At 41.4% G+C, this 114,654-nt stretch overlaps 3 protein-coding genes across 13 annotated transcripts; 1 reads left to right on the top strand and 2 right to left on the bottom strand.

The window, feature by feature from the left end:
• Positions 1–8,491: 8,491 nt before the first annotated feature.
• osbpl5 (oxysterol binding protein-like 5) lies at positions 8,492–45,619 on the bottom strand. 2 transcript variants are annotated; one of them, XM_061076230.1, is made up of 24 exons: positions 45,408–45,619; positions 36,069–36,111; positions 35,509–35,570; positions 21,847–22,002; positions 21,531–21,604; positions 20,304–20,384; positions 19,869–19,970; positions 19,381–19,584; positions 18,663–18,747; positions 18,412–18,574; positions 15,515–15,728; positions 15,113–15,297; positions 14,892–14,973; positions 14,012–14,110; positions 13,746–13,842; positions 13,528–13,626; positions 13,005–13,102; positions 12,783–12,872; positions 12,484–12,620; positions 11,914–12,093; positions 11,652–11,781; positions 11,234–11,348; positions 10,848–10,950; positions 8,492–10,281 (listed from the first exon to the last, which is right to left on the bottom strand). In XM_061076230.1, the coding sequence occupies exons 4-24, from the start codon at positions 21,980–21,982 to the stop codon at positions 10,146–10,148; spliced, it is 2,610 nt and encodes an 869-aa protein (XP_060932213.1). In that variant the 5' UTR covers positions 21,983–22,002; positions 35,509–35,570; positions 36,069–36,111; positions 45,408–45,619; the 3' UTR covers positions 8,492–10,145. The 2 variants fall into 2 exon arrangements, with proteins under 2 accessions (XP_060932213.1, XP_060932211.1); XM_061076228.1 differs by lacking the exon at positions 36,069–36,111.
• A 2,390-nt stretch (positions 45,620–48,009) lies between these two features.
• On the bottom strand, positions 48,010–88,854 carry LOC133008611 (receptor-type tyrosine-protein phosphatase beta-like). 10 transcript variants are annotated; one of them, XM_061075839.1, is made up of 47 exons: positions 88,581–88,854; positions 76,285–76,306; positions 75,624–75,818; positions 75,087–75,347; positions 74,178–74,438; positions 73,154–73,423; positions 72,700–72,960; positions 71,674–71,943; positions 71,221–71,481; positions 70,196–70,465; positions 69,752–70,012; positions 68,729–68,998; positions 68,275–68,535; positions 67,250–67,519; positions 66,792–67,052; positions 65,768–66,037; positions 65,324–65,584; positions 64,303–64,572; positions 63,859–64,119; positions 62,838–63,107; positions 62,394–62,654; positions 61,371–61,640; positions 60,918–61,178; positions 59,886–60,155; positions 59,432–59,692; positions 58,408–58,677; positions 57,955–58,215; positions 57,000–57,269; positions 56,600–56,863; positions 55,755–56,018; positions 55,247–55,507; positions 54,896–55,156; positions 54,377–54,643; positions 53,580–53,729; positions 53,184–53,388; positions 52,100–52,218; positions 51,904–51,991; positions 51,761–51,805; positions 51,652–51,660; positions 51,433–51,520; positions 51,121–51,211; positions 50,831–50,907; positions 50,525–50,659; positions 50,151–50,267; positions 49,879–50,039; positions 49,528–49,663; positions 48,010–49,411 (listed from the first exon to the last, which is right to left on the bottom strand). In XM_061075839.1, the coding sequence occupies exons 1-47, from the start codon at positions 88,647–88,649 to the stop codon at positions 49,280–49,282; spliced, it is 9,789 nt and encodes a 3,262-aa protein (XP_060931822.1). In that variant the 5' UTR covers positions 88,650–88,854; the 3' UTR covers positions 48,010–49,279. The 10 variants fall into 10 exon arrangements, with proteins under 10 accessions (XP_060931822.1, XP_060931823.1, XP_060931830.1 ...); XM_061075840.1 differs by lacking the exon at positions 51,652–51,660; XM_061075847.1 differs by lacking the exon at positions 59,886–60,155.
• Positions 88,855–103,854: 15,000 nt separating this feature from the next.
• Positions 103,855–110,853, top strand: ptpn5 (protein tyrosine phosphatase non-receptor type 5). The gene is made up of 12 exons (XM_061077058.1): positions 103,855–104,124; positions 105,022–105,144; positions 105,288–105,383; positions 105,506–105,762; positions 105,881–106,073; positions 106,417–106,501; positions 106,812–106,891; positions 107,045–107,182; positions 107,303–107,413; positions 108,772–108,932; positions 109,909–110,022; positions 110,760–110,853. The coding sequence occupies exons 1-12, from the start codon at positions 103,855–103,857 to the stop codon at positions 110,851–110,853; spliced, it is 1,722 nt and encodes a 573-aa protein (XP_060933041.1).
• Positions 110,854–114,654: the final 3,801 nt, after the last annotated feature.

The raw sequence follows: 114,654 nt of genomic DNA, 5'->3' as shown, positions 1-114,654 counted from the left end.
GCAATCATAGTCTCTGGTCAGCAGCCAGCAAGATCACGATCCAGCATCAGGATGGGATCCACTATAGTCCACATTTCATCTGCGTTTGTTTGTTTGTTTGTCAGCAGAAAAAATGACTTATTTCAACAGGATTTTGTGGAGGGAGTGGGCATTACCCAACGAGATCTGGATCAGGGGATGGATCCAGGAAAATGTTTTCACTTTGTAGATCGTTTTTCAACTTTCTTAGGCCTTGAGGAAAAATATCAGGCTTGTTAAGGATGTTGATATTTATGAATATGAGTATTTTGTGCAGATCCAAATATAAATCTGAGTTTAAATGTGGTTTCGTAAGGGAAACGTTCAAATGGTAATTATGAGACATGACATGTAAGATTCATGTTTTTCTATAATTTACAAGCAAAAAATTACATATTTTGCATCACGAATAGTGGGATGTGTTTAATCTAGTAATGTTTCAAATAAAGTTTATTTATATCTTATAATTTATTTTATTGTTATTATAGTGCTGTAGCGATAGTATTCATGAAGGAAAATCAAGTAGTAGAGTCTTACAAGTCCCAGTAACGCTGTTTCCAGGCCGTTCCCCTCTCGGTGCCAGCAGCCTCCTCCTCCGCTTCTCCACCCTGTTCCACATTTCACATCGGATCAGTGTATAGACTGGGCACAGGCTGCAACCTGTGTGTTACTCCTCACACTCATTTCAAAATCCATTTTAGTTCACTGGAAAAACTTTTCCCATGACGCCAGAAACAAACGCTTCTAATGGGGTGTGAGTCAGTTTGTGTGTTTGAAAACGTAATTTTGCTCCTTGTGCTCCAGACAGAGTTCTGAATGATGTCATCTCCTATGGATGTCATATTCAGTGAACACTCCGGAGACTGACACCCGGCCGTATATGTCAAAAACACACACAACCCCCGGACCGATTGTTAAAACACAGGGCGCAGATGTCTCGTCCTGCATGTCCCCATGAGGTGCACAGGTCTGAGCTCACACCAGTAAGAGATGAGTGTGGGACCCATGTGAGCTGTGGGAACAGGAGGATGAAGTGTAGGTTTACACAACCCCCAAGGAAACGTGGAGAAATGACTTCAGCAGCAGAGACGGAGCCAGAAATTCAGGTTTTTACATGAAATGTTGGACCATTAAATATGAAAGATGAGATCCTGGCAGAAAAAAAACTGGCTCCACACATGCTGAGAAATATGGGACGAGTGGCTGTGCATGTATGAGACATGCAGTACCACATCTACACACACACACACATACACACACTCACACACACATGTACACTGACACACACAGAGAGACTCTTTCACAGCAGTTTGATCCACACAATCCCCGTTCCACTGAAACAGAATCTCTTTTCTTCACTCAGTTACCCACCGACTGTGTGTTCATGTGTCTGTGTGTGTGTGTTTGTGTGTGTGTGTGTGTGTGTGTGTGTGTGGGGGGGGGGGGGGGGGTTATGGCTCTGTGTCAGCTATCCGAGCCAGAGGACAAGGGGCAGGGACGAGGATGGAGATGTTTGGGGGGTGCAGAGGACTCGGAGAGTGGGTGGATTATTGGGTAATGAGTCACTGGAGCCTCCTTCAAAGCCTCAGCTCTCCCAAACCCCCGGCACCACCCCCCCCTACCCGGCACCCCCCCCGCCCTCCAACACCCGAGCAGGGAGGTCCGATGGAATCTGGGCCCTGAGTGTAGAAGAGCTGAGTGGGCAGGCCAAATACAGTGCGCACACACACACGGGTGACAGCAGCATGCACACACACACACACACACACACACACACACACTCCTTGTCTCTAACTGGGGTCAGACCCACGCCACAGAGGATGCGGCCTCTGCAAACAAAGGCTCCTACTGTAGAAAATGCGAGGGGAGCATATACAGTGTGAGGCTGTCTGTACTAAGTGTAAGTGCAACGCAATTTATTATCTTTCCATAGTGAGCTGGTGTACACAATGTGCGACTGTGTGTGTGTGGATGGACGAAAAGACGGAAGATACTTGGAGTTTTTGTGCAGCTGTAAGTTGCTAATGTAATTTTCTTCGGCTTAATTCATTTACATCCTGTGCGCACAAACACACACCCATACACACACACACAAACACACAAACACACACACACACACACCCTGTCGTGTAATGACCTTCAAATTTAACCCGGAGACACGAGTGTGTTTGTGCGAAAAAACAACAACAACCTGCTGGCAACAAACTCCCATGTGTCACATCTTTGTGTTAATGCTGACGATGAGCCCGGTAGCTAGTGTGACGTCTGTATAGGATTTCAAACACACATACAGACACACACTCACACACACACACACACATAAATGCACCAGCTGTGACCTCATGTCAAAGCTTTCTCTCCCCTGCTTATTAGATCTAAGCAACTGTTTGACTGACAGACGGAAATGAGAAGGGAGGAAGACGCAGGGAGGAAGAAGAGGAGAGAAATGGGTATTTATATATCTAGCCTATAGATGACCACTCAAAGCTCTTTAGAGAATAGAATCGAACCGCTAACTTTCAGATGAGTGGATGACCCGCTCTACCTCCTGAGCCAAAGGCGAGAGGAGAAAGGTGCAGAGGAGAGGAGACTTTTTTTTAGACATCATTACACCTTATGAATGCTGTAGAGGTCGAAGGTCACACTTCATGGTGACACTAGTGATGTTCATAAAAAAAATAACAGACATGATAAAGAATTCTCATTACTTTTTCCACTTTGAGGTTATATATGATGTATATCATATCATTTTGAGTTTGAACAGACAGAACCTGATATTAACCTGATGGCCTACATATTTTCGAAGGGGGATTGAGGTTGTGGTGAGGTGGTGACGGGTGTGTGGTGATAAATTCCCTCTGTCCCGTTAAACTGTGGGGCGGGTGAGCGGGCGGGGGGGCGGGCGGGGGAGCAGGCGGGCAGGCGGGCAGGCTGAGTGCTCAGGGACAAGACTCGACAAGAGCAGCAGTTCGACACTGAGGCCTCACAGGAAGGCAGCTCCACCATCATGGCAACAAACCAAAGAATGACACTGCTAATAGCTGTATGTGTGGGTTGGGTTATGACAGATTTACCGACATTATAACTTAGTAAGAGACTGACAATTATAACACCTCAATATGTTTGATTGTTGTCTCCTCCATTGTCAAACAAACAGTTTCTACTATGGAAACGAAGCAGGTCATATGTACCTGCCGGCACAAGAGGATCACTCCGAACCTTCTTCCTCGAAACTACTTCACGTGATGTGTGTGGTTGGCACGGCAACAGAAGGGCATGGCTACAACCATCCCAACAAATCAGTTCTCGCCTGAGTTTCCCTTTTTAATTGAGACGTCGTGATTCATCCTCCCAATGATTTAGAATCGATTTTAATGAGTCTATTTAAGTGGAGACACATTTTGGTTTCGTTATCTTCTCCAAGGAAACCAAGCTGGTGAGTAGATACTCAGAATCACATGTCAGGGTCAATCCGTGATCATCAGAGCACCGTGACGTAACAAATTTCTGAAATTATCCGTCACAGAAGCTCACTCACTTGGAGGCCATTCTTTAAAAACTCTTAACTAATATTCTGCAGTAACCTGGTAGTTACACCAATGGCCTAGTTGTGGTTACACTAAATAATCATATACGTTTAAACAGACTTTCCTCGAAGAACATGAACTTAAAATCTAGTAGTGGTAGATAAAATGGTTAATGGACCAAATATATTTTAATTGAGCTTTAAAGATATAAACTACATAAAATACAAATCGTTCTACCCTCAGGCAGAATGTATAACCACAGTGTGATTACTTCAATATTTAGTCTGAGCATTGATTGAAATTGTTAATCCTATATGAAGAAATGTTGTTCTGGAAAATAATGGGTGAGATTCCGTTACTGTCTCCCATGGGAGAAATATTTCTTGGATTACAGTCAAAGCTGATGCATTAGAATAAAGTTCAAACAGCATCATCACAGTCTTCATCATCATCATCATCATCATCGTCACTGTCCAAAGCTCCAGAACCAGATCCAACCGTAGACTGTGAGTGGAGAGATTTTGTCTGGAAGCTTGAACTTTAACATTTGAGTCAACTTGCTCTGAATAATGTTAAGTTTGAACGTCTGTGTTTCCATGGCAACGGTTCAAACTTCATCTGATGATAACCAGATGTTGTGGTCAAGTAAAGTACATGAACATTCCAACACTTCATTTAGTTACTGTACTTTAAAGTTACCATGAACCACTGTCACACACAAAATAAACTTGTTCACTCACATCACAGGACTAACTCAGCACCATGCCCAGACAAACAAACAGACACGACACACACACAGACACACACACAGACACACACACACCCTCCCTCTGCCTCCTCTCGTCTGTCCTCAGGAAGGCAGGTCCAGACACGTTCTCTCTCTGTGTCTGGCTTCCTCCTGCCTCTCAGCACAAGGAGCAGGCCTGAGCTGCAGCAGAGCAGCGACACCACAGAGGAAACACCCGACCTCACTCCTGCTGCTGCTGCTGCTCTTCAGCCAAAACAAGCAGGACACACCCAGGAGCAGCTGGACGTTTACCTGTGGAGAAACTACAGAGGAGGACATGTCAAAGTTTGGCTGAGTGAAAACACAGGTGAAGGATTAAGAGCTAAAAATGTCTGATAATATAAAAAAAACATGTGTTAGACATCTTTGTCCCTTGAATTAATGTGCATTGCATATCGGGTTTGTTTCAAATTCAATGCATTAGCCCAACAATTGATATACTCCTGCAAAGAGTCGATGTGGCTCAGGAGAGAGAGCGGGTCGTCCACTCTCCAGAAGGTCAGTGGTTCGATCCCAGTATTCCACATTCCACATGCCCGAGGAAATTGCCTCTGACGGCGGTAAAGTGCTCTATAAATACTTTTACTATAATATATATATTACATCATGTTTTCCTAATTATCTTTAATCCATTTGTGGTTTTAGGTGAGGCTTTTGTGTCGGCCCTGTCTACTTCCTGGCTATGGGCAGTATCTACCTGGAGTCTCACTGGGTTTCCTGACAGTCAGTCCTGGCTGAGAAAACAGTAAAATAACCAAACAACCCGTTAAACATGGGATTAAACGGGTCGTGCATGGGACACGGGTACAGGGAGGTCATGACCAGCCCCGTCAACATGTAACAGAAAGAATGAAAAAATAAATCCTTGTGGGCAGAGGTCCTTTATTCCTCTATTTCCATCTGACTTAATGATGTCTGCATGTTCCCTGCACTGGGTCCGTTGATGGCGGCTGTGAGTGGGATGGTGCATCTTGCCAGAGAGTAGTTTACACCCTTCGTTCATCCAGTGCCAGGAGACGTAAACAGATTCCAACACACACACACACACACACACACACACACACACAGACACACACACACACACAGACAGACACACAAAGGGCAAGGAAAGTGTTACAAACTCAAGATGTCACACACGAGCTGAGAGGAGCCGCCTTTGATTCAGTTACTTACTCCCTGGAAAATAAACACACACATTCTCCACTGACCTAATTTGGAGTGTCACTCCTTCCGTCAGCCCCGAACACACAGTGGGACAACACAATGGTCCAGTGTGCACCCACTCCAAACATCCAGCTAACTCCAGAGAGTAGAAACAAGCTACGGAGGAGGAGATCCCCCTCTTGATCTTTACCCTGCTACTAGAACGGCCCGATCGGCTGTTCCGCCTCTCGTCTTCTCACCACAAGCTCCTCGGTTTTAGAAAAGACAACAAAACGTGGCTTGAGGTAGAAACATTGGTGCCCAGTCGAATCTGACCAGATTTGGTTCAGTGGTTTAGTAAAATAGACCATAGACTGTAAATAGAAATAGATGACACGTCTCCAATTCCTCCCACTATCTAGAAATGAAGCCAAAATACTCTGGATATGAACATATTGTTCATTTGGAACCAGAGTTTGAGCAGAAGCAATCAGGGGATGGAGCTGCAGTATTGGCTCAACCAATCAGAAGTCAGTCTCAGTTATCATCATGACATTTCACAATGGTTTTAAAGCATCAAATCACTGACATGCAATCAGAACTACCTTAAATGACCGAAACCGTGTTTGAGAAAAAATCTATTTGACGTGTATGCTTTGACTTTTGAGTTTGGTCCATGTCCCATCTGTCAACATGAAGGAGATTTATGACGTATACTGCAGCTGGCTTCACTTTTCAGGGAGCTGTCCCGTCGCCTGTCGTTATGTCTGTTGCCTCAATAGACCTTTCAATCAAAGTGGAGAAAGAAAAAACTAAGAATCTACAAGGGTTCTATGAATCAGAGCCAAAAATGGAGGCCTTCATATTTGAATAAAAAGCAGCCTTGCTACAGGCTGCAGATCTGAACTCTCATTAAATCCTTTAACTCAGCGTGAGCAACTTCTAACACTTAACTGTATGAAGTGACAAAAGGGGAATTCAGATCAGGTCGAGCCACACCACAGGCTGCATGCAGCAACAGTGTTGTTACTAAACCACAAACCCGTCCGTCTGCAGCACATTAATCTCTGTTTGGATCAACCTGACACTTTGACATGCCAGGTATTAACCTGATCCCACTTCAAGGAGAAAAAAAGAACTCAATCAATTTCTGTTGTCACCATAAAATCCCCACATGCAGAAGCAAGAGGAAGTGAGAATGTGTGCCACATGACACACATCGGATCCAAAGGCTCTGAGTGAAACTAAACAGGTCCCATTTTAATTTGTGATCAAATACCAACACCCTATTTCACCATGTCAAAGAAAGATAATCAGAAACTTCTTGGATCTTTCCCAGTTTGATGTTTTTGATTGATCGAATTATCAATCAAACAGCAATGAAAACAAAACTTGCTTGGCTCAGTAGATAAATAAGATACTGGTGCGTGACAGCGGTTGTGTGTTTGTTAATCTGCTAAATCTGTGTCATTGCTTCTTAATCAGTCCATAAAACACTTTTGGAGTCTCGGGGTTAAACAGCGTTGGAGCCAAATCCAAAACTATTGAAGTTACTGGTGAGTCCTTCTTTTCCTCCATACTGCTCCTGTGGTGTCATCCAGGTGTAGGTGAAGCCCCTGTTGGTTTCAATGTGCTGGGCGGGTGACTGGTGTGTTTACAGTGTTGGTGAGCTCTAGATTTCTGGATGGTTTTATAAACATGGGTAGGAACCTTGGTTTCACAGGGTGGGACGCACATACACTCACATGCATGCTGGGCCCAAAGCACTAGTTTTTTATCCACTATATCTTTACATAGAAAACAGTCATTTGCTGCCATATCAATATTCACAAACCTGCATTGATAATCTTTCAAATGTTTAAGTTAAGTTCACTTCAATCATAGAGACACATTTCCACAAGTGTTGTCAGCTTCCCATTAAGCATCATAAACCCGGCATCTGTTTCCAGTTAAGTCCAGTATTAAGTTTTGTACAATATCCAGCTACTGACTTTAATGTGATTGTTGCTCTTTCTAAGCCCCAACTTATTAGAGTAACTCAAAGTTGTTTGTTGACAGTATGCAGACCCCCGACACTGTGGGGGTGGGGGCTCCGGAACACTACGCTTGGGGATTAAACTGTGTGTGGCAGATATGTTGATCCCCGTGTCTACCGGGAGATTTTCACCTGCTCAGGTTTAACCCTGCAGAGCTCGGGGCTCCACAGAGTTTCAGTGTCAGACAAACACTCAGCGCAGTTTTCATGTAGTTGTTCACAACATCGAGTCTCAGCTGCTGTTTGCTGCTTCTACAGACTCAGTAGCTTTCTCAAGTTTAGTCTAATCCAACATTTCTTCCATGTCATGAATTATTAGAATAACACTCAAATAAAAGCGCAGATTTCCATGAATCTTGGAAGGATGTGTTGTGGGTCAAGGGGGGAGCAATTTAAATATTCGTGGGGATCTGAATCATATAAACATTTTCAAAGTTTTCCCAAGGAATAATTCATGGATCTTGATGAAGAAAATCTGGTAGATTTAGGGAACTGATTAAAGCAGCTTGATTAAACCTAAGAGGATGGTTGAATCTTGGCAGAGGTTCACACACTCCTGAGTTTGTTTGTTAGCAAGATTAAACAAAAACAGCTTGATGGATTGAAACTTGTTACAACAATGTGGTTTTGGTTAGAATTGAACCCATTAACTTTAAGGTGCAGATGATCTGGCTTAACTCTATAATATTGTGAGCATTTTTCTAGATGTTCCTTTATTTCTCAAGATTATTAACCATGGAACTTGATGAAAGACATCTGGTATTTGCAGTGTTGTAATATCTATAAGGAAGCAAAATTGGGTGCAGCTTGATTGAATTGAAGGGGGCTGTTGGGCCTTGATGATGGTATGTTATCTACTTAGAAGATAACATACCTTGGTTGACAGTCCCAGTATAAAGACCTTAAATAAACCACATTAGCGTCTCCCTCTAGTGGTGAATGACAATACATTTCATCTGTAAACTGAAAGATTTCTCGATGTTTTGAAGACCAGCATATTTTCTTTATTGAAAGACATTAATGAGTCCGGTCAGTGTCAGGCTTAAAGTATTTTTACTGTAGTGCTACAGTACGCAACAGGTATGCATGAAAACATCGGGCGACGTCATGTTCTCTGTAGTTTCATTCCATATAACAAAAGTATCTGGCAGGTAGAATCCCCACGGCATGGCAGTAGAGTAGAAAACAGGGAAATGAAGAGAAAAAAAAAAAGAATATACAAATAAAAGGTGTAAATAAAAGCATTCAAAGAGTCGAGATTCTTCATGTGCTCTCTGATTCTACTGGCAATTCAACGCTAGAGAAGCAAGCGCACAGACCTGGCCTCTTTTAGCACAACTTATAATGGCTTACTCGCACACATGTGCTCCCTCACACGGACATTTACACACAGACACACACATCCATCCATGGGAGAGCGATTGTCACCCCTGGTCTCAGTCCTCCAAACTGAATTAGATTAGGAAAGTCTAGGTTAATCACCCAATAAATACATTCTGAAATCTCAATTTTTTTAAACACAGACCGCTTGACAAATATATACAAAGTGATTAAAAGATAAAAGTAACTCATTACTAAGTGTTTACATCATAAAACAGTGAACATGAACATGGTGTGGACCGAGATGCACACTCACACAATCTCCTTCTCTTAGGCCTAAGTATCCAATTTATTTGTCTCCACTCAATCTCGCCCTTTCTTCAGCCACATTCTGCTTCTTTACATAACTGATTGTACACACGAGTGTCGTGGTCTAGACCAAAGCCTTTTGCTTTACCATTATCCCTTCAGCTACGGCACTACAGGCACACAAATTCAAAGACACTGTTTGGCTCTATGCCCCGCCTCCTTCCCATGATGCTTCCTTCTCGCAACAAACGCACACAGTGCTCCCTGTAAACAAGTACTCTTTGTTCTGTCAGATTATAAATACTGTTTTGGTAAAATCATCATCATCATTAAAAGACGAGACAGAGTGTATTTGAGCGCATATCGATACAAAACACAAAGAATTGCACTGTTGGAAGATTTTCCTTCTTCGTTTCTATAGGTTGCGTTTTTACTTCTTCTTCGTCTTCTTCTTCTTTTTTGGCTTCAGCATTAAGGCCCAAAAATCTGGAGTGGAAGGGGAGAAGGAGAAGTCCAAGCGGTGGTCGGCCTGCGCCCATAGGGCCCTACTGTGGACACGTACAACACACATACAAGCACACTCACAGATACACAGTATTACAGGGCGATATAAAAAGACACTAAGGAATGGTGAAACATCCTCTCTGTCATCTCTTTTTGTGAAATCATTCTTCATCATACATTTCATCTTCATATTCTAAATCTTTTCAGCCGTGCTTGTCTCTCATCCCTCCTTTCCTGTCCAAAGTGCGTGGGTGCCGGTGCTCTTTCAGTCTGGCTACACTAGGGGGTGCCGTTCTCTCAGCAGATGACTGACAGGCGGTGGCTGTGTTTATTGCTATAATGTCTGTGCTCCTCCCTTCATGGAGGAAACGAATGGGACAAAGTTATCCTGCCGACACTGATCTGAGGTCTTTGCCCCCACTGCTGATTAGAGTCTGTGCTTTCTGGAAGGACCACTTGTCAAATCAGTGCTGGAAGGAAACTCCCTCCCTGAGGGGCAGGCTCAGGTGAAGACGTAGTTGAGGAGGAGCTGAGAGAGGAGCAGAACACAGAGGATGAGACAGTGACGGCCTGTTAACGACACGCCGTCCTCTGTCTCCCTTTGACGAGCCAGCTGACGACTCAGGACCACCAGGTTCCTGCAGGGAGAGAGAGAGAGAGAGAGAGAGAGAGAGAGAGAGAGAGAGAGAGAGAGAGAGAGAGAGAGAGAGAGAGAGAGAGAGAGAGAGAGAGAGAGAGAGAGAGAGAGAGAGAGAGAGAGAGAGAGAGAGAGAGAGAGAGAGAGAGAGAGAGAGAGAGAGAGAGAGAGAGAGAGAGAGAGAGAGAGAGAGAGAGAGAGAGAGAGAGAGAGAGAGAGAGAGAGAGAGAGAGAGAGAGAGAGAGAGAGAGAGAGAGAGAGAGAGAGAGAGAGAGAGAGAGGGTCAGACTCAAGTGTTCACAACCTGGGGGATGGGAATCCTCGAGGAGTCCCAGGATAAAACTCTCAAAATGAGGTTATTTTATAAGGTTCATAGAATTTTCCAGTTACAGTGATCTACAGCTGTGCACCCAGATGAAGAGTATCAAGTAAACAGTTTAATGTTTTAAAATTGTGAAGCAAGAATATTGGCAACAAGTCTAGAACCTGCAGTAAAATCCCCACAATAAAAAAATCTATCAAAGTTAACCCAGCAGAAAACACAATGTGTGTGTGTGTTGCTTTCACCTCTGAATATCCTGCTGCGTCTTCTGTATGGATGTGATGGAGGCTTCCATCAGGGCCATGTCCTTTACGTCTTTACTGCACCGTGCACACTGGTTGGAAAATCCTGGACACAAGACGTGTGGGAAAATGCAGTTAAGAGTCAAGCATTAAAAAAAATGTAACTTATTAAAGTGCATCGATATCATTTTGGGACGTGGGGATATTTTGGTTTGTGGTCACAACTTCAACTGGCTGATTGAGGGTTAAGACTTTGTTTTATGGTTAGAGTTTAGAGGTAGAGTTGAGGTTAGTCATTTAGGTGTGATGGTTACAGGTTACGGTAAAGGGGTAGAGGATTCATTATATCAATAAATGCCCTCTAAGTACAAATGTGTGAGTGTACCCACCTTCATTGTCTGAGGACTCCTGTGTGGGTTCAGGTGTGGTGCTGCTGCTCTCTGTGTTCTGGCTGCAGCTGGACGGTTGGCTGCTCGCCTTCCTGTGCTTCCCGTTCACCTCAGCCTGAGGAGACGAGGAGGAGGCGCAACATTGTTAACTCGTTCAAACTTCCTGGCTGACAAATTGATAGTGAACTGCTGGTTCAACACTCTCTGAATATCACTCAAGCAAATACTGTATATGAGAAAGTGAGGAAAAAAGGGCTACTCAAACTTGTCCTGCATTTTTAGAGCACCTAAATATCAGGGACAGTTTGGTGTGACAGGAAGTGAAGCAGCCTTCACTTTGATAAAGTGTCTTTGATCCAGGATCAATAATACAGTAGTTCGGCTCCAGCTGAGGTGTGTGTGATTGGATCTGACTGACCTTCTGTTGGCTGGTCCAGCTGTGGCTGAACGACAGCTCACTGTGTTGCCTCTGGCGTTTCTTGTGCGTCTGAATCACTCCGTCCTTCTCGAACTGAACCAGGCAGCGCTCAGGGTCCCACGGCCGCGTGCTGCCAAACACGACATTATATTATCTCTCCGCTCACTACTTTACAGCTCATCCCTTGTTTTGGTGACATGAAATGTTAACGACGTTTCTGAGATTGCCTGTGTTTTATGTGCTTGAGTGTGTGTGTTCTTACTCCATGTGACTGTAGGTCCAGTCGGAGGTGATGGGGTCCTGATTGAAAAGTCGTGAGGTATAGGCTTTGTCTCCTCTCTCCTTGGCCTCTCGCCGCTGAGCCTCCTCCAGCACAAACTTTTCCTGGGTGGCCCTCATCTGGTCCCGATCCCCAATGGCACTGGTCACATGCTGCCACAGTCTATCAACACACACACACACACAGTGACATTAGATCCAAAGGTTGTAATTTAGCAGTATATTTGTAACTGTTTACATGATATTATGGGAAAACAAATGTGTTTTTCTTGAGAAGAATTAACTAATTAATCTCAGACTAGACTAGTTATAGACCAGAGAGTTAATTTACCTTGTCAAACACATGTGTAATTAACATTAATAATGACATTTCTTTTAGGTGAATCAGAACTCTGGTATTGTCTAAGCTGACACACCTGAATAAAAGCCAGTACAATGGTAGTAGATACAACTTTGCTTAACCTGCAATGACAACTCAAAATGTTTGACTGTGAAAATGTCTTTAATGCTGTTTTTATGTCTGTCGAGTTCAAATTGAGTATTAATTCCATACCTTTCAGACTCAAACTCTCCCTGCTGGTCGATCTGTACCACTTGTCTTTTGAGCCGGCTGTTGCGGATTTCTGCACTCGGGTTCCACAGCGACTCCTGCTGGCCGGAGCGCTTTTCATGAATGAACACCTCGCCGTCCTGATTATAACAAAGACAAAAAACAATCTCAGCCTTGTTACACAGATCAGTTCATCACTACTTAAACGTGCCAATCAATGTTACAGGTTCCCTGTGAGGCTCCTGTAGTTCATGAGTCTCCGTTCTGCTGCTGCAGGAAAGAACAGAGTTTAAAGCTCTCACCCAATGTCCGTCAACAGTCGCCACCAGCTCCTCTCCGACAACGATCTTCCCGCTGATCTGATTCACAGAGCAGGAGCCTCCAAGGAAAGGCTGCGGTCAAAGTGATCAAACAACTTTATTCCAATTACTGTGAGGCATCAGCTGCTAAATAGTCAACCAACTATTATGATGTAAGAAAAACAACTAGTCAAAGTAAGTTTGGTTAAGGAATACAAATTGTACCTTTAGTTTGAACTCCAGCTCTGTGAAACATTTGGTTTTCTCACACTCAATGGTGACCTTCCCTCCCAGCTCGAGTGTCATGGTGCCGTACAGGATACCTGCAGGTGGCAGAATCACAGCATCAGATCCAGTGTTGATATGTGAGCGAGTTCATTGATTGGATGGGAAAACAAGATACTTTTCAACATCCTCAGAGTCCACACTCGGTGGATAAAGACATTTGACCTGACTTAGATTCAACCGATCATACATGACGAGAGTAGACCGATTTCATTGAATCTGCAGTAGATTGACCTCCTGTACTCAATGTACTGAAGCTAGGTTTGTTAATGTAAGTGTGACATTGAGGATTGTTTAATGTCTAAGGCAGACAAACCTCTACATGGTAATTATATCTAAAGAGATGATGCTGTATGAAGGAGATCATGTTCGTCAGGGAAACTGAGGCCCTGTGGTTCAGCAACAGGAACATGAACAGTTTTTATGATAGAAATCGTGTTAATATTTACTGTAGGCCTGTTACCTTTGCAGTGAGCATAGGGCATTGTGATGATATACTCCTCATCTCTGCTGAAGAACAGCAGCTTCGCTCTTCCATCGAGAATAGCAGACAGAGAGTTTCCTACAGCAGAGGGACAGAGAAAATCGCAGTTCAAGAAAAGATCCTCCTTAAAAAGCTTCCACTGACAGACAGTTACTGTTTCTCTGAAGGAACGCTTGGATCTTTTATTAGCTACGTACCATAGAACTTCGACTTGGCCAGGATGCTTCCACTAATAGAAAAACCATCTTTCCTATTGCAGATGTAAAAAGCAGAGATGGGCGGATGGTGGGACACCTGGCAGAGAATAGGGAGAGAGAGGTGTCACATACCCACTGGCATGTGCTACATTTTACACTTGCTGCATTTAATAGGTGTGTGTTTGCCAAATTGTGCAAAATATTTCACACAAGGGAAGAGTCTTGTTAGGTGTATTTACAGGTTCTAGCTAAGAATGTGGTTTCACCTGTTCAGCTATGTAGAAAGTGCAGCTGTCGGTGTCAGGGTGAAGCCAGCAGCAGCGGAAGGTCTCCCCCAGGATTGGGTTGTAAGGCTTCTTCAAACCCTGGGAATCCAAAACACAATACGGATGCTAGAATCATATGCCACAAACTGTTTTCTGTCTCAAGTTAAACGACCAATTACCCTGCAGGTAATCACGGGACCAAAGAGGCTTCACTGATGACACTTTAACAGTTAAATCAAATAAGCGTCACAATGGAAATCATGACTCTTTCATTGGACTCAATAATTCAGCAGGTAAACCCCAGTATTGATTAATGTTGCCCTAATGAGAGGTTATCAATATTCTACCCATCCCTCTACAGTGAGTCTGTTAGCAGTAGTCAGACAACATCATTAGTTGTCATAGGTACATGTGGGGTGTTTTGCTGTGGGGGTTGAAGACATACTGTGATTGGCCAGTGAGCCCAGACGCACGCAGCATGCTCTCATGGGCAAACAGGTGGAGCTGAGCGAATCACTGTGCTGCACACAGCTCAATAATGAGGTGAGATTTTACCAATATCAATGTTGATACTGTGACGGACCACTGGAGATAAATCAACGTATGGGAAAGACTTAAAAGAAGCTAAATGCTGTAGAGCTGTGTACTGGACATTTCTTGCTAAAAACTGTAGTTATCAGAGTAACATTTCTGTCAGATCCAGCAAGACACAGAGTAATGGGAAGAAACTAGAAGATTATAAATAATATAAAAATGGCCAACTTGTTTATCATCATTATCCCAAAACAGCTGTTGCAAAACGAGGGCTCATCCTGTGAACAGGATTGGCATATTTAAAATCCATTATGATTAAACAAACAAGCCAAAGAACAAATCTTACCTTAGGCTTCTTGTAGAAACCAGACAAGTACCATCTCAACACCTGCTTGATCCGACCATATGCACTCTCCTCCAGCGCAGCTCTGTGGTGACGAGACGTCAGACACGATTATAAAAAAAGATTCTTCCATCTGTCTTTGATGAAAATACTGAATGTGCTCAAACACAAACACACACACACACACACACACACACACACACACACAGTGTACAGTTACTGACTGTGAGAGCAGATCAGCGTGGTAGTAGTAGTCAGACAGCTTGTCCAGGAAGGAACGTGGCTCCAGGATGAAGGTGGGCAGCACCACCTTGGACAGGTCCATTCCCGGCCGCAGCTGCTTCAGCAGGGTCCAGATTAGACCCTTGTTCTCCTCGGATACAGTTTCAACCTGGGACGCCTCCCCAGCCTGAGGTAACACATACAAATGGAGGGAGGGTTGCATAAAAGCCTTGTGGTTGCATTAGTGGTTCTCTGCTTAGAGACCAGGGTTCAAGCAATTATATGTAATACTTATATATGCTTACTGGGGTAAAGTGTGCTGATCTACAGAACTAAAGACTTACAATTCAAACTAAGGTAGACTTCTCTACATATGTAAAGTCACAGTAAACCTGGTGCCTCACCTCCGCCATCTCCTCTGCGCTCTGCTCTACATAGGCTGTGGCCTGTGGCCCGGGGGACAGCTCATCCGATTGGTCCATGTCACTCTCCTCTGTCAGCCGACCACCGTTCTCATTGGGCGTGGTGTCCCAATCGTCGTGAGCCTCGCGCTCTGATTTGTCCGAAAAGCCGTCATGCTCCATGTGGTGATTGCCCAGCAGCACGCCGTCATTCAACCTAATAGTGAGAGAGGACAGGTGAACAGAAAGGTTAGAACCGAGTCAAGCAATCCTGATATTGAATCTGTGATGTTATCTTGTATCCGCCTCCTCGTGATGAGCAAGTTCACTGCATGAGACACCATCCACAATTAAAACCTGGTTGACCTGGAGGGTTTGAATGTAATAAATACGACCCGACTGGTTTCCAGGACAACCACACAACCTCATCATCCCTCCTTTCACATCTACCACTTACCTGGTCTGAATAAGACCAATACACAGGCAGGATTTGAAGTATTTTGCTCACATACACACTCACAGCATCCTTTCAAAGATTTGTGCCAAACACACAAGTTATCATTTTAAAATCATGCACACAAACACAAATCCAGACCACAGGCGTGTCAGCGATTTGACAAAGAGAACAAAGTTTACAAAAAGAGAAATAGAGATAAAAACTGATTCTGAATGGTCACAGAAAAGAGAAGTGAAAATGAGAGGGGAGAGGAAGACAGGAAGATGGATGTGATAGCTAAAAAGGAACATGATTATTCAAATCCTACAGCAATTATACAATGCCAGAAAATGGACACCTGGGTGCACAGCGCACATTACAAAACGCACTCAGGGACATTCAGAGAAGGGCAAACAAGAAGAAATGAAAAACAGGTATTTTTCATATGTTTTACTCAAAGGTTTTAACTCAAATATTTCCAAAATGCTCCACAGGCTCAGTCCAAATTAAAACAGTTAAAACATTATGACAGTTTAGGACGTGTAGTGTGTGTCAAATGTGTGCAAAACCACACAGGAATCAGCCTGTTTATCCAAACATCAGTGGCAGAGAGTTAATTTGTCAAAATGCCTGAGGGCTCGACAGACCTGAAGAGTCACATTCCAGCACGCGGTGTGAATTACCAACCGACCAGTAACGTTATTTATTAACCCAACACGCCTTGGAACCGTAACAGCCTTCCTTACCTCAGAGACATAGAGCACACGGACAAACTCTTTTCCAGGAATCAAAACACAACCGGTGATGTCGGCAGTAAATCCAAACAGACGAAGCCGCTCCTTATCTCCTCTGCTCTCCGCTAGAAAGGTTTTTTAATCTACAGACTAAAAAGGTGCTGTGTCGCTTCCTTGACACCGTCACACCTGCTTCCTGAATGTGCGTGTGCAGTTTTCTCTCTGTGTCGGTTTGTGTGTGCGGGTGTGTGCGCGTGCGTGTGTCTGTCTATTAAGGCTGGCAACGGCTGTGTTTCTGCCGTCCCTTTCTGGGTGGTGTATGTTTCACATTCTACTCCATCTTCCTGCTCCTCTGTCAGTCATGTGATCGTACAGGCTGCTGTGATTGGCTGAGAGAGGAGCAGGAGAGGAGGGAGAGCTACGATATATGGCCAGAGGGCGGTTGAGCCATGGAGGAGGGAATAAAAGGAGGAGGAGGAAATGGACGTGTTATGTATGACAGCCATGCTGACATTGCACATGAAACGACTGAAATGACTTAAAAAACCCAGACAACATATACTGTATCTCAGACAAATAATGCAATCACCACAAAAGCAAACAGGGTATGACTTTCTATAAATAGGGCCAGTAAGAGAAACTGCATACACAACTTGGACAGGTTGTACATTGTGTTTTAAATTTGGTGCTTTTTGAAAAACAACAAATAATTAATGTCACCTTCAGAGGTCAGCACAGCTACAATATGGGGGTTGATGTCCTTGTTTACCACCACATGTAAAGTACTTGATAAGGAAAAACTACTGATTCACTAATTAACTTTCCCAGTCAACATTGTGATACTAATAATTCATTTTCTAATACATGTATTTACATTTCAAAGTCTGCTTATAAAACATATATATATATATATATATAAATATCAGCTGAATATATGGGGCCTGACAAGTTCTGGAAGGCTTCGCAATCTCAGCAAGTTGTATGAGGACATAGAGTCTCTATCATCTAATAGTAGACATCTTATATTCCTTCTAGTATTTTCTGGTCTGTTTTTCTACTCTACAGTGAAGTTAGAGAATAGAACATTTTTAGACAGGACACGTGGTTTTTAAAATTGACCATTAGACTGAATGAATACTCTACTTATGATCCAGAGCTGGTTGCCTGGGGCAACTGAGCAGCTAGTTATTACAGGAGGATCTATTTTTCCTTCATGTCTTCGTTGATACCACAGCACAGCAGACAATTACCCCAAAATTACATTTCAAAAATATGCATACCTGCATCAATGATTACAATCTCAACTGAACCAGACATGGAATAATGCAGAAGTGATTTGCAGTTGTAAGTCCCAGAGACCAACTGGAAAAGAGTTTGTCTATATTCAATGTGTTGCTGTGTTTAAAACATCCATTTAAAAAAATGCTGAGATTAGGTTTGATACGCCGACTTCCAAATACAATAATTACACAGGTAGATCTATATCTGACTAGAGTGCTACGCACTACAAAGCTAACACACCTAATGTTGTCTGCTGAACTGGGGACCATCTGGACACCATTCATATGTTTGGCAGCAACAGTCAAGTGCATGAATTGGCAAACACAACAACTTGATAGTCATTAGAGGAAATATAGATCCTCCAATAACAAGCAATACATTTTAAAAAAAAAGGAATATATATTAGACAGGTTTCGAGTACACAGCTGTATCCAAGTGTATTTACTCACTGTAGCAACTCTGTCTCAGTGAGTGCGGTGGACTGCAGCAGCTGGAGTATATGGGCGGACTCTGAAGACGTGCTGATATCTCCTTCTCTCCCTGCTTTGGCTGTCAGCTTGTAGAGACTGGAGCAGCTGAGAGCCAGCTCCAGGGCATCCATCCAGCATCGGCCTGGAGAGACGGACATATTTTAGAGAGGGGACCTACAATAATGCACGAGCGAACGCGTCCAACCGGAACAACAACACACTAGACTCACCATCCGACTCTGAGGCAGCTCTGAAGATTAGGTAGTTGCTGGGTAGAGGCTGCGTGATGGAGCCAACGGTCTCTCCTTTGGGACCCTGAGCATATGGATAAAATGGTGACTCATGTCGTCATGTTGTTTCAGCTTTGTTTTCCCAACAGAACTAAATGCCTCTCTTAAGGGCCATGATTCAGAATATAGTAGAAAATATGAAAGAATGGGAAATATCACTTGTAGAGAACTGAACAGGAGAATTATTACTTAGAAATAAAAAATGTGAGTTTAAAAAAACTGCTAACAAAACAGAAGAAAACGCAATTGCTCGTTTTCATCTTTCAATGCTTTTATATTACTTAAGTATATTTTAACTAAAAGCTCCAGCCATGAAAATAATGTTTTATAGCTTCAGTGCAAAAGATTTCATGAGCAGCTATTAATTCCTAATTAGTAACAGTACATTTATTTCTTAGCTACATAGCATATCAGCCATGTCGCTTTTTGATAGTCCCACTAGGAGGCACTCGAGAATTTTCCCAATCTCAGATGTAGAGGCATTATCAGTATTAGTATAAGCATAACAAAAACTGACTTGATTGGTAATAACATCTAAACATTCTAGAATCAATTGATATCTTAGTCTGTCTCAGTATGTCATCTTAGTAATGTGTTTCTCTGGATCATTTGTCACCAGTGTTCACAGTAGGTCAGTGAGCCTACAGCCATGTCTGACCTTAATAGCCCAGACAGATTTGTCCAGCGGATGATAGAGCTTGAAACAGAAACCGTCCTTCTTTGAAGGTCTCTCGATCAGCTTGCATGCACTGAGGAGGATGGTGCCCACCCAGTGGTCTGTTTTGGGGGTCTTATAAATCAAAAGAACTCCAGGCTTCAGGGCACACCACAACTTGGTCCAACTCTTTAAAGAGCCTCGGATCTAAAGAACGATTAGGGATGAGAAGAGATAATTTTAGGATAATAACACGTAGGAAACCAAAGAAATATGATGCATGTTACAAAACACAATAGAATTAAAATGTAAATTGGATACAAAAATTGTCTAAGCAGCAGAACTGTTCAAGTGTTGCAGAAGTATTTGTAACAAATAGAGTTGTTATGATTAATATCTAAATGACAGACTATCATCTGTCATATAGATATTTATCGTAGAAGCCTTAACAGTTAGTTTGTCTGTGTAAAACTGAAACAAAATCCACGCACCTTAAGCCAGTCTGCCATGATGACAACACTGGGGTCCTTTAGTGCAGTGAACATTTCTTTAGCTGCCCGTTTCTTCTCTTGCCTGTAATTCTGTTTTTGGACCTGAGAGACGAAAGACACAGATGAATGAGTCATCAGTCTCACTGGTCGGAGGACTGGTGTGAAAGGGCCACTAGGTGGAGGCAGAGTCAAACACAATACTTGCATTCATACAGACATCCTGTTGCCTCTGGTTTTCAGTAACAAGATTCATTATTTTATGCTGTATAAAGGGGTACACAGTAAAAACATTATTCATGGGCATATTTAAATAAAAGATCCCAAATGGCTTGTGTAAATTCGACCCACTGAGCGCAGAGTGAGCTAAACTAAAAACTAGTTGATGCTCAACAGTTCTCACAGTCATGCCAAGCGAGGAAGGGACGTGTCATGTACCTTGAGAGACTCCTTCCGAGCCAGCTTCTCTGTGGGGGAGTGACACTCCTTCTCAACACCATTAAACATCCTGGACTCAGACTTAAGGAGAGAGCAGAGAAGACGATCAGAGGGGATGAAGAGGGAGATTGGATATAAAATAAAGAAACAGTTGCTGTATAAATCTGAGTTAAAAGTAGTTTAATGATGATTATGATAAATTAGTAATATCCTGCAATAAGACGTAACTTGTTTGATTTGCTTGCATTATAGAAAGCGCATTATTTAATTGTTCCCTTTGCCACGGAGCACATTTGTGCTTTGAGTGAGGCAGGTGGGCGGCCCCTCAGTTCTGCTGTTGTGACCACAAACCCACCAACTTCCTTGGTTAGACAGCAAAGTGAAATGACTGTTGGAGGGTCTCCACTGATCACAGATCAGAATCTCACTCGTTTTCACTGTCTAATATGAATTTACATAAGCACCTATTCTGTTTGCCCACAAACAAAATGACTCAATATTATTTTGTTAGCCCACATAGGCACTTAGGGCTTATCTGTTTGTGTTAATAGACGCCATTCTTTAAGCATTGTAAACCACTACGATCTCAGTCTCCTTCCTTAGGGCTTCCATGATGGAAAAGAGGGCAAAAGGCCACGGATGCAGCTGCACATGTGAATTATCTGAATATTTCCACGTATAAATAGGCAATACTGCGAGACGGAGCCAGACAAAGTGACGAGAGGAGCAGAGACGAGACAAAATGAGATTACACAGGTTGCCAGTGCGGAAACATTTATTGACCAGTCGTAATTAGTACGACTAAAGAATGGAAACAGATTCTTAGGACTAATACAGCATAAGCAAGATAGGCAGCGCTGGGACAATAAATGCCTGAGCTGCCAAATAAATGGCTTGTGGAGCTACAGACACAGCTCCCACCATGGCCCTAACATATAACAATGTGTTTTAAATGTAGATTTACCACATTGTTGTGTCATGACTTAAAAATGTTAGTTTTATTTTTACCAAAACAAAGAAATATGTTGCCCTGATGTTAAATGACTTCCTCTAAAAACAATGCATCAAACAATTGTAGGTCAGTGCATTTAAAAGTCCTGTTTGTGTTTTAGATTGTTCATACTGTGGTTGATGAGAAGAAAAGGAATGATCAAAGAATACAAAGGTGAAGGCTCTGTGCTGCAGAGAAGTGTTAAGGAGCCAACCAACCAGGTGCTGTGTTCTTACCGTGCTGCCTGGTGATTGGGCAGGACTAAGTTCATTACTCAGCATGGAGAGGCCGTTCCTGTCTGTCTCACTGCCTGGTGGGAACCCACAACACACATCACATACAAATGAACTCAGTGAATCAACCTGCTGACAGACAGTTAAAGCATGGCAGCCCCACAAGCACCTAATAAGCAGCAGCTGAGGTTAGTGGATTTTCATAGAATTAGTACAGTGCGACAAAGTATGCTGGGTTCAACCAGAATATGTCATTGAAATATCAGAATTTGTCATATTCACATCCCACGTGTCTGCTTTGACCTCTTGGGTCATTTACCTGGGCTGAGGTCATAGAGATCGTTGTCTCCTCCATAAGACAAGTTCCGGGTGAGGGTGCGGGGGTCAATTTTGGGTGGGGAGGTGGCGTTTGGGCACAGAGAAAACCTCCGATGGAACAAATTCTCCTCCTTCATCCTGACAACCTGCTCGTCCTCTGCAGCGGGAGAAGCACAAGGGGAAGAGAGGAGGGAAGAAGAAAATTCAGATTAGAAACCAAATGATTTCAAATATTATTCTGATATGTTCAAATATTAGATTTTACAAACATTTCAATGATGTAATTCATCCTCTTATCGTGTTTTTTCTCCTGAATCTGATCGTTGTTGTTTTCTATCTCAGACTCTGAGCTCTCAAATGCCATCCTAGATCCGTGTATCTGGACCCCCACCTTCTCTCTTCACTCCTACACTAACAAAGACCCCCACTGTATGGGGACATGTCCGCCTTTCAACATAATGGCACTGTGCGTGGCAGTGACAGGCGGTTCAGACTGCACATTGTTAGAGTATATGACAGACAGAGGCCCCACCAAGTCCCAGTGTCCACAGAGACTCACTGTCCAAGACGACACCCACCGACTTTACCACTACTCGTCCATCCTCCACATCGTCTGCAAAATAACTTCACTCAAAAGACAAATAATGTTCGTCTTCACTCGACGAGGAGCCAGTCCACAAATAAAGCACTCGACAAAAGGGGGAAACGCAGCTACTGCAGCTGTGTGCATGATGAAGCTGTGGCTCTGCAGCTTCATGTCGCCGTGCTGTGGTCAATTTGCAGAGGTGAGGGGATGAGTCATATTTTTTAAGGTCACCCTGCCCACATCAAGTGGACAAAAACATGTTCATGTAAGCACACACACATACACACACACACACACACAGAGACAAGACCCTCTGACTTGCAGCCTACAGACCAGTCTAAATGTCTTCAACATCAGGCAACAGAGAGTGAATTGACATCATCAAAACTGATCTACGAACTGAGAGAAACTTCACAGGAAATCATCACGTAGATGAATCGAAGCTTCCACAAAAGGTCAAGCGTTTGTCCAGCTGCAAATGACCTTCGCCCTTTTTTGACCATCATAGTGCAGCTTAAATCAATCCCTCTTTTCAGCTGTGTAAACACGGAATTCAAGCAGGAATACACATACTTTACATGAGACTGCACGCACAGTCAGAGCTGTACAAGTCTTCTGTGAGGATGTGTTGTTAACGTTTTTAGCTACTATCAACTTTTGAACTATCCGTACAATTGCATCACAGCTTTTTCCGGACGGATGATTATGCTTTTTCAAACAGGTGGTGAGCTGATCAGTGAAAATCAGAGCTGACGGCCAAACACAGAGTTTAATGGAGCGTAGCTGTTACCACCTGGGACTGGACGAACACAATGTGCTCTGCTCTGATCAATATAATCCTGTTCATTTTCTCTCATTGCACAAATAAACACACACAGCAGTAGAGAGCCTCTGACTCGCAGCCTACAGACCAGTCTTGCCTACAAGTCCTCATGTACAACATCAGGGAACAGCGTGTTACATAAAATTCATTCATAGAAGAAGAGTGTTCACAGACTGATTCATCTTTTTAACTCTCCCACATTTTTCAGCTGTGATTATAAAGGTACAAGTGCAGTGTTTATGCCAGTAAGTGATAGAGATGAAACCTGTGGGTTGACTGTGGGTTGACAATGGCTTGAAACCTAAATTAGAAACCGCATGTGGTGCTGCAGGAGCTGCGGTGGTTAGAAAATGGTACCCTCCCTCTAGAAGTATGTACATGTTCGTATTAAAAATACACAGGAACACTCACATCCGTGTACACGTCACACCACTCCCTGCTTCCCTCTGTGACTCATTCTCTCAACCGCCACACTCTCCTCTCATTTCTTGCAAGATCTTGCAATCTCCTCTGTGCATTTCTTCTTCTTGCCCTCTGCTCTTTTGTCCTCTCAAAGAGCTCCAGCAATGGAAAACCAAGATATGAGTTTGAAAAGGTGAATTTATTTCTCTTTGAAAAAAGGAGCCTTATTTGTCCTTGAGGGGCAGGTCTATAAATAGCCTTCTATTGCTGCAGTGCATGCGTGTATGTGTAGCACAGTGCTGAACCCTGAGTTGGGTGCAGGCTGCATGGAAAATTGCTTGAGGCATGAGCATTACACAACGGTGAGCACAATGGACCGCCAAGCTGTACAGACGGAGGCACACATACACACAAATTCCATATCAGCTACAATACAGGCTGGTCAAAATGTGGGCAGACACACAACCTGACAGGACAAACCAACCACAGCTGGTTCTCACAGCTGCAGGGAGAAAGACTGAGTATGGGATGAGCACATTACAGTCTAGACTGAGCATGGGTGTGGCATCCAGTGCCGACTTGTGTTGTGTGTGGGCCTGTTAGTTAAGGATATCCTCTATATCCTGAACTTATCCTTATCCTTAACATGCCAGCAGTGTTTGGGTGTGTGTGTTCTGTGCATACGTGACCATGTGTCCCTGACGTTTTGCTGCAAACCAGGAGGATTACACATGCACATGATGTAGCGCCAAGGAGGAGAGAAAAAAATGCTTCTCTCCAAATAGCCAATCCCTGCAGCAGCGGTGGAGCAGGCCACATTCAGTGCGCATTACACACAAACACATGTGGATAAATGCACAGAACACACACACACACACACATTTGAAGTTGTGCTTGAATTAGAGACCGCACCAAAAAAGTTAAGTGTGTGAGGGAGAAAGCATCACATTCATTCACATCTGTGGGTGTGTAAATGTGTGCGTAACAGTCTGCCTCTCACTGCAAAACACTGCCCTACTGAAAAGTGTTCACTGCTGTGTTATTCCCACACTCGGCAACAGCCACAGTAACACTCTTTTCAAGTCGTTCATTCAAGTAACAACCTGCAACAAATGAATCTGTTTGTGATGCTAAATATATGCTGGGTGCATGAACACTATGTTCTTCTTTCAGGGGATCAACAGTTACAATATTACCACTGCATGATCAAAATTAAATGAGGACAGGAGTGGTTTTCATGTCCAGAGATAAATCTTTGGCTGTGAAGTCAGAGAAGCAGGGTGTCTAATCTGGAAGGAATCAGTGGGAAAGGAAACATATCTTTGATATCAACAGCAAAAATCTACAGAGATAGAATCAGTGGGAACCTTATTAGTGTGGCCCTAATAAGTACCAGTGGTTCCCATTAATTATCTAGACTGTGACGGACTACCACATTCATATTTTTCTTGCCACAGTTTCATTGTGACCCACAGAAATGTTTTTCAAGTAAGATATCTGTGACTTAGTGTTTTGCTCCATTGTTACATTGTGTGAGCAACGCTATTTGCAGAATGCTTGCCTTCCAAAAAGTTGTTGCCGAGAGACAATCCTGAATGTTCACCCCCAAAACCGCAATAATTTGGTTGAATTATTTGGGAAATATTGAGTTCAACTAATAAAATGGAAATAATAGAATAACTTTTTGTGACGTGTTTGGGAGGAAAATCTAAATAAAAGGAAACTCTGTTCTTTTCACTGTGAGTAAGAATATAAGGTTTGTAGGGACACATTTTAAATCTAGAAGAAAATTTGAGAATCTAATGGGAATCTTAGGAAAAATAAAGCTAGATTTTGCTTAAAGTCATTAACCTTGCTCGACCTTATTTCAACATGGAAACACAGCAGGCAATTGTTCTCCACCTCAACTTTCAGACCTACGTGCACACAGCACATCAAGTTTACCCAGCTACGCCAACATTAACTTCATCCGTGCTACACAGGTGCTAGGCTAATATTTACCCTGTGATAGGAACATCTTGTGGAAAAGATAACAGTGAGGTAGCAGCATCAGAGCGGTCAACAACACGCATTCCAGTGTCAAACATTAACCTTGATCTGCCGAAGGAAGGACAGATAAAACAACAACAATAACACCATGAGACCTGCTGTCACATGGCACACACTTGTTCTTAGTATTCTCTAAAACACGGGAGGAAGCGGGTGGGAAAACAGATGACGTGTCTGCAAATAAACATGTTCTAACCTGTACATTGGTGACATGCTTGACTGATCTAACTTGATCAAGTCTCTCTGGGATACAAGGATTGGCTTCACATAAACATTTCCACAAACAGTCAACCACTGTATGAGACTCTGGCTGAGACACAGTTTACTTAATTGATTGAGTACACATACATGTGACACTGGAGCCTTGGGGAAATCTGGTTTTGGCAGTAGCCCTTAACTCCATGACCCCTGTTTCTGCACCGACACAGCCCCAGAGAGGAAAAGAGGATCCTTTCAGATTGACCTGGTGTGGACAAACTTTTCTCCTCATAAAACTCACACTGACATCACTGCAGCTTTTTCAGTCAACAAAACGTACAGTCTAATTATACAGAAAATGTTGCTTTACCAGTTTCTCATGTGCAGCGTCTCTTTAACTAGTGTGGTATTCTGCATTAGTGACATCATGCTGAAAAACTTTCTTTAAAAAAAGATTGTATGTAAAGAATGTGGACAACTGCTCAGTGCTCATGGTTGCCTGTTATCTTCCAGGCTATGGAACTATTTATAATGAGTAAAATCTGGATATTTAGCTTTAAAATTGATGTGAAGGCATCTGATTAAAATTTGAAAAATAACATTTTTTACACCTCCTCACTCACTCTAACTTGTGACTGAGCAGTTCACTCGAGCTGAATTAAATATAACACGAAAAGAAAGAACAAAAAATGCTGCTCTGACACACAAACACACACCTGACAAATACAGTAAGTTACAACTGGGCTTGAATGTGGCTTAGACTAAAAGAACCTCGCCGACGTGTGTGCGTGTTTATCTTCATGTACATGCAGCAGTATGTGTTTGGCTTATGTGTGAGAGTGTAAGAGCCTTGCAGCTTCAAGCCAGCTGTTGCTAATATGATGACACAGATTAAGTCCAGACACTCCCTCCATCTTTCCATCGCTCCCTCTATCCTCCCTTCAGCCCCCACAACCCTGTTAGCCCCCTGTCTCCAGTGACGACAGGACTAATGGACTGCCATATGACCTAGATTTACACCAATAGGCTGTCGCCATGTACAGTGTGTAAATCAGTGATGAAGGAAGCAACCTGCTGTAGGGAGAAAACTACTGAAAAAAAAACATTTCAATGGGGACAGTGGGAATCTGCATGAAAACAAGATATTTATTCTTCTATTCGCTCAAGTCCAGTGCATTTCAAACTCTGCCTACGCTGCTGCTGTGGCAGATTATTTCCAGACAATGTTTTTATCATCACGATGTTCACCTCTTCTGTTTGCTGGTACAATTCAACTTTAAAATAATAATTCCAAACAAGGTAGTTGAAAATTATGGTTCTATGCAAATGAATCATCACAGAAAAGTGAGAATGATGCCAAATCAATTAACCTAAAGTATAAAATCACTGTGAAAATTAATTTAAATTTCATCCTTTAACACAAGTTGACCCTAGGGTTGCCATTGTATGTGTTATGTTTAAAGAGGCTATGTGAGTTTTTGCTTTTTCTACAGAGCCAACATTTGACTAAACGGTTGTTAATTTATCAATCCAGCCAGAAAACTTGTGGCTTCAGCATCAAAGTTTAATCCTTTATGCCAATAACTGTCTGCAGCGATGGAAATTACTTATTTTCTTCTACTGTGCAAGCTAACCAGCTAGCCGCGGCGACCTATCACATCACATTCCAAGTAGCCCTGTTCAGTGAATGTATAACTTCTTGCTTTGTAGACTCAACAATGTCTAAAGCTCTTGGTCTGCAACTGTCACCATCATCCGCTCCAGCAATAAACCATGTTTAGCAGCAGAGAAAAACGTATAGCACATTCAAGCACTATGAATGAGAATAGAAGCCTTACATCAAGAATATGGCTCAACACATTGGCACAGTCACCAAGCACAACTGTGTTCATTAACCTCACTTTAGATCATAAAACTTTTATAACACTGGCCAAAGGTCAGTTCCAGCAAATATATGCACAACTACTTTGACTAAACTGAAGCAATAAAAAAAATCACAACTGTTACCTATCAACATGTGTTACAAGCTGTAAAAAAATGGGAGAGGTAGCCTTGAAAACTGTTACTGACTACTATTTCGAAGATGTTTGATATCGATAAGATCTATAAAACTTCAAAGAAGCAAATGAAAAGACCAAAACTAACGTGAGGACATGCAGAAGACAGAACTAGGTCTGCTGTTACTGTTTTAAAAAATAAGACACGTGGTCTAATTCTGTGACTCTGTGGGAGGACGTGTGGTTTAGTTCTATTCTGAGTCATGTGGAGGGTGCATGTGTATTTTAAGGACCTCAGATGGAGAAAATGCCTTCCAGCCAGACATCCCATTTGATCTTCCTTTAAATAGGAAACCCTTTTGTTCTGTGGGAGCTGCGGTGGTCAACATCCACCCTGTTACAACTAAAATGCCCCTGCATAAGGCTGGAGTAATTAATGCAACCGCCCTGCATGCTGCTATTATATGTCCATATTTTTGTCCTGCCCTCAAGTTTTTACTCACCCAGTGGAGCACTTCAGCTTCTAAGTAGTCCACGAACATTTTGAGAGGTTATCCCAACTTCTTGCACAACTGCAACCCGAGCACGATGGGCCAGAGCTTTGTCAATTCAGCCAAGTGCCTTCACTATACTTTGAGCTTGAGGAGACACAACCTCCCTCTGTACACAGAGACTTCTGCCAGAAAGAAGGAAGGCGCAATGTAAACAATTGCTGTAAATGAGACATTGGGTTCCCTACAAGGGCTGGAAGAGATCCTGGTTCAGGGCGGAGAGTGAAAAGAAGGGGTTGCGAAGACTTTCCGAATTGTATCTGAAAAAAGAGCCAGAGAAACAACTACAACAGAACACTATAGCCGTGTCCACAGATGTGCTCGAAATAGCATAAAATCCTCTGCATTATTCAGGCGAGAGGTGGAGGAGCTGGGTGCAGCAGACGGACGTGACGTATTAACTCCACTGCAGAAACCACATGATCGTGTTTACAGCACCCGACCACCGCTGTCGGCTTTTATCATCACAAACTCTCTTGACATCCTCATCGGTGTCTTCGATGTGTGTTACACCGCTTTTTCACCAGATGATACTGTATTTGTTTTCTTTATTTTTGTGTCTGTCGCGTATTAGAAGCGCCATCAACCCCCCACTCGCTCGAACACAGCAGGGGATTCCCTTCTGTTGTGTTCTCACATTGACCGGATTTCTACGGACTTTACAATAGGAGGTCAGGCGGATTAAGTCTGCAGAAACTACGGAGCATCTCACTCGGATGTTTGCGTTCACACGTGCAAAAATAAGAAGGAACTGCAGAGTCCAGTGCATGTTTGAAAGCAGCTTATGTATGTTATTATGCAAATACCCAACAGGATTCCCTTCTTGGATCTCTCACTGTCAACCTTAGCCTCTAGTGCATGTGTCCATGTGACCTGGTCATGTTCCTACATTAAGGCCTTTGCTTTCTGATACAAATAATCCAAATGAACAAATGTTGACCATGCACACATGCTATAATCTGTGCATAAATACAAAATACATCAAACTCACTGCTCAATTCGCAGCATTTATTTAATATACATTCCATAATTTCCCAAATTGGGATCAATAAAATATATCTATCCATCTATATCTGTTTTCATATCTAATCCTCACAAAGCCACAGACAAATCCCTGATGAAGAATCAAGCTAGCCAGACCAAAAACAACCAAGCTCAGATGTCTTCATTGCTGTTTTGATGAAGCACACATGTCACCCTTTCAATAAAAAGACTGCAACATCGTTTTTTTTTTAAATGATCACTCATTGAGGCAGCTTATTTCCTGTGCCTCTTTTATACATTGACCTTCTTTTCGTTGCAAAATAACTCAAGAAAAAAAAAAAACACTCTACAAACGCAGCCACACTATCTAGAAAAACGTCTTGAAATCACGAATGCAGCTCTTATTTCTTTTGACAGACTTCAGATTTGTAATTATAAACCTCATGAATGATTTGTTCACATTTGCTTTCACAGAAAACCTTTGAATTAGAGAGTAAGTCCCCAGCCACGCACTGGAGTGGAGTTTGACCTGACAGATCAAGCCAGCTGGCTGTCTATATGGCTGGATCCAGGCCAGGGCTAGCTATGTGTGAGAACCAGCCTTAGGCAAGCTGAGCTAGGCTGAGCTATTGGCCGAGAAGTGGTGCCAAGCATGCCCTCTTTGTTTACATCCAAATGTAACAAATGACAAGGACACATTGACACATTTATATATACACAGAGAGAGAGAAGATAACTAAACATCACAGGACCTCAGTTCTGTACTTTGAGAGGCTGTAGCCATGACTTTCACTTGCACTGACACATCCTCTCTTGGTTTCTTTTTTTCATGTTGTTCCTCCTCTTGGAGCATCAAGGACACAAAGTACGGCACCACTTTAACACACTTAAGGATACTCTCAGTGTCTGTGGAGTAAACCTGAACAGAAACACATCTAAAAGCTCTTGATGTACGAATGTCAGCATCTTCACAGTGATTTCCAAGTACAGCACATTCATCGACTGCGATGCAATTAAAAAAAGCACAAAAACAAATTAACAACAAGGTCAATAGAATAGGTAAACTCACACAAATAATAAGTCTGAAGGTTTTTTGAAATGAATGACAGTTTATTGCAAACAAGCTCTGTTTACTCGTAGTTGTACAGCGGCAGTTCTTTTCTAAAAAACATCTTTATGAACAACGGCAAGCAGAGAGGCCACAAACTGACTAGTCATGTTTGATTCAGACACGCCATCAAGTTAATTAGTTGTAGCTGAAACAACAAACTCGCCTGTTTTTAGTTTATTTCCACAGAAGACTAGATAAAAATGTGAGGCTGCGGCTGAATAGTTTCTACACTGATTTACTAATGCTAATTAATTGAAGAAAGCAAGAGAAAATTAGACGGGTCAGCTTAGACCAACAATGCTTATTACTTTTGCTAAAGATTATGAGTATCGGATTTTTTATTAAAAATGTAACCCCACCATTGCAATCCCAACCGTCATGGTCCATTGTGATGTTTCACTGTCCACATCGTCACATGTTAACTCGGTACACTGCCCAACCCTACAGGGTCAACAGTGTTTAACTGTCAGTTTTCATTGTCTGTGTATGTTTGAGAACATTGCAGTATGTTGCTGAAACAGAAAAACTTACTAATCTAAGAGACTTAATGCTCAAGCAGTGCCCAGTGCCTTGTCTACCTCAACGTCAGCTCTAAATGCCACCACTGCATGTCCACTCCCAAAGCAGAAAAAGTCAGGGCAAAAAAGCAACGTATCAGCCAATTGTACTCATCATATTGCACTTTGAATTATACATAAGGGCTATGCAAATTGGATTCACTGCTCCACTTCAAGTAGCAGCAGTGATTTAAAGGCCCTGTGCCACCCTGACATGGTCTTTTTATGGAGCTGAAAAGCTCTGTGGCAGAGTGGGAAATAATAAGCTGCGGTGTTTGCAGAGGAAGAGCAACAGATGTAGAAGAAAGGAAGAGAAATTGAGCTTTTGTCTGATTACACGAACACAGGTTAGAGAATGGATAAAATGTGGTCCTTAGGGTACTGTGTGAGGACAGGGCAGGCGCTCCTCTGTCTGCTATGAGACAGGCAGTGTGAGGAAGACGTCTGCCAGCAGAGGCCGAGAGGCTGCCTGTCCTCACTGGGCAGACGCAGGGTCATTAAGCAAAGGATAATAGATGACAAGGTGTCGGATAAATGATTTTAATTAATGATGCTAAAGCAAAGAACAGCCAAGTGGGAGGCACGGGGTTGATGCCCATTACACACTCTTCAGGCTGTGATATCCCATTTAATCAATGTCCAGCTGCCAGATATTTACAAATTACGACTTCAATAATCGATATCCTGTCGGTCATTCGTCCTGCACACCGTTCAAATTGGAATAGAAATCCTGCGGCCCTATATCTATAAGAAGTATAAATCTTGAGCAAAAAACTTAGCCTACACTGAAGCTATACAACCTTATGAATAAACAATCTAGGGAAAAAACAAGATCAAGAGGAAAATAAGCAAAAGACTAGAGTTCCTTGTAAGTTTTGAATTGTATCCAAGTCTGAGCTATTATACAAACATAGGAATTTTCACACAAAGTTGGTGGAAGTTGGCGGCTAGATAAAGATAACATCTACTGTATATTTTCCTCTGCATTTTCAGTTGAGGTTATGGAAAATAAATGTGGATGGCAAAAGAAAAGGTGTTTAATTTAAAATAAATAACAAAAAGATGATGGATTTTTTTTTCTTTCAAAGTCCCTGTAACGGGCAAAAAACTTAAAACATGTCCCCTTGAATAAAAAACCTTAAAGCTTACAGTCAGACACACTTTAAATGGAAAGAGATGCATGCCATTATTAAGAAAAATACAGCAAAAGAGATTGCACCTTGTCAATGCAGCACGAGCAGACAGATGCAATTTACCCAAACTTTTAAGTGCATCGACTAGAATCACCTCAAGAAAACTGGTGTCATCCACAAGTTGCCAATCTCGTCCCACCTGCGATCTCAGCAGGGGTCTCCTTCCCAGTGAGGGACGGTGACAGAGGGAACAGATTTAGCTTCACACCAGCTCCACTGCCTGCCGGCCTCACTTATCCTGGATAAAGAAACTCTTTAAAAACTAAAAGTTGGCTGTGGAGTGCTCTCATACCCGGCATGAATTGATACTGCCACAGCGAAACTCGATGTGTAAAGCATTTAATGGAAAGTAATTGGGTCAACCTGCTAGGAGTGCAAGTTCTGCTCTTTGTCCAGGCAGCCACTTGATAGTCCTGTCACAAGGCTGCTAAAGGAGCTAAATGAACGTAATGTAATGTGGCTAGACATATTCTGAAGATCTAATGTCTCAACTGTTCTCATTGTTCCTCCAGCACAGGATGTGTTTTTAACAGCAGGAAAAGGGAAATTTGTGGCACTGTCTGTCAGTAAGTAACGATAATTAATAGTTTTGGTCAACATGTCCCCCCCCCCCCCTTTCCCTGTCAGCCAGCTGCCCTCTCTGTGTCCCTTCATCAACCCCACTTTGACAGGGACTTTTATAGAAGCTGACAGCAGCTCCCGGGGTTTTCACTGATAGATACATCGACTTATCTTAATCAGAGTGGTAATCATACACACAACTCACTGGCGTTATGTTTATTCACTTTTCCCAATTGATACATAACCCTGTAGACAGTTTCAATGTTAGTGGTTTAAGTTCTCCACCACTTCTACCGCCCTCTTAATAAAATGGAAAGCTAAATCTCCACCGTGGCGAGCTGTGTTTACTGTTTTAGGAAGAATTGTCAGTCCTGATTGGTTTTCACCTCTCACTAATAGACAGTCACTCTCTGACCATCAGGAACACAATAAATACACATAAATATCACTCTGACTCCCTCAGAATTGGCCGCATAAAATTACAATTTGCTTTCCTGATCAAAAGAGGAAGCTGGGTGATCTACTCTCTGTGACTGGAGTTCTACTTTACTCATTATAGGGGATATTCAGCTTCAGTAACATTACCCATAATGTATTCTGCCTGACAACCAATTTGGATTACTGTTCAGGCTCTGAATGTATGAATACTATTTCATGAAGTGGCTCGAGGCTAACATTGTGTAAGACCATATGGACCTCAGCTAATATAGGGTATGACCCATAGATCTCATTATTCCATCTTATATTGAGTAATGTATTATAAATTTAATTGCTATTTTTATAACTCCTTGTGTTTACAGTGTTGCTATTTCATATTTCCTGATGATTTGTTTATTAATTCTTATTTTATCCTTTTTGTTGATGAAAGTAGGAAAATGTCCTTGTTGAGGAGCTAATAAAGATTATTTTATTATCATAACTCATTGATCAAATGATAAGTATTAGGCACAGAAAAGACAAAACATGGATGGGAGAGCCGTCCTGCTATTAAACACAATTTCTATATGTCTATTTATATTGTTATTCTTTTCTACAGAAAACTAAGGACAAGGAAATCAAGCTTTTAACTATAAGTATCCACTATTGGACTACTAAAGTTTTAACATTACAGCGTAGAAGAAAAACTAGTGAAAACGGCTAAAGTCAAACAGAAGTGCAAGACAAAGGAACAGACATGCAGGTGATGGTTGGTGTGTGTACCTAGCAGCAAAACTTAGGGTTGAATAGCTGACACAAACAAAGCACAGTCAGAGTGATTCACTGCTGATGTGGGAGAGTGGACACAAGAGAATATAAGACCCATGCTGTGCCAGAGGATATACTTTTTTTTTTAAATTCTATTCCTAGTGACTGGACACAACAGTGTGTGGACAATGTGGAGGCTTATTCATGGAATGTAAAAAAAGATAAGGGAGCTATATAACCAGTCGACAAGGAGATAAACTGCCAGGTGTTTATGTCCGCTATTTTACTATCGTAGTAAATCAAATAATTTGAATAACCTGATGAGAGTAGCCTGGGTTAAAAAGCTACTCGCTGCAGGTTGAGACGTTTTACTTGGTTAATGAGTAATTTGCTGTTAAACCTAATACGTCTATTCCTACGCCCACATGCCAAGATAAACAGCTTGAGCAAGGCGGTTTTCAAACACTTCCTGACTGATATAAGCAGGCAAGTGGTGCTTTTTTTCACAACTGCCACAGTGCAGCCTGCTACCATCTCAAGGTTGGAAGGAATAGTGAAGTACTGACGTTAGCACAAGGTTATACCTAAAGAACAGACTGTTTGATAACTGTGTCACTCTGATTCCTCCACTCCAACAGTAAGAAGGATAAATCCATCTGACTAAGTTTCCATCTTCATGCCCAATGGACAGATGTGCTTAGCAGCTGACTGTCGAGTACTGGCCGACATACAAAAAAAGACTGGTCCACTTATCCTTCCAGCAGAGACCAAAAACGCACAGCGTAATAAGGATGGTGGGCTGAAAAAAGGAACAGCAACTAGTCATTACCCTTTTTCTGCTACTGTATAAAAGATCAACACGTAGTCCAGGCAAACTGCCGGGTATGCAGCTTTGAGGATCTCTCTGAAGTATAATTCTGTAGCCAACTGTCCTTGTGCAACCTCAAACATTTACTCCCTTCTAACCCAAATGAACCTGACACACCCTGTAAGCTGCAGAGGTCTGTCAGACCGTTCCCCTCCTTTATCGCTGCACTCTACTCTGAAAATCAGCACACAACTGCTCACACGGACACACAGAAGACACTATAACAGCCTTGCGGTGCAGCACTTAATCAAACAGCTCTAAGCACCTATGTTAAAATGTTATAAAACCTGGCATTAACACAGAGTACATCTATTCCACACCTTAAGAGACGTGCTCTAATTCTCTCTTCTGCTCAGAAAGTGAGTTATGCCTCCTGGCAGCCCTAGGTGAAAATGTGATCTTATTTATGTCAGTTTGAAATTAGACTGACACGTGAAAGAAAACAGGTCTTCAAATGAAATCGTAACCTCTAACTCTAGCATATGAGTGACACAAGCCTTTTAATTAATTGAAGCTTGCAGACAGCTTACCCATTTAATTAAGCATATGTATTATTAAGACATTTAAGAGGGGGCACACAGGTGAAAGCTCAGCTTACCTTTCACCTGAGCCGCAGGAGACACCGCATCCAGGATCCTTCTTGGGTGCAGCCTGTCTCACCTGCAGAGGTACACAAGTAGGAGAAAGGTTTCACTCTTACTGACACAGTACAAACCGCCTTACTCCCAGTGTCTCCTCTTCCCATGCTCCTCCTGTTCACACCACTATGCTAAGGAGAGCGGGACCCCACCCATTCCCAGTCCTAAGGGAGCCGCTGACGTCACCCTGGGCCAAGTGCATAATCTGTTTGCCACCTGCACACACACACACACACACCACCTTCAGACAGTAGCAGCTAGTCACCAGCTACTGGAGATTTGGGGCGATAGAACTACTTGAACGATCATGGATCCAAATAAATGAAAAAAAAAAAAATGTTTAGCTAGTAGCATGTGAAATTATATTATGTGGTAAGAAACAGGATTCTATCCATTGTGTGTTTATTAAGTCAACAAAAAAACTGAACTGCTACAAATAACCATATACAAACAAGACACTAAGACACAGCACCACATTTACAGAGCATTACTGCAACTCTAACACTAAACAAATACACACCTTGGTGCGCTATGTATCCAGAGTGACTGGAGGTATCCGACTCCTGCGGGACAGTATAATGTTCATATTAAAATATCATAATTGTTCATTTGAATGTGGTCGCTCGTTCTAATCGGTACTTGACATAACTTGTAATGTTTAATAATTGTGAATCCAACATCCCATTGTGGCCTTTTGTTTTTCCTTAAAATGCCTCTTAAGAGAGGGAGAGAGAACAATGCATTCTCCAACAGCTGGGGTGTGAGATAATCAACAAATCCAAAAACAAAAAGCACGTCAAATCATCACAAACACATATACCCCTAATACACAACATACACATTACATAGTCACAACAGATCCCGAAACTATATTTCAGTCATGTACCAATATGAAATGAAATATAATTGTAGTAGTAAAAAATAAAAACTTGTGGAAAACCCCTCAGCTTCCCCAACAGGAAGCCAACAAGTGTTAAATGGGTTGGGTATCATGGAGGAATCTGTGCCTTTAAATCCTATCGCTAAGAAAAGGAGGAAGCCATAACACTTGAGAATGTCTAACCTAAATCAGAAGTGAACTGAGAGAGAGTCCCAAAGCTGACGGCGTTAGAGGGACAAAAGGGGAGAGGCGGTGCAGAGGAGACGGAGCCAAATGGAGACAGCAACGAGAGGAAAGCATAAAGACATGGAGAAGAGAGGGGGAGAGGGTAGGTGTGGATGGTCTCAGGGGGCATGGCATTATCAAAATACGAGAAGAGAGATTTGTATGACATCTGACACACATACAAGAATGGGTGCAGGCAAAAAGAGAGAAACCTGAAGGAGGACACGTTGACCCAGAGTTTGGCATGATTTGGATGAAGAACATACTGCCCTACATTTCCTCACTGAGACCAGATGTTTAAGTAACTGTTCATAAGAGATGAACCACATGCCACGTAGAAACCCTTCATTCAATACAGGACCAAAGACCGGAGCAAAAGTGCACAGCATTGGCTCAAGAGAGTCGGTGTTCAAAACTATAATTTGGTTAAGAGACCTGTAATGCTGTCTTTTACTTTTACATTTTTTTCTTGAGGCTTCTAGCAAAGAAGCCAGATTAAACTCAGAAAGGGAACAATTAGCCACACTGGCTCTGCAAATTGAAATCTATACAGGGTGAAACACTGCCACATGCATATTGCATAACCAGTGCTCTGCAAGCTTCTCTCCAAACATACAACCAAGTCACATTTACATCAGAGAACCGTCAGCTCGCCAACTTTCCCTGCAGAGAGCCAGGACTGACTCACAGGAGTCCTGGCCAGATCCTTTCCCACTGGTTTGCAGTTGTGTCTCTGGCTCAATTAGGGAAAACAACACAAAGGCCATGTGCTTCAACTGAGACAATTGTAGTGGTGAGAAACTCAGGCAAAACAGATACTAACTAATGAATAATAATCTTTTGGTAGATCTTTGGGCTACAGATCTTTGCTATGAGTTGCAGTTATACTTGCACTTTGTAAGGATGCATATATTGTTAATGTGGATTTGAGCTACATACATATTTTTGTCCAAAGTTATGTTGTGTATAAGAAAAATCTGATAAATAAATAGCAGTCATATACACCAAACAACTGACCAAAGTTAACACTGAATTTAATACTAGGGCTGAATTACTGTATTTGTCAGCCTCACGTGGCACTACCAAAACTGGGAGGTCTTTGGAGCACCTTGTTTTGGCTGAAACCAGCCGTGAGTAGCCTCATCATTCCATCTGACATCAGACGCTTCACCAAAGAGAACAGCAGTTCCAGCCATAGCATTAGAGAGGTGTGTGTGATATATGTGTTCAGTAATTCAACATGGCCCAAGACAGACATTATAAAATGAAATGGCCCTTTATAGAGGAAAGCTCCCCACCCCTACTCCAATCTTAGACAAAACAGACCATAAACCTAATCACTCTCCCTGTGTGAGTGCAGAAAAATTAGATGCTTGAGACACACTTTACAGGAATGGCACTGGGTCTTGGGCACCCACTATTAAGTACACTCAAATGCCTTCCAGACATTACATGCCCTCCCACTCTGCTGTCCTGTTGTCTTTCAAAATTAGGTTCAATTGAGTTAATACATTAAAACTAACAACAACTGTTGAACAGGATCCAGCTAAATGAGCCAAACAGTAAACGACAACAAGGCCCGACGTCCCAATACTTTGTTCTGGACAAGAAAATGTCACGTTATATAGACAAAAACACATTATTACAGATATTTATGAAGTTAAAGTCGCTAGTTGAAGTAAAGGAAGAAAAATGTTTGTACTGTAACTTCAAGTGAACGACGACAATGTAATTTACTGGTACAAGTTTACCCTGCGCAGCCTGAGGAGCCACATACTGTAAGTAAATGTCACACTGGCCTTTACTCTAGATAATGTTCTGTACTGCTGTACACTAATTATATCGGCAGCCTTTTTTAAAGCACTGGCTCAGCCATTTTCAATGTGGAAAAAAAACATTCATTAAAAAAGCATTTTGCTGTAAATATAATGACTATTTACATTTGTCTTTGCGGATAAAGTTTTTAAATAAGGATGTGATCACCAAGTTTATCATCAAATGTTACTGAAGAATAATTGCAAAGCAGCTTTATTCGAGTTTGGTGCAGGGAGAGGGAGAACAAGGTGTCTTAACACACCAATACTATGGTGTAATTCTACAAAACATTCCATAAGTTTCTGTTTGCTCCATTCACGTTTATGCTCACCCTCTATTCTCTGTCACTCCCTCATGGGAGTTAATCGAAGAATTAAACATCAATAGCATTCAATTAAGTTTCCATTCTCCTGACAGAGATATCTGTTCACTAAAGCAGAGTAACATCAACCCAGGACAGGAACAAGACTGTGAATCCAATCAGATCGACCATCAGTCCACTTAACTGCGTAGATCTGGATGGAGTAGATATGGAAGCGCTGCATCAACAAAAGCAACATAACCTGGCATTAAAAGGACTTCGCTGACATTTTAGAAAAATGCACTTGTTTGCTCACATACTTGGAGAAAGATTAGAGGATCAATATTAATTTTATCTGTGTGTGTTTGGCAGAAAGATCAGACCTGGTCGTGTCTGCCTGAGTACAAAAGAGCAAAAGCAGATGGCTGGAAGAAAGGAGACGAATACGAGAGAGATGGAGAGTGGAGAGATAAAAGCTAAAAAAGTTTAAATTAACGTTTTTTTATCTGAGTGATACCATGAGAAAATCATTGTAGAAACATAATTCAAACTGTTTATAGCCACTATAACCCTTTTAAAGCCACCTTTCCCATACACACGCTGAGCCTTATAGATTTGCGGAGTATAAATTTATAACTGAACTCAGACAATTATCCCATTTCATGGAAACCGTCCATGCTGTGAAATTCGAGGTCTTTCTTAAAGGTCAAGTTGATGCTTGGTTTCTTAAAGCTGCTTGGCAAGGAGGGCTACGTTTGAGCACAAGTTTCCTTTGCGTGTAATTTAACGCAGTGTCTACCCCTCACCTGACTACTCCACGGAGAGAACACACAAATATAACGCTGAAACTTGAGTGCGCATTCTCTAAATCAAAAACATTGTGTCACTACATTAATAGCAATTAACTGATTTGTTTGAAGCCAATAAAATGTCAGGGCAAGAAAACATCAGTAGCCAGATGCCAAAAATTAGAGCCAAGCTGATTCAGTCTCCACAGAGCACCAAGATGACCCTCCAAAGAGGGCTTTAATAGGATGATGTTAAAACCGTGACGTAATCAAGCCTCTCAGTATCACCTCTTTCATAATAAAAACTCTGATAAAATAATGTGATAAACCTACAACAAACCTGCTGTTAATGCAACACAGACACAGCAGCTTATCTCTTGAAACTGAAGATTATGGGCATTTGACGTGTGGTGTGTGCCTCACAGTGCCAATCCTTTTCTGGGACTGTGTACATTACAAAATCGCTCTGCAAGGTCGGCCAGGCAGATAAGAATATGAAACAAATCAGGACATGAAGAACGACATGTGCGTTGAGGCCTCGCAAAAGGTAATTTGTAGAATATTCGATCACGTTTTGGGGGGGTTTAGAAAACTATACCAACAAAGTAAAAACACAGGGTCCTGAGTAAAATTGGAAGCTTTTACACAAGCAGCAGCTCCATACGTTTAGCTTGAGATGAGTGAGAGGTGGATATCGATTGCAGAGGCACTAGCTACCGTGAGAATGCTCCTGCAGTAACTGCCTCTGTGAAAAGAAGAGCAGTGGATCTATGGTGTTAAACCTGCTCTATAAATACACACACCATACCCAGCAGACTAAGAACAAACGTCACAGGGTCACAGGGTGAATAGCAAACCCTAAATTTGAGTGTGTGACATGGGTATGTAAGCAAGAGGCAGGATGAGGTGAGGAACACACAATATATATATATATATATATATATGTTATCTACCTTAAGAATAGATGTGACAAAGGTTGCTGCAGGAAATTCTATGTTTAAGTTAAAATATGAAAACGTGTCAGCATCATGGATTTATACAGCAAGTAAACTATCATAAATATTAATGAAAGCTTAGTTGGGAGAATGAAATCGCTGACAGTGATCCAATATGATCCTCAATAAAAGAAGATGTCTAATATGATAATCAAATGTTGGAATTGTTGGAATCCCTCAAATCCCTCCTGCTTGTACAATGGTGACAGAGTGGCAGTTCTTCTCTCACAAACTCTCTTTGACGAACACTGACAACAGTGTGCAGAGAGTACACAACCAACAGGGGAAACTTTTAATTAGTAAAAGCTGATATGGCGAACCGTTGGAAATGATTGTTAATTTAAAGGTGCAGGTGAATGTTGTCTCAAATGATCTGTTAATGATTATTACCATCATGTCTTAATGTGCCTGAACTCAGTCACTCAGTCGCTGCGTCCAAATAACGTTTCATATTAACACAATCTAGTTCAGACTGGCTCTCTATGGATGCTTCACTGGAGAGAAGAAAAGGTATAAACAACACCTTTATAATACAGTAGTAAAAAGGCTCCTTAGTCCATTGAGATCCAGCAGCTATTGAGAGGAGGGTAGTTGGGCTCAGTTTGAGATCAGCTGGCTGTTGACCTAAAATATTGTGATTTTGGTACAGCATCATTGTTATTGTTGTGTTATTCAACTTTTTTGAAGGAAAACATAGAGCTTGTGACCTTTACGTAGCAGATGTAGACTTGAAATGGCTTGTCGCTGATCACCGAGATACATTACATAAGGTAGCATTAAAGTCACACTGCAACCAACATGAAATCTAATAATAGAAAAAGAGTTTCCAGTTTCCGAGGTCTTTAAAAAGTAACTGCTTTTCTTTGTCTCACAGCTGTAATGAGAAAAGAAGAAGCTGCTTCCCGAGATTAATGTGGGACCGTCACAAAAGGACGGCTGTCTCCATACATTACAGGGTGTTACAGCCCTGGCATTAGCATAAGGAATAGCTAATATTAAAACAGCTATATTTGGTCCAGAGTGGGTTTGCATCTCACAAACAGACATGACATTGATGTAATGTTGCTTGTCAAGTGTGACGTCTCCATAAACAATGTTTTGCATTTGGATACTTTATACGGGAGCAAACAGCATATGTCCCATTGTGTGCCTTTTCATCCATTTAATGATACAGTCATAAAATGAAAATGTTGGCACTGGCTAAGTAACATTCTGAGAGAGAGGAACCTGTTTTTAGACATAAAGGGCAACTTACAGCTGTAAAGAGCTCAGGCGAAAACATTTTGCCGGACCAAGGGAGGGGAATCTTGGCACAATATAAGCTGCTAAAAGTGCATTTGCTCTCTGGGGGCAGAGAGACAGATTCAATATGGGGCAGTATTAACCTAGATTCCCCCACTAGATGTCGGGGAAAGCATTTCCATCTCAGGGGAACTGGAACAGTGCTTAGCCACCCGGAGTAGGACACTTCCCCCTGTTAAGAGCAGTCAGATCCAAACTCACAGTTCATAGATCGGAGAAATTTATGAAAATAACTAATTTTGAAACCGGAAAAATTTGCCCAGATTCAACTGATACCAAGACAATTACAGAACCTGAATACCAACCCTTGTGTGCTGTCTCAAAGGAAGAGACATACACATCTGAACATCATGCATCGTTGCTTAAATACAAAGAGTTTCCTCCTTCATTTCTGCCACATTTCTAATAACAAACAATCCTGAAACTGCTCGACTGAATTTAGAAAAATTAAGAGCACCCCTTCCCCAGTTTTGACATCCTGACACAGGGCGGCAACCTTTCATAAACAATCTTTCTTTTTTATCCTTGTATTCTTAAAATGGATATTGGAGATTTTAATGTAAATAAGGGCGAGAGGGGAGGACGACCTTCGCTACACAATCAGTGTCTTCATCCTCTACACTACCAGGACCCCCCTGAGTGTTTTCTTCTGTAGAGCCACACGTACAGTATGTGGTTGGACATTTTCTGAGAATCCCTCACAGCACAGCATGGAAGTTGGGACATCTGTTGCTGAGTCTTCCCTGCTAGAAAAAGCAACGATTAAACTGCACTCACAACCCACAGCATGTGAGTCAAACAGCACTTCAGTTTCTCACCATGCTTTCATCCCTTCACTGAAAAACACTCTCTCTCCATTCGTCAGTCATGTCAGGGCAAAGCCACAGTTCAAGTTGATAGGCTTAGGGACCAATGCCATTAAATATCCCTGCCTGATTAGTCCAAGGTAGACTGTCACGTGGCAGGACCAGACATGCGTGGGTGTTGACACATCACCACTGAAAACCTCCAATCATTATAAAGAAAATGTATATTATAATATACAGTATATAAGTATATGATTATTTGTTTTGGTCTCAAAGGATTAAAGGTACAGTGTGTGTGAATGCTTTTCTATTGCAAATATGTGGAAAGAAGTTGTACCATAACATAATGGTTGTCAAACCGTCAACACACCACTAGTTGCCAGCTATAATAACCAAAAACTCTATATATATTTAGTTACCTCATCAATTAAGACGATACAGGTCAACGACATTGAGTCTCAGGTATGTACCAGCACTGCTTGGATGCTCAATTGCACAGTTCAAGCACATGCACAAGCAACAGGATGCTGAGTACAGTTCACTTATCGGCCACCAGTGTCATTAATAACCAGGGTTGTTCATTATAACCAGGCATATAACCTGTAAGAGTCCCTCCTAGCAAAGGAAATTAGCTGTTGATTATTTGAAGCAGACTTTATCAAAACCAGAGGCAAATGCAAGTAGTGTGAGTGTTTATTGATCTTATGACCCACTTCCGATTGCCACTCAGCATCAATGACCTTCAAATGTCTAACATGTAATCATCTGTGCTATTGGCACCACTTGCAGTCGGGCATTTTGCTGTCATTCAATATCAGATCAATGTTTGTCCTCCAATGTGAGTCTGACAGAGAATCCTAATACTGGATATAAGCCCGTTATTGTTCCGTATAACCTAATCTGAAGGATTGAGTCGACTATAGGTGCATACAGGTCACAGAGAGGCTAAAGCAAAAGCAAATTAGGACTTTGCAGAGCTTTGAGAGAAAAAGAGAAAGACAGGAACGAGAGATGGCCTGTTAAACCGTCTTTTCTCAGTCTGCAGCAATTTCCCGGATATCACCTCACACTTCACTTCCAGCAGTCTGGTAATCATTTCCTCTTGTGCTTGGATTGCCTCCTCCCGAGGGACACGTTGCAGTAGGCTTTTTAACTATTAACTATAGTGCACTTCTGTGTTACTGTCATGTCTGGCAAAGCCCAACGCCACACAATGCCACACAATGCCACACCGTTAAAGATGATGAGCTCCTCTATATTTGTCTGCACTGAGAATAGGCCGAGGTAAATGAGGGGAAGTGGCACGTTGTGTTGTGAGCATTTGGTCGTGTTGTGAGTATTTGGTTGTGTTTTGAGTATTTGGTTGTGTTGTATGGATTTGGTTGAGTTTTGAGCATTTGACCGTATTGTGAGCATTTGGTTGTGTTTTGAGTATTTGGTTGTGTTGTGAGTATTTGGTACTGTTGTTGGTGTTAATGTTAACAAGTGTTCCGAGTATTTGACAGTGTTGTTAGTGTTTAGAAGTGTAGTGAGCATTTGGTTGCGTTTTGAGCATTTGACAGTATTGTGCGCATTTGGTAGTGTTGCGAGTATTTAATTGTGTTGCAAGTATTTGGTCATGCTGTGAGTATTTGGTAGTGTTGTGAGTATTTACAGGATGTTTTCTGTTTGCCACTCATTAGGCAATGAATGTTCTGTAATTTATTCTTCTCCACTGGCTCAAATGTACACACACACACACAGTTACAAGCCAACATTGGCAGCTTGTCTATCAAGTTCATTCTTGAAGCTGAACTTTGGACAAATACATCCCAGGTATAATCTTACAATCCATTAATAACAACGCTGAACATCCCCTTGTGTCTTAAGGAGGGAGGTCCCTGCAGAGAGACAGAGGTCCCTGCCTGTTGACAGTCATAACGCTGGTGCTGGAGGTGAACATGACAAAAGGTTGCAGCTTTGGCATTAAACCAGCAACTCGAGTTGAACCTCAAGATGTCTTGGCCTGCACCGCATATGCAGTTTGACCTTTAAATGTCTGCCCACCTCCCTGCTCTCCTGCAAAATCTCCTTTCACACACCGCATTGTGTCTCCACGTTACACACATGCACACAGTGTGCAACACGTCGTGCGTTGCGTGACACAACAACTCAGTGTGGTTTGAGTAATGGGGGGGTTGTTGTGTTGCACCGCTGCACAGCAATACGTGTGTGTGTGTGGTGATTCCCTGCGATTGCTGCTCCGCCACATGCACCGTTATACAGGGGCAGCCCCGGTCCTGTTTCCCCCCCCATCGGACCGGTGGGACACCCGGGACAAGGGACAGACCAAATACGAGGAAATGAAAGTGAAACCTCCTACACATCCTTTAGGTTCTCGGGTTGCCATGAAAACCAGTGCCAGCCCGCTACCGTGGAGAAGGGCTGTTTTACTTTATGCAGCTAGCTAGTACCGCTAGCCACTGCCCGGGTTAGACAGCTAACACACACACACACACACACACACACAGAGATAGCGTTACTACGACGGCTGGAGACATTCCTCCGAACAGCGCGTCGTTAAAATGTCCACAAACCTCTGAAATACGACACAAAACACACCCTCCCCTTTTCTACAGGTCCGGGCTATACAAGCTAGTTAGCGCGGGTTAGCACGTAGAGCAGACTTTAGTTGAAGTAGCCCGAATAGGAGCAAGTTATCTTTCGACGGCGGGAGGGAAGGCAAGCGGATAGAACACCCAACTCACTCGGCGTCGGCAGCGGCGCTCCTGCGGCTGTTTCCGGGCTTCCTCCCGGGTCCAGCGGGCATAGCACGGGGCTGGTGGCCGGCGGGGGCAGTGGCTGTGCTGGACGGGTCAGAGTCGGCTGGAGGAGAAGTTGCTGTGGTTCAACATGGAGCGTGAGGAGGCTGGACCGACTGGATCCTCCCGCTGCTGCTGCTGCTGCGGCTCATCTGCCCCGCTGCTGCCCGCCTGTGTGGCCGCCGCACCGGGAGACTCTGGCGACCCCTGTGGCCGCAGCAGCGCACTGCACCTGCTGCTGCTGCTTGAATGGCGGAGACACCGAGCGTCGAGATCCAGTGGTTTGTGTGACGTACATCATGGAAAACCCATTTCCGCCACTGGGATGTGTATCCATAGATTTATATAAATCTATGTGTGTATCAATATATTGATTTATAATGCAATATAAAGTTGATTCATCAAGTATTTAAAAAGTCTCCAATTATTTGAATTACATTTGAAATCCTATTTGGGGTTAGGGTTAGATATATAGATAGATGGGTAGATAGATAGATAGATAGATAGATAGATAGATAGATAGATAGATAGATAGATAGATAGATAGATAGATAGATAGATAGATAGATAGATAGATAGATAGATAGATAGATAGATAGATAGATAGATAGATAGATAGATAGATAGATAGATAGATAGATAGATAGATAGATAGATAGATAGATAGGCAGCCATTGAATTCCACAGCTCGGAGAGGGTATTCAATGGATAATATAAATTTTGTGAAAAATAATATCAAAAACAGAAAGTCTACCGTCTTTTCTTTTAACACTTTTTAATCGATCTGTGAATCATTGATCCCGCCTTTCCGCCTTTAAATACGATGGCGCCTCACTGTGGATAGATGGCTGCACAGCATCCAGTAGCAGCTCTTTCCCCAAACAAGCAGCTGATCTTTGACTTTTCTTACCTGTGAACATACTGTGAGTTCATAAAGATCTCTGTTTTATTTCGTCGGGAATTCACAAAAATGTTGTCTCGCCATGTTAATGAAAGTGAGAAAATCTGATCTGCATCCACACCATCAAGTGTCACAGCTTCTTCTCTGATTCCTCTGTTGTTCATGTCTTCTTACCTTGAATTGCGGGACCATTGAGACTGCACTGTGTCTTCCTGCAAACTGAATGTCCATCTCAGCTTTACTGACCCTTAACATTCTTTAGCCAAGTGAGATAAAGTGACAAAACCAATGCTAATATTATGCTACACGCCAAACTTAAACAGACACATTTACAGAACAGGAAATCTATCTATGAGCACAAACCTTCATTTATTTATCATTTATATATCCAGAAACAGCTAAAAAAAACAATTACCACTTAAATCAGAAGCTAATCCATTACCGTGGATTTACAGGCACATTTAATTTCACCAGCTTTTAATTTCCCACTTGCAGGTGAGGTTCCCGTCATAATGGCCTCAACTCTAAGTGTACTACTAGGAAGCGAGACAGAGGCGGTCAAATGCCAAATCTATTTTCAACTTGTGGATCACGGACATGAAGCAAGGATGGGGAGTGGAGGGGTGGAGCATGTGGGAAACATCAGGCTTTTAATGAAAACAACATGTTGACAAATCTCATATTACCCCCTTGTGAGGATCATCTGCTGAACCGTGTGACAATGATTGCTGTGGAAACACCATCGTATTGTCCAAAGTGTAAGTCTGATGGGAGGGAAGAGCAGTAGAACAGGAACTTTTTTAAATATGCGGAACACGCTCTTTGGTTTTCCTCATGAAATAAAAAACAGAAATGGCATCACTTATTCATCCTCTGGGGCTGCACTTAGCTACCTGCAAACTTAATGGAGCGCTGAATAATGCAGAGGTGCACCACCACCACCACCTCTCGATCCTCCTCTGCAGTTAGCAGGACAGAATCCCTCTGATATCTTCCATTTGACTGAAACAACTCAGAAACTATTTACAGAATGAATGCTTCAGTTAGGGTTAGGGGTTAGGGGTTAGGGTTAATGTGTAACCCTACAGTGTAATGTCAAATACAGCTGGTACAGAGCTTCTATGACAGGCGGTCACCTAGAGAGGCTCTCAGTAGAGGCCACACCACCGCCAAAGGTCTAATAGCTTCCTTAGATTTAAACAAGCTGCATCAAATTGCACACTGCTTATGTTTGTCAGTTCTGCTTTTTTCTATCGAGATCAATTCGTTATTCTGTGGTGAATCAGTGAAAGTGGATTTGTCCCCTGCTCCTGATTTCCTGATATTGACATGTGATGATGAGTTTCATGAGAAACGGTCCAGTACGTTTTGCGTAGTCTGCATCATACAAACAAATGGACAGAGGTGAAAACATAACCTTCTTGGTGGAGGAATTGTCGGCTTGTACAATTTTATCCAGAACCACAACTGTCTGTATTCTGTGACATCAGCGTACAGCAAATGACCAGGGGGAAATTTATATTACTACATTTAATGCATAGAGTGAAGCAAATTAATTCTAATCAAGAGATCGATGCCAAACTTACACAGATTCAAGCCACACACATGAACATATGTTGAGGAAAAAATGTAGTAACATCTTTTAATACAATTTTATTCCACAAATTGAAAACAGTATACACATAGATAAACCTTACTTATACATTTTAAATTTTGCATTGTACCAGCAAGCATTTCATAAAGCATCTCAAAAACATCCTAATAACTATTTGCTACTTTTTGTTTTTTATTCAAAATGTGTGCTCAATCATTTTAAGAACAATTTCTATAAGGTGGTTGTTAAATAATCTGCTGGGTAACTGCACACATCATTCATCTTTAGAAGAAGAAATATATAACGCGCCTTGTGGAAAATTCTGCCCTTAAGAAGGACAAAAATAAAGCTTATGCTCTTTGGTGGTTTCAACATCACAGGAAGTTTCCCCTGAGAGAGCAGATATGCAGCAGGAAGTGATGTAACCCTGTTGTTTCTATTAGGAATTAACAATGTAGAAAAGACGGACAAAACAATGCAAAGCACACACTGTTGCAGTAGGGATTTTCTTAACAGCACATTAACCAATAAATGTCATTTTCCATTGTTTGAGTTCCTGAGGTTTTGTTTAATGATGTCACCCATAATCTTAAAAATCTATCTGAAACAGTCAGATACAGGAAGAACAGCAAAATGTTCTAAAAAGTTTCTCAAAGCACAGGCATAAATATAATCAAAGATCGTACAAACGTAAAAATGTGGAAAGTATAGAAAATCTAATGCATCCAGTGCATTTACTACAAGACATACAAATACAACGTATTCTACAACAACACAACAACACAACTTTATTCAAAGACATTGTTTAAATTGGTAAAAGAGGTGCAAAAAGCATCAGACAATCTTCCAAAAAATATGAAGTTAAAAACAGTCCATGTTTTTCTTATTCAGAATTTTCAAACATGAATGTAAAATGCCTTGACAAGCATCCAACAAATAACCTGAGCTGAAAATGCAATCAACATTAAGTCGTATACAGTAGTAAGCAAGCACAAAATAATAAATGACTTATACAAACTAATCCAAGACAGATGTTTTACACACGTCCTGAAATAATGTGGTGATTATGTGACTATATCCACCATCAAATCTCAATGAACATTCTTCCCTATTGTCAGACATTCAACATTTTTGAACAAATAAATACCAGAAGAAACACATTCAAATCCAGAAAAGTTACACGTTCCTCAACGAGAACGATACGGTTCAAAAAATAAATACAGCACAATCTATTTAAAGCCTTCCCTTTTACAAATGTCTGCTCAGCTCATTGCTACGAGAATAAAGAGAGACCTGAGCAGCTTCTCTGGCCTATGCAATGTTTTATCTTTTTTGGGGTTTTATGTTCTCGTATTCAGAGAGCGCAGCCACGTTTTGGTAGATTAGATCCACATTGGTTCCAGTTCTTGACCTGATGATGTCCATGGCGCACTGGTTTAGGAACACATACTGATCCTGCAGGAACGACAAACACAAATTGTTTTCTGAGCTGCGGCAAACGGATCATTCCAACAAACATGCACAAGAAGACACATGCAATCCAAACCACAGTGAACATGAGCGTGTCCTACCTCTGTCTGCACCATAAGGGTCCGGTGCATGCGCTGATCATGGACGATGCCATAAACGTCCACGCAATTGTCCCTTTCAATCTGGAAGATCAAACGGTCAATGGCTATGAAGGTCCCTGTACGACCAACACCAGCACTGAGAGGAGACAAGGTAGACAACACAGGATTGAGGAGAACATCAGATTCATGTTTCTAAGAACGTTACATAGGATTGAAGGCAGACGTTTGTATGTGTGTGTGTTTGTGTTTGTGTGTGCGTGTGTGTGTGTGTGTGTGTGTGTGTGTGTGTGTGTGTGTGTGTGTGTGTGTGTGTGTGTGTGTGTGTGTGTGTGTGTGTGTGTTCATTCAGACCTGCAGTGGACCACTGTAGGAGAGTGTCTGGAGAACTGGTCCATGTGCTCTCTGACCAGATGTCTGAAGTCGATGAGGAGCTCAGTGGTTTCTGGCACCCCATGGTCCGGCCAAGCCGTGAAGTGGAACTGACGCACAGAGCGTGTCTCTGCGGTTTTCACCTGAGGAACAGACAACACCAACTCAAAACAGATCCCAAATAAACACTGGTAGGTGATGGATAAACAGGTGTTTTTCTTGGCATATATACAGTATAACATGTCGCCACTTACATTTTTTATGTCAAAGTCCCTGATGGTCCAGTCGTCCAGTGGTATGTCAGAGGTTGTTGTCACAGTGATGTTTTCACAGTTCTTGGTGTCGAAACCCCAGTACTGCTCACATTTGACCTGTGAGGAGAAAACACTCCCTCATGTGCCTGTATTTAATTTAAAGGGACTGTTGGGCTTTGGCCATGGACTGTACATAACACGGCCCTGGTGGCAGTATGAGCTCATTCCAGTCGGTTTGAAACAACGTTTTAGATTTTAGGACGAATCTGGACAAAGATGCGGCTCTAGGATTTTTTCTTAAGCCTATTTAATATCGTGATATAGTACAAGTAGGTATGCAAGGTATGTAGGTATAAGTTTGTGTCTGTACTCACTCGTCCCTGTTCGTTACAGCGTGTCAGCATCACCAGGGTCAGTACATTCTTCTCCCATATCATCCTCCAGAAATCGCTGACTGTGACGGGCAAAGGACCCTGAGCTGCAATAAACTCCTTCCTGGAGTTGTAACCCTGCCGAACAAAAAACATCATCACAGAACACGACACTTTGTCCCATTCAGCTTTCTCTCAGATTCAATGTGGACGAAGGTGGGATAGTTTGAACATCACTGAGGCAAAAGAATGAGCAGTTTAGTGTTAAATTCTGAAGCGATGACTGAAGCAGGGAGTGTCAGTACGCACCGGCATGTAGTTAGCATTGATGTAGTCATCGAATGGATTTCCATGGATGATAGAGAGTTTCACCCGAGAAAAGTCGTCTAGGAGGCGACAAAGGAGGTTAATGAATGGAAATCCATAGAAATGATTTCAGAGTATTTCCCTATAAACTCTGAACTACAAGATGCATGATAACAGTTATTAAATGTCCAAACAAAAATAGGATTATAGCAGCAGGTACACCTATGTCGGGCGATGATTTAAGCAGTGTTACTGTTGAGAGCAGCCGAGGTGGAGCTGTTTAGGTGACTCACATGGAAGGACGTTGCTGTAACGGTTCTTGGACTTGTTCTCTATGGTCAGAGCGCTCGTCCTCGACTGGGCGGTACCAACGGCCTTCAGGTCCTATGGAAAGAAAGGGAGAAATTAATGGTCGATGTTTGGATGGATGCACGATTCAAAATCTGGTGGCTTTGTTTTTATTTTTTGTTTCCGTCTTTATTTCCATTTTCTTTGCAGTTGGTTGCCTCATTGGGTATTTGTTGTGTGTGCATTGTTTGGCGGTAGGCTATAAAACTGTTCAAAATCAATTAACAGAGGTTAGGATGACTGCACTTATATTTCACCTCAAACTCTTCAGCGAAGCCACAGTTTGAGTCTGCCCTCTGCTTCTTGTAGTACTTCTCGTAGTCCTCGATCCTCACAGCCAGACTCCTGCTCAAACGGACACCAGCGATAAGGGGAGAAATGTTCTGAGAACCACTTCAGTGCAGTTCATGCTGTTCCACACGTTGTGTGTGACACTTGATAGATATGACCAGTTATTTAAAGGATTTTTTACTTACACTTTGGCTCTGGAAAAGGAAAGAGGAAAAAGAAACATTGACTGACAACCACTACTCTTGTAAATTTACTTTAAACTTAAAGTAAACTGGCAACGATAAAACCCCTTACCTCATGGATTGAATCTGGATGTCTGACGGCTCTTTTCTGCTAAACCTACAAAACATAAACAGTGAGTTTTAAATGGATTTTTATTCACACGGACATAAAGGTGATATTATACATAATTTCTATCAGTGATGGCAATTGCCAACCTTTTCCAGTAGATTATGAAGCCAATGAGGATGATGAAAAGAATGCAAAAAATTCCAAGTGTTGCTCCGACAGCAACGCCGATGACAGCTGGAATCAAAGGTTACGACAGAGAGACAACAGAATTTTCATGTGAGAAAAAGACAGTTTCATGGAGAATAAAAAACAAAGACACAAAACAAGGTTGTATGATTGTACCTGGGTTTTGTGGGAGTATTACAACAGTGAAGAGATTTGTTACTGAGGCCAGAGACTCCTCAAAGTTCACAAGCTCATCCTGCGTCAGAGTCACATTGGTGAACAACACGATGGCATATCTGCAGGATAAAAGATTTCAAATCCAACTTTAACATTTATCTTAACACTGTGTGACTTTGACACTTTGACTCTCAAATGCCGAATCTACACAAAACACAAATAACCAGATTGTGTTAAAACTGAATTACAGTTTAAAAACGTAATAACTTGATTTTAAAGAAACTTGGAATGATGGGACATGGGCCAAGATGACCCATTAAAATTTGTCAAGGGATTTTCTTCAACATTGGCCTTTTCTTTTTACCTTTATTGAAAGGACAGCTTAAGCAGGAAATGAGGAGAGAGTGGGGGAAATGAAGCTACAGGCCATGTCGGAACAGAACCTGGACACTGCAGGAGGCCTCGGGACTCCCTATATGGGTTGCTTGCCATCACATCTGGTTGAGCAGGCACTACACTGATCTTCATAAACAAAAATCTGACCTATTTAGGTGACAGATCTATTGTGTGTGCATTCCAAATAAAAAACTTGATCAACTGGACTGAAATATGGTTATCAGGGGAAGTGTGATAATGAATTTTTGCAAGGCGGTCAAAGGGACAGTTCCAGGAATTTTTATTATCACTTTCTGAAGAATTGTGGAGTAGGGGCCTTGGTGGAGGTATATGCTCTGCTAAGTGCCATGCTGCTTTAGACTGGAGCATCACAACTTTCCTCTGACACTTCCTAAGTTATTCTTTTCACCATGGTCCGAGTTGCTGCAGTGTTCTTCATCTCCATACACAGTTGCTCCCTCTTCAGCTCCGGCAAACCAATCACTGCTGGGTAACTCACTGCTTCTGGTTTGTCGGTGCAGGAGTGTCACCACAGACACAAGATGCATAATAATATATAATAATAATAGATTTATGTTTTGCTCATTCAGCCCCGTGTCATTTTACAATTTTACATTTTGATGTAAAAGTCTAACAGCAATAATTAAGAAGTTACGGTGTTGTACACAGTGTCATATTTAGTCCTTACTGGTATTGTCCAGTGGCATCCAGAGCACCATTAGTGTAGCCATTCCATTTAGTTTGATCTCCTACTTCTATATTCAGATGGTTCCCTCCACTGCGTGACTGGGGGTTTCTCTCTTTGACTGTTGCCAGGTACATTGGAGTTTTCCCAGCCCTCCATTGATCGTAAGTGTTCCTCATGTACTTCTTCAAATTTGAAGCGTCAACACCTGAAAGGACAGAAATTAAGAAATGAGCAAATACAGTAACTGGCTTTTGAAAGTTCTTGTCTTACATATATGAACAAAATAAAGACAACAGTGAGAAACACTTAGGACCTAACACATTGATCTCCAGGATACAAGTCAGAAGCCATTCAAATTGAATATCCTGACACTAAAGCAAAAAAAGAGAAACCCACCATCAGGGTTATTTTTCACCAGCACGCCAACATGTGTGACTCGCCCTTTGGAGTCATCCAGAAGTTCTCTGTTGATCTCAAGGGAGAACTTGTTGTGTGTCACCCCAGTCAATACCAACAGTTCCTCTAAGTTGGGTGGGATGGGAGGAACTTTTGAAAATAACAAAAGAGAAAATATCAACTGCAAAGAGAATACAGCAAATAAAATAAAAAATGGTTGGGTAACCATGTCATTTTATTTTCAGTCTACCTACATTTTGTCCAGCCTCATATGAGGTCATTGTGATCTTTGACCTTTAACCTCTGAAATCTACTCAGTGAAATTTGAGACCAGTGACAACTGGTCAAAGTTTTAAGAGATTCCCTGAAGACAGACTTGAGACATCACATTCAAGAGGCCAAACGCATGTTCTGTGAGGCTAATGTGGAAGGCAACTTTCACCACATAAAGCTTATCAGTTAATCCGTGAGTCTAAGTGAACATTTGGGCCAAAATTGGAAGAAGTTTCTCGAGGCGTTCTTAAGATAAAGCATTCAGAAGGAAGAACTGGGGTTCCATCACCTTGAATCAAATCAGTTCATGTTTGAGTTCAGGTGAAAGTTTTTAACAAATCTGAAGAAATTCACTTGGAATATTGCTAAAAACTTGCGATCACAAGGTCACAGTGACTTTGACCTTTGTCCGCCGAATTCAGGTCAAGCTCATGTATGAGATCAATGTGAATGTTTGAAAAAAAATTGTGAGGATTCCCCTGAGGTGTTTCTGAGATGTGCTCTCATAATGCATAACGTCCTACCTGTAATGCCTGTGAAGCTCTCACAAAACACAGGAGAGCTGGGCGGTCCACAGCTCAGAGTCACCACAGTCTGCCTGTATTTAGTATTGTGATGAGGGTAGACCACAGTATAATTATATGAGGTGTTTGTTAAGATTGTGAAGTTGACGTCATCGGCAGTGACCCGTAAGCCGGAGTGCTGGCCCCTGGGTTTGTTCCAGGAAAGGATGATTTTTGCCTCGGGTTCGTTTGGACCTTCACATTTTAAGTTGTTCACTGGGCTTGCATCTGCAGCATCAAACAGAAATGTGTGTATGTTAGGGAAGTGTAGCACCAATAATTCCTTAGTTAAACAGACAATTACATGAAAGTATATTATTCTGATGATTCAGAGATCACTGCCAGCAACATAAGCTTCAAAATAGAATAAAACACTTTCTAACCATCATCACACCTAAAACAAACCCTTTTCATACATGCACTATTAAAAACTGACTTAAAATAAACTAAATAAATTTAAAAAAGCAGTTATGACCATACTTGTGCAGCTGGAATTCCTTGTGGTGATGCCCGGCTTCCCATCAGAGATCTCTGGGGTGACACTAAAGTTATGTCGGCTGCCAGGGTCCAGGTCGTCTATCGTATATGTTGTTTCCTGCGTTGTGATATTTTGGAGCCCATGGCGGTTTGTCCACTTAAAATGGTAATGAAAGCTTCCTGTGTATTCAACAGGATCCCATTCGACTGTGATGTTGTCCTCTTCAGTCGAACGAGCCACGACAGACTTAACACGCAACGCAGCTGATGGTGTAAAAGATATTCGGATTGAAGATAACTAAACACTTTGACAATGTGAAATAAAGAACAAGAAGTTACAGGAAGGATTCTTACCAGTGTACTGTGAGGTGCAGTTTCCCTCTCCTTCAGTGCCATCCGCTGCAATGACGAAAACACAGAAGGTGCAGTTTGTCCCAGGGGTGAGCGCTGAGATCTCTGCAGCTTGTACTTGAACGGTTTGGTTTTGGGAGCTGCAGCCTGTCGTCTGAACACGATACTTATATTCATTCTTGTACTGCAGAGGTTCACTCCAAACCAGACGTCCACTGGTTGTGTTTAAGGTTTTAACCTCCAACCCAGTAATGCTATGAGGCCCTAAAAACAGAAAAATGGAAAGAGAGCATTTGAAAACAGCAACTTATATCACCTCTAAGTTCATATTCTCTCAAATTAGCTGTGCTTCTTTCTGTGCAAGCTAAAGAGACAAAAAGCTAAAGGAATAATGTTTAACTAAATAATGTTTAATTTATTGAAATTTTCTTATTTTCCTTCATAGGCAGAATATTGTATATTTACAGACATAGACAGTATCTGTGAGAGAGTACTAATACACAGTACACACGTGTGAAGTAGTGAACTGTCACAGGAGCTGCTGGAGTGCCATCTTTTGTCTGAGTCGTGACAGTGAAGCTGGTGTTGATCCCTGATACAAGTCCGGTGCTTGTGAATGTGGTGTTGAAAACTCGATCTTCAGGAAAAGAGAAGGTGTTTTGGGTCACAAGCACCACATATGATTGGCCAGTGTTGCTGTCCAGCTGCTCCCACACCAAGGTCACTGTGGTTGCGGTGATTCTTTCCTGTCTCAGCATGGTCACAGAGTCCGGTCCTGAGAAAATATAACAGATGAGACACTGACGAAATGCAAAATAAGTCTGTTTTCATGTGAAATTGTCTGAATGACACCTTCCACACGTAAGTGGTAAACATCACTGGGATTATTTTTTAAACAATTTCAGCCAATAGATCCCTTTCAGCTAAATTGTACACACTAAACCTGTGAAAAAAGAAATGATAGCAACAGTGGAAACAAGACACATGTTGCCATCAACTTTATCGTCAAACTGCTTTCCTGGTGCAAATAAGCACAGGGGTGTCAATATGCTGTCATTATTCGTTTTGTGCTCAATATGTGACTTTGTGCTTCATAACTTTGATTTGATATGATAAAACCCAAGGTGTCAGGGCCTGAATCAGGGATATTTTGGCTTAAAATGTGAACAGCAGGTGGAAATAGAAAGGCATCCTCCATCTTTGTGGAAAATTGTAGGATCCTGTGTTTTTGGTGATTAGAATCCATCGGCCGCCTTTCGAATTTTAGCTTTCTTCATATGGGTCCTCAAACTTTATGGAAGAGCAAATGCATTCACATATGTATATTGACACATTTAAGAAACTTTGAAGACATACTTGTATAATTTGATGTGTTTTCCCCTGTCGACTTCACCTCTTCCACATATGTAAACACAAAAAAGGTGTACAGATTTCCAGGCTTCAGGTGGGAGAAGGTGTAAGACTCTGTCTCTGATCGATTCTTCTGAACCTCTGTGGCATTCTGGAGCGCCAACACCAGGTAGGAGTAGGAAGGCTTATAATCACTTTGTCTGAGCCACGTGAGTCGGATCGCGGTGGTGGTCACATCCCTCACCGTGAGGTTAGTCACTGCTTTGGGCACTGCAGCAAATACAGCAAAGGGTTATGTAATCAAATAAATGCCGGAGTAGAAAACAGTGTCTCACAATTTTGAGTTTGACTAAATTGTTGCCAAGAAACCATTGAGTTGACTGCGTGTAAAAATGGAAGCTCTTACTTGTGTAACTCAATGTCTGCTCCTCCGTAGATTCCCTTCCTGACGCCGCTATTACTCTGATACTGATATTATATTTATTTCCTGGCTCCAGGTCAAGTATATCAGTGCTGTTGCTGTCCACTGTTGTTGTCTTAACAAGACCCCCTGTGATGTTGAAGGTTTCAACCACATATTTGTAATAAAGCTGGGCTCCAACAGGGTACGACCATTTCACTGCGACTGAGGTGGTGGATCGAGGGCTGGCTGCAACGTTCAGCACAGGATTGGGCTCTAGGATGATGTTGTGGAGAAGATGATGGAAATGTTTGTGAAAGCGAGAGAGCAAGAGATGTCCATCACATTCTTCATGATGCATCATGTATATGTTATATGATATGCAGTTTTTATAGACTAAATCTCTTCAAGAGAAAGAGACGTTTGTCCTTTTGTGGCACCCTGTTTCAAGTAAAAGGAGAATTAGTTATATTAAGGGACCTGAGGATTTTTTCATACTGTACTTCACTGTCCTCAGGTAGGGTAGATAATATGGTGACTAATGTTTGACAGAGGTAATGGTCAGATGCGTATATAAACAATTAATAAAAAGTTTATATATATTGTAAGGACATTTAGGGGTTTACTGATATGAATTAGTATTAAACAGGAGAGTGGTCTCTATACACGGATAATTAATGGAAATAAAGACACATCAACTGGCATTAAAATACCAGACAAATACTGTACATTCATAACCTCTTTAAAATGTCTTGATTCTTACATTTAAGTGCGTTATAAACTATATATACATGTTCTTCTGATAGATTCGGCATCTTTTTAGTTTTAGATGTTGACAATGATTAACTTATTGCTGGAATAACTTTAACTGCTACAAACATGAATTTTCTCAAAATTAATCAGGAAACTGCAACTGTGTATGTTTAATCGACAGATGTTGACACCAGGAAGTGGAGCTTACTTGTGAATGAAGTGAAAGTGTAAGGGTCTCCTTGTGTCTTATTGTCTCCAGCTACAGCGATGATGGTTATGGTGTGGTTAGAACCAGAGGTCAGCTCTGACAACACAGCAGAGGTGTTGTTTGTTAACATTGTCTTCCGCAGCCCTCCACCATTGTGCCACTCCAACCTGTACATGAACACCTGACCAGGAGGCGCGGGCCAGGTTAGAGAGATGGAGGACGTGGTTGAGGACACAGTAGGTTGCCAGATTATACCTGGCTCTATTGGAGGAGAGGAGAAGGGAGGAGAGGAGAGAGAGGAGACAATTTAAAATTGATCAAAACACGAAAACCATCAACATAAAACTTAAAACATAATACATAAACAAAAGAAAGAAAAACTATGATGTGGAAAATTATGTTCATCATCTTACTTATGTAATGAGAAATCTCTGTTAAAATGGAAGCTCTTACTTGTGTAACTCAATGTCTGCTCCTTCGTAGATTCACTTCCTGACGCCGCTATTACTCTGACACTGATATTATATTTATTTCCTGGCTCCAGGTCAAGTATATCAGTGCTGTTGCTGTCCACTGTTGTTGTCTTAACAAGACCCCCTGTGATGTTGTAGGTTTCAACCACATATTTGTAATAAAGCTTGGCTCCAACAGGGTACGACCATTTCACTGCGACTGAGGTGGTGGATCGAGGGCTGGCTGCAACGTTCAGCACAGGATTGGGCTCTAGGATGATGTCGTGGAGAGATGATGGAAATGTTAGTGAAAGCGAGAGAGCAAGAGATGTCCATCACATTCTTAATGATGCATCATGTATATGTTATATGATATGCAGTTTTCGTCGCTGCTAAGCACACAAAGTAATACATTATTAAAAAAATACTATTACAGTACAAAATAGAGTAAATCTCTTCAAGAGGAAGAGACGTTTGTACTTTTGTGGCTTCCTGTTTCAAGTAAAAGGAGAATTAGTGATATTAAGGGACCTGAGGATTTTTTTTATTGTATTTCACTATCCTCAGGTAGGGTAGATAATATGGTGACTAATGTTTGACAGAGGTAATGGTCAGATGCATATATAAACAATTAATAAAAGGTTTATATATATTGTAAGGACATTTAGGGGTTAATTGATATGAATTAGTATTAAACAAGGCAACAATTACTGGAGAGTGGTCTCTAACCACGGATAATTAATGGAAATAAAGACACATCAACTGGCATTAAAATACCAGACAAATACTGTACATTCATAACCTCTTTAAAATGTCTTGATTCTTACATTTAGGTGCGTTATAAACTATATTTACATGTTCTTGTGATAGATTCAGCATCTTTTTAGTTTTAGATGTTGACAATGATTAACTTATTGCTGGAATAACTTTAACTGCTACAAACATGAATTTTCTCAAAGTTAATCAGGAAACTGCAACTGTGTATGTTTAATCGACAGATGTTGACACCAGGAAGTGGAGCTTACTTGTGAATGAAGTGAAAGTGTAAGGGTCTCCTTGTGTCTTATTGTCTCCAGCTACAGCGATGACGGTGATGGTCTGGTTAGAACCAGAGGTCAGCTCTGACAACACAGCAGAGGTGTTGTTTGTTAACATTGTCTTCCGCAGCCCTCCACCATTGTGCCACTCCAACCTGTACATGAACACCTGACCAGGAGGCGCGGCCCAGGTTAGAGAGATGGAGGACGTGGTTGAGGACACAGTTGGTTGCCCGATTATACCTGGCTCTAATGGAGGAGAGGGGAAGGGAGGAGAGGAGACAGAGGAGACAATTTAAAATTGATCAAAACACAAAAACCATCAACATAAAACTTAAAACATAATACATAAAGCAAAAGAAAGAAAAACTATGATGTGGAAAATTATGTTCCTCATCTTACTTGTGTAATGAGAAATCTCTGTTAAAATGGAAGCTCTTACTTGTGTAACTCAATGTCTGCTCCTCTGTAGATTCACTTCCTGACGCCGCTATTACTCTGACACTGATATTATATTTATTTCCTGGCTCCAGGTCAAGTATATCAGTACTGTTGCTGTCCACTGTTGTTGTCTTAACAAGACCCCCTGTGATGTTGTAGGTTTCAACCACATATTTGTAATAAAGATGGGCTCCAACAGGGTACGACCATTTCACTGCGACTGAGGTGGTGGATCGAGGGCTGGCTGCAACGTTCAGCACAGGATTGGGCTCTAGGATGATGTCGTGGAGAAGATGATGGAAGTGTTAGTTAAAGCGAGAGAGCAAGAGATGTCCATCACATTCTTCATGATGCATCATGTATATGTTATATGATATGCAGTTTTCGTCGCTGCTAAGCACACAAAGTAATACATTATGTAAAATACTATTACAGTACAAAATAGAGTAAATCTCTTCAAGAGGAAGAGACGTTTGTCCTTTTGTGGCACCCTGTTTCAAGTAAAAGGAGAATTAGTGATATTAAGGGACCTGAGGATTTTTTTTATTGTACTTCACTATCCTCAGGTAGGGTAGATAATATGGTGACTAATGTTTGACAGAGGTAATAGTCAGATGCGTATATAAACAATTAATAAAAGGTTTATATATATTGTAACCCCTAATATATATATTAGGGGTTTACTGATATGAATTAGTATTAAACAGGGCAACAATAACTGGAGAGTGGTCTATATACACGGATATTTAATGGAAATAAAGACACATCAACTGGCATTAAAATACCAGACAAATACTGTACATTCATAACCTCTTTAAAATGTCTTGATTCTTACATTTAGGTGCGTTATAAACTATATGTAAATGTTCTTCTGATAGATTCAGCATCTTTTTAGTTTTAGATGTTGACAAAGATTAACTTATTGCTGGAATAACTTTAACTGCTACAAACATGAATTTTCTCAAAATTAATCAGGAAACTGCAACTGTGTGTGTTTAATCGACAGATGTTGACGACAGGAAGTGGAGCTTACTTGTGAATGAAGTGAAAGTGTAAGGGTCTCCTTGTGTCTTATTGTCTCCAGCTACAGCGATGACGGTTATGGTGTGGTTAGAACCAGAGGTCAGCTCTGACAACACAGCAGAGGTGTTGTTTGTTAACATTGTCTTCCGCAGCCCTCCACCATTGTGCCACTCCAACCTGTACATGAACACCTGACCAGGAGGCGCGGGCCAGGTTAGAGAGATGGAGGACGTGGTTGAGGACACAGTAGGTTGCCAGATTATACCTGGCTCTAATGGAGGAGAGGAGAAGGGAGGAAAGGAGAGACAGGAGACAATTTAAAATTGATCAAAACACAAAAACCATCAACATAACACTTAAAACATAATACATACACAAAAGAAAGAAAAACTATGATGTGGAAAATTATGTTCATCATCTTACTTGTGTAATGAAAAATCTCTGTTAAAATGGAAGCTCTTACTTGTGTAACTCAATGTCTGCTCCTCCGTAGATTCACTTCCTGACGCCGCTATTACTCTGACACTGATATTATATTTATTTCCTGGCTCCAGGTCAAGTATATCAGTGCTGTTGCTGTCCACTGTTGTTGTCTTAACAAGACCCCCTGTGATGTTGTAGGTTTCAACCACATATTTGTAATAAAGCTTGGCTCCAACAGGGTACGACCATTTCACTGCGACTGAGGTGGTGGATCGAGGGCTGGCTGCAACGTTCAGCACAGGATTGGGCTCTAGGATGATGTCGTGGAGAGATGATGGAAATGTTAGTGAAAGCGAGAGAGTAAGAGATGTCCCTCACATTCTTCATGATGCATCATGTATATGCTATAGGATATGCAGTTTTTGTCGCGGCTAAGCAGACAAAGTAATACATTTTGAAAAATACTATTACAGTACAAAATAGACTAAATCTCTTCAAGAGAAAGAGACGTTTGTACTTTTGTGGCGCCCTGTTTCAAGTAAAAGGAGAATTAGTTATATTAAGGGACTTGAGGATTTTTTCATATTGTACTTCACTGTCCTCAGGTAGGGTAGATAATATGGTGACTAATGTTTGACAGAGGTAATGGTCAGATGCATATATAAACAATTAATAAAAGGTTTATATATATTGTAAGGACATTTAGGGGTTTACTGATATGAATTAGTATAAAACAAGGCAGCAATTACTGGAGAGTGGTCTCTAACCACGGATAATTAATGGAAATAAAGACACATCAACTGGCATTAAAATACCAGACAAATACTGTACATTCATAACCTCTTTAAAATGTCTTGATTCTTACATTTAGGTGCGTTATAAACTATATATACATGTTCTTCTGATAGATTCAGCATCTTTTTAGTTTTACATGTTGACAATGATTACCTTATTGCTGGAATAACTTTAACTGCTACAAACATGAATTTTCTCAAAGTTAATCAGGAAACTGCAACTGTGTATGTTTAATCGACAGATGTTGACACCAGGAAGTGGAGCTTACTTGTGAATGAAGTGAAAGTGTAAGGGTCTCCTTGTGTCTTATTGTCTCCAGCTACAGCGATGACGGTGATGGTGTGGTTAGAACCAGAGGTCAGCTCTGACAACACAGCAGAGGTGTTGTTTGTTAACATTGTCTTCCGCAGCCCTCCACCATTGTGCCACTCCAACCTGTACATGAACACCTGACCAGGAGGCGCGGGCCAGGTTAGAGAGATGGAGGACGTGGTTGAGGACACAGTTGGTTGCCCGATTATACCTGGCTCTAATGGAGGAGAGGAGAAGGGAGGAGAGGAGAGAGAGGAGCCAATTTAAAATTGATCAAAACACAAAAAACATCAACATAAAACATAAAGCGAAAGAAAGAAAGAAAAACTATGATGTGGAAAATTATGTTCATCATCTTACTTGTGTAATGAGAAATCTCTGTTATAATGGAAGCTCTTACTTGTGTAACTCAATGTCTGCTCCTCTGTAGATTCAATTCCTGACGCCGCTATTACTCTGACACTGATATTATATTTATTTCCTGGCTCCAGGTCAAGTATATCAGTACTGTTGCTGTCCACTGTTGTTGTCTTAACAAGACCCCCTGTGATGTTGTAGGTTTCAACCACATATTTGTAATAAAGCTTGGCTCCAACAGGGTACGACCATTTCACTGCGACTGAGGTGGTGGATCGAGGGCTGGCTGCAACGTTCAGCACAGGATTGGGCTCTAGGATGATGTCGTGGAGAGATGATGGAAATGTTAGTGAAAGCGAGAGAGTAAGAGATGTCCCTCACATTCTTCATGATGCATCATGTATATGCTATAGGATATGCGGTTTTTAGCGGCTAAGCAGACAAAGTAATACATTTTGAAAAATACTATTACAGTACAAAATAGACTAAATCTCTTCAAGAGAAAGAGACGTTTGTACTTTTGTGGCGCCCTGTTTCAAGTAAAAGGAGAATTAGTTATATTAAGGGACTTGAGGATTTTTTCATATTGTACTTCACTGTCCTCAGGTAGGGTAGATAATATGGTGACTAATGTTTGACAGAGGTAATGGTCAGATGCATATATAAACAATTAATAAAAGGTTTATATATATTGTAAGGACATTTAGGGGTTTACTGATATGAATTAGTATAAAACAAGGCAGCAATTACTGGAGAGTGGTCTCTAACCACGGATAATTAATGGAAATAAAGACACATCAACTGGCATTAAAATACCAGACAAATACTGTACATTCATAACCTCTTTAAAATGTCTTGATTCTAACATTTAGGTGCGTTATAAACTATATATACATGTTCTTCTGATAGATTCAGCATCTTTTTAGTTTTACATGTTGACAATGATTACCTTATTGCTGGAATAACTTTAACTGCTACAAACATGAATTTTCTCAAAGTTAATCAGGAAACTGCAACTGTGTATGTTTAATCGACAGATGTTGACACCAGGAAGTGGAGCTTACTTGTGAATGAAGTGAAAGTGTAAGGGTCTCCTTGTGTCTTATTGTCTCCAGCTACAGCGATGACGGTGATGGTGTGGTTAGAACCAGAGGTCAGCTCTGACAACACAGCAGAGGTGTTGTTTGTTAACATTGTCTTCCGCAGCCCTTCACCATTGTGCCACTCCAACCTGTACATGAACACCTGACCAGGAGGCGCGGGCCAGGTTAGAGAGATGGAGGACGTGGTTGAGGACACAGTTGGTTGCCCGATTATACCTGGCTCTAATGGAGGAGAGGAGAAGGGAGGAGAGGAGAGAGAGGAGCCAATTTAAAATTGATCAAAACACAAAAAACATCAACATAAAACATAAAGCGAAAGAAAGAAAGAAAAACTATGATGTGGAAAATTATGTTCATCATCTTACTTGTGTAATGAGAAATCTCTGTTATAATGGAAGCTCTTACTTGTGTAACTCAATGTCTGCTCCTCTGTAGATTCAATTCCTGACGCCGCTATTACTCTGACACTGATATTATATTTATTTCCTGGCTCCAGGTCAAGTATATCAGTACTGTTGCTGTCCACTGTTGTTGTCTTAACAAGACCCCCTGTGATGTTGTAGGTTTCAACCACATATTTGTAATAAAGCTTGGCTCCAACAGGGTACGACCATTTCACTGCGACTGAGGTGGTGGATCGAGGGCTGGCTGCAACGTTCAGCACAGGATTGGGCTCTAGGATGATGTCGTGGAGAGATGATGGAAATGTTAGTGAAAGCGAGAGAGTAAGAGATGTCCCTCACATTCTTCATGATGCATCATGTATATGCTATAGGATATGCGGTTTTTAGCGGCTAAGCAGACAAAGTAATACATTTTGAAAAATACTATTACAGTACAAAATAGACTAAATCTCTTCAAGAGAAAGAGACGTTTTTACTTTTTTGGCGCCCTGTTTCAAGTAAAAGGAGAATTAGTTATATTAAGGGACTTGAGGATTTTTTCATATTGTACTTCACTGTCCTCAGGTAGGGTAGATAATATGGTGACTAATGTTTGACAGAGGTAATGGTCAGATGCATATATAAACAATTAATAAAAGGTTTATATATATTGTAAGGACATTTAGGGGTTTACTGATATGAATTAGTATAAAACAAGGCAGCAATTACTGGAGAGTGGTCTCTAACCACGGATAATTAATGGAAATAAAGACACATCAACTGGCATTAAAATACCAGACAAATAATGTACATTCATAACCTCTTTAAAATGTCTTGATTCTAACATTTAGGTGCGTTATAAACTATATATACATGTTCTTCTGATAGATTCAGCATCTTTTTAGTTTTAGATGTTGACAATGATTCACTTATTGCTGAAATAACTTTAACTGCTACAAACATGAATTTTCTCAAAGTTAATCAGGAAACTGCAACTGTGTATGTTTAATCGACAGATGTTGACACCAGGAAGTGGAGCTTACTTGTGAATGAAGTGAAAGTGTAAGGGTCTCCTTGTGTCTTATTGTCTCCAGCTACAGCGATGACGGTGATGGTGTGGTTAGAACCAGAGGTCAGCTCTGACAACACAGCAGAGGTGTTGTTTGTTAACATTGTCTTCCGCAGCCCTTCACCATTGTGCCACTCCAACCTGTACATGAACACCTGACCAGGAGGCGCGGGCCAGGTTAGAGAGATGGAGGACGTGGTTGAGGACACAGTTGGTTGCCCGATTATACCTGGCTCTAATGGAGGAGAGGAGAAGGGAGGAGAGGAGAGAGAGGAGACAATTTAAAATTGATCAAAACACAAAAAACATCAACATAAAACATAAAGCGAAAGAAAGAAAGAAAAACTATGATGTGGAAAATTATGTTCATCATCTTACTTGTGTAATGAGAAATCTCTGTTATAATGGAAGCTCTTACTTGTGTAACTCAATGTCTGCTCCTCTGTAGATTCACTTCCTGACGCCGCTATTACTCTGACACTGATATTATATTTATTTCCTGGCTCCAGGTCAAGTATATCAGTGCTGTTGCTGTCCACTGTTGTTGTCTTAACAAGACCCCCTGTGATGTTGTAGGTTTCAACCACATATTTGTAATAAAGCTTGGCTCCAACAGGGTACGACCATTTCACTGCGACTGAGGTGGTGGATCGAGGGCTGGCTGCAACGTTCAGCACAGGATTGGGCTCTAGGATGATGTCGTGGAGAGATCATGGAAATGTTAGTTAAAGCGAGAGAGCAAGAGATGTCCATCACATTCTTAATGATGCATCATGTATATGTTATATGATATGCAGTTTTCGTCGCTGCTAAGCACACAAAGTAATACATTATTAAAAAAATACTATTACAGTACAAAATAGAGTAAATCTCTTCAAGAGGAAGAGACGTTTGTCCTTTTGTGGCTTCCTGTTTCAAGTAAAAGGAGAATTAGTGATATTAAGGGACCTGAGGATTTTTTTTATTGTATTTCACTATCCTCAGGTAGGGCAGATAATATGGTGACTAATGTTTGACAGAGGTAATGGTCAGATGCGTATATAAACAATTAATAAAAGGTTTATATATATTGTAAGGACATTTAGGGGTTTACTGATATGAATTAGTATTAAACAAGGCAGCAATTACTGGAGAGTGGTCTATAAACACGGATAATAAATGGAAATAAAGACACATCAACTGGCATTAAAATACCAGACAAATACTGTACATTCATAACCTCTTTAAAATGTCTTGATTCTTACATTTAGGTGCGTTATAAACTATATGTACATGTTCTTCTGATAGATTCAGCATCTTTTTAGTTTTACATGTTGACAATGATTAACCTATTGCTGGAATAACTTTAACTGCTACAAACATGAATTTTCTCAAAGTTAATCAGGAAACTGCAACTGTGTATGATTAATCGACAGATGTTGACACCAGGAAGTGGAGCTTACTTGTGAATGAAGTGAAAGTGTAAGGGTCTCCTTGTGTCTTATTGTCTCCAGCTACAGCGACGACGGTGATGGTGTGGTTAGAACCAGAGGTCAGCTCTGACAACACAGCAGAGGTGTTGTTTGTTAACATTGTCTTCCGCAGCCCTTCACCATTGTGCCACTCCAACCTGTACATGAACACCTGACCAGGAGGCGCGGGCCAGGTTAGAGAGATGGAGGACGTGGTTGAGGACACAGTTGGTTGCCCGATTATACCTGGCTCTAATGGAGGAGAGGAGAGGAGAGGAGAGAGAGGAGAGAGAGGAAACAATTTAAAATTGATCAAAACACAAAAACCATCAACATAAAACATTAAACATAATACATTAATCGGAAGAAAGAAAAACTATGATGTGGAAAATGATGTTCATCATCTTACTTGTGTAATGAGAAATCTCTGTTAAAATGGAAGCTCTTACTTGTGTAACTCAATGTCTGCTCCTTCGTAGATTCACTTCCTGACGCCGCTATTACTCTGACACTGATATTATATTTATTTCCTGGCTCCAGGTCAAGTATATCAGTGCTGTTGCTGTCCACTGTTGTTGTCTTAACAAGACCCCCTGTGATGTTGTAGGTTTCAACCACATATTTGTAATAAAGCTTGGCTCCAACAGGGTACGACCATTTCACTGCGACTGAGGTGGTGGATCGAGGGCTGGCTGCAACGTTCAGCACAGGATTGGGCTCTAGGATGATGTCGTGGAGAAGATGATGGAAATGTTAGTTAAAGCGAGAGAGCAAGAGATGTCCATCACATTCTTAATGATGCATCATGTATATGTTATATGATATGCAGTTATCGTCGCTGCTAAGCACACAAAGTAATACATTATTAAAAAAATACTATTACAGTACAAAATAGAGTAAATCTCTTCAAGAGGAAGAGACGGTTGTACTTTTGTGGCTTCCTGTTTCAAGTAAAAGGAGAATTAGTGATATTAAGGGACCTGAGGATTTTTTTTATTGTATTTCACTATCCTCAGGTAGGGTAGATAATATGGTGACTAATGTTTGACAGAGGTAATGGTCAGATGCATATATAAACAATTAATAAAAGGTTTATATATATTGTAAGGACATTTAGGGGTTAATTGATATGAATTAGTATTAAACAAGGCAACAATTACTGGAGAGTGGTCTCTAAACACGGATAATTAATGGAAATAAAGACACATCAACTGGCATTAAAATACCAGACAAATACTGTACATTCATAACCTCTTTAAAATGTCTTGATTCTTACATTTAGGTGCGTTATAAACTATATATACATGTTCTTCTGATAGATTCAGCATCTTTTTAGTTTTAGATGTTGACAATGATTAACTTATTGCTGGAATAACTTTAACTGCTACAAACATGAATTTTCTCAAAGTTAATCAGGAAACTGCAACTGTGTATGTTTAATCGACAGATGTTGACACCAGGAAGTGGAGCTTACTTGTGAATGAAGTGAAAGTGTAAGGGTCTCCTTGTGTCTTATTGTCTCCAGCTACAGCGATGACGGTGATGGTGTGGTTAGAACCAGAGGTCAGCTCTGACAACACAGCAGAGGTGTTGTTTGTTAACATTGTCTTCCGCAGCCCTCCACCATTGTGCCACTCCAACCTGTACATGAACACCTGACCAGGAGGCGCGGCCCAGGTTAGAGAGATGGAGGACGTGGTTGAGGACACAGTTGGTTGCCCGATTATACCTGGCTCTAATGGAGGAGAGGGGAAGGGAGGAGAGGAGACAGAGGAGACAATTTAAAATTGATCAAAACACAAAAACCATCAACATAAAACTTAAAACATAATACATAAAGCAAAAGAAAGAAAAACTATGATGTGGAAAATTATGTTCCTCATCTTACTTGTGTAATGAGAAATCTCTGTTAAAATGGAAGCTCTTACTTGTGTAACTCAATGTCTGCTCCTCTGTAGATTCACTTCCTGACGCCGCTATTACTCTGACACTGATATTATATTTATTTCCTGGCTCCAGGTCAAGTATATCAGTGCTGTTGCTGTCCACTGTTGTTGTCTTAACAAGACCCCCTGTGATGTTGTAGGTTTCAACCACATATTTGTAATAAAGCTGGGCTCCAACAGGGTACGACCATTTCACTGCGACTGAGGTGGTGGATCGAGGGCTGGCTGCAACGTTCAGCACAGGATTGGGCTCTAGGATGATGTCGTGGAGAAGATGATGGAAATGTTAGTTAAAGCGAGAGAGCAAGAGATGTCCATCACATTCTTCATGATGCATCATGTATATGTTATATGATATGCAGTTTTCGTCGCTGCTAAGCAGACAAAGTAATACATTATGTAAAATACTATTACAGTACAAAATAGAGTAAATCTCTTCAAGAGGAAGATACGTTTGTCCTTTTGTGGCACCCTGTTTCAAGTAAAAGGAGAATTAGTGATATTAAGGGACCTGAGGATTTTTTTTATTGTACTTCACTATCCTCAGGTAGGGCAGATAATATGGTGACTAATGTTTGACAGAGGTAATAGTCAGATGCATATATAAACAATTAATAAAAGGTTTATATATATTGTAAGGACATTTAGGGGTTTACTGATATGAATTAGTATTAAACAGGGCAACAATAACTGGAGAGTGGTCTATATACACGGATAATTAATGGAAATAAAGACACATCAACTGGCATTAAAATACCAGACAAATACTGTACATTCATAACCTCTTTAAAATGTCTTGATTCTTACATTTAGGTGCGTTATAAACTATATGTAAATGTTCTTCTGATAGATTCAGCATCTTTTTAGTTTTAGATGTTGACAATGATTACCTTATTGCTGGAATAACTTTAACAGCTACAAACATGAATTTTCTCAAAATTAATCAGGAAACTGCAACTGTGTGTGTTTAATTGACAGATGTTGACGACAGGAAGTGGAGCTTACTTGTGAATGAAGTGAAAGTGTAAGGGTCTCCTTGTGTCTTATTGTCTCCAGCTACAGCGATGACGGTGATGGTGTGGTTAGAACCAGAGGTCAGCTCTGACAACACAGCAGAGGTGTTGTTTGTTAACATTGTCTTCCGCAGCCCTCCACCATTGTGCCACTCCAACCTGTACATGAACACCTGACCAGGAGGCGCGGGCCAGGTTAGAGAGATGGAGGACGTGGTTGAGGACACAGTTGGTTGCCCGATTATACCTGGCTCTAATGGAGGAGAGGAGAAGGGAGGAGAGGAGAGAGAGGAGACAATTTAAAATTGATCAAAACACAAAAAACATCAACATAAAACATAAAGCGAAAGAAAGAAAGAAAAACTATGATGTGGAAAATTATGTTCATCATCTTACTTGTGTAATGAGAAATCTCTGTTATAATGGAAGCTCTTACTTGTGTAACTCAATGTCTGCTCCTCTGTAGATTCACTTCCTGACGCTGCTATTACTCTGACACTGATATTATATTTATTTCCTGGCTCCAGGTCAAGTATATCAGTGCTGTTGCTGTCCACTGTTGTTGTCATAACAAGACCCCCTGTGATGTTGTAGGTTTCAACCACATATTTGTAATAAAGCTTGGCTCCAACAGGGTACGACCATTTCACTGCGACTGAGGTGGTGGATCGAGGGCTGGCTGCAACGTTCAGCACAGGATTGGGCTCTAGGATGATGTCGTGGAGAAGATGATGGAAATGTTAGTTAAAGCGAGAGAGCAAGAGATGTCCATCACATTCTTAATGATGCATCATGTATATGTTATATGATATGCAGTTTTCGTCGCCGCTAAGCACACAAAGTAATACATTATTAAAAAAATACTATTACAGTACAAAATAGAGTAAATCTCTTCAAGAGGAAGAGACGTTTGTCCTTTTGTGGCTTCCTGTTTCAAGTAAAAGGAGAATTAGTGATATTAAGGGACCTGAGGATTTTTTTTATTGTATTTCACTATCCTCAGGTAGGGTAGATAATATGGTGACTAATGTTTGACAGAGGTAATGGTCAGATGCATATATAAACAATTAATAAAAGGTTTATATATATTGTAAGGACATTTAGGGGTTTACTGATATGAATTAGTATTAAACAAGGCAGCAATTACTGGAGAGTGGTCTCTAACCACGGATAATTAATGGAAATAAAGACACATCAACTGGCATTAAAATACCAGACAAATACTGTACATTCATAACCTCTTTAAAATGTCTTGATTCTTACATTTAGGTGCGTGATAAACTATATGTACATGTTCTTCTGATAGATTCAGCATCTTTTTAGTTTTACATGTTGACAATGATTAACCTATTGCTGGAATAACTTTAACTGCTACAAACATGAATTTTCTCAAAGTTAATCAGGAAACTGCAACTGTGTATGTTTAATCGACAGATGTTGACACCAGGAAGTGGAGCTTACTTGTGAATGAAGTGAAAGTGTAAGGGTCTCCTTGTGTCTTATTGTCTCCAGCTACAGCGACGACGGTGATGGTGTGGTTAGAACCAGAGGTCAGCTCTGACAACACAGCAGAGGTGTTGTTTGTTAACATTGTCTTCCGCAGCCCTCCACCATTGTGCCACTCCAACCTGTACATGAACACCTGACCAGGAGGCGCGGGCCAGGTTAGAGAGATGGAAGACGTGGTTGAGGACACAGTTGGTTGCCCGATTATACCTGGCTCTAATGGAGGAGAGGAGAGGAGAGAGAGGAGAGAGAGGAAACAATTTAAAATTGATCAAAACACAAAAACCATCAACATAAAACATTAAACATAATACATTAATCGGAAGAAAGAAAAACTATGATGTGGAAAATGATGTTCATCATCTTACTTGTGTAATGAGAAATCTCTGTTAAAATGGAAGCTCTTACTTGTGTAACTCAATGTCTGCTCCTCTGTAGATTCACTTCCTGACGCCGCTATTACTCTGACACTGATATTATATTTATTTCCTGGCTCCAGGTCAAGTATATCAGTACTGTTGCTGTCCACTGTTGTTGTCTTAACAAGACCCCCTGTGATGTTGTAGGTTTCAACCACATATTTGTAATAAAGCTGGGCTCCAACAGGGTACGACCATTTCACTGCGACTGAGGTGGCGGATCGAGGGCTGGCTGCAACGTTCAGCACAGGATTGGGCTCTAGGATGATGTCGTGGAGAAGATGATGGAAATGTTAGTGAAAGCGAGAGAGGAAGAGATGTCCATCACATTCTTAATGATGCATCATGTATATGTTATATGATATGCAGTTTTCGTCGCTGCTAAGCAGACAAAGTAATACATTATGTAAAATACTATTACAGTACAAAATAGAGTAAATCTCTTCAAGAGGAAGAGACGTTTGTCCTTTTGTGGCACCCTGTTTCAAGTAAAAGGAGAATTAATGATATTAAGGGACATGAGGATTTTTTTTTATTGTACTTCACTATCCTCAGGTAGGGCAGATAATATGGTGACTAATGTTTGACAGTAGTAATGGTCAGATGCGTATATAAACAATTAATAAAAGGTTTATATATATATTAGAAGGACATTTAGGGGTTTATTGATATGAATAAGTATTAAACAGGGCAACAATAACTGGAGAGTGGTCTCTAAACACGGATAATTAATGGAAATAAAGACACATCAAGTGGCATTAAAATATCAGACAAATACTGTACATTCATAACTTCTTTAAAATGTCTTGATTCTTACATTTAGGTGCGTTATAAACTATATTTACATGTTCTTCTGATAGATTCAGCATCTTTTTAGTTTTAGATGTTGACAATGATTAACTTATTGCTGGAATAACTTGAACTGCTACAAACATGAATTTTCTCAAAATTAATCAGGAAACTGCAACTGTGTATGTTTAATCGACAGATGTTGACACCAGGAAGTGGAGCTTACTTGTGAATGAAGTGAAAGTGTAAGGTTCTCCTTGTGTCTTATTGTCTCCAGCTACAGCGATGACGGTGATGGTGTGGTTAGAACCAGAGGTCAGCTCTGACAACACAGCAAAGGTGTTGTTTGTGAACATGGTCGTCGGCAGCCCTTCACCATTGTGCCACTCCAACCTGTACATGAACACCTGACCAGGAGGCGCGGGCCAGGTTAGAGAGATGGAGGACGTGGTTAAGGACACAGTTGGTTGCCCGATTATACCTGGCTCTAATGGAGGAGAGGAGAAGGGAGGAGAGGAGAGAGAGGAGCCAATTTAAAATTGATCAAATAACAAAAACCATCAACATAAAACTTAAAACATAATACATAAAGCGAAAGAAAGAAAAACTATGATGTGGAAAATAATGTTCATCATCTTACTTGTGTAATGAAAAATCTCTGTTAAAATGGAAGCTCTTACTTGTGTAACTCAATGTCTGCTCCTCCGTAGATTCACTTCCTGACGCCGCAATTACTCTGACACTGATATTATATTTATTTCCTGGCTCCAGGTCAAGTATATCAGTGCTGTTGCTGTCCACTGTTGTTGTCTTAACAGGACCCCCTGTGATGTTGTATGTTTCAACCACATATTTGTAATAAAGCTTAGCTCCAACAGGGTACGACCATTTCACTGCGACTGAGGTGGTGGATCGAGGGCTGGCTGCAACGTTCAGCACAGGATTGGGCTCTAGGATGATGTCGTGGAGAGATGATGGAAATGTTAGTTAAAGCGAGAGAGCAAGAGATGTCCATCACATTCTTAATGATGCATCATGTATATGTTATATGATATGCAGTTTTTGTCGCCGCTAAGCAGACAAAGTAATACATTTTGAAAAATACTATTACAGTACAAAATAGAGTAAATCTCTTCAAGAGGAAGAGACGTTTGTCCTTTTGTGGCACCCTCTTTCAAGTAAAAGGAGAATTAGTGATATTAAGGGACCTGAGGATTTTTTTATTGTATTTCAGTTATCCTGAGGTAGGGTAGATAATATGGTGACTAATGTTTGACAGTAGTAATGGTCAGATGCGTATATAAACAATTAATAAAAGGTTTATATATATTGTAAGGACATTTAGGGGTTAATTGATATGAATAAGTATTAAACAGGGCAACAATAACTGGAGAGTGGTCTCTATAAACGGATTATTAATGGAAATAAAGACACATTCACTGACATTAAAATACCAGACAAATACTGTACATTCATAACCTCTTAAAAATGTCTTGTTTCTTACATTTAGGTGCGTTATAAACTATATTTACATGTACTGCTGACAGATGCAACTTTTTAGTGTTAGATGTTGACAATGATACATTTTTTTGATTGCTGGATTAACTTTAATGGCTACAAACATGAATTTTCTCAAAATGAATCAGGAAACCGCAACTGTGTATGTTTAATCGGCAGATGTTGACGACAGGAAGTGGAGCTTACTTGTGAATGAAGTGAAAGTGTAAGGGTCTCCTTGTGTCTTATTGTCTCCAGCTACAGCGACGACGGTGATGGTGTGGTTAGAGCCAGAGGTCAGCTCTGACAACACAGCAGAGGTGTTGTTTGTTAACATTGTCTTCCGCAGTTCTCCACCATTGTGCCACTCCAACCTGTACATGAACACCTGACCAGGAGGCGCGGGCCAGGTTAGAGAGATGGAGGACGTGGTTGAGGACACAGTAGGTTTCCCGATTATACCTGGCTCTAATGGAGAAGATGAGAGGAGAGAGGAGGAAAGGAGAGAGAGGAAACAATTAAAAATTTTATCAAAAAACAAAAACCATCAACATAAAACATAGAGCAAAAAAAAGTGTGTAGAATTCAACCACATCTAGAGGTGAAGTTGAAGTTGACCTATGATAGTCTTCAGTTTAGATGATCACACACTAGTGAAAATATCACTAGGATTATGTCATATTCAATTTCAGCCAATAGATCCCTTTCAGCTAAGTCGTACACACTGAAACTGTGTAAAATTAGACTATATTTACAGTGCAAACAAGACACATGTTGCCATCAGCTTTATCGTCAAACTGCTTTCCTAGTGCAATTTTAGTTGGAAATGCTGTGCCCCAGCATTTGTGAGAGGTGAAATATCCAGGACGTAGAAAAATGTCTACATCCCAATTGTCAGTAAACCCGAATCAAAACTATGTCATTTACTCATTTACAAAGTCCCCCAGTGGAAGTGGTGATGCTAGCGGACTCTTCACCCGCCCCTCCGCTTAGGGGTGAGAAGATTATGAGTGCATTTTTATTTTTGCATGAACTATCCCTTTAATCCTGCTTGTGATCACTGCAAAGTCTTCTCCACCACGTGTCCTCAGCCGACGGCTCATAAACGCTACTTACTTGTGTATCGGACAACGGTGAAGCTCTGTCCGCCAGTGTGGCCGTCAGCTGCCACTGCAGTGACACTTATTTCATACTTGACTCCAGCAGTCAGGTCAGTAATGTGAACAAAGGTTTTAGTCCCATTTAAAGTCCCAGTTAAACGTCCATCTGTCCAGTATACTCTGTAGAGGGAGCTGTTTCCCACTGGTTGAGTCCAGGTCAAAGACACAGTGGACGTGGTGACGTTCATGACTGTGAGGTTTCTGATTACTTCAGGCTCTGTTAGTGAATGAGCAGTGTTAGGGGGAAGAATTCAGGATTTACACTCTCGTGACTCGTCATCAGTATAACACAATGTGTCTTTGTGTTAGATACTGTATCTGCGGTGTGTTAATATCAAGCAAACTTATCCACAGTCATTAAAACAACAGTCAGACATGCTGGATCTCTAGCAAAGCTGTAGGTGTTATGCTGTCTAAAGTCATTGCTGTAGATATTCCGTTCATGTGCAGAATAAAAGTAAGAATTCAGATTCAACCAAGTAAACAGACTTACTTGTTGTGATCGCTTTACAGCAGTTGGAACAATTGATGAAGACTTGATAGACAACTCCAGAAGTCAGACCAGTCAGTGAACCGTTTCCATGGATATTATTCTCAGTGGATAAAGCACAGTTTGGTCTCGATACAAGGCTGACCGTTGTTGTTGTAACTGTAAAGTTTCCTGTTCCAGTGTCGACACACGGCCAGTCTAAGACACAGAATAACAAGAACAAAAAAATAACAACAACAACCATGAGCTCAAACAGATTAAAAAAAATCTAAATTTATGGGAAGAAAACCGATTTATTATGTTACTTGTGTTACTATTCCAAATAAATATGTTAACAGGCAAATGTGACAATTAAAAAGCAACTTTATTTTTTATAAGAAACTGCTTATTGAGTCACAACAATGTCAAAAGTGGTACTTCTTTATATCCACTGTATATCTGTATATTACCACACTACTGTCGACATAGTTTTATCACAACAGCGTGTTTTGGCTATAGTACACATTGCATTACTGTTATCATTACTGGATGCCTAACAACATCAACACCCATGAACATTAGCCATTAGCTAACTTGGCACATTTGCATTTTGTACAATTACATTGGTTTATATTAAACACAGGATTATGTGATAACGTTAAAGACACAGTAAGTCCGTACTCACCATTACATCCTGTACTGGAATTCTGAGGAGATGAAGAAAGAGAAAAGCAAAATATATAATTTTTGCACCAGCAGAGGTCAGCAGTGAGTTGTGAACAGCAGTAAAGTATCTGATACAGGTTCACTGTCACTGAACATCAATGTGTTAAGATATGTTGTGATAATGCAGGATCATTAAGCTAGATTTGAAAAAGACTTTGGTCACAAGTTATTCATTTATTCTGTCACTGTTCGAATATTAACAAAACAAACCCATTGTAAACTCAGTTTAAAATCCTTGATTACATTTAGTTTAACATTGATGAACTGAATAGTATAGTGTATTTTTCAGTTCTTATTGGCACAGATATCCAGACCTTTTTTATTGGTCCATTGTTGAATTTGAAGCATCTTTACCGACAGGATTTTGAAGTCAAACACTTCTAATAGAAAAAGGTTTCTATTAAAACTTTTAATAGAAACCTTTTTACAACTTTTCTAAGAAAGTGCTTGTTCTTTCCTTAAAACAAATCTTTGTCAATTGTGCAAATGCAAAAACAAAAGCTCCATAAAAAACCTAATTCACCTGAAGAAAAGATCATGTTTACAGACAGTTACAGAGTAGGAAGTAGAAACTGGTAATTCCCTCCTGTGGGTAATCATTGTGTGACCTAAACTGGGATGTTGGGAATATAACTGCATCCTGAATATCTCACCTTTCACAAAATCCTGATCAGAGCAAAAAAACAATATCACACACGCATACACTTAACACACAACCTCACGTCCATTTGAATCAAACTAAATCGACGTACTCCTGAGGTTTACTAGTGTTCTGGTTTCAGGACTAAACACACAGCTCCACATTACTTATTAGCCCAAACTTAAACAGCCCAGAGCCCCTGGCTGACATGTCGGTTTCACTCTGTTTACCACACAAGCTAAACATTAAATACATGACATCATTGCTTAAACCTGCAAAATTCTCCCCCTCACACAAAGATCACACACACAGTCAGCCATTAACTCCCAACAAAGACAAACCAGACTTCACATTCATTGATTATTGTGCAATAGATATTCAGCTGTAATTCTTAATATGTTTGGGGATTGTCCAACACGCTTTCGCAAAACTGTACTTATTTGTGTCAATTGTGATATTGTTTTAGTTTGTAATTTGATATGAAATAGAGCAGAAAAGACACAGACCTCACAACTCAGAAATCGTGAGACCAGGGTTCGTCCATTCTGTATTTTACGCTGCCCCACACACCCACTTATCCCTGGAGACGGGCGTCCTCATCTTAATTTTATCTTTTCTATTCAGAGCAGTAACCCTGCCCTTCCTCCAAATCCTCTGAGGGTCCTTTCTTCTTTCTGAGGCACAAAGGTGCCACACATTCTTCTTTGAAAAATGTTTACATAGTGAATGAAATGTCGGTACAGTATATACTGTGTGTTAAACGGGACATTGCTGCTCATGTTCTGGTTCATAATTTTACTTTGTGTTATAAATTGAAAAGGTTAACATGCTCTAATTTTCAGAAAACAGGTCACTTTCCTCAGACTGTCCATTGCTGCAGCCCACTCTGATATGATTGGTCTTGATTTTTTATATTATCAAGTATCGAATTAAAACCAAAGTTACCAGAAAAGAAACAACAAGCAAAAAAACATCAGTGTGATTAGAACTATACATAAAATTACTGAAAGCATCTTTGAGTATTAGATGTGTATTTTCATTTATTAGTCCATGTCCCATCCATAAACATGGAGGCGGTAGGGTTTGTGACCAACACTGCAGACAACCACCAGGGGGTGATCGAGAGGCTTTGGCTTCACTTTTGAGGGAAGTAATGTTGCCCGTCAGTGTTACTTACATAAAAAACCTTTAACACTCTGGAGGAAAGGGGAACACTGATAAAGCATCATATGTCTCCTTTAAGAAGCATTTTTAAGTCATATTGTGAAAAATAGTTGAATATATGTATCTTTTACATATCTTTAAGCCTCTTATAATATCTCTTTGGTGGATTTCTGACCTTAACAGGAGGAACAGCTTGTATGAGGAAGTGTACATCTTGATGACTATTCTTCTGCTGGCTGTGCAACACGTTGGCAGAGCTCAGCTTCACACTAACGCCCTGTCAGAGCAAGTGTGAATTGCTGCTTGAGACTTTCTCACTATATCTGTAATTTATTCAGACACTTTTCCCGAATAGTAAATGTTTTTTAGGCAATGACAGAGCAGTGGTATTTATCTACGCTCTCACGGTCTGGTCACTTTAATAGATTAGTCAAAATCCTAGTACAACAAATCAATCAGAATCAAAAGCTTTATTAAGAATTAGTTCCAGAAAATAAATGTATATCTGTAACTTTTGTAACTTGATGAAAGTAATATTTAGTAAGTTATTTTTTACATTTTTTGAGGTATATAAAGTCAATGCTTTGTCAATGTACAATGTTAAAAAGGCACTTTTTAATAGTTTTTTGTAGTATTCTAAACATTTTACTATTTTGCACTATTCATTAAAGTGAATGGTTCGCATGAGGGTGTCTTGAAATATTGATTCAGTGGGTGAGTTAAATTGGATGTAGTTAAAACCTCAGAGACGTTTTTTTTTTATCAGGACACAACCACAGACACCTTCACCTTTGAACCCGGCCGGCAATACAGAAGAGAATAAGTCCTTAAAGTGCAAGGAAAAGAAAAGTAGAAATCTGAAAAGATGCATGATGCTGATGAAGATCATGTCAGATACTAAATGGACCCTGTGGTGAGACTGTTTCTCAACTGGTGTTCCAAAGCACAACAATGACCTTTGAACCTCAAAAGAAGATGTTCTTAATTTTGAATCTTTCATAAAACTAAACTGCCTGTGTCCGGACAGAATCGCAATCAATCAATATTTTCCAGCTCAAAGAAAAAAATATGCTAAAGGTCAAATACCAGTATGTGAAAGCTGCCTCTTGACTATGACAAACCTCATGTTTTCATACAAATTGACAAAAATGTTGAACTGACCTCTGGGGATACGACTTCTCTGAGCCATGACTCCCAAATGTTTTATTTCCGTTGGCCCTCGTCCTAAGAATCACTTATTTCTTCTTGACTAAATAAACAAAACAACATCTCGAGCCATTATGCTTTGGCACGGCCTCAGAGAGCAGCAGCAACCCAAGTCCCAAAGTCCCATCTGGGAAATACTGCTCCAGAAATACAAATAAAATACATTCTGATTAATCTGCTCCATCCATCTTAACGTCCTCCCTCCCTGCTTTTTATCCCTAAATTCCTACTCTAGCTCATTACGCTTCTTATTCATCTGATTATTTTACCTGGAATTGATGCATAGATGTTGTGTTTTTTTCAAGTGTTTTTTGGGACCTGTTAATGCAGTTCCCTCCTGCTGCACCTACAGTGTATAAACCCCAGCTCCATATGATTCTTTGACAAACTTCACACATAAAGATGGGCGACATGTGTCTTGCCAAAGTGTCTTGATCGCCCCCTGGTGGCTGTCTGCCCAAGGACACTTAGGCATGCTGACTAGGGAAGACAGGGATCTCCCTCTAGCTGCCCTGGTCCACCGGCTGCTCCACTGGCTCTACTCTGGCTCGGAATCTCTTGTCTTAGACCTGCTTTTGAGTTAGGTTTTGATTTATCTCAACAGGGACATTATATATTATTTTTATAAGCCACTGAAGCTGTAGCTGTTTTCAGCTCAAAATCTGAAAATACAGCGATTAGACTTTCAGGAGGAGCGGCACTAGTTAAGTTGTATATACTTGGAGCTGTGATTCAGCCAATGACCTTCATGCCCTGTGTACTGTATCTGTGCCCTTCGACTGAGCCTGTCTGCAGGAGGAGGAGGAAATGGGTGTTCTGACCGCTACATAAACATTACATCAACTCTAAAGGCCGGCCGCCTGCCACTCAATGATTCCACCTCATTCCCTCATCACCTGATAACGCACCCAGTTCCTTCCTCAATAATAACACTCAAGCCCAAAGACAATCAAAAAAAAAAATCACCTTAAAAGCCGCTCGCCCACGGATCAGACTACTTAACCTCACAGCGTCTGAAAATCTGATAAACTTGGAACAAAAACAGGAGGAAGAAAGTTGCACAATAAAGCATTTCTGCTCCTTGAATTACGCAAAGTCGCACAAGGGTTGAGGGGCTTGTGCTGGTGACCGCGTTGACTTTGCTGAGTGGAGAAAGTGGATTCCTCTGCAGCTGTAAAGTCTGCAAAAACTGAGTTATCTGACTCAAACCAGTGTGTGTGTGTGTGTGTGTGTGTGTGTGTGTGTGTGTGTGTGTGTGTGTGTGTGTGTGTGTGTGTGTGTGTGTGTGGAAGAATTTGAGAATGCATACTGTTGGCAGTCGTCGCCTTTCCTTTATTGATTTTTCCTGCACTTCTCTTTTTGCAGCTTTATTCCAGTCATCAAGTTTTTCGGTGCTGATGACGCTTCTCTTTATTCTTCATGTATTTACTTTTTCCTACTCGTCATCATTTGTGTGTTAACATCTCCCGGTCCTAACGGCTTGAAAAACATTTGTTTGTGCCAGTCTGTTGCTGCAAATATCAGTGAGCTAGAATATGACATTGATATTAGTGACAGTGATATTTTGGTATGCTCATTTTAATATGATTTGAATAATCTTATTATCTTATCGCTGGTGGTTACAGGTTTGTAGTCCATCTTGTTACCGTATAGTGGCTGAGAAAACCCTTCTTAATAAAAACAAAAACTTTAAAATGTGTTTGTGTATGAAAACAAAAGGTCCTAATACTGATCAATGTGATAATACTTTAATCAAATTGTATTTTTCCTATTAGCCTATTCAGTTGCCCAATAATACCTTTCCCCAATAGAGTGTGTGTGGTGTGTGTGTGGGACAATCGTGTGTTATCAATTATATTTAATTTCTCTTTCACAAAAAGACATTACTAACATGGATGTTCTTTGTGATGAGATTTGTCAGGGTTGTAACTCTCACTGTCTCCTCGAAGCCTCTGATAAATCAACAGCTTGTTCTTTATTTAAAGGTCATTACCTCAGGGGTTTCTCATGGGCGACCTGCTCATTGTTCCTGCTCTAACATAACTTCCTGGCTCTCGCTGAGCCCACCCACAGACCCCTGATAACACACCAGAAAAACAAAAAGGACTTTTAAGTTCACTCGCTGCGGTTCATTTGTTGCACTTCACTCAGGAAGACGAGAGCCACACGACAGGGCCAGGCTCAGGTTAACTTGTTCCCCATTTGAACCTTAGACTTCCAGGGGATCAGATTGTTATTTGATGCCATTTGACCACATAAACCTACAGGTGTAGATGATGTATTTACACCTGTACTTTGGATTGTGATGTAACAGGCAGAACCACCTCTGGAGCTGGTCAGGGACCGATGTCGGGGGAGGCATTGTGACCACGTTTAGATAGATAGATAGATAGATAGATAGATAGATAGATAGATAGATAGATAGATAGATAGATAGATAGATAGATAGATAGATAGATAGATAGATAGATAGATAGATAGATAGATAGATAGATAGATAGATAGATAGAGTACTTTATTCATCCCCGAAGGGAAATTAAGTTGTCATAGCAGCCGGTATATTTGAATACAATAAAATACAATACAATACAATACAATAAAATAAAAAATATTGAGGTAGAAAGAATAAAAAACAGAAACACAAGATAAATAGGTAGATAAGGTGCAGTGGCAAGATGATGGTAATAGTACTGATGATATGATGGTAATGTTATTGTTAGACAGTATATAAAAATAGTACAGTATATATGGTATATAATATAACATAATATATATTTATATATATGATAGTAATTATACCAATATAATAGCAGAATATAGTAATAATGGCAGCAACAGTATATATAATAATAATAGTAATAATAATAATATAATAATTATAATTATAACAAGTACACATGTATAAATATGTGTATATAGACTTATATATACAAAGAATATACAGAGAGTATGATATAATATATGATATATAGTGGAGTGGAAATAAGTATTTGACTATACAATAGATAATATAATATACTATTAGTGTATGAATATGTAGACAGTTTAACACCAGTGTGAATGCAGGTCCTTGTCAATCGACACCCAACAGCTACATGGACAGATGTACATGATCGTGCTTGACTTCTAAAACAGTGAGGTAGCACTAGCTCAGTAGCTAGCAGCTAACAGCCATTAAACACACAGATCAGTCCTCTTCTCTGCCTTCGTATATGGACGTGTCTCTACCTAAGGCCACCAGGTTCTTCTATTCCTCTGTCTTTTCTTGTTGATATTTGGACCTGTGCATATGTGAGTTGAACTTCACTAAACCAAACTACAACTGGTGATGTATTGAAGTTTGTTTCTAACTGTATCTTATGATACGTGACGGAGGGATTCTGCCAAGGAACGCTCACATTTCTTTTTTTGTTTTGTGGACACTTCACCTCCATCCGCATAGTGGTGAGTAGTGAGTAGATCATGAGTGATTAATTTATTTTTGGGTGAACTATTTTTAAGAGAGGCTGCAGTGTATGGATGATTTATCCTAAAGGGTCTGTTAACATTAGTTGAGAAAAGGATTATGACCTAAAGTAAAATACTTCTCTGTAACCAGATTTTTATTGTGACATTATTTATTTTGCTGCTCTATTAAATAATACCCTATAATGAATCTACACAGTTTTTATATTACTCTATTAAGTGATTACTACTCAATATATAACTATAGATTAACCCTGCAATACATGATTTCAAGTCAATAAATTCACTATGTTATTTATTGTGTTTATATATTTGTATTCAATATAGAAGTTATACAGCATTTGAAGGCCATAGCATGTGGGAATACAAATGGAACATCTCTCCAAGAGAGTCCTTCTGTTGAATGCTATATGGAACATGAATCATAAAACAATGCCAAAAGCCACATCTAAAAATATCCACTGGCTCCGAAAGCTGCGGATGACAGCTTCAGTGGTTTGTCTCCAGGTATCAGCCTCCCACACCACAGTCCTGCTGCTGCTATCGTGGGCCACATCTGAGGCTATGGAAATGTGTGACGCAGTATTCACTGCTGCTGATACACATCACACTTGCCATTAGAGCTTCCTCTTGATGCGTGTGTCGAAGTGGAGCGTGGGCTGTGACGTGTGGTCGTCTGCGAACTCTGACAGTAAATATATTTTAGGCCTTTTAACAATCCCTACCTTTTATTTATAAGGTTATATGTGTCCTCGCTGCAGCGGTTCATAGTCTGTGCCTCTCTCATATTTACAATGCAAACATATATACAGATGTATTGACGGCATAGATTTTGTCCTTAACAAGACATTAAATCATTCACTTTATTAATCACTATCAATAACAGCTAATATGAAACCTATTTATTAGTAATATGTCATTTATTAAAGACGTTAGGTCTCAATATCACATTGAATTATAATTATTATGGCCTGGACCAGCATTACGTGTTGCATCTATAGTCTGTAAATCAATATGACTGCTCCTAAAAGTGAAGCCAAATTACCTGGAGGTTGACTGCATTATAGGTCATGCACCTCACATCCATGTTAGTAGATTGGACATGGGTCAAACTAAGAAGTCAAAGGACCATTTAAATACATTTTTCCTAAAGGTTTCTGTCATTACATGTAGGTATCATCACTCTGTTTGTATGTTTAAGGATTTAGATTTCAGATAAATTTGGTTTTAGTCATGATTGACAGCTGGCATTGACTCGTTATTGGTCAAGTGCGTGTCTCAAAGTGACCTTGATACTGCATCTCCAGTCCATGATCACAACTGTGTAAACTCTGTCTCCAAATGACATTAAAAAAAAGATGACAGGGCCAGATCTGAGGAATTTTCAGATACGTCTCATTGCACCTTTATATACAGTCTATGGTCGAGTGGCTAAAAACCGAGAACGTCTGGGCCGGAGGGTTTTTTCAAACCAAATACCTCAGCACCTGGCTGTCAGCAGCTCACTGACCAACAACACACCTGTGAAACCACCACTAATACCCTCTGTCTGTATATTATGGTCATTTTGTACCGATGGGCCATTTAAAAGGAGAATTCCAGAACTCCATTAAGAAAAGCTGTAAGAGCGAGCGATAGAGAGACAAGTAAGAGAAAAATGAATAACTCTCATCCCCTCTAAAGCTTTGCCTGGCCATGATTTTCTCAGAGGCCACTGATAAAACGATAGCTGTCTGCTGACAATAAGGCCTTTGAGGCTGAGAGAGGAGCCTGTGTCTCATTTACATGGACTGGGGAACTGTGACTCTTTGTGATTCAGCTTGTACACGCTGAACTTCCAGCTGCAGCCCTGGCTGAGGGCAGCGTGTTTGGGGATGTTAATTTGAAAGTGGACTGTCTTGATATGGTTGAATGGGGATTGCGAGTGGGTGGAAGGTGCAGTCTTCCACAAAGGAGGACTTGATTTGCGGCTTTTGCACCAATAATGTGATGCAAAACAAGGACTCTTACGCTTTCAAATGTGAATACAGTGTGAGACAAATACATTTCGGAGAGAGGCACTTGTGTTCTGACGAGTATCGCACGTCAGAACACATTTTATACCAGCGCCAGGCATTCAAAAACGGCAGCTAGTCAAAAAGTTGCTGTCCGCAGCCACAGACGGGTCATTTCTTTTAAAACGTCACATTTCCTTGTTCCGAGATGTTTCCTACTGATAGTCAGGTCATCATGCTCTCATTTCGCACAGACAGAAAGAGAAATGTACGGATGAATGGAGAGAGAGAAAGACTGCGTAGAATGATAAACACATGCAAAGTGTTGTACATTTCCTTGTTCATTAATAAAGGACAGTGCTGCCGTAACTTTGCATGCACTCCTTCTGAACTTGCAACGTTTCGTAACAAAATACACATTATATCCACTATCAATCAAATTATAAACACTGAATGGATCTATAGTTATGACAGCTAAGTTGAATTTGTGTTATATATTTATTCAGACAAAAAAAAACTTTCATATCAGACTTTAATGGTCCCCAAAGGTAGTCACATAAAATGATATGGCACAATATTTTCTATGTAATTAAACTGGTTCAAGACAATTTAACGGAACCAGGAAATCCATTCAATCTAATTAATAACTGTGGTTCTCTGATGTGCTGCAGACCACATCAAAATTACTTTATAACTTACTGGTGATTCAAATGTTTTTTCTGAGACCTGTTCAGAGATCCTGGTGGTTTATGCGGTTTTGATGAGGCACGTTATTCCCCCACAGATCCACTCGATTACAACCTGATCAGAGGTGCATCGATCCTGATCGTGTGGAACGCTTCAGTGCGGTTATGTAAGCTGTTCTGTTTCTCACTGTTCTCCATTGTTCAGTCAGCCTGATCAGCCACAGCCCTTTTAAAGAGGAACTGAAACTTAAATAGAATAAAACAGAGCGCCTTTACTAGATATAAGCACTATAGAAGTTCACACCCTGACCCTGATGTCTAATTAAGGGAAAACATGAGAAAAAGTTTCATTTCAGGGAAGTGAAGTATTTCCCCTTTTTCTACTCTAACTTCCTTTGTGATTTTAGTCGAAACCATATTTTATCTTTGAAGATCTCAATGTCATCTGATGTACCCTGAAGACTCAAATCCATATTACAACCCTGATCTAAGTACTGGTCCTGAAGAGAAAGAAAGATCCAAAATTTCTGTCATTTATTGACAAATTTTTAATATAAAACTCTTTGACTTGTTTCCATCAGTACAGAGGAGAATAAAGGTGTGACGCTTGAACCTCATCAGCTTCCTGTTAACGTGTGAGAGACGCCCAGACTCAGTGACGCGTGTCAAAATGACAGCTGCGAGGAAAAGGGAGAGTGATGAGAAAGAGAAATAGTTCAAAGAGTAACGCAACATTCGTACTAATGCGTTTCATTTTCAAAACACACAGCAGGCCGTCTTCGGACACACACGGCGTCCACACTCCGAGTTAAGGTTGAAAGCGCTTCTACTTTAGTTTAGGGTTAGTGTTTCAATCTGGACTAGCACAGACAGAGATGGTTGGAAATGATGACGCAGGAGCAACTGCTTGCTGATTGGGTCTTTTTTGGGCCTTCGCTGATTCCCCAGTCTCCTATCGGCCCCTTTCCAGAAGAAAACAAATGAAAATGTGAAAAAATGTTTGAGACAAGCTATTTTTTAGGGTAAATTCTATGTACACCAACACGTGCATGTCCAATGTATGTGTGTGGTCACGTGATATATGTTTTCAGGTGTGTTAGTATGGACAGAGATCATTTAAGTTTCAGATGAAAACTAGTAGTATTTGATGTGGCCTCAAACAACTTCAATGACGCTGCTCGAAAGGAGAGGAAAAGAAAACAAGGGGAAGAAGAAGAAAGAAAGAAGAAATAAAGCAAAATCACAACTATGTTTTGTTCCTCTTATTTAGGGTGCTTTCTGTTGCCCTGTTCCAGCTCACGGACGTGTGAAAATAAACCGTTTCAAAGGTGTGAATACATGCCCTTGTTTTCTACCAGTTCATTAAAAAAAGTTCTCTTTAATAGGGTTCAGCAATCAGATGTCTAATCTCTCACTCCATCCCAAGACCCTTGATCGGGCAGCAGGTTTGGAACAAGAAAGTCCTGAGATCTGTATCTGATTGTCTCGTCTGACTTCTCTTACAATCAAAAGTCTAAATCCAATTATCGAAAAATTTAAAGGAAAACAACATGAGATTCTTTAATTTTTGCCTTATGGGATGTGAGTTCTTGTCAGTCTGTGAACCTGCTGTCCTCCATGGTATTGAAACCAGGGGGGATTTTGGCAGACTTACATTTTCACATGTTGATCAGTTAAATGTCAACTCTCAGCTCACTTCACGGAGCACTCCACCTACTCTGCAAGGTCAAGCATGAACTTCCCTACTTGATAAATAAGGGCGTCACAGTTATCAGCATTCACCGTTTCATTTCGACAGAACAGACCAAGATAGGATCATCAGAAGACAACGGCCTTTTGAAAATCTGTACCAATTTTTACAAGTGCTTTGTAAATTAAAGTAAATTAAAATCTGCGCCCATCTTCAAAATGAATTCAATATCTGATAGAATGTGGACTATTAGCGATGCAGATGATTTTATTTGAGTTATAACTACTTTATGCTGTTTAAATGGATTATAATCTGATATCTGAAAGGTTGTGGGTACCAGGTTAGAAGTGAGCAGCCTGTACATAAATCATTAAGAAAGATATTCGAACATTTACCTAATGCAGAATGAATGTGTCCTCATTTTATTTAATAAATACTACTAATATCCACAGAGACAACCACATTGACAGACTTCAAGGTACAACAACGTCACAGCACCTCTGCCTTTGCTTTAGAGAGCAAGAGGCCCATTGAATTTGTGTCTGTTTAGTGGTGAGGGTTCTGTCCTGAATTTCCGTGCACCAGTCAATCTATCTGGACCAAAGAACCTGCACATGATAAACTAAACCATCAAAGGTACGACCAAGTCACTGTGTCTGAGGTCGTCCCTTGTGGCTGCAGGACGGACAGGGACACTGGGCTGCACCTCATTCCATTCCTGACCCCTTTGTGTTGGCCACACACATCCTCACATGCCATTCTCAACCTCTCTCTCTCTCTCTCTCTCTCTCTCTCTCTCTCTCTCTCTCTCTCTCTCTCTCTCTCTCTCTCTCTCTCTCTCTCTCTCTCTCTTTCTATCAATCTATCTATATATCTATCTATCTCTCTCTCTCAAGACAGACAAGAAAGACCAGTGGGACAAGGACAGGTGGTTCAGAGTGTCTGTGACTGTATGTTACCTGTTGCTCTGATGGATGAGCAGCACACACTCTTCACACACTTGACACTGAGCTGTACAATCCAGATATATTAAATATCCAATAAACCAATTTGAAATGTTAAGAATCTCCACTGACTATTTTCTTTAGTTAGGAAAATGTGCAAAAAAAAAAAGTAAATTTTACTTCCTCTAAATAGGCCACGATTGTAAAGAAAAAGAAAATTGTTGTTTTAAGTTGTTGCTGACATACATTGAATTGTATTAATTGTATAATAAGCAAAGGTCAACTCTATCTCCCAGACTTCACAGAGGTTTTTCACTTTGCAGGCTTCAGCAACCTGCGCAACAGGTGCAGTCCCACACTGACCATCACCATCCCAGCAAAGCGGCCTGTTCACCCGAATGAAGCCTCAGCAACACCTGGGTTAAAGTCTGATCCCAGTGCATGTGAATGGAGGATGTTCTCTCACCTCGGGCAGCGCGCAGAGGAGCAGCAGAATCCACAGAGAGACGCCGGAGCGCCGCAGCGGCTGCATCATGACGCGCAGGCAGCAGAGACACGACTGGAGGCTCTGTGTCCTATCCGCTGAGTCCTGTCATTGTCCAAAACTTAGTTCCTGCTTCAAGCAAAATGCGAAAGTCTCACTTCTGTGGCAAACTGCCGCTACTTCGCGAGAACTCAGTGGGCAGAAAGTTGAGAACGTGGAGTTTTACGCGCGGTTAACGGGGAGGAGCAGGCGGTGGCAAGTTCGGGGGAAGTTTGGTGAAGTGTGCCACTCCTCCTCCTCCTCCTCCTCTTCCTCAGCCCAGCAGCTCGTTCCCAGTTATCACCTCCCGAGGAGTCCCAGCCTCAGCCCGAGGGACCCTGCCCGACCAGGGGGGGACTCTGAGGAGGAGGAGGAGGAGGAGAGGGCTGTCCGGTCAAGCAGAAATTAAAAAAGAGAAAGGAGTCATCCCACATTCTTGACATAACTTGGCCAATCAGGGTGAAGGAATTCATCTGTCTGTGAAGCAACTCCCTGCAAAGACGAGCAGCTAATAAGTTGTCATGTTTCTTAGGAAACTTCAGTGAAGTTCAGTGGCTGAGTTTGGCTGATGATTAGTGTCCACATTCAGTAATTCATAATCACCTATTCCATTTATAGGTTTATAGTTCTCTATTCCAGGAATTTGTCTATCTGTCTGTCCATTTGTATGTCTGTCCGACCGTGTGTGTGTGTGTGTGTGTGTGTGTGTGTGTGTGTGTGTGTCTGTCTGTCTGTCTGTCTGTTTGTCCTTCAGTCCATCTGTATTTCTATCTGTCTGTCTGTCCGCATCACCACAGGACAAACTGCCCATTCCAACCAGGCAGGATTAGAACGAGCACTCCACTGGTTGTTTCAATGGAAAAATGGTCGTCACATGTTTTCAGACCCCCGCAGGCAAACATATTCAAATAACAATGATATAAAAAGGAACATATTTGTGGTATGCAAATCCAAATAAAGGTATGAGGTCAAGGACACAGTAGAGTCTGTTGACAAACATGTTTGGGTTAAAAGTCCAGAGGGACTAATTGGTCGAGTCGACAAAGCATATCAAAAGACAGTGTCGTTAAACGGCTGAATCAGGAAAAGAACTACAATATGGGAGTATGCGTGAAAAAGGCTGGTCATGTAAAATGTATATATAGAACATTCTTTATCAGCTTTGTCACAGAGCGCTGTTTAGGAAGCAGCAATGTGGATGGAGTGAAAACAGTGAATCCTGGTACAATGTCTTAAAATAATAATAAATATGTGCAGATATTTCTAAACTGAGGCACCAAATTTGTCTCCTTACCTTTACCTCCCACGTTTGATTCCTGTTTGCCCTGATACCTTCAGGTTTTTTGTTTATTTGTTTAATACACTGTAAAAGTCCATGTTAAAGCTTTACATTTTTCCATATAACCACTTACATCTGTGTGATAAGAACAACCTCAAATGAAATAAACCATCTTTTAGAGACTTTTTAGTTAGGCCTATTTCCCATCCACTAATATGGAGGAGGCAGGGTTTATGACCTGTATTGCAGCCAGCCACCAGGGGGTGATTGAGCCCCCAATGTTTCATTTTGGGGGAGCAGTCATCCATCTTTATATACAGTCTTTGTCTCTGCTTCACAGATATAGATCTTAGAGGATGAGTTCACAATTTGTCAATCCTGTCTTAAAACAATCAGCCCAAATCCATATATGGTAACAGGTTGTGCTTCCTTCTGTTCGTACTGATGATTGTAAAAACCCAACATGCTAAAAGCAACAAATTAGAGAAGTGAATTTGCTGTAGTAAGTTTTTCTCACTTATGCTGAGTAAAGCCTCCGTTATACGTCAGTTAACACAAACAATCGCCTTTCTGGTCTCGAAGGGAGAATTCCACCCATGTACTTTTGGTTTTTCACAAACCAGTTCTTCAGTACGACATGGATTCTTATCTGAGATTGGTGCCGGTGTGCTCACGCAGCATTTACACCTCTGAATACTCCTGTTGCTTTGCTGAAGATGTGCTGTGTTCAGCGGCTTATTCCTCAACCTTTAAATAGAGCACAGGACGCCGAAGCTGCCACGGCTTTGTGACGGACAGTTTCATAATGGCTGTTAACAGAGGCCTGCTGATGATGGCTAATGGAGATAGAGATGATTTGAACTGGTCACTATGACTAACCATTCCCAAGGAAATGTTATGTAACCCTCTCTGGGAATGTGCAGCGTGTTTGTCCCTTTTTTCCCTTTTTTCCTCAAGGCCTGCTCTGTACATTAGTGCTTTTGTTGCTGTACACAGTTTATATTTATTTAGACAAGTATATTTACTGCTTATGTTTGTCGGATGCAGTCCGGCTCAAGAGTGAATTGAGATGTTGCTGATACTGTGCAGGCAGAGGGGATTTGATCTTATCTGCATGAAGTCATAAACATCTACGCATCATTTCAACATGAGACCTAAACCTCGAAGCCTGACTAAAGTAAAGTTAAAGGTGCTGTGACACATGTGCCACTCACACGCAGTTGGTTTATATTATATTGTTCTATAAAGGGCTGTTAACCAACCTGTGAACTGTGGCATTTTGGCCAAAAAACAGATGTAGCTATTAGCCTAGCTCCCTTTCACCTAGGCAAGAAAATCAGTATATTTTTCCCACCATGCGGAAGTGTCATTTTATCGTTCGTCATAAACATATAGATATAGAGGTTTTATTTGGACTATTTGAATGCTTGTGTCATGGATGTAAGGGATGTATTTAATTTGCCTAAAGCCCTCATATTATTGGTGCTAACACAAACATAGAAGGAATGTTGTTTACTCTCAGGCAATGCAAATCAAATGCAAATGACTGATTTAATCGTTTTGCCATGTTAGACATGTCTGATGAAGGCCTGAGTGTAAACTTTTTCACCTGTCAAACTATTTATACATTTGTACAAAGAGACTAATACCCGGTTTATTCATAAAGTCACAGCCAGTCACGTTATAGTGAACAGTGTCTTTATTTCCCATCTGAAGATTTGCCACACTAGAATCTGTAATATTTGAAGAACTAACAGAGGGAATGAAAAGAGAAAAGGAAAATAAAACAGTGTCCTCTCCCTGTGATGATTGACTGTGTAACGTGATTACATATCTTCTCTGTGTAGCTGGACCCGGCTTCAAAGACGAGAGCAAGCAGACACAAATAGACCCGGTTCAAGTTCAAACATCCATCTGAAAAGGTGTTCCTCTCTGTGTTTGTTTTGCCTGAAAGAAGTTAGAAGCAGGAAAACCAAAGTTCCAGACCAAATCGTGAAGACAATGGAGAAGTTTCCTATAATCAGGATAAAATATATACAAAATGGCCAGCAGCAACAAACTGTAGGTGTTTGTCTGAGATCTCAGTTGATGAAAGTGTCACAGACTTAATTTATGAAACTAATTGGAGGATGTTTCATTTCCATAGACTTTTGATTGCGTCACATTCGTTATAGCTGTAACCTCAGGGGCAAACTGCATATGGTGTATTTTCTACCACAGTTTGTATTAGTCACTCGTAAAGTAAAACTTCAACACAATACCTCATCCATGAGCATGATTTGTGCCAGAGTCATGTCAGGTAGATTTGCATGATGTTCAATGATGGTGAAGACAACGGCTCCCAATGATCCCAACCCACACACTATTGGCCAAAGTTACGTTTGTATGTCAAATGCATGTATGTGTATTTGTATTGTTCTTTTTCTGCTCTAGGCTGTGGTTGACCATGACATATACGCGTATATTCATCCATCTTTCAGCTCTGACTGGCTCTAAGTAGCGCCAGAGTGGGAGGAGGGAGCGTCACTCTGATTGTAAATTCATCACGAATCATGACCGACAGTCTGACAGGATCCACGCTGGGAGTTTATGGAGAGTTGTGATGGAGCTTCCATGGAGATTCACTCGCTGGGTGCAGAATGCTCCAAATAAAAAGCTTAGTGTTATTCCCTTTGTGCAGGAAAGACCTGTTTAACAACACGAGACGCTACAGCACAGATATTAACACAATTAATCATGTCATCTGAGCAGTGAAAAGTAATAAATAACAGATTATGAAAATATGAAAATAATTTGCCAAACATAAAAATGTAAAGTTCCAATAGCTAGCTTACATGTTGGGGGAAGTTTGCTTAAACATAGGTCAATTTAAAGCTCCTACAAGGAACTTTTCATTTTGGTTGATTTTGGCGCCACTGTGGACAAAAGCATGTTTCCTCCGTTTGAGATCTGCATGATTAAATTCCTTTGCCATGATAATCGTCAGCTGTTTGTTGATGTCATGCAGCTTTTCAAGCTCCGCCCGAGCCTTAGCTTGTGGGGAATACTTCCAAAAAGGCTATTTTTATAAGAAGTCCCCAGGAAGAAAAAATGGTCCAAACGAAGACGAAGTAGAAGAAGAATGCAGTAAATCTTTCCTCTGACCTGCTGTGTAGGTCATAATGAGGCAGCAATATTAAAATTAGACTGTTTCAAAACCAGGTAAAAACTCTTCATAGGGTCTTGAATTTAAACATTATATTGCTATAAATAAAAGCCTGGTAACAGCTGATGTACAGAACTTTCCATATTGCTCTGAGTCCTGCCCCACCAGTGACCCCACTCCTCTTACAGCTGTAGGCCTCCTTTTGCACTTCCCCCTCCACCACCATCCGCTCTCACGCTTTAATTCTCTCTTCTTCCCGATGCTTCCACAAGCGAAACACGCTCACACTAGCTATTAACTCTAGAGAACATGCAGAGCTTTTACACATCACAGGAGCACAAACCACACTCTCTGTTTGTCTGTGTGAACTGGGATGTCCCCCTTAACATGTCTGTGTACTTTTGGTCCAAAACAGAAAGTTTCTGATAATGTTTGAGCCATAAAAACAACAAATGGTGGTCACAGCCACTTATCAGATCAGGATCCTCCCTCCGTAACTCTGCTCTCATCTCTCCATCTTCATGACTCTCATTTCGTTGTTTATTCTGGGTAAATGACCATAATCGCCGCTGTGACCCATGAACATGTTGATACATCTTCACTGTTAGAGCTTCTTGTTTAGATTTGGACACTGGAGTAAACAGGGATTTCTAATCTAGCATTTGAAACTGTCCAGTCCGAAGTCCCTCGCGGGGATCGTACAATGCTGAAGAGGTTAGTAACAGCGCTGGCGTGGCGAGGTCGCTGTGACAGAGCCCTGCAGCGAAGGGTGGAAATGCAATGGAGAGACGTTATCTTTGCACACTCCTTTACAAACTCTTTTAAAAACCATCTGACTCCACAGTATTTTATGCTTCCCAGATCAGATTGTGATACAGTTTAAATCTGGCCCAAGTAGTGTCATTTGTCTGGCCGAGCAATCTCACACAAGCTTACATTCACTCCACAGTTTACAGTTATAACCATAGTCTGAATAAAAAGATGGATGCTATGTCTCCACTTTCTCCTGCTGTGCAGAAATGGAGCCAAAATATCCTGGATACTAATGCTGCCATTTTGTGCCGAAGATGGAGCGATGTGGAGCCAGATTCTGCGCAGTAACGTTCACAGGATGGAGTCATGGTATTGACGTCCTACTGATACACACACTTGACCAAACGCCTTTTTTACCCATTAAGAAAAAATTTAAACCAAACTTATAGAAACTTGAACAAACCCAACCCTAAATGACAGAAACCATCTATGAGAAGAATTGATTTCACATGTTTTGACCCTTTGACCTTTTGATTTGGCTCGTGTCCCATCCACTAACCTGGGAAGGCATGGCTTATAACCTATACTACACGGCAGCCACCAGGGGGAAATCAAGACATTTTGGATTCACTTTAGGTGAGCTGTCATGTCCTCCATCTTTCTACATAGACCCTCTAGTCTCTGCTCGTTCATTACAAAATAAAAGCAGTCCACCGGCAGCATCTTCGCTGCTGCAGCTGCACATTTTCCTCTTTTCATTTGTTGCGATTTTACTTCAATGTGTGACTTTTGCTTCTACTCTGTATAGATTAAAACTATAAACATAGCAAAGAAAAAACACTTATACCATTTTTTTCTTTTTTTTTTAGAAGTACCCATACAAATAGGCTACACAAAAACAACTTGGTTACAGTAAAGAGAGCAGGTTACTTTCCCTATCGTCCCCACAAACAACATAATACAGCATGTTAATAAATGACTGTTTCCCATCACAGCCACATGTCTGGTTCACATACGACATCTAATCTGTTTTTATTGATAAGATTTTAACATCAGGGACACAGACGTCTGAGTGGTTAGAGACAGTTAATCAGTAGGTAATGAATACCCAACAAGCACCAGAGTTACTAAATAACTGAATCAATACCTGCAGTCGACTATTAGATAGTGATGAGTTTAATAGCTGATCTCTTGATGCTGTACGAATGAAACTGTCACTTTAACACGGCTTATAATCAATTCATAATAATCAGGATCATATCACATATGACTTGATATTTTCTGTCTGCTCGAGTAAAGTGGAGGTCATTCAACCAAACTAAACTGCAGCAACTCCTGTGAATGAGATGCATCATTAGGTTTCAGGAAGGGCTTGTCAGCTATTCATTAAGAGAAGCCTACTCCAGCAATTCAGCATATCGGCAACGTGAGGTCAGAGGGGGTCACACAAGATAGATTTAAACTAGACATTAAATGCAGCAGAGGCCGGCATTGGATTTGTTCCTATAGCACGGATCAAGCTTAAAAAATCCAGACCTTCCCTCGGCGTTCGCTCCCTGACAGAAATACACGTTTTTTCCACAACCACAATAAGTTCCCTCTGTGTGTTATGTGTTAATCAGTTGTAGAGTTCCTCTTTAACTAGTTCCTAAGTTGTTTGCACATAACTGGTTACCATGGTATCAGTGCCAAGTTATCATTCTCCTTTTCATTTTGATTCCTGGCACCTGAACACTTGTTTCATTTATCATTCCAGGACATAGTCTCCCTCTTCAGACCTAATGCTATATAACATCACATGGAAACCAGCTGACTGCGGCAGCCAGCGGACATCAGATGAGCACTTTACACTTTACAGGCCCCTTCCCCCCCCCCGGGTGCTCAGCAGGATCAGCTGCCTATCTGTGTTAGACTGTGTGTCATGGATCCTGATAGCCAGGCTTGGAACGAAGCTGCCGCCGGCATCTGGATGTGACCAGATGAGTCACAGTCAAATCTGAGATCGGCATCGGGTCGGGAACAGAAGGAAGGCTTCGAGTTAGAGGTCACCGTGCTAAATATCCCTTCAGAGGTGTGTATCCATAAGTGTGTATCAATGAGACAGACTCAACCGGCCACTAGTCATTCACAAAGTTGCCCGCAGTGAGCCATCAGTACCACTAGAGGCCTCCATTTGAAACCAGAGGAATGTTGCTCCTGTGTATAAATTCTCAATTTACAGAGTTGGTGAAATTTGCTGTATCTGAGTCACTCTACCTCAAAAGAAAAGAACTGCTTTTACACTTTTATTAATTTACAGTCCCATACTTAATGAACGTTCAAATTCCAATATCACATCAGAGGGAAATGTTTTTAGAAAAATGCGCAGTGGGTGAGTCTCACTGAGAATGAGGAAGTGATGTAGCGTTCCCAGTGTAGCTGTCAGTGAAACAGACAGCTCAAGGCCACTGGCTTGTATCATTAATTTGGTTACATGATGCTTTCACTCTCACCGTTTATACTGAGTGACAATGACCTTGTGTGTGTGTGTGTGTGTGTGTGTATGTGCGCGTATGTGTGTGTTTATTCGTGTGTGTGTGCGCAGAGGTGAGATCATTTTTTAAAGGAACGAGGAGGAGAAGATAAGGAAGTACAGGGGAGTTCATTTAGTTGATTGGAGTGCGGTGGGGAAGGCGAGGATGTGTGGGAGAGATAAATAAGCAGAGAGGATTGGACTCTGAAGTGGGTCATAAATACTGAAGAAAGATGGGAGAGAGAGGGAGAGATAAAACGAGTGAACAGTTAGACAAGACGTAGTTTGTGCATTGGCTTTTATGGAAATAAAGTCACACAGCAACGTGCTCTTGTTTCATCTGTGTCAGTATTTTGATTCCAGTTATATTCAGATAGGTGTGCGCATGTACGGTTTTACATGTGCGTAAACAGAAGCTTATGTTTCTGTGTGTCTGGAGAAACGTTATCACCATGATGGCATCAACTGTGCATGATGAAGTCAAAACATGTTACAGTTGTAGTGTAGATTAAAAGAAGGATGTGTAAACCGATAACTACAAAGTGCCAATTTAATAAAGTAGTAATAACTACTGAGTAATCATGTAATAATGTAGGAATGACTACAGAGAACATAAGTACCAATGTATTAATGACTACTGAGTATTCATGAAATAATGTAGTAATGATGACTACTGAGTAATTAAATAATAATGACATTTGAGAGCTAATAATATAGTAATGACTACTGATTACATGTGTAAAATGACTACTGGCTGCTAATAATAGCTAGACTACTGAGTACTCATGTAATTATGATTTCTGAGAGCTAATAATATAGTGAAGACTAGTGTGTACTCATGGATGTGAGCATCAACACGTGGCATTGACTGGTGTGATCTCTTGAAAATTGGTGTTATATAGGAAGCTAGCACCATTAGACTCAAGCATAATTCAGTATGAAGACTGGATCTCTAACGTTCAGCAGCTGAGTCTAATATTTCCATCAGGAGTTGGTGGGGGCCAAACCCAGAGGTAAAAGGAGGCAGAACATGTGGATTACTCTCTTCAAGTGGATACAAAAACATTCCTCCAGATGATTGATCACGTTGCTTTGTGTCTGCGGAAAGTGTAAATAAGTCAATTGTGGCTAAAAAACGAAGCAGTTTAACACAAAAAGTCATGACGTGTGTTTGTGGTGTTTGTGGGTTGTTTCTGCTGCCCCCAAGTGGCTAAGCGCGTGTATGGTGTAGTACTGTGCATTCCATTCATTTTCCCTTTTTTTTACCATCAGAATTATTATAGTGAAGCTACATTATGAAGCTTACGCAATCTGCTTCAGCAATGCTGCATTACCATGAAAATATGAATGTGACATAGTGTTTGTGCCCCACACCCCCCCACACCCGCCTCCTAGTATTTGTGTTGATCAGAATGGCCTGTTTTCTGCTGGTCAGTTCAGAGAGCTGACAGGGAAAGGCTACCATATGGCAAGACAGGAAGGAGGGAGAGAGAGAGAGAGAGAGAGAGAGAGGGACACACTAAAGGGGAGAGAGACAAGAAATTAGGCGGTTGTAAGAGAGAGCGAGAGAGAGCGAGAGAGAGAGAGTGTGGGAGGGAAGAGAACGTAGGACGTGAGAGGGAGAACGCGTGAGAATAATCTGGAGCAGTGAGAACATGGGGATGACAAAAACAATCCAGAACGGAAACAGGAGTGTAGACCCGGGTGATGATGAGTTACGAGGGTGGGTGAGGCGGTCGAGGGGGGGGTGACTGAGATGAGTGAGAATGAGGCTGAGAGGCAGAGGAGGTGACAGCGTGGGGGGTTCACTGCTCAGTGATGTGTTATGATCCGACTCCACAAACACACACACACACACCCACATATATTTGTGTCACTTCGGAGGACACTGCTTTGACTCGAATTTCTTACTTGGAGACTCACAAAGTTGGAAATGTTCTATTCTGTATTTTTTTTCATAATACAGACAACAGCCGTACTTTTCGATATCTTTACAGAGACCTTGGGCCAACACACATTGGGTTATGGTGCAGAAATCAATCTTTAACAACTAGAATACAGTGTTTTGATTTTGAAAAAAGACCTTCAAGCAAATGTTTCAAACACAGGAGTATTTTGTGTAGTTGTGTGTTTGGATGAATACACAGTGGCTGCAGGACAGGAGCCTATCTGAGGAATTGACTGAAAACAAAGTGCCTGTGTTGATTGTGATAATGTAAATGTGATTCATTGGTGTTTTTATTAGCTTTTGGGCACATCTCTGAATCTGCTTTATTAACCTATTGGCGGCACAATAATTGTTCAGTCATACATTTGTTGCTCGTTTTTGCATTTTCGTTTGTTGACAATTATTACAAAATAGAATATCACCATCTTTAGCCTTAAATCCCCAAAACATAATGGTTTACATTGTGAAAAGCATCTTATGGAGCTAAGTCCCCACAATGTGGCTGTAAGAATAGATTTATATCCCCACAATGTGATTAATACACACGCAGAGTCTCTCTCTCTCTCTCTCTCTCTCTCTCTCTCTCTCTCTCTCTCTCTCTCTCTCTCCCTCTCCCTCTCTCTCTCTCTCTCTCTCCCTCTCCCTCTCTCCGTCTCTCTCCAGGTCCCTTGCTCGCTCTCCCTCATCCTGGCTCTGTTGCCAAGGCTACCGTACAGCCTCTTGCTGCATATATAGACGAAGCTGCCGCCTGTGGATCTCGCTCTCTCTCTCCTCCAGGATACTAACAAAAGAAAAAAAACACATCAGACTTTTATGCCTTTACCTCTCTTCCACACACACACATTTTAAACACACACATTTGTAGATCCTTCCTTTCCAAACCTTGCACCATCCTTTTGCTCGTCGTTGTCCCTCTCTGTCAGTCTGCCTCGCTCGCCCATGCAAACACGCTCCCAGACACAGGAGCAGTAAAGGGATTGGCGTGGTGCTTGGCGCTTGGCTCCTGGGTTTTTGGCTCCGAGGGTGCAGAGCGGCAGATGGCGGTGTGAAGACAGGCTCAGCCAGGTAAGAGGACTTATCCTAACCAGACTTAAGGCTCACGGGCGAGTGACTGTTCCAGCCTCCCTCTCTCCTCCCTCATGTCTCTCCCTCGTCTCCCCCCTCCGCGGCTGTGCGACATGAGGTGAATACCAATTCCTCAGCAAAGCACCCACGGTTCATATGGCTGCTGCGCTTCTCTGGCTGTAAAAAGGTAGGGATGTGTGATGTAGGCTCTGTATGTGTGTGTGTGTGTGTGTGTGTGTGGTTTTTCCCTCAGAATATCAAAACAGATCATTTTCCAACAGGTTGGTTCTTTGATGCTGGTAATAACACTCTCATCTATTATTATTCCAAGCTCGATTTCCTCAGCGTTGTATCATGCCTGTGTGACAGTGTGGGAGTCACCAGAGAGAGATGCAACAGTCCACCTCCCTGGGTGATTCATTACTAATCCATCCAGCTCTGCACTGTGTGGTCCCTCTAGCTCACCGTAGCCATGTACGTGATATGAATGGTGTTTTGTCTTTTAGCATGAATGACTGCCAGAGAGTGCCATTCCTGCACGGGTGTTTTTGATGCAGTGCAATCGTGTAACACAAGCCTTTGTCACAAGGAATCCAGATTTATCTCCAGCAGCCTGTAAATCAATTCGCTCTGCAGCAAATTTCAATTATTTACACAGCACAACTTAGGCTGAATTGTAGGTTTATACGTGTGTTAATGAGATTTCTCTCTGAAATGGCCCTGGAGCTGCTGCTAGAGATTGTACGAGTGTATGTAAACAATGGAGCTGATTGATTTTCTGTCTGTGTGATATACTGGAGGAAGCTGCAGGCTCGCTAGGTGTTTCATTTAAGGTCATTTTGAGCCTGTGTGTGTATTAATGTCAAGGTTTTATCTCATATGTGTGTGTGTGTTGGAGAGGAAGGCTGATGAGGCAGGTCCCGGCCCCCGTGACTTTATCTCACGTTACCGTCCCATCATCACTTTCAGTAAGAGCTTCCTCTTTCCCTGTCTCCCTGCCACATGAGCCCTTGCAGCGGCAGCACGCTCGATACCTCCATCCTCGTGCACTTCTGTTCACCTGGAAACAGGAAATGCAAAGCAAATGCCGAGAATATAGAGTCAGAGTATGGAAAAACAGATTTGGACACATTACCTATCCAGACTGGACACTGGAGGCATTAGGAATATCCATTAACTCGGGAACTAGCTGTTGCCGAAAAGAACAAAACACGTTAATTCCCCCTTCTCTCTATAACTGAGAGCTTCTCTAAAACTGTCAGTGATAACAGCCGTTCCTGGTCGTGGGACAGAGGCCACAGGTTTGTCTTCTGTTTGAACTCAGCTGGACGTCAGATGCTTTAAATGGACGCAGATCAATTTAAACGATACACACATACTCCATTTGAAGACTGAGGGGGCGGTGCTGTGTAGGACCAAAGACAGTAGAATAGACCTTCAGTGTGGAATGTGGCTGAATCAGCTGTCAGGTTGGACTAATTCACCATCAGGCCTGGTTGTACGTGCTTCTGAAAACACTGTGTTCAAATCAGAAGCGCTATTGATCATTGATTTCCTTCTGTTCTTGTCAATCATTCTAATTGTGCATTGTGTATGGGCAGCTTTTCAACCACTTCCTATGTATTCCATCATTCCAACCATTAGAATTCAGCTTTCAGACAAATGTTATGGGAGATTTTTTATAATAATGCACCAAACAAACAAAGATATTCAATTAAATAGAACGGCATGACCACGAAAAGGAAAGTGTTGGTTTAATTTTTGACAACGTTAACATCATAAAGCTTTCATGAGGAGCTCAGGCACAGTGAAGGTGTTACATAATAAAATGATAACAATCTCAGTGCTCAAAGGGGAAAACTGCCGTCACAACTGAGGACACTAAGGTCATGTCCTCAATATTTTTCTGCCTATTTTTGATGTCAATAGGTATGTTGTATTTTATATCCGGATTCCAGTGTTATCTTTTATCCCTTATTTATAACCTGTGCAACCTTTAGGCCGGAAAAATAATATTAATAAATCAAAAATTATTCAGCATTTCCCCCCACTAGAATTTATGGGAGTTCGACTGAAAACTGAAGGATTTACATTTGGAAAAATTTGTATTTCTTATGTCTGGTCAGTATTTCCTGAATCTGTCAGGACACATGACCTTAGTATTTTTTAAACCTGAGCTTTAGCCCTGGGTAAATGTGAGAGAGTTTGCCAACAAGCACTAAGCTGCAGAGGGAAGTGACTCACAAACAAACTTATTTGCTTCAAAGAATAAAAGCAAAGGGAGGTAGATATTTTTTAGACAAAGGTGAATATTGTCACTGCTCTCCCAGTGCAGATGTATGTTTGTGTTTTTCCTTTTTCTTTGTGTGTGTCTGTGTGTGTGTGTGTTTGTGTGTGTGTCTGAGTGTGTTTCTGTGTGTGTGTGTGCCTGCGCACACTACAGTATGTTCGTTGCCACAGTAACCGAAACGCCGACCTCACTGCGTCATTGCTTCAGACAACCTTCACACAAAAAAGAGTTGCTTTTCCTCCCATTCATCCCTCCATCCACTCATCTACCTGCATGTCCATCCAACATTAAAAAATAGGAAGTGCATTGAACTTTCTCTGTTTTGTCTTATACAACAGTGTGTGTGCGTGTGTGTTTGTGTCTGTGTGTGTGTACATTGTATGTATGCATGTTGCCATGGCTATGGGCCAGGCTAACTGGCGTCATCACTTCAAAACCACCTTCGCAGCGAGCAAAGAGATAGAAAAGGAGTCAAAGCAGCTCCCCTCTGTTCAACACCTGCACACACACACACACACACACACACACACACACACACACACACACACACACACACACACACACACACAGAGGCTACTGGTGTGGTCTCATATTCCTCTGAGCTCACCCCACTCGTTCAACGGGGTCCAGTGGAAAGGGAGGAGAGGAGACGAGAGGAGACGCGAGGGAGAAGAGAGCAGCTAACGCTTGACTTCATGCATACTGATTCGACTGAGGCAATCTGAATGTATTTCTCAGGGTGTCTGCTTAGTCTGGCTCAAATCATCCTCTGCCTCCGAGGCAAGGAGAGAGAGGGGGAGAAAATATTGACAGTTTACTGTGTCACTTCAAATCACCATCCTCCTCTCATGGGAGCACAGCTGGGAGCTGACTAGGGTGCTACTCTGATCCATCATCAGATGAGGCTGGTTTACTAACGTTGTCTTAGCGTGACCAGTTGAATTTTGGTCACAAAGTGTCACTGATGGAGCATTTGGGGACAGACTTGGTGTCTGAATTACCTGCAGCTCCTGGTTCTGCTCCTGAACAAATGAGGTGTGTTTGTTTCTTGTCCTTCAGATTCGACTCTGCGGCACAATGGCTGAAAACGGCTGGTTGCCACACGATGTAGGATTTAACTTGATCATGTGATCTGACTGTGTCACAGTTCCCTGCCATCTATCATAGGTGAGTCATGTGATCCGATGTATAGTTCTTTTTGACATACCAGTAAGCCAACTGGAAAATCACTCTCTTGTGCCCTGTGGGTTGGAAGTCATTGAGGAAAACTCAAGCCAAAGTCACCTGCCACAATTTTAGCAATCGGCAACACATTCAGACAAAACGAGATATGTGCGCAAACAGCACAGCACCAATCACATAAGATCCCGCATTCACACATCCACACAAACCATGTGGCCGTAATCAGCCAATGTACAAAACACCTTTATTAATGGTTGAAGGACAAAAGAGCGGGGAGGAAAAGGGCTTTGAATACACCGCTGACTGATACAGAGAGGGTGTGTGTGTGTGTGTGTGTGTGTGTGAGTGTGTGTGTGTGTGTGTGTTGTTAGATGATAATGCTCAGGACGGATGAGAGGGATGAGAGCCACTCTGTTGCCAAGGTGACGGACAGGGCTGTAAACAAGCTACCCCTGACTCATCTCCTCACAATAGAGCCTCTCTGTCTCTCTCTCTCTCTCTCTCTCTCTCTCTCTCTCTCTCTCTCTCTCTCTCTCTCTCTCTCTCTCTCTCTCTCTCTCTCTCTCTCTCTCTCGCACTCTTTCAAACACACACGCGCACACACACACACACACACACACGCATGCATTCACACAACAGACTCCAATCTGAGAGGGACAAGAGTATCCGGAGATGAGGGCCACTTCAAGCCGCTTAGCTATACATCTGAATAGACCTGTGGAATAAACATAACCCTCTGTCAAACACAACTAGCACATCATGAACTGTCGATCAGTATGGTCGTGAGGGCGGCTGTGGCTCATAAGACAGAGCGCTTTGTCCACTAACCCAGAAGGTTGGTGGTTCTATCCCGGCTCCTCCATCCCACATGATGAAGTGTCCTTGAGCAAGACCACATCAAACGATCCCGAATGGCAAATGTACAATTATGTACAAAATTTAAAAAAAAGCAGAATCTGAAATAGCTGTGAAAACCTTGCGATGACAAAGAGACGACATTTGAATTACCTTTGTTAAAAAGGAATTTTGTTTAACAGGGGATCATGACCCGCCGGCTGAGCAGCTCCACCCGGTCCCACACGGAGGACTCCATCTTCCTGAGGCCCGACGAGGACCCGGTATGGCTGGATGAGCCCACCAAGACTGAGAAAATAGGCGACGGCGCTCCAAAAAGAGACAGGCTCCCAGGGCGCCGAGATGGACCTGCGGGGGGGCAAAGCCCACAGGGACAGGAGGTGTTCATGCACAAGGTGTACGCACTCTTGATCGAGATCCACTGCTGGGCTGCACTGTTTGTGGTCTCCCAAGTCACGGTATGTGAATGGACGTAAACTAAAGTGTGAAGTAAAAACTCTTATCTCATTTGTGGAAAATCTGCTTTAAAGGTTCAGTGTGTACGATTTAGGTGAAAGGGATCTATTGGCAGACATTTAATATAAAATATTCCTTGTGATGAGCCCTTAATATTTAAATACTTTATATTTACATCGGGAGCGGATCCTCTCTACGGAGGCCACCATGTTGTTTTTACAGTAGCCCAACCTGGACAAACTAAACACCTTTTGAGTTTTTATGACAACTGAGGCTACCACAGGTTCTCTTCCATGTTTGGAAGGGGAGGGTGAGGTGAGGAGTGTTCAGCTGCAACATGACACTTCACCACAAGATGTCCTTGAATTCTACACACTGAACCTTTAAATTAGATTATGTGTGTTTTTTTTGCCTTGCACCTGCTTTGGTTTCCAGCTCAGCATGATGACTATAACTAAAAATACACAGTACAACAGTAGCCATTCAAAAGACAGTTTTAGACTTTTAGGCCACCATCTCCCTTATTCTTAGATTTTATTCTTTAATGTGCGTCATTACATTGTTTTTGCGGCTAAGTTGGACACATCATTAGAATTCAAAATCTCTTTTCTTCGCTGTCTCTGTTGACTACATGTATGATTCATGCTAGAGAAAAAGAACAGGTGCAGTATTACCATATGTAAAAGATAATACAGCTCCGTAAATGCAGCCATGATTATGACAACAGACTGTGTTTGGCCGATTAACATATCTTTCTATGCGAGCGCAGTAGGCCATCTTTTTCTTTCTTCGTCTTCTGTTTGCTTTTCACCTGAGAGCAGCCGCAGCGCCGCCTGATTACCATCGCAGAAATGACCGGGTGACCGTCTGTGACAATCTGCCTTCCTCTCTCCCCCCAGGGGTACTGGGTGTTTTTTGTGGTGGAGGGAAACGGGCCGCTCTCCTCCATCTACAAAGCCCTGCAGGTCATTGACTTCTACCTTGGCTTCATCTTGCCCTGTAACCCGATCTTTGGGATGGATGTAAGTGTCACTCCTGGAGACTTTCAGTTCGTTTCCAGAGGATGACCCCAAAGAATAGAATCCCGAAGATGTAATGCATCTGGTGTTGTCTCCGTCTATTTACCTTTTCCTCTCTGTGTCTCTCTGTGTCTCTCTGTGGCCAGTCCACGGTGCTGGTGAGTGAGGTGGTGAACACCCAGGAGCACAATTGGATCATCCAGGGCACTACCACCATCGGTGTGGCCATCTGTGTTATCATGGTAAAACTCTTTCTTATGTTAAAGTTGGATTGAAGTCTCAGTCTGGATCATTCAAATCCTAACTTGCAGATTGGCTACTTGCTTGTTTATTTACTTAATTTGACGTCTGCTCCTCTCCTCAGGTCATCCACATGGTGTGTAAGTGGCGTCATGGCACCGGCTTGTGGTCATCGGGTCCGGTATCCAGGGACATTGGTGATCGGCGCCAGTCGGTGAGCCGCCAGCCCTCCTTCACCCTGTCTGAGTGGACGGACGCTCAGGAGGATCTGCTGGATCTCGACCTTACCCCTCAGACTCCGGTCTTTGAAATTGGCACTGACACCAGGATGGAGGGGGATGCCACCACCCTCTGTGTCACACCTGTCGGGCTTCAAGAGAGGTAAGAAAAGAGAACATGTTAACATTCACATTTTAATTCTGTATTTCCAGGTTCTCCATATTCATCCATCTTAAATCCATATTTGTCCATCTTGTCTGATTCTACATGTATCCCACAGGAGGGGCTCCAACGTCTCACTGACCTTGGACATGTGTACGCCGGGCTGCACCGAGCCCTACGGCTACGGAGCCCAGCTGTCCCCTCGAGACCAGACGGCCAAGGAGTATCTGCGACAGGGAACGCACAGCCTGACCCCCGCCATGCTACACACACGGGCCATGGATGACGAGAACCTGCAGGCCGAGTTTTATGTGAGCGCAGCAACAAAAGTTACTTTACGCCTACTCACCAGAGAAGATAAACTCTGACACACATAGACAAGGCCACAACTGCACAGGCACACAAAACACCCAGTAGAACTCTGCACAATCCTTTAAGCCTGCATGTCAGTGGGCGAAGGAAGGAAAGGTGCAGGCATATATGCATACATAAACCTACAGAGAATACCAGTGTCGGCTGTTTAGAGTGAAGGGCAGCGGTGACTTCATGTCTTTGGATATAATGTCACAATGTCTGTCGCCTTGGCGAGGAGTTCCCCTCCATTTCTCCAAGGACTGATTGTTGTTGCACCCATTGTTTTGTGTCCATCGGCAGGAAACTCCCATGAACTTTGTGGACCCAAAGGAGTACAACTACCCAGGGCTGGTGAGAAAGAATCGCTACAAAACCATCTTACCCAGTGAGTAAAGCTGCAGCACCACCACCACCAATCACTAAAAAGAGATCATGACGCTATGAATTTTGTAAGAAGCTTTTTTTATGCTGCTACTCTTTAATAATTTCACACACTCATCTTCTATTTATCCCAAATGTGTTTGGGAATGGTCGGTGTGTGCACCAGATTATTGACATCCACACCAAAATACATGAATCAACTTTGTTGTAAAACAAAGCTGTGATACAATATGGATGCATAATTATTCCATTCTCCTTATGAACTTACAATCCATCTACATTTCTCATGGTTATCTTGTACTCTCCATCTGCAGATACCCACAGCAGAGTGAAACTGAATTCACTGGATGAAGAGGATTTCCTCACAACCTACATAAATGCTAATTATCTCAACGTAAGTGAAACCAGGTGTATCTTGCCCCAGCTCTGCAGCCGCTATCACTCTATTTGTTCGCAATGGCTCTGACCTCATGTTCTCAGTTGCTCCTGCATAACTGTATATCATAAGCTCATGTATTTGTGTGTATGTGTGTGTGTGTGTGTGCAGGGATATGGGGGTGAGGAGCGTGCATACATCGCCACCCAGGGTCCCACCGTGAACACAGTCGGGGATTTCTGGCGGATGGTTTGGCAAGAGAGAACCCCGATCATAGTGATGATCACCAACCTGGAGGAGAAGAATGAGGTCAGTGTGTTGGAAAGCAATGATGATGATGATGATGCATTATTGATTAAATGTACAGATAGGCTAATAGAGATGATTGTATGAGTATAAACATCCACTTGTGTGTCCACTGTCTTGCAGAAATGTGCGGAGTACTGGCCCGAGGACACCGTGAGCCATGAGGGCATCGAGATCACTGTCGTCACGGTAACCCAGGAGGATGACTACAGTCTGAGGGTGTTCACGCTGAAGGTAAAACATGAAATCAGTTAGTGTGTCACACAATGATTCTTTATTTATTGCTCAAATCAATAAGTTAAAGACAAAATCAACATATGGCAATATACTGATATTTAGCAGGTGTAATATTTACCTTGTTGACATTTCCAGGTGTGTTTTATCATACTCCCCTAAACAGAAAGGACATTTGTTCAAAGGACTGTCAGTAGTTTGGGTCATAAATCAAAGTACTGCACAAATAAATAAATATATAAATGTGACCTGGTGATGGCGCTCGATAAAAAGTTCTGACAGGAAGTGGCATGTGTCACCAAAGTTCATGTGAATCCACCCAATAATGGTTCAGACATTTTATTCAAATCCATAAACATGAACCTACAGTTGGTGATGGAGAGAAAGACATTTATATATAAATATAGTTTATACAAGAGTCCTACATAAATATGTCTTTAATTGTTAATGCTGTGAGCCAGGGAAATTAAATTCAATTAACTTCCATTGTATTTGTTTGAAAGTGTAGATCACAGGAACCAGATATCTCAAAACCTGGACCATGAAATATGTGAAAACACTTCACACCTCTCAAGAACGTGTGTGAACCAAACCTTTAACACACACTGGATCGGCTGCTGTCATCTGCAGTTTATCTGTTCACAACATGGTCCACACAACTGAGCTCAACACAAATATGAAACCAAATAAAGAAAACATGACGGGAAGATTTGTCTGCCATCACACAAGATTGTGATCTTAGTTTCTCAAGATACAAAGTAAACACAACTGGGTTTTCATCGCCAAAGTAAATGTTTTTACGAGACTTTTTCATCAGGCTGTCGAGGCGCATTGACAGTCTCACCGTGATGTTGACTCAATGTTCGGATCCGGCTCCACTCTCCAGCTCCATTCATGTGTTCATGATGGCTGCTTCATATTTAATTTGGGGTCATGGAGACATTGGCACTCAGCGAGACAAACATGATAATTCAGTAAATGCCGCCTGCGACTGATTACTAAGCACCAGGGGATCATTACATTACTGTGCTGTGAGTTAAAAGCTTGTTCTTTATTCAACTCCACTGGTTTATGTTGTTTATCGGTGGCATTAATGATTATTGTCAGACTCATTCTCGGGGAACGGAGGCAGATGATGGATTCGATTATGTCCAGTATAGGCAAGGGAAAAAGAGACATCAGCTATTTCTTTTGACACTCTCTCTTTTGTCTTGCTCTGCATTCATTGTTGTCGTAGCAACAAACACCAAGGTAACGATTTAGATGTAAACGCAGAGCAACGGGCTGATGATCAAAACGCACCCTCTGTCTGTTTGTGTCATGTGTGCACGACATGATGGCCTGTGTGTTTGCACCAGTGTGACGGGGAGGAGCGCAGCCTGCAGCAGTACTGGTACACGTCGTGGCCGGATCAGAAGACCCCGGACAAGGCCCCCCCGCTGCTGGAGCTGGTACAAGAGGTGGAAAGGGCCAGAGAGGAAGCCCCGCCCTCCAGCGGCCCTATAATTGTCCACTGCAGGTATGAAAGTGGCTCAGAATGTGATATAAGGAGCAATAGTTCATGTTAAATACATTTAATATGTGGCTTGAGTAGGGTTGCAAAGGGGCGGAAAGTTTCCGGTAAATTTCCGGAAACTTTCCATGGGAAGCTAAGCTCGGGAATTTTGTGAATTTTGGAAAAAAAAAAATACGCAAATTAAACGCTGAGCAATAAAAACATCATTCAAAACTCTATTTTAAAGATGTATGGAATGAAGCACACACTGCATGTGCATTCTTCCATCACATGCACAGATAACTCCCAGCATCCTGCACACTACAGCACTACTGAAGCCTGCTGTAGTGTGCAGGACTAGTCAGGTAAGTTTCCACGTGCACTATCTCATGTGTGGAGACATTTCACCCCAAACAATGTAGAAGGAAAGGCTGTGTACATTTGCAGATTCTGTGCAAAGACCTATGTTAAGAATGACACAACGATGCAGAAGCATATAGTCAAGTGCCCAAAGTTTCCTCAGGGCTCAAATCAGCCTATAACAAAACAAAATGTTTATATTTATTTCTGTATATGACAAGGTTAATACAGTTAGTATACATTATCCACAACATTTCCAGTTTATTACCGTTAATTCCCGTTAATTCCCGTTAATTCCCGTATATTCCCGTTAATTCCCGTTAATTCCCATGGAAAGTTTCCAACTTTGAATATTCCCGGAATTTTGCAACCCTTGGCTTGAGTCAAAAGGCCTCTAATAAACCCTTGTTGATAATATGAATACATAAGGGGAAATTGCTGCTGTTTTTACGATAGAAACCACTTGGCATTCTTTCTCCAAGCAAAGCATTTTCCCACTTCCAATCCTCCGCTGTCTGATTTCCCCAGGGAGGATTGGCACCAATCTGATTGGTGCTATCGGTGCTAATCAATACATTGATCCATTCATTTTCTTCTTCTTAACTCCGTCACCCGTCCAACTGTTTCCCCCCCACAACAGTGCTGGAATTGGTCGAACTGGCTGCTTCATCGCCACCTCCATCCTGTGCAAGCAGCTGAGGACCGAGGGTGTGGTCGACATCCTGAAAACCACCTGCCAGCTCCGTCTGGACAGGTGAGATACTGACAGCCCGTTTCCATTCTGACGTCTGTAGCTCTTGGCGTAAAAGCCCAAGTGACGTTGTTTGAGATTATTTTCTTCCAAATTAAAAAAAGCAGAGGTTCACCTCAATAGCACAATGTAAGGATATCTCCACTGGGCCATCATGCACAGGCGTTTTCCCCTGACACGTGCACATCTACCTGGAGAGCAGCCATTACTAACGTTCGTAACACACAAGTACGCTGAGTCACAACATCTATTGTGTTGCTTGACCTGTTTGAGAACATGTGATGAACATTTTATTCTTCGCTGCAGCTGGTGACCCCGTTTTATTTCTATGTACGTACAAAATATTTTTAGAGCAAATTCAGTGCATGATGCATTGGTGCAGTTTAAACTCAAATTAAGATAAGCAGCTGGTTACAACCAGAATGGTTCAGCACATTCAATAAAAATGCATCAAATTGCACATGCTCAGTCCAAAAAGAAATGAGAATTGTGAAGGTGAAAAATTATAAATAAATCCAGGATCTGCAGACTTAATTGACCTTTAGTTTGAAATCCATCCAAATGTTTACACATTTACTCTAAACCGTGATCAACAGCCTCAGGACCACATTAAAGGAAAAGTCAGAGGATGATAAAGGTTAATTCATTCTTGGGGGGGACATGACATGTATTGGTACAGCCTGGACTAAATTGGTGGACTCTCTTTCTATCTCAATGATTGTATTTTCTTTCCGTCACAGGGGTGGGATGATCCAGACGTGTGAGCAGTACCAGTTCGTGCATCATGTCCTCAGCCTGTACGAGAAGCAGCTTCCTCACGCTGCTGAGGAGTAGTAGAGTGAGCGCTACAGCCAGACCGAGACACACCACTGTACACTGTACCGCCTCCGGTGGTACGCACCACTGTACCTATAGCGTCATCTCAATCTCACCCTTTAACAAGTCCAAACCATGGTAATCTCTTCACCCCACGCAGGACTGACAGGCTGACAGGAAATCTTGTTGTGTGTCTTTGAGCCCGACGGACATTAGGAAGGTGGGATTTCAGACGGTCCTCCAAACATTTCTAATCACACACTTCAGTGTTATTGATCCACACAGTCCTGGAGAGTCACAGCAGTCAGGCCCATAATCAAAGCCTACGCTCATGACATCATCTCATCTGTACTGCTGAGGTTTTTTTTGAATTTATGAATCATATCACTGTACATGAGTCTCAGACATCAAGGCCTTGTTTAGTTCTTTTTCTGTGACTGAGCCCCTCACACACTGTATGTACAGATATCAACTGGTTCAACTGGAGCTGAAGATCACCTGCAGTGGCGTAAATTCAAGTTTCAGTTGCCCAAAGTTATGTTGGTAAAAAGGTCCCTTCACTGTACAAGTGCCAGCATAAACTAAATATAGGGAAATTATCAAATGCCAGCCCTATATTTATCTCTATACAGATTCAAAAGTTCATTTTAGATATAGGTTATGTGACATCTGGCTTTTTCTTCATGGACTCAACTTCACCACTCATTGAATTTAATGTAAAAAATCATTACACAAGGCCCGTTTGAACTTTTGATGCATTCAGGAGCCGCCTCATCTTAAGGTTGCATGGTGCTAAGTGTTCATTAAAGGCATGTGCAATGTTATGGAACATAGGAATGTATAACAATTAGGTTATTGATTAACTCATCAGGACATCTGTGCAATCTAAGATATTACCGTTTTTTTCCATTCTGCCTGTGCAGTCCTCACGGCCCATGATGTTTACAGTCAACAACTCCTGCATTACGGCCACAAAGATATAGATGTACATCCAGAGGCGTCACAGAGCCGGCGACACCGAGGGGGGGGGGGGACAGAGGCCAGGAATAGAATCAGGCCATCAGAAAAAAATCAATGCAGACCTCTGGAGACTCTCACACATTCACACACACTCACACAAACAGAAGAATAAAGCAAAACGGTGCATTAAAAATAGGCACAACAAATGGATTTAACTTTCTTGTAAATTTTCCATGACTTTCAAGTAGCTTCCCATCCTCTTAGTAACCACGCTCTGTGACCCCTCTGCTTCCAACAGTAGCTTGAACCCATCCGTGACGTACGAAGCCCATGATTGTTGTATAGACAGGCCAGGCCTCCTCTGGATGAAGCACAATAGACCAACTAAGGTTGTCTCTCTGATGTTCAGCTGTAAAAGTTATTTTTATCTGTGTCGTGTTTTCGGTTGTGTTGAGTTTTAATGGAAATGCATGTGCTGTATGGGACTCCATAGGTCCACAATCAAAGCGACGTGATTGGTTGTCCTGCTTTTCGTTGTGTAAAAGGGTTTAATTGCCTAATATTATTATTATTGCTTGCTCTCGGCCAATGCTTTTGATACAGTTTGCTTTTGTGAAACCAACCAGAGATATTTTTAGAACATTTTGATACAATCCTTTCGAGTAGATGCCTTGTGTATATTTCCGTTTACACCATGATGGAATGTAGCTCATACTGTGGATCAAACCATTGGTTTCTATTGCAACATTTGACAGAACAAAATGTGACGACTACCTAAGTTACCTTACAGTACGGAGAATAAGTAGGTTACGTTCAGTCTTCGGTATTATTTATTTTCGCCGTCAGGCTTTGCTTTAATATGCTTTGCTTTCTGTGTTTGTTTTTATCGTTTTTCTTGGAGAATTTTACCTCAGACTGAGTTCCTACGCGGTCCCCACTCGAGTCCACCTGTGACTGTAGGCCACTCTCAGTTGACGACACAAGAAATAATTGCTATGTGTAAGGCAGCTAAAACAGTGAAAAAAGTTTTCTATGTAACACAAATCGAACAACTTCTATCTTAGACTTTAAAATGCATCAGATACAACAGTTGTGGACATTATCAGGGGATGGAATTAACTGTGTGGGCTCGGACCAATTTACAAACATCAAATCCACTAGAAAATTAAACTGCCAAAATGATCTTCTCCAGGACTGAGATCAAGACGAAAAGCTGAAAACTATTGTCAGATATTTGACGCAATCCTCTGATAATGTCCAGTGTACTTTGACTGTGAAGCTTTTACTTTGAGTGCTTGTTTTCAGTGCTTACCTGGTCCTCCTCCGACACTCCAACTGGGGGCGACGACACACGACAAACAGGCAGACATACAACCAACCAGCAATCAGTATTCCTCTCCTCTGCTACAGTATTGCTTTACGTTGTGAGTTTTTGCATCCAAATAAAGGTAGATTTTCATGAAATCTGTGTTGTTGTCTCAACTTACTCTGGGGCGGCTGTTCACCCACTATCCAGAGGGTCAGTGGTTTGATTCCCTGCCTTTGGCCAAGATACTGAACCCCAAATTGCCTGCAGAGTGAATGGTGTTTGGTAGAAAAAGTGCTGCGTACAGAAGCACCAATAGGAGTGTGAATGGGTGAATACGACTTGTACAATAAAGCACTTTGAGTGGTGGATAATATGGTAAAATTGTCCAATTACAGCCATTAGCCATCTATGAACACACACACACATGATTAGTACGAATGACATCTACCTCTTCAATCACTCTGCTCTAAAAACATCCTTCTTTCAGCACAGAGTGCAGTTCAACATCTGTACCACTTGGTGTCAGTATATACGCCCTTATCACACACAGCTCCATCACCCTGCATTCATCTGCCCACACACACGATCACACTGATGCACAGCAGCAGGACAAAGGCTTCCAATCAAACAAAAGACAACTGATGACACTGAAGTCAAACACCATCTTACTACAGCTTTTATTATTCAGTGGGTAGTAAGAATGGGATAGTGATGAATCAATGTTTTCCACTGTATGTCTGGAAACATCTATTTCTTTTGGAGCCTCTGTAGTCCAGCCTCACACGGTGATTTCATTTATGTTTTCCTCTCAGGACTGTGTGAGCTGCACAGACGAAGATTGACTGGCATCGTTCTTGCCCCCCTGTTGGTTCTGTTGTTTGAAATTATATGTATTTGTCTTTCTTCTTCGGTGACGGCTTTCCCCAATTTAGACCTAATTAGCCAGGCCAACTGAAAATACTGTGTGTGCGTGCAGAGCCTCTAATTAATAATAATAATTATCACAAACATCAATCCTTGTCAGCATGTCTGCCCCAGTTTGCACAGTCTGAAACAAGCAGTGGGTCTCGTTTTGATATTTAAACTGTGCAGCAGCTGCAATCGCAATATAGAATCTTACTTTTGAAAAACATGATTTTTATGGTTTATGTTTGTCATGTGACTATTTTCGCCATATGGCGATTTGGGGTAGAAAACACAATAAATCTTCATATACAACATATTGAAAATTAAAATAATTAATGCACGTCATTCAAATAGAAGAAGCATATCTCAAAGGTTCATTGTGTAAGATTTAGGCGAAAGGGATCTACTGGCAGAGATTAAATATACAATAATCCTATACGTTTTCACTAGTTTGTGATCATCTAAATTGTAAGATATATTGTTTTCTTTACTCTAGAATGGACTGAAGTGAGGGGGTATTCAGCTGCAACGTGCAATATCACCACTAGATGTCACTCAATCTTACAGACTGAACCTTTAATTGTATTTCAATCAATTGAAATACAATTTCAATTGTATTTCAACCAATATATTTCGACCAACTT

This window comes from Limanda limanda, chromosome 8 (assembly GCF_963576545.1).
Source record: "Limanda limanda chromosome 8, fLimLim1.1, whole genome shotgun sequence".
Taxonomy (NCBI): domain Eukaryota; kingdom Metazoa; phylum Chordata; class Actinopteri; order Pleuronectiformes; family Pleuronectidae; genus Limanda; species Limanda limanda.
Note: the sequence above shows the minus strand (reverse complement) of the source record. Positions and strands in the feature narration are given on the sequence as shown.

Bases quoted from the DNA above. Each gene is read 5' to 3' on its own strand.
- osbpl5 (XM_061076230.1), bottom strand. From the start codon at position 21,982: ATGAAGGAGGAGAATTTGTTCCATCGGAGGTTTTCTCTGTGCCCAAAC. The intron at 14,111-14,891 runs GTAAGATTTGTT...TTGGATTCCCAG, and splicing joins GTTTCTACAAGAAGCCTAAG to GGTTTGAAGAAGCCTTACAA. The intron at 12,621-12,782 runs GTGAGAGCTTTA...TGTTATAATCAG, and splicing joins CGACTGTTGACGGACATTGG to GACGGCGAGGTGTTCATTCA.
- LOC133008611 (XM_061075839.1), bottom strand. From the start codon at position 88,649: ATGATGCAGCCGCTGCGGCGCTCCGGCGTCTCTCTGTGGATTCTGCTG. The intron at 67,053-67,249 runs GTAAGAGCTTCC...CTCCTCCATTAG, and splicing joins GCAGACATTGAGTTACACAA to AGCCAGGTATAATCGGGCAA. The intron at 64,573-65,323 runs GTAAGCTCCACT...ACATCATCCTAG, and splicing joins CACTTTCACTTCATTCACAA to AGCCCAATCCTGTGCTGAAC.
- ptpn5 (XM_061077058.1), top strand. From the start codon at position 103,855: ATGACCCGCCGGCTGAGCAGCTCCACCCGGTCCCACACGGAGGACTCC. The intron at 106,502-106,811 runs GTGAGTAAAGCT...CTCCATCTGCAG, and splicing joins CTACAAAACCATCTTACCCA to ATACCCACAGCAGAGTGAAA. The intron at 107,183-107,302 runs GTCAGTGTGTTG...ACTGTCTTGCAG, and splicing joins ACCTGGAGGAGAAGAATGAG to AAATGTGCGGAGTACTGGCC.